The 144,179-nt window shown below is 36.9% G+C and overlaps 8 protein-coding genes across 11 annotated transcripts in view; 7 read left to right on the top strand and 1 right to left on the bottom strand.

The window, feature by feature from the left end:
- Positions 1-28,120: 28,120 nt before the first annotated feature.
- LOC136261266 (uncharacterized) lies at positions 28,121-40,912 on the top strand. The gene is made up of 2 exons (XM_066055239.1): positions 28,121-31,901; positions 40,304-40,912. Exon 1 carries the CDS (start codon positions 29,016-29,018, stop codon positions 31,218-31,220), a length of 2,205 nt encoding a protein of 734 aa, XP_065911311.1. The 5' UTR covers positions 28,121-29,015; the 3' UTR covers positions 31,221-31,901; positions 40,304-40,912.
- A 1,811-nt stretch (positions 40,913-42,723) lies between these two features.
- Positions 42,724-44,263, top strand: LOC136261277 (uncharacterized). Its single transcript, XM_066055253.1, has 5 exons — positions 42,724-42,839; positions 43,179-43,248; positions 43,304-43,553; positions 43,604-43,795; positions 43,854-44,263. The coding sequence occupies exons 2-5, from the start codon at positions 43,246-43,248 to the stop codon at positions 44,099-44,101; spliced, it is 693 nt and encodes a 230-aa protein (XP_065911325.1). The 5' UTR covers positions 42,724-42,839; positions 43,179-43,245; the 3' UTR covers positions 44,102-44,263.
- A 1,290-nt stretch (positions 44,264-45,553) lies between these two features.
- On the bottom strand, positions 45,554-50,226 carry LOC136261831 (uncharacterized). Of its 2 annotated transcripts, none has more exons than XM_066055905.1 (6): positions 49,854-50,226; positions 49,336-49,797; positions 49,134-49,282; positions 48,190-49,093; positions 47,834-48,135; positions 45,554-47,784 (listed from the first exon to the last, which is right to left on the bottom strand). In XM_066055905.1, the coding sequence occupies exons 1-3, from the start codon at positions 50,208-50,210 to the stop codon at positions 49,157-49,159; spliced, it is 945 nt and encodes a 314-aa protein (XP_065911977.1). In that variant the 5' UTR covers positions 50,211-50,226; the 3' UTR covers positions 45,554-47,784; positions 47,834-48,135; positions 48,190-49,093; positions 49,134-49,156. The 2 variants fall into 2 exon arrangements, with proteins under 2 accessions (XP_065911977.1, XP_065911976.1); XM_066055904.1 differs by having other exon boundaries at positions 48,190-49,083.
- A 1,188-nt stretch (positions 50,227-51,414) lies between these two features.
- Positions 51,415-68,270, top strand: LOC136261720 (uncharacterized). The gene is made up of 3 exons (XM_066055766.1): positions 51,415-51,537; positions 64,071-68,038; positions 68,095-68,270. The coding sequence occupies exons 2-3, from the start codon at positions 64,074-64,076 to the stop codon at positions 68,171-68,173; spliced, it is 4,044 nt and encodes a 1,347-aa protein (XP_065911838.1). The 5' UTR covers positions 51,415-51,537; positions 64,071-64,073; the 3' UTR covers positions 68,174-68,270.
- A 5,608-nt stretch (positions 68,271-73,878) lies between these two features.
- On the top strand, positions 73,879-92,161 carry LOC136261719 (uncharacterized). The gene is made up of 3 exons (XM_066055765.1): positions 73,879-73,980; positions 87,877-91,886; positions 91,947-92,161. Exons 2-3 carry the CDS (start codon positions 87,880-87,882, stop codon positions 92,023-92,025), a joined length of 4,086 nt encoding a protein of 1,361 aa, XP_065911837.1. The 5' UTR covers positions 73,879-73,980; positions 87,877-87,879; the 3' UTR covers positions 92,026-92,161.
- An 11,038-nt stretch (positions 92,162-103,199) lies between these two features.
- On the top strand, positions 103,200-117,107 carry LOC136260815 (uncharacterized). The gene is made up of 3 exons (XM_066054687.1): positions 103,200-103,277; positions 112,576-116,615; positions 116,761-117,107. Exons 2-3 carry the CDS (start codon positions 112,579-112,581, stop codon positions 116,840-116,842), a joined length of 4,119 nt encoding a protein of 1,372 aa, XP_065910759.1. The 5' UTR covers positions 103,200-103,277; positions 112,576-112,578; the 3' UTR covers positions 116,843-117,107.
- Positions 117,108-122,849: 5,742 nt separating this feature from the next.
- Positions 122,850-133,749, top strand: LOC136261193 (uncharacterized). The gene is made up of 4 exons (XM_066055170.1): positions 122,850-122,913; positions 122,955-123,064; positions 129,135-133,102; positions 133,497-133,749. Exons 1-4 carry the CDS (start codon positions 122,850-122,852, stop codon positions 133,591-133,593), a joined length of 4,239 nt encoding a protein of 1,412 aa, XP_065911242.1. The 3' UTR covers positions 133,594-133,749.
- Positions 133,750-141,084: 7,335 nt separating this feature from the next.
- The window catches only part of LOC136261732 (uncharacterized), a 12,897-nt gene continuing 9,802 nt past the window's right edge, over positions 141,085-144,179 (top strand). Inside the window, exons 1-2 of one of the 3 annotated variants that reach the window (XM_066055779.1) lie at positions 141,085-141,436; positions 141,562-141,767. In XM_066055779.1, the coding sequence (XP_065911851.1) occupies positions 141,744-141,767 (24 nt within the window). In that variant the 5' untranslated portion in view covers positions 141,085-141,436; positions 141,562-141,743. The remainder of the gene's footprint in view (positions 141,437-141,561; positions 141,768-144,179) is intronic. The other 2 variants (XM_066055777.1, XM_066055778.1) reach the window with 2 other exon arrangements.

Below are 144,179 nucleotides of genomic sequence, written 5' to 3'. Positions count from 1 at the left end.
TTTTTCCTTTGTCTTTTCAATTTCAGCTACTTCAAAATATTTATAAGTGTCAGTATGGCATGTCTTCAAATGCTTCATCAAGTTTATAGAATATTGTCCTTTAAATTCTTTTATATACCACAAATCAAACTATCAGTACTTTTCACAGTACACACACTTTTGTCCTTGATCTTATCATACCTGAAGTGGTTCCACACTCCACTTGACTTAGGCATTCCACCTGGTTCAGCACAACTTCCACTTGCCATTGTGCACAAATGAACAAAAGCTCTAATAGAATTGTGCTTAAATAACCTAAATCAGCAGAATTAATGCTGAATAACAATGTTTTATGGTAGCATTTGCAGGCATCACCATCTTCAAAGAAAAGTGTTAAGTGGTTGTAGTGTACAATACCCTTTTATGTAGGATTGCTTGAGAAAACTTTTAGTTAGTTCTAGTTCTTGTCCTAAAAGTTTTAAAGGTTTTGGTTTAGTTCTAGTTTTTGAACCAAAACTTGAATGAATTTTAGTTTAGTTTTAGTTGTAGAACTAAAATAGACCACAATTTTAGTTCAGTTCTAGTGTACTAGAACTAGAATTAAATTGCTGTATTAAAACTAGATTTAGTTCTAGTTCCTTAGAACTAAAACAACACTAAAGCATATACAGTAATTAGTTTCTAGTTGACAATGTATGGTTAATATAATTATTATCATTAAGTATGGTAGTACTTAATAAGTAGGGATCGGTAAAAAATCATACGGCTCTGTAATTTTTTGCACTTTAAAAACAACCTTGCAACAAATTTTAACCGAAAAAACCACCTGGAATGCATTATTACTACTGTAATGATGCTGTACCTTGGTTAAATGAAGTGAAAAGTCAAGTGATTTGATGTACAGTGAATTTTTTTTAAATTCTAAATTCACCTGCATTAACTTTTGTCTGCCTGCTGTAAGACCCAGGTATGGCCCCATAAATTTCTGACAACCAAGGTAATGATGGTGGATTCATGAATCTATTGTTTCGATCATGATTTGTCCACTGCACTATGCTGTTCATTGTTCAAGCCTTTATTGTTCTTCATGAAGGATAATTGATAGTTGAGGCACTTGATAGTTGCAATACTTGATAGTTGTGGCTCATCACTGCCTGAACATGTGATTGTAACAAAGTGTGCTGTAAGACCAGAGACTAGGTTAGTAGTCAAGGAGTCGTCTCTAGCATTTATTAACGCTGTATAGTTGTTATATTGTCTTACCAGTTTAGTTATTTGATTTGCGAGGTACCCTTTCGGGGGTGCATGGATACAGTCTTTTAAAAGGGGTTTCCACTTTTAATGATAAACTCTCCAGCAAAGTTTCACAGTTAAATCTTACCATTTAGGCTTTTAGAAATGCAGTTGAAGCCTTAACTAACAATTTCCATGATAGCTTTAATGACAAAAATGACAATTATTTTAGAGGTGCTTATCACATATGAAGCTATTTGTACTATGTAGGAGTGTAATATAGCTAGCTAGCTGGGCATAAAAAGTAAACAAACTAGCTATTTGAAAATTTTTAAAGGAAGTAGGGATCAATAATATTATAATGCTATATACAAAAAGTAAGGAAAAAAGCTCAAAATAGTTACAACTGAAATGAAAAACGATCCACACAACAAAAAGTAAGGAAACAAGATTAGATGGATACTTGCTAAAATGAGACATTTTAATCCCTACTTTTGGCTAATTTGATAGTCTCATTTCAAGATGTTAGCCAAAAGTTGGGAATAAAATGTGTCTCGTTTCAGCAATTAGCCATCTGATTTTGTTTCCTTACTTTTTGTTGCATAGATCATTTTTCATTTCAGCTGTAACATTTTTGAACTTGTTTCCTTACTTTTTGTAGCATGTGTATTATATCGATCCCTACTTCCTTTTAATTTTTTAAATAGCTAGTGTATAAACAAGTTACAGTATGATGTTATGTTGTTTCTGAAACTTCAAATTCAGAAATTTATTGAGGAATCACTTGTAAAGATAGGGCATGCACAAGTGGTTACTAAACTGTGACACTTGTGTGAGGCTAATATGTTTGTAAATTGTTTGCTTTAAAATGTCCTCTTCTACTTTAAATCAACTATAGATTATAGAGAAAACGTTGGAAGAAAACATGGTGACATCATAGGTGTAGCAAACTGGGGAGGGCAAACAGATTGATTTTAGTTTGCACAAACAGAGTTCACTTTAATAGAACAGTTGTTTGTTCTAACAGAGCAGTCTCGGTGCATAAAATTTCCCTCAGATTTGATCTTATAAGGTTAAAATTTCAAAATCTCCTGTGGGGGGGAATGCCCCCAGATCCCTAGTACTAGAGATCATGCTAAGTGTGCTTTGCATACTGTTATACCTAGCTTAGGAACAGAGTCTCCCTATCTAAAAATATCTCGCCATGTCTATCGGTAATCAGTTAGTAGAAAATCCATTCCAATAAAATAATTAAATGGAAGGATTGGGGTCACTCTGAAAACAATTATGAGCTTGGTTATGCCTAACCTATAGAGGTCCTTCAAAAAATCTGAGAACAGGTATATTGGATTAATTTACAATTACGTAGCTACAGGGCCGGGAGGCCCCATGAAGGGCACCCTGAATACCTGTTTAAAAGATCGATATACTCTAATAGAGCAGTCAGATCTAAATATTCTAATAGAGCAGTCACAGTATTCTTCAGAGGAGCAGTGTAGCAAGCTTATAGATAAGGAGATGTGGTTGGTGATGGGTAGTTATTGTCATTGTCAGCAGGTTGTGACCTTTTTTTTTTTTTTTTTTTTTTTGGTCTTCAACTTACAACTTGGGTGAAGGGCCCCACTTTAACTCTTTGCCCTGGGCCCCTTAATTTCTCTGGGCGGCCCTGCGTAGCTAATAACTACTGGTAAGCCATTGGGCGTTGTACTAGTGGCATCTCAAACCCTGCCAGTAAAGACTGACTGATGGACAAGAGAGAGAACCATCAATAGTAGTGAGATAAATAGCTACCAACATACAGTTATATTAGTCCTTGGACTCATGAGATATATTGTTAAACAGTTTATAGCTATCAGTATTGTGTAAGGAGCCTGCTTTAAATTGCGCCTTGTATCATAGAGTGAATCACGCATTTGGCTCTTAGCAAAAAAAAATTGAATTCTCTTCAAAGTAGCTATAGCTACTGCAGATAATCTTCATTTATGCTACTAAACAACTTCCAACCTTTACTTTGTCTATGAACAACTTCTAACAACCATAATACTAACAATTTCCTTTACCCAAACCAGGGCTGGTATAGCTACTAAAGTGTAACTAACTAAGTAACATTTCCATTGAGTCTCATGAACTGATTATCATGGCAATTCCGTACATGATCTGTAAATAGCTATATGTGTGTCTCAAAATACCTCTACACTGTAAAAAATTAGTAGCTTGCTACTGAGTGAATTTCACCACTAATTTCTGCCACAATACTCACTATTTTTGTGCAGTTATGTTCACTACTTTTGTAGTGACGTTTGCTACACTTTCAGTGTAAGGACCTTCATTACAATGTAGTGGACGTCACTACACAAGAATAGTGAGTATTGTGGCAGGCATTTAAATAGTAGCTAGTGACCTTCACTAGTTTGCTTTTAGTGTGCATATACTGCCAGGGAAAGTGAGGCTAATTTTTGGGTGATATTCTTGGGTGGCAGGAAAGAAATATTACAAGAAATGAAGGTCACCCATTTAAAAAAAAGGTTTTGGCCTTATACGTAGTGTAGTACTTTGCCCTTCACAAGAGCTTTTATCCTATAGGTACATGTACAAGGTGCAATTCTTCTTTCTGTGTAACAACAAGCACTATGGTGTATACATAGAGGACAATAGTGTAGAGAATTACAAAGCACTGTGCATCGGGTTTAATCCTACGGCAAGTTGCTATTTGTGATAAAGGCACTTACAATACTGTTGTGACAAACCACCACCCATGCACATACTACTATCTCTCTACGATTACTTTCTTCTTAGCATTCAGTGTACTGTAACAGCTACTGTCATTACCTATGTATTTCAGAAGCCCACCTCCTTATATGGTGCATTCTGTATACTATGGTGGTGGCATCCAAAATAAAACTATCAAAAATGGTAGGCTTTTTGTTAATAGAACAAATAGTGCAATTTTAAAATCCACTTGTAATAATGTACACACATAGTGAGGCACATTTTTCTTCACTCACTCAGCTACTCTCTATCACACATGATCAACATAAACATGTGAGAGAGGATAGCACGATGCTGTGATTGGTAATTACACTTGTGGTTAAGCACCTAACAACCACGTGATTAACCACATACAACATACCAATGATAAGGAATGTTGTGGTAACATATGCAAATGGTAACAGTTTGGAAGTAGTAAACTTGTAAAGTTATAGCAAATGTTTGCAGTGTGCATTATAATGGGATAGTTTGGGAACCACTTCTTGCAACTCTAAATATGCCATTAAATTTCTCCTTATGGGTCAAAACCTCCATAATCCCTACTAGCTAGCTATACAACTACTGTGCAGACTGCCATTATTTATTTATTTATTTATTATCATTACTGTACAAACTCAAAATTGAGTATAATTTACAAAAAGAAAAAAAGGGAAAAGTAGTTAAGTATTAAGGTAGTTACATGTTCAATTTACTTTTAATATAACAGTTTCAAGGCTAGTTGATTTTACTGCATTAGTTGTCAAGCTGTTCCAGAGTCTGAGGATAACATGAATATTTCAGTATAGCAGTCTATACATTGGTTTGCAACTGTGTGAATCGGAGTGGATGACCCCTGGTAATACTGTTTGTTAGCTGTAAGCATCCTTCAGGTGGATTAATGTCAATTAACTATTTTATACATTGTGATGGTACGGAAGCTATGATGAGTCGGAGTCTTGGCTGTCACGATGCTTGGTCTCATGTCCACATCTGGAAAATGCTGTCAACCACAGCGCCATTTCTACTAGTGGTACCGTATAGTTACTGGTAACTAGCTACAACTGAAATTAATTTACGATTCGCAAAAATGTTATTGCAACATTGCTCAATTTCGAAATATTGTTCTGCGAAATATTGTTCTTCGAAATATTTACACTTATACGGTACAGTTTGTGCTAGTTCACCCCCATGGCCAGCGAGACTATCTATTCTATGGTATGCTAAGGTATGCATAAGGTATATGCTGGTTTTTTGGGTCAGGCTGTATGAAGGGTCGCATAGCTTAAAATGTGTTCAGAGGGTTAAATCCTGTAGATTTAGGACGAAATGGATGACATTACTTCAGATCAACATAGACAGTGATCATAAGCTAACCACAAAACCAATTAAGAGATAACATGGTTCATTAAGCAGGAATACTGCTTCAGATTAGCTGCATGTACCTCTCACCATGTAGTAAGGAGCATGAAGATATAAAGTGCAAAAACAAAGTCTACTATGTTGTTTTGAATGCCATTAGAGTGCCTGTAAATATTTCCACAATATTTACCATAATTGGATATAAAATAATGAACTTATGAAGTAATAAATATTGTGACTCATAATACCCCCATATGACTCGTAATATAAGCACTTACGGTGCTTTAGAGAAAAGATCATACAGCCCACCACATGGTAGGACAATTTTTGGAATTTTAGGATAGTGTAGTTCATGAGTACACCTTTGCCTACAAGTAGTATGAAAAATTGGGGTCACATTATTAGGTGATAAGAATGCTTTTATCTTAAGTGACTCATAATACCCACATATACCTTATGCCAGATCTATTCCAAGAAAAACCCTCTGGAACCGAAAAACCAAAGTTAGTCACAGACGTCGGAGTGAGTCATTGTCTGCTAAACAGTTGCCCGAGACTGAAGTTGACAGTTTAGTCTGACGATCCCTTGCAGCTAATTGGTATGATCAGATTTTCAAACATACTTTCTGTAACCACTTTAAACAGGCTGTAGGACCAGGAGTCCTACAGACCTTTAGCACTTGTGCTGTAAAGCCTTTATAAATTTTTTTTTTTAAATCAGTATTGTAGCTATATTAGTATTTTTGCACTTACTGGATGTGAGAAAACCCCTGTCTTATCGCGGCAAAGGGCAGCAGGTTCCGACTGATGTTTTACCAGTGCAAACACACTGGCTCAGTAATCAAATTTAACTGTTAAAATCATCCAGAGTTATATGGTCTGCTAGCTATGCTTTTGTTAGCTGCTTTTTCCAATCCCACTGTCAAGCCACATACATAGAGCAGCTCAGGTATTATCGACCACCATGAGTTTTCGAATGCGATATTTCCTAGAAGAGTAATGAGAGCCAATCATTTATGGCACTATTATGAAGACTTATGAATATGACCTCCATGTGTAAAATTTGAAAGGATTTTGGTATATCATGTGGCTGCAGTGACCTTCGAATGCCACTGTCCAAAAAAATGATGCTAAGACAAAAGGATGTTCGTTAGATGCCTCCATCTCCTCTTCCCATGCAACTTTTGTGGTAGTGATTGATAGAACTATGCTTGAGATATCCTGTAGATATCCTGTAATATTAGCAGGTTACATTTTTATGACCTACAATTACAGATATCGACTGTTTCCAAGATGTGGTAACTTGATGAATTGTCGGACACCAAATTGCAATTATAATTCTGGACACAGCAACTTCTTGTTACTATTTTGGTATTTTTTGAGGTTATGTATAGCACTAAAATAGAAACATTTGAAAACAGCTATTTAAGCACCTGTCCAGGATGATTTTTGTCTATTTGAGATGGAGATTGTAGTTTCTTTATGTAACTACAATCTAATCAAAAACAGCCAAGCAGTTAAAAAAAGGTGCGGCCCACAAAAAGACCATGGTGAAAAAAGATGTGAAATCCAAGGTGGCGGCCAAGAAATGGCTGTGATGGTAGGTTAATGGTTACATTAATAACGCCAATTCGGGTGAATTTTGTGCCGCTTGGTCTTGGCACCAAATTCACCTGAATTGTTGTTATTAAAATGTAACCATTAACCTACCATCACAGCCATTTCTTGGCCGCCACCTTGGATTTCAATTCTTTTTTCAACATGGTCTTTTTGGGGGCCGCACCTTTTTTTAACAGCTTGGCTGTTTTTGATTAGATATCACTTCTTTTTGTATTTGTATACTGCAAAGCCGGCCTATGGCTGGCTTTGGGGCTTTTTTAACCCATGTGTTTTTTTCTTTACTACAGGAAGAAGAAAATAACTTAAAGAAGAATTTTAGTACTTCAATTATTTTTGATTTTATTAGTAATTATACAAATCATATACATATATTTATTACAGGCCCATTATGCCCCACAGGATACTTTTTTGCAGCTGATCTCTCTACTGGGTGACTTGAAATGTAGCTGAACTATCTACAGGATGGTTTCTTTGTAGCTGAACTCTCTACAAGGTGACCTCTTCTAGCTGGTCTCTCTACAGGATGATTTGTTTCTAGCTGAACTCTCTACAGGTGATTTGTTTGCAGCTAAACTCTCTACATGGTGGTGTCTTTGTAGCCAAACTCTCTACATGATGGTTTCGTAGTAGCTGAACTCTCTATAAGGTGACTTCGTCTAGCTGAACTCTCTACGTGGTAATTTCTATGTAGCTGAACTCTCTATATGATGGTTTCTTTGTAACTGAACTCTCTACAAGGTAACTTCTTCTAGCTGATCTTTCTACTGGGTGATTTGTTTGCAGCTGAACTCTCTACATGGTGATTTCTTTGTTGCTGAACTCTCTACAAGGTGAATTCTTCTACCTGATCTCTCTACTGGGTAATTTGTTTGTAACTGAACTCTGTACAAGTGCGTTTTTGTGGGTGATCTCACTGCAGGTTGATTTGTTTGTAGCTGAACTCACTAAAGGGTGATTTTGCTTGTAGCTGAACTCCTTGCATTGTATCTAGTTTCTAGCTGATCTCTCTACAGGGTGATTTGTTTGTAGCTGATCTCTCTACAAGTTGATTTGTGTGTAGCTGATCTCTCTGCAGGTTGATTAATTTGCAGCCGATCTCTCTACAAGGTAATTTGTTTGTAGCTGAACTGTCTATAAAGTGATTTATTTGTAGCTGATCTCTCTGCAGGTTGATTTGTTTTAGCTGAACTCTCTACAGGGTGATTTGTTTGTAGCTGAACTCCTTACATTGTGTGTAGTTTGTAGCTGATCTTTCTACAGGGTGATTTGTTTGTAGCTGATCTCTCTACAAGTTGATTTGTGTGTAGCTGATCTTTCTACAGGTTGATTTGTTTGTAGCCGATCTCTCTACAGGGTAATTTGCTTGTAGCTGAACTCTGTACAAGGTGCTTTTTTGTAGGTGATCCCACTGCAGGTTGATTTGTTTGTAGCTGAACTCACTAAAGGGTGATTTGCTTGTAGCTGAACTCCTTACATTGTGTGTAGTTTCTAGCTGATCTCTCTTCAGGGTGATTTGTTTGTAGCTGATATCTCTACAAGTTGATTTGTGTGTAGCTGATCTTTCTACAGGTTGATTTGTTTGTAGCCGATCTCTCTACAGGGTAATTTGTTTGTAGCTGCACTCTGTACAAGGTGCTTTTTTGTAGGTGATCTCACTGCAGGTTGATTTGTTTGTAGCTGAACTCACTAAAGGGTGATTTGCTTGTAGCTGAACTCATTACATTGTGTCTAGTTTCTAGCTGATCTCTCTACAGGGTGATTTGTTTCTAGCTTATCTCTCTACAGGTTGATTTGTGTGTAACTGATCTCTCTACAAGCTGATTTGTTTGTAGCTGAATTCTCTGCAAAGTGTTTTGTTTGTAGCTGACCTCTCTTCAGGGTGATTTGTTTCTAGCTGATCTCTCTACAGGGTGATTTTTTGTAGCTGACCTCTCTTCAGGGTGATTTGTTTCTAGCTGATCTCTCTACAGGGTGATTTTTTTGTAGCTGACCTCTCTTCAGGGTGATTTGTTTCTAGCTGATTGCTCTGCAGGTTGATTTGCTTGTAGATGAACTCTCTACAGGGTAACTTGCTTGTAGCTGAACTCCTTACTTTGTGTCTAGTTTGTAGCTGATCTCTCTACAGGGTGATTTGTTTGTAGCTGAACTCCTTACATTGTGTGTAGTTTCTAGCTGATCTCTCTACAGGGTGATTTGTTTGTAGCTGATCTCTATACAAGTTGATATGTGTGTAGCTGTTCTCTCTGCAGGTTGATTTGTTTGTAGCCGATCTCTCTACAAGGTAATTTGTTTGTAGCTGAACTATCTATAAGGTGATTTGTACGTAGCTGATCTCTCTGCAGATTGATTTGTTTTAGCTGAACTCTCTACAGGGTGATTTGTTTCTAGCTTATCTCTCTACAGGTTGATTTGTTTGTTGCTGATCGCTCTAAAGGTTGATTTGTTTGTAGCTGAACTCTCTGCAAAGTGTTTTGTTTGTAGTTGATTTCTCTACAAGGTGATTTTTTGTAGCTGACCTCTCTTCAGGGTAATTTGTTTCTAGCTGATCGCTCTACAGGTTGGTTTGTTTGTAGCTGAACTCTCTACAGGGTGATTTGCTTGTAGCTGAACTCCTTACATTGTGTCTAGTTTCTAGCTGATCTCTCTACAGGGTGATTTGTTTGTAGCTGATCTCTCTACAAGTTGAATTGTGTGTAGCTGATCTCTCTGCAGGTTGATTTGTCTGTAGCCGATCTCTCTACAAGGTAATTTGTTTGTAGCTGAACTGTCTATAAGGTGATTTGTTTGTAGCTGCAGGTTGATTTGTTTTAGCTGAATTCTCTACAAGGTGATTTGTTTGTAGCTAAACTCCTTACATTGTGTGTAGTTTCTAGCTGATCTCCTTACAGGGTGATTTGTTTGTAGCTGATTTCTCTACAAGTTGATTTGTGTGTAGCTGATCTCTCCACAGGTTGATTTGTTTGTAGCCGATCTCTCTACGGGTAATCTGTTTGTAGCTGAACTCTCTATAAGGTGATTTGTTTGTAGCTGATCTCTCTGCAGGTTGATTTGTTTGTAGCCGATCTCTCTACAGGTAATCTGTTTGTAGCTGAACTCTCTATAAGGTGATTTGTTTGTAGCTGATCTCTCTGCAGGTTGATTTGTTTTAGCTGAACTCTCTACAGGGTGATTGCTTGTAGCTGAACTCCTTACATTGTGTCTAGTTTCTAGCTGATGTCTCTACAGGGTGATTTTTTGTAGCTGAACTCTCTACAGGGTGATTTGTTTCTAGCTTATCTCTCTACAGGTAGATTTGTGTTGATTGCTTCATTGCTGATCGCTCTAAAGGTTGATTTGTTGCAGCTGAACACCCTGCAAAGTGTTTTGTTTGTAGCTGATCGCTCTAAAGGGTAATTTGTTTGTAGCTGAACTCTCTCCACAGTGACTTGTGTGTAGCTGAATTCTGTGTAACTGAATTCTCTAGAGAGTGACTTAATTGTAGCTGAATTCTCTACACAGTGCATGACTTGTTTATAGCTGAACTTTCTTCAGTGTGACTTGTAATGTTCTGAATCTCTATAGTGATATATTTGCTTAACTCTCCACATGGTGACTGTCTTCTTGCTGAACTGTCTATAAGATTAACTGTTTGCAGCTGAACTCCCTACAGAATAACTTGTGATGTAATAAAATTCTATAATGGAATAAATAAATTAGCCGAATGCTCTATTAGGGTGACTGTTCTATTAGAGTATCTCGATCTCGCATTTGCTACACGGAGTTGGCTTTCGAATCATAACTCAGTGGTTTGTAATCCGATTCTTCTGTACTACTGCAAGGACTTTCTATGACGATTATTCCAGCTATACACCGATTTTCAGCTCATTGCTCTAAGCGGTTTGCCTAGTAGGCGTGAAAACTAATACTTTTTTATTCATAAAAATCGATCGCGTAATTGTGACACAGGTTGGGTTTTGTGTCATATCTCCGTGGTCTTTATCTCGATTCCTTTCAAACCACCAAAAGGCACTCCTACGATGGTTACTCCATATACATAGCAATTTTCAACTCATTCCATGAAGCGGTTTACCCTGTAGGCGTGACAACAAATCGATCTTGTTTTACGCAAATAATCGGTCATAACTCCTGAACCATTCATCGGATTTGTACCAAATTTGATGCTAGGATTCGCCTTTGGACTCCCTTTCTGTGTGCCAAATTTCAAGGCGATCGGAGTACGCGTTTGCTTGTTATAGCAATTTTTGCAAGTGTGCGAAATAAAAACGAAGAAGAAGGAAAAAAAAACGAAGAAAAAAAAACGAAACTTTGGCAGCTCGTATCTCGGAAATGGCTGGAGCGATTTTCTTCAAATTTGGAATGTAGACTCCCTTGGCTGGCGGGCAACTGTGTAGCAAATTTGGTTCCAATCAGATAAGTGATCACCGAGATACAAAGGTGTGAAAATGACGTTTTCGTTCTTCCTGTCAATATACTCACGGGTGTGGCGCGCCGGCTTCTTGGGCCGCACGACACACTACCGTGTGTCTTGATACATAAGGCTTGTAGTAGCTGCATAAACTGTCGCATATTTAATATAATTATTTAAATTTATTTGAGACATAGGAGGTCAGAAATAAACCACAGCAATGTGGTTTGTCACTGCTTAATTACCTCGGTGACTGTACATGTTCTATTGAAGTATATTAAATGCTATATTGTTTTACTTTAAATAAACTATTACTTGCACACGCATTATAATTATATATAAAGACTATCTAAGGGTGCCTCAGTATGACCACCAGTAAAAAAGCTACTTCAAAATAATATACTCTAATAGAACAACCACTGAGATGATGGGCAGTGGTGACCTTTTATATGCTGTTTTGATTTATAGTTGACCTCACACATCTCAAATATGTAAAATCAATAATTCTGAGCAATTTTATGTAGCTGTTCTAGACCCAATGTATTGTAGCTACGTGTATGAAGTAACTGTCATTTCCATCTCAAGTTGACAAAAATCACTCTATACAGGAACTGTAGTGCATAAAAATCTAATCTGCTTATATCACGGGATATCTCAAGAATAGCTCTATCAATCACTACCACACAATAGAATATCAGTTGCATTGGAAGGGTAGAGATGGAGGCATCCAAACAACCATCACTTTGTCTGAGCATTTTAGACAATGGCTTTCGAAGGTCACTGCAGCTACACAATATAACCAAATCCTTTCAAATTTTACACAAAGAGGTCACAGTCATAGGTCTTCATAATAGTTCCATAAATGATTGGTTCTCATTGCTCCTCTAGGAAATATTGCATCCAAAAACTCATAATACCTGAACTGCTCAACTGCCAATCAGTCTGAGGCCTCTGGCTAGCCTAGCAATGGCAGGATAATGGGATATGGCTGTGCATCTCTGTGGCTTAGTGTCTGCCCTGAATTTGAAAACTACACTTTGCCCTTCCCCCAACTCCTTATCTAGTATCAGCTTGCTGGATGTGGTCAACCATTAAAATAGTAGTTTTGTGTGGATTTATGTGGAGCCAGCCATGCCACTTATCAATCATTGATTGTGATATACATACTCTTTGATAGCTATACTTGCTTACCATTGACTATCTATAATAACTGGTATAATGTATGCTATTAATGCAGGGCCAGCTATCATTGAAGCTTGAGACTTGCAGATATATTGTGCCAATACTATGCTGCTTAGTATGTTTGTCAGCTTATACTAACCCACTTATGTGTACACATAAAACCCTGACTTGTGTAGTGGACACTCTGGAAAGTAAAGAATGGATGTACATCTTGTGAGAAAGTTTTGTACGCTATAACTTGCACTCTGAATATTTAAAGCCAGCAATACGATGCTTCCAAATACCTGATAAGAGTCACATTAGCTATACCTGTGGCTATGAACCCTGATATGGAAAACTATGTAGCTTTATTTTAATAGTATTATATCTAGTTTACCATTTAGACATTATTTCAGTGATCCTTATCAAAAGCAGTAATGAAAGGTTCCTGGTTCAATAAATAACCGGGTGGGAACTACTAGCTGAAAAATAATAGCAATGGCTTGGCTGCTTTCCTGTACATTAATGTCTGAGAATAGCAATGACATTAAAACAAATTGTTTACAGAGCTGAGGTTTGGTCTAGCTAACTTGTTAATCACTTAGCTCGTATGAAGTCAACTTCAGCAAAAAGGAAATATTTTGTATTTTCAGGTCTTCTTACCAAATAGAGTACTGTATGGAGCATTGTCATCAGCAGTGAATGTACGTATAACTACTATATGGTATCATTATAGAAAAAGTATTATCTAATCCAAAACAGCCAAGCTGTAAAAAAAAAAAGAGTGCAGCCCTCAGAAAGGCTATGGTGAAGAAAGATGTGAAATCCAAAGTGGCAGCCAAGAAATGGCTGTGATGGTAGGTTAATGGTAAAAATTTTAATAACAAAAATTCAGGTGAATTTGGTGCAGCTTGGTCTTGGCACAAAATTCACCTGAATTGTCGTTATTAAAATTTTTACCATTAACCTACCATCACAGCTATTTCTTGGCCGCTACCTTGGATTTCACTTTTTTTTTTCACCATAGCCTTTCTGAGGGCCGCGCTCTTTTTTTACAGCTTGGCTGTTTTGGATTAGATTTCACTTCTTTTTGTATTTGTATACCCCAAAGCCGGCCCATGGCCGGCTTTAGGGCTTTTTAACCTATCATTTTTTCTTTACCACAGGAAGAAGAAAAGATGAAGCAGGGTGATTTCTTTGTAGCTGAACTGTCTACAAGGTGATCCTTCTAGCTGATCTCTCTACCGGATGACTTGTTTGTAGCTGAACTCTCCACAGGGTGATTTGTTTGTAGCTGAAATCTCTACAGGGCGATTCTGAACTCTCTACATGGTAGTTTCTTTGTAGCTGAACTCTCTACAATGTAACTTCTTCTAGCTGAACTCTCTACAGGGTGACTTGTTTTAGCTGATCTCTCTACAGGATGACTTGTTTCTAGCTGAACTCTCTACAATGTAACTTCTTCTAGCTGAACTCTCTACAGGATGACTTGTGTCTAGCTGATCTCTCTACAGGGTGACTTGTTTCTAGCTGAACTCTCTACAGGTGATTTGTTTGCAGCTTAACTCTCTTACATGGTGGTTTCTTTGTAGCTGAACTCTCTACAAGGTTACTTCTTTTAGCTGATCTCTCTACAGGATGACTTGTTTCTAACTGAACTCTCTACAGGGTGATCTGTTCATAGCAGAACTTTCTACTTGGTAATTTGTTTGCAGCCAAGCTCTCTACATAATGGTTTCTTTGTAACTGAACTCTCTACAAGGTAACTTCCTCTAGCTGATCTCTCTACAGGGCAATTTGTTTGTGGCTGAATTCTCTACAGGGTGATTTGTTTGAGCTGAAGTCTCTACATGATGGTTTGTTTGTAGCTGAACTCTCTAGTAGGTACCTTCTTCTAGCTGATCTGACTACAGGATGACTTGTTTGTAGCTGAATTCCCTACAGAATAAATTGCAATGTAATATAATTGAGTAAATTATTAACGCAGCTGATTAGGGTGACTGTTCTATTAGAGTATATCGATCTCGCATTTGCTACACGTAGTTACCTTTCGAATTATAACTCAGTGATTTGTAATCCGATTCTTCTGTAATACTCCAAGGATTTTCTATGATGATTATTCCAGCTACATACTGATTTTCAGCTCGTTGCTTTAAGCGGTTTGCCTGGTAGACACGAAAATTAATAGTTTTTCTTATTCATAAAAATCGATCGCGTAATTTTGACACAGGTTGTCATATCTCCATGGTCTTTATCCCAATTCCTTTCAAACCACATAAAGGCACTCCTACGATGGTTGCTCCATCAACATATCAATTTTCAACTGATTCCTCCAAGGGGTTTACCCTGTGGGCGTAACAGACCTTCGACCTTATTTTACGCAAACAATGGGTCATAACTCCGTGAATGTTCATCAGATTCCTACCAAAGTTGGTACGGAGATTTGCCTTAATGAGCCCTTTAAGTGTGCCAAATTTCAGCTAGTGTGTGTGGATTACAGAGGTGCTATTCAATTTCTGCCCGATCAGAGCACGCATTCGTGTTTTGTGGTGGATTTTGTGAAGTATGCGAAATGAAGAAGATGAAGAAGAACCAAGAAATTGAAATGAAATTTTGTTCGCTCGTATCTCGGAAATGGTTGGAGCAATTTTCTTCAAATTTGGTATGTAGACTCTCCTAACTGGCCGGCACTTCTCTAGCAAAATTTGGTTCCAATCAGATTAGGGATCACAGAGCTACATAGGTGTGAAAATTGCATTTTCTTTCTTCCTGTTAATATACCGTGTGTCTTGATATAGAGCAATCCAATGCTTTATTTAGGGTTTATCTATCTAACTACAGAAAGTGTATATTATAGTAGTTGTAGTGAGTTGTATGTATGGCTTCTGTCCATGCAGTCTGGATAAATTAGCGATCAAGCAGGCATGCAGTGATAGGCAACGACGTAACACTGTTGCCCTTAATACACACACCATCATTGATTATTGCAAATATATAAACATATAAACTTCTTATGTAAACAGCGATGAATTAATACATAAAGTTCTGGAAACTCTTGTCTCTCACTTTTTGTATGAGTTCACAAGTGCAGCTACCATGCTCAATGGCTGAGTGAACTGAAAAAGTCTAAAACGGCTTCATATGGATGTTATCAGTACAAAATACACTTATAAAAAGTTCATGGACATGGAGAAGGACTTAATAAGAAAGGCCATCCCCATAAAAACTGTGCAGATTTTCTTGTGTATACTTAAGCCTATGGAAAAAAATAAAAATTAAGACGAACAGGATAGTGTAATTATTTCAGTTTTTAAAATACTTTTATCAGTTCTTACATCATACTCACTATATAACCAATTCTAGTATCAGTAGCTATATCGGTATTGGTATCGAACTGATACTGCTGTTTTTATGAAGTAGCAGAATAAATCATATTTATTTTGTTGCAGGTACCAATGGTGTAATTAGTTTATCATGCATGCAGGAATAAATGACCTCCGCCTTTAGTTAATGTTATACTTATTTTACTGGCACAATAGATTCTTGAAAGCATCAAGCATTTAATGCTAATAATAGAGGCAGTTTCTCACAATTCGCGAAAAAGATTGAAATACTCTAATAGAACAGTCAATAACTCTAATAGAGCAATCAGTAGCAATGACTGATTTATTAGAGTATTTATAGTTATTTGTCACCAGATCTGTGAAAAGGGACATGCATAATTGCACAAGCCTAAATTTACAGTATAAAGCATTGAATACATTGGGTGAAATACTTGCGCATTATTTTTAACCCCTCTTTCGTAGTGAAGGAAGGGACTAAAAATAAAAACCTGGATATCATCTTATTCTCCTTCTCAAGAGGAGGTGAAACATGTTTGTTTCGTTGCAGTAGACCCAAGGATACGTAAGTTATGAGTGTTTGTTTACGTCATGTTGAAGCGGTCATACGCAATCGATTTTTCTTTACGAATTTCACCTTTGTATGTAGTGAAGAAGGGTGAGTAAAGGAAAATTTTACCTAGTAATTGAATCCCCTGTTCATGGCGAACATGATGGTGAATATTTTAGCCCCATACTTTAATCTGTTGGTAAGTTACAACCGTTTTTGTAAGTGCCTGTAATTTATTTTCCCCATACTTGCTGTACATATCGATTTTTCTATTGTTGCTACTTTGTAGGGCTGTAACTCCGAAAGTTATTGGCATATGAAGCTGACACATTTCCAGTGGGTACACTTGGCTAAGTAGATTATAAATATGTAATAAACAGGAATTCAAAAGATATGCGATTATGTCCTGTTTTTGCAGATCCGGTCACATTTAGTAGTGTTTCTTGCTAGCACCATTATCTGCACTTCTTCACAAGCCATAGTTAAGCATAGAAGAATACTTGACTAGCTGCTGAACTGGTTTGTACTTGAATGACTTCTTTGTAGCTTGTATATTGGCTAGCTACTCCGTTATGTTCTAATTGCAACGGACTATCATAATTGCTATTAATATTATTCATTGCTGTGTAAAACCTAGTATTATTGTGGTTATGAGGTACTAGAACTAAACGTACTAGATTTAATTTTAGCTCTATATACTAGAACTGAACCAATTTTTAGTTCAAAAGCTAAAACTATTGAAACTAAAATTATTACAATTTTGGTTCAAAGCTAACTACAATTGTTTGAACATGAACTAATAAAGATTCCATGTAGCCCTATATATATATATGCTTTCTACCATATAGCTACATGATAGATATCACTGATATTTAGCACTGTTTTTTAGTGTTCAACATTAATGCTAGTATTATTTCTTTGTGCATTTCATTTGTAAATACAGAAGTGCATGGAACAGGAACGAGATCTGGGGTATCTGGCTCTAATTGGCTTTGAAATTCATGACAATAAGGGCTCCTCTGAAGAGTCTACTTCCCAATATATCAGGCATAAATCATTTAACAGATAATTGCACCTTGAACAGGAAGTATTCCTTCATATGAAATTACGAATACAAAATGCTGTGTGACATCCAAATGCATTTAGCTAAGGCATTTAGCTTAGTGTTACTGGGTCACTTTGGATGACATAGGTTCATTAACAAACCGGGCATAAGGCACTGCATGGAAGTAAATCTGCAGTTGACTTATGGTACTAGAACTAACAATTACAGTTTACTGGGAATACTATAACTAAAGCTTAACTAAAATGAATATACAGTAACTGGTAAACTTGTACAAGAGTACCATAAAATACACCCTGTACATAAATCAATGAATTAATATATGAACGAGTTGACTTATGGTTTACATTGCAACTAAATGTGTGTAGTTATGAAGTAACAGATGTACTTAGTATCAATACTTGTACTTGCAGATACTTCCTAGGTGAGTTTTGGTACTTGAGGTAATGGTAAAAAGTGGAATCAGTACAGTCCTACAATATTAGACCTGCAATTTATGCAAACTAATTTCTAAGGCTTCTTTTGACTTTTAGGTGAGTGTTCTATTAGAATTTTTACAATTCAATCTTTATTATGAGCAACTGCCATGGTTCATGATACAAAATACTGTGTTTGTAGCTATGTAGTTTGGTGGTAAAGCATATACATTTTTACAGAAAATGACAACTTGTGTATTTGTATCACTGATACTAATTCAAGTCAGTTTGGGAGAGTTCAAATGCAACAGAGAGATCACTGTCAACACAGATGGAAATGATACTGAAGATTGTTTGGGAGGAGATTATCCTTGCTCTTCACTTGGTTATGTACTAAACCATGTACAGAGTAATGATTGTGTCAACATAACATCCAACTCAGTCCCATTAACTACAATAGTAGAGTTACACAACCTTAATGCTATTACAATAAGAGGACAGGGTAACACCATTGTAATGTGTAACAATACTGGTGGAGTATCCTGTAATAACTGTAGTAATGTTGTTATTGAAGGGATCACATGGGATGGGTGTGGTGATCCGAACCTCAACCAGACATTTGGCCTTTTTGGAGGAGTAAATTTCCACTTAATATCCAACTTGTCTATCTTTAACTGTACATTTCAACGTTCTAGTATTCGATCACTGTCAATAACTTTGCTATCTGGGTTAATTGAAATTGTGCATACTCACTTTTTATATAATGCCAATTATGAGATAATTTACTGTGCTAAATCTCAACATGGCTTCATACAATGTACTGCAGCTAATTTTAACGTAACTGGTGCATTGCGCATTGAAGATGTACTAGAGGAAGCAACTGTTAACATTTCAAATTGCATTTTTGACCACAATGGGCACTTAGGGATTGTTGATGATATTGACTACAGAGAAGTGCCATGTTTTAATTGTGAAGTAGCTGTTGGAGCTGGTTTATTGCTTATTTCCTCTCATCCTAATGTTGCTGCCAATATTATCATTGAGAATACTGATTTCTCATCAAATCGTGGTCGTAGCGGAGCAGGAGCTCACATTGCTACTAAAAATTCATCACATATTGTACTAACCAATGTGATATTTAATAATAACAGTGTGTTAGATTTTTATGTCAATGCTTCTGCACTATCAATACTTCTGCAACAGACACCAAGCTACTCTGTATTAGAAATGTCCACGATACAATTATCATCATGTCAATTTCACAACAATAGTGGTGGGCGGAATATGCTAAGTTACAACATTGCAGATATACTAACACATATACTAATTGACAATTGTAAGTTCTTCAACAATTCAGAATATTCCATCACATTGGTAGAACTAAACATGAAGTGCAATGGTTCAGTTGAAATTCATAATAGTAAGTTTTATAGCAACAATGGGACGACTTTGATTTATTTTCAAATACGTAACAGAGATTTAGCTGTGTCAATGTACAATGTGATGATGATAAACAATGGGGTAGGAAAAATAATTGGGTTAATTCCAGAAATAGTTGGATTTATTATATTAGAAGTTTCAGACAATAATTGCACTCTAGATGTAGATGAACTAACATTTGCTGATAATCATTATTATCCAACGTTTTATTCCAGCAATGGAGGTGGATTGTATATAACAGGTACTTTCCCATCCATTTTCAAATGCTATGTTAAAAATTCTCATTTTGAGAACAATGTCGGGATTGGTGATGGTACTGTTATTTACAGTTCTTTGAATTGTCCAACAGAAAAGACTTATTTGATGTTCATTGATAATTGTATATTTACCCACAATCAAGGTAATAGCATCGTTTATGTTGCAATGGAATATTATTTATTACCAGCATTCTTGATTTTATTACATGGTAACTTCACTAATAATATTGGTACTCCATTAAGAGTAGTAAATGTGATGCTGGTAGGGAATGGCAGTACCATCTTCCAGCACAATCAAGCTGATAAAGGAGCAGCTTTGCACTTAAGTGATTCTTACCTTTTACTAAATTATTCTTCATTTCAATTTGACTTGAGGGACAACCATGCTAATACAAGTGGTGGAGCTATTTTCATTGATTTTGTGCTTCGAACTGGTCAATGTCACTGGCTATTTTATCCACAAAGTGACTTCTGTACTGAAATCTCTCATGAAACAAATAATTGTACTACAGTAATTTACAGTGATGACTTTTGCAATGAGGTGTCCAAAAATGAAGTAGCAGATGTAACCATTAATATAACAAACAACACTGCTTTGTTATCAGGACAAGCAATATTCTATGATGATGCTCACAATTTTCAAACTGTTAGAAGGTCCAGTAATACTTCAGATCCTAACTCTATGTTTTATATTCCAGAAAGTTTTACATTGCTACCAAACTCTACTCAGCCATTAGTCTTAGCAACACAGCCACACATCCTACAGTTAAAAGAACCAGCAGGATGTAATAATGACTCTACTGAATGTAACATCACTAGAATCACATTAGGTCAGGAAATTAGAGTTCCAGCTAGCATCATTGGATATAACAATAAACCAGCAGAAGCCACTAGAATATTTATTGAATGTCTTTATAACTGTGACAACTATACAAGTACAAGTGAGTTTGTTTTGGTTGCTGATAAATTACGTGGAATAAGTATTGTTGGAGAAGAGATGATTCAGAATGAGTTAGTATCTTTGAGTTTGAGACTCCACAGTAGATTTATAAATTTGAAATTAAATGTTTATTTGGTTCCATGTCAGTTGGGTTACATGTATGATACAGTGTCCCATCAATGTACCTGCTATGGGTCAAGTATTGTATCATGTGTAGGTAACATCACAACTATTAAGAAGGGTAAATGGTTTGGTAAAGTACATGGCCACAATACCATATCAGAATGTCCTGAAATTTTTTGCAATTTTAGTCGCAATGAGTATACTCCTGGTAGGTATGTACTTCCTGTGGGATATGATGATCAGTGTAATGTACACAGAGAAGGACCAGCTTGTGGTGAGTGTAGTGGTAACTACACATTGTCATTTGACTTTGATGACTGTGTTGAAGAGGAAGATTGTTCTATTGGAATTACATTTCTAGTAATTATATGTACAGTTCTTTACTGGATTCTTATAGTAGTAATTGCTTTGGGTGTTATGTACTTCAAAATCAACCTGGGATATTTGTATGGGATCATATACTATTACAGTGTGGTGGACATTTTGTTGGGACAAATTGTGCACTTTTCTAGTGGACTAAATATCATGGAAAAGGCTATATTTAGCATTTTTAGGCTGAATCCAAGATTTCTTGGCAAGCTTTGTTTCATTAAAGGAATGAGTGGGATAGATCAATATTCCCTACATTATATTCATCCTACTGCAATTTCACTGATACTTGTGTTGCTTGCCATATTTGCAAGATGCTCCAGAAGGTTTTCATTGTTCATTAACAGGGGAATTATTCGTGTCATTTGTCTAATTCTCACATTGACATATACCTCTGTAGCAGACACTTCCTTGCACTTGTTCCGGTGGTTACAGTATGAAGGTAATGACAGCCCTTACTGCTACTTGTCACCCCGTGTGAAGTATTTGAATGGTCGTCACATTGTTTACTTTATAATTGCTGTGCTGTTTGAATTACTGATAGTTCTGTGCTTACCTCTTCTACTGCTAGTAGAACCATTCATAAATCGTAAGGTCAACTTCACGAGGATAAAGCCAATACTGGATCAGTTTCAAGGATGTTACAAGGACAAATATCGTTGGTTTGCTGCACTCTATTTTCTATGTCGACAAGTAATCCTATTTATTGTGGTTTTCTACTCTTCTGACCAATATATTGCACTGTACTTGCTTGCAGTGGTGTGTGTTGTTCTTGCTTTGTTGCACTTTCTATTCCAACCATATGACAATGATGTGCTCAATCAGTATGACGGGATTGTACTCCAAATGTCAGTACTGGTTGTGTCTCTACAAATAATTTCATTATCAGAATCTTCTGGAATTAAGGAAAGCACTATTAGTGGAGTGGCATATGGTCTACTCTTTCTACCATTTGTGGCTTACATTATTCTATCAGTGTATGTCCAAAAAGATACTCTATACTCAGTAATGAGCTGTCTCTGGGACCGTTGTTGCGGATGTCCATGTAAAGAGGATGATGCAGATATGGTACCAATTGCAGCTCTACATGAGAATCACCCATTAGTTTCTAGAGGAAATGATGGTATGAGGTATGTATTAGTCTAACTGCTTAGTTTAAGAAATTTCAGCCCTATTTGCTATACTATAGAGGTTTTCCTCTTTCAGAAATACGTGCAAAGTGTTAAACATATTGGAACCAAAATGTTTGTGTTTTTATGGAAGCTTTTACAGTGCTCTTATTCGGAAAACCCTTTAAGAGAGATTCCACAGTACATCAGGGGTGGATCCAGATGTTTGAAAAGGCGTGTTCTACTTGTTAGTCTAGCTATAGCTAATTATAACATGCAACAGTATAGATCATTTATCAAGGCAACTATTTCAGATAGATTTAAAGTTTTATTTGTTTTGATTTATTACTGGGTTTCACTTTACCAAATAGTTTCATATGCCTCAGCCAAAATATAGTCAAGTCTTTTCCCAAAAAAAAGGTGACCTTAGAACAACCACTGCTGAATCCACCCCTATACATGGTATGATCATTTGAATAATTGATCTACTACAGCTTAGTTTCTTAGGAATATATAATTTCAATATATTTTCATAATAAATAACAGAATGTTATCTACCATGTCACATAATGCTAAAGCAAAACTGTTGACATGAAATAATACAGAAGCATTTTTGGTTTAGCAATGTTCGCAAAAAGATATGACAGTATAATTGATTACATTAATCTCAATCTTTGATAGACTGTATTGACCAGCCTATAATACAGTGAATGTGTTTGAACTGTATATAGCGTGAATAATTCTGTACTGTGAATAAATAATGTACCTACTAAGGTGGACTTTTAATTAAACGATGCAGATACTACACGACTGTTAATTTGGATATCAAAAATTCCATTCCTTCTAAAATCGAATTATTATACATTCCATGTCCAGGTTAATAGTTATACCATGGCCATGAGGAATTTACCTGATATATATATATATATATATATATATATATATATATATACCAAGCCTGAGGACTGCAGGCTCGAGGGTGCGGGCATATATATCAGGAGAATCCTGAGTAGCCCTACCTGGTATGAATAATGTATACCACTTGGGCATGCTTATCTAGTAAAAGTCAAACCTACATTCGCTCCATTGGTTTTATATATAGGTATCTAAACATTGATCTTGGGTATATAGTGTGGGCTATGGTAGTTGCAAAACATTATTCCTATGCTATACAGTCTGCACACAGTGCCTTTCTAAAGAAGCAACTGTGGGTTTTTCTGGTTTTAGCGGTACAGTTTCTAGCCATACTTATAAGGGTAAGCTATTCACTAAGGTAAGTAGTTATGAGTTTATTAAGTTTGTGACCTTGAGAATGTCTGAGTCATCTTGTTAAGCAGTTTAAATGTGTAGAAAATGAACCTCACTTCCCAAAAATAGTTATTCAGTGGTGCCTAGTTGCTGAACTATACAATACTAAGTCATACAATATTTTTCCTTTGAGAAAACACTAAGCATAGCTAAACAAATAAATTAGAATCTATATGGTAAACTTTAAGCAGCTTAATAGAATCTAGGGTACTAATTTGCATTGCCTCAGCATTGAAAGCAGGATTATATTCATATAATATTTCCCCAACCACGAGGAAGAAAACATTCGCTGATGATCTATTTCCTATTTCACAAGAAAATGTTCGCAATTTATTGCATAAAGTAATAGGGCGTGCACCTACAACAGATTAATCATGGATAGGGAATACTCATCTATATGGCTCAACTCTGACATATTGCATATGCGTACTAGTAGCCTTGCATGATCACTGCTTTGCTGGAGAAGTAGACATCCACAATAATGAGCACAGACAATAGGCACACCTATCCTTGGAGGCTGCACTAAAATCGAGGCTAAGACACACCATTCTGGCTGAGTGTTGCCCCATTTCTCTTGCATGAGTAGCACTGATTTTTCAATTGAAGTTTGCATCTCTCAGTGTTCAAATCACATGGTCTTGCACCTCACTGGCTATACCGTCACTCATATATAGCAGTTTAATGAGTAGCTACCCGCTTATGCACTAGTTATATGAATGCTGCATCAACTGATCCATGTAAAACAATTTTAATTGTAGGAAAAATTTAGCAGGACAACATTTGCTAATGCATCTAATATCGTGAAATCACAAATGTTTTCTTCCGCAAATCATTCCCGTTATATGGTATATGTAGCTCTAAAATATAAATCCATTATTTTCAATTACAGGAAATTGCAGGAGTCTGACCAACAGCAGTATAACCAGTATCAAGAGTCATTTTTTAATTATGATCACTTTGACTAGGTTTGAACACAAGATAACACATTAAATATTTGTACACTATAGTCAACCATTGCTTAATGCATCTAAGTGGATAAATGCTGTGTGAGATATGTACGTGTTGTAACAGTTTATACATGCAATACAAAAATTATAATCATTTTAGCAATGTGTAAGTATTGTATAGGTGTAACTTGTGTATGTGCTTGAAATAATGTTCAACAGCCAGACAATATCCAGTCAACACTGACTGTTTAACTTTACTATTGTCAGGACATTTTTGTCTGTATAATTCATTAATGCTATTAAGAACAACCTTACAATGGCAGTAATATTCAGTTTGTTGAAGGTTTTTGACCACAATCAAGCCAACTTTGAGAGTGGACGGGCATTGAATCTTTGAATTAGTCCTACATCAATCATCTTTAGGCCACAAATATAATTTGTTATCAAAATCACAAGGAATAAATTAATTATGAATTTTAAGTTTGATTAGGGGTCATAGAAAAAGTAGGGAAACAAAGGAGGTTACCTACATTTGTAGATATTGTACTAGTGGTCATTTAATTCCTAATTCAGTCATGGGTATAGACTGAATTAGGGATTAAATATATCTACAGGTGTAGGCGACCTCCCTTGTTTCCCAACTTTTTTCAATAATCCCTAATCGAGCTTAAATTCGTATTTTTCATTACTGATGTACTTGTTTGTTTACTTTTTTGTAACATTATTATGACTGGTGAACCCACACTTACCACATCAAAAGAAAGGATGGTGCAGAGGTAGTTAATTTTTATGTTGATTAATTACTATTACTTAATTTTAAACATCATTGCAGCCATTTCTTAGCCACTAAATAACTCTGAGATCACATCTTTTTCATACTAGTTGGAAGACCATACCCCTTTTCACAGCTTGGCTTTTCAAAATTGGATATCATTTCTTTTTATATTTGTATAGCTATGATATTATTATACTCTAATAGGGCACGCATTTTTTCAGAGCACTTCTAGTAAAACACACATAGTATGTTCAAGAATTTCCATGGATATACCATATAGCCTAAATATTATTTCAAAGGGGAAATTTTTGCTGATTTCATGGTTTTGGGAGTTATCAACGAAAATTTTAGCCTCGAAACACTAAGACCTCCATATATAGTCTAATACATTTTGGGAATGTTTGCATATCCGCAAAAATTTTATTTTTAGCAACATTGCTCAACCTCGAAATATTTAGGCTATACGGTATAGACGTATGAAATTATATTCTGGTAGAACTGAGGTGGAAATTAAATGAGACTGACAGCAGTAGCAGCCGGAGTGATAAAGGGTTTACAGAGGTGTATAAGTGTGAAGGTCCTTGGTTCGAACCCTCAACTGTAATTTTTCAGTGACTCTGTTCTTGGTGATTTTCATGCAAGTTTTTCTAATTTTTGTGACTCTCGGTTTGATAAAAATGACTGCACTTTTAAAAGAATTGATTAGCTAGTCTGTTTATGCCATCCCCTAGATACTCGATCCACCAAGGCTCGGGTTCACTAACACGGTGCGAGACCTCTAAGAAACATACCACAACTTCAAACAGTTGTTGATTTGAATAGTGAACCTGGGGCCTCTACTTGGATTTAGGCTTTACCATTGCAGGACCAGGGTTTTTATCTGACTAAGTAGTTTTGAGATGCACTCCACCTGCGCTACAGATGGACATTGGTGAATACTCCTAGCCACTGTGTGTGTGGATCAACCTTTACTAATGATTTATGCAGTGATATGCCTACGTGATAATTTGACTTATGTTGACCTGCATCACATTACAGCTGAGTTGCTTTAAACTGTTTGTAATGATGTTGCCATTCAGCCACCTCTTCAACCTCTCAGTGGAGAAGTACTTACTCCTAGATCAACAAACCAACAAGACATTGCCAGAACTGACATTCATGCTCGTTGATTTTGGGAGCAGCAGCAAAGTGCCTCTTTTGATGCTAGGGTTTTTCACCCAAATGTACAGAGCTACCACAATACCATCTGTATATAGATGTCATGAGGTGCAGAAGAAGAAGGAGTATGGTGATTGCGTTCATAAGGTGGAGTTAGGAAGACAGATGTGATCACTGTACCAATCAACAAAGTTGTTTACAACAAATTTTAGTAGAGTAAGTTTCATTATTTGTTATGGTGGTAATCCTTTCAAACATGGTAATTAGCTATCTAATATTTTCTGAGCAGCACCCATATAAGTATTGTGTATCTTATAATCCTTTAAAATATTATCTTAATATTTTCTGAGCAGAACCATTGAGTATCTTATAATCCTTTAAAATATATTTTCTGAGCAGCACCCATGTAAGTGGTATGTATTTATTATGGTAGTAAATCCTTTCAAATGTGGTGTTTAGCAACACCCATATATCCTCAAATTGTGATTCAGCTAGCCATATAGCCTAGTAGAACAAACTTTTTCAGACAAGATTGACACTATAAGTTACAGTACTGCCAATATGGTTACAGCAGACTGTAAATTGATCAAATCCACATAAACTGCTATCACTACTAAATTGATAGTATGACATTATTAGTCTCTCACCAGCCAGCCAGCCTGTATATTTTTGTTTGTTATTTGGTCAGGAAGTCTGGTAACATGTCTCACACAGCAGCTATAACCTCTGTTAATTAAATGACCTGCTAATGAATTGTGAATATCATTATTGTCTCAGTTAAGTGTGTAGTCATGTGATTGCTTCTCCATAGCACTTATGTAGTAGAGTTTGTAAGGTTTGAGGTTAGCAGTCTGTCAAAAAGCTTGGACTACTGTGCGGACTAGCTATTGGCTATATTATGTTACCAGACCATGTTTTTCTAACAAAAAATTACACGCTGGGTGGCGAGACCATGACAGCATACACATACTGTCTCAAAATGCAGTGTGTAATTACCACAAATATATTTTACAAGTGTTCACTGCTGCCATAATCAGTCTAATCCATAACAGATGTGTAAAACCAATTGTGGTTAATCCACTGGTTAAACAAGAGTAATTCTATTAAGTAATGGTATTATAAAACTGTTGACCAAAAATGATGTCACAACTGTTATGTTGTGACTAAAAGGTACCAAAGTAAGTAAGTAAGTTTTTTTTTATTTTGGCTTTACAGCACAGGTACTGAAGGCTTGTAGGACACCTGGTCCTACAGCCTGTTTACAGTTGTTACAGAAACTGTGTTTGAAAAGGTGGAGAAAGGAGAAAAAACCCATGACTGGACCTGGGCAGCCTCGAATATAGTATTCGCTTCACATCAACAACTACACAGTGAAAACGTTATTATGTACTGTTGTGATACACTGTGGTTGGTGTTTGTTGTAAAGGTACATTGCTGGTATTACCCTGAATCCTTATAACATCAGACTGTAAGACTCCAATAGGATTCATATTAATTGTACACTCTCATCTGCTTCAATCATTTGATGACATTTGTGTGTATTTCCATTGCCAAAAATAATGTCATGTATAAAGGTGAGTATGATACTGTATGCATGTGCCATGACTGGATATTATGTACATGTATGTATATAAATACAGATGTTGTCAAAGAGATCCCTTGTCATCTTTGCATTGCTGATGCCATTACTTCAATTGGGCAATACATGCAACAGACAGATCACAATTAACACTGATGGAAATGATACTGAAGATTGTTTGGAAGGAGATTATCCTTGTTCTTCACTTGGTTATGTACTAAACCATTTACAGAATAATGATTGTGTTAACATAACATCCAACTCAGTCCCATTAACTACAATAGTAGAGTTACACAATCTTAATGCTTTTACAATAAGAGGACAGGGTAACACCATTGTAATGTGTAACAATACTGGTGGAGTATCCTGTAATAACTGTAGTAACGTTGTTATTGAAAGGGATCACATGGGATAAGTGTGGTACCCCAAAGAGACCTAACAAAAGCTATTCATATGTTCCAGGAGGTATCCATTTCAGTGACATATTAAATGTTGATGTAGTTAATTGCACTTTTCAGTTCTCTAAAGTACATGCACTATCATTGTTCAACATATCAGGTTTCATAAGAATTAACGGTGTAAAATTTCTTTCAAATGCCAATTTTGATACTATCATATGTGCGTATGCCCAAACTGGCTATAAACATTGCAGCACACATGACTTTATTTCAACTGGTGGATTATATATAAATGGGGCTGCAAATACAACCAGCATTGATATCTTTAACTGTACATTCAGTAACAATGGACATTTTGGAGAGGTAAAAGAACAGTTATTTGTGGCATTACCATATGATGCAGAAAACAGTGAAGTGGCTAATGGTGCTGGATTAAAAGTGTTGGTGAATGAAATAAACTCATTTGTAGAAATTATTCTGAGCTACTGTAGTTTTCATTCTAATCGTGGTCGTGGTGGTGGAGCTGTTAACATCCATACTTTCAATTCACCAAACATTACTTTAAATCAATTGGCCTTTGATAACAATACTGTCATCCTGCCTTATATAAGTGGTGCTGCTTTAGTTATATGGCTTGAAAGGAAAACTTTATTGCTACCAACATCTATATTAATATCATCATGCATATTTCAAAACAACAGCAATGGCAGGTCAGTTTTTAGTTTGTGGACAGTTGGGATGTTACTGAATATTCTCATTGAGAGATGCTCATTTTCAAATAACAAAGGTTATAGTGTTGGATTAATTGAATTCAATAAGCAGTCAAATAGTAGTCAGACAGCAATCACATATTCTAATTTTACTAGAAATGAAGGGAATGCCTTGTTGCACATACACATGGATGCTGATCACAATAACCTCGTGATAACAAGCATAAAAGCTTACAACAATACCGGTCACTCTAATTCAAACTGCAGAGGTGGGTTTTTAGTACTGGATGTTAATGTAAACAACTGCACAATAACCATTGTTGATTTGTACATGGGCTATAATGCCTACACTAGCAGTGGAGGCGGTATTTACATTAGTGGCTTATTTAAAGGAGGTTTTTATTGCCATATTCAAAATTCCACATTTGAGAAAAATCATGGTCAAGATTCTGGGACAATTATATACAGTTCTTTGACTAATGGAATGGTGTTCTTTTCCCTATGCGAGTGCATATTTATGAACAATGATGGAGGTGACAGCATTATACACCTTGAAAAATTATTGAGTCTGAATAGCAGTGAAGAAATTTCAGCTCTGTTGTTGTTGGGTTTTAATTCCATATTCACAGAAAATGCTGGTACGGTGTTGCACCTTTCAAATATTGCATTACTTGGCAATGGCAGTGCTTTGTTTTATAAAAATAATGCCAATAATGGAGCGGTTCTTTACTTAGATAATTCTTACCTTTTGATGAATTTATCTAATTTTAGATTTACCTTTAAAAATAACTTAGCGTATAAGAGAGGTGGTGCCATCTATGTTAGTTTAGCTCAACATCAGTGTCATTGGTTGGTTAACTTTCATACAAACTGTCCTAATAACATTACAAATTTCATCACTGAATATCTTTCCAGCGAACTGGCTGAAGTGATTCAGACACATCCTAACTATCATGTCGACTTTGAGTACAACATAGCACTAGTAATCGGGAATACAATATTTATTAATGTTAATCCTCAGTTGTCAGCCAGGTTTAAGTTTTATACTGACTACAAATCTCTGTTTGATTTACCAGAAAATTTTATCGTTCAGTCTTATTCTGATGAGACACAAGCTGTAACTACTCAACCACAGCGATTGTGGTTCAAGAGTCCAGCAAATTGTAGTAATGATTCCAATGTCTGTGACATTCCTAACATCATGCTTGGTAAAGAGATTGATGTTCCTGCATCTGTTTTGGGATATAACAGTGAGTCATCTGAAGCAGCTAAAGTTTTAATATCATGCTTAAAAGACTGTGATGGATATAACATAAAAGGTGATAAACTTGTATCGATAGGTGATAAATTTAGTGGAATCAGCATTACTGGAGCCAACGTCTTACAAAAATATAATGATACTGTTATAACAATGCAGTTAACAGGAGTTGATACATTTTTAAATACCTCTGTGAATATACACTTAATACCATGTTATCCTGGATACGAATACAATGAAACAACTAAGTTGTGTGACTGTTTTAAAAAGAATGACGTTGTATCTTGTGCAGATAATACCACAATCAAAAGAAACTTTTGGTTTGGTACAATGGGAGATGTGACTACTACATCACGTTGTCCTAATGGCTTTTGTAACTTCATTCAAACTGAAATTAGCAGTGGGAGGATCATACTTCCTTTAGAACAGGATGACCAGTGTGACTCACACAGAACAGGACCAGCTTGTGGTAGTTGTGATGATGGCTATACTATACCTTTTGATTCTGTTGAATGTATCAATGTTGACCAGTGTGCTACCTGGAAAACAGTCTTAGTGGTAGTATGTACAATACTATACTGGATAGTGGTAGTGATACTATGCTTTACGTTGATGTATTTTAAAGTCAGCATTGGATACCTGTATGGAATCATCTACTATTATAGTGTAGCAAGAACTCTGCTCGGTGTAATAGTGGATCTCGATGATAATCTAGATACTTTTGCTACAGTGCTATTGAGTATTACAAGGGTGACACCAGAATTTCTAAGCACACTTTGTTTTGTAAAGGGGATAAGTGGAATAGACATCCAGGCTATTTATTATGTCCATCCAGTTGCATTTTTGTTGATTATATTATTATGTGTTAAAATTGCAAGACAATCCACAAGATTTACTATGTTAATTAGTTCAGGAGTTATACATGTGATTTGCCTTTTACTCACACTGGTTTACACTTCTATTGATGCTAGCTGATGCCTCACTGCAATTGTTTCGATACATTCATTTTACAGGTATCAAAGAAGCTTACTGTTATTGGTCTCCTGATATTCAATATCTTACTGACCGGCATATTGCATATTTTATTTTTGCCTTATTATTTGAACTTCTCTTAGGAATCGGATTACCAATTTTACTTTTACTGCAACCATTTGTAAATCACAGAATTAATTTTACAAGAATAAAGCCATTATTAGATCAATTTCAAGGATGCTATAAGGACGAATGTCGCTGGTTTGCTGCTATATATTTCTTGTGTAGACAAGTAATTCTTATCATAGTGGTAATCAACTTCACCGATTATTATGTTGAACTTTATCTGCTAATTTCTGTCAGCTTGATCATGGCATTGCTACACTACACATTTCAGCCATATAACAATGACTCCCTCAACAAATATGATGGATTAGTTCTTCAGTTACAAGTACTTGTGGTATCAATACAAATGGTTTCATTCTCAGGTGGCTTTAGCAATAAAGCAATAATTGGTGTGGCATACGGGCTACTCATTATACCCATTATATCATACATCACTTTAATCATGTTCTTAAAGTGGCACATCGTCATCAGATTTGTTAGAGCAATCTTCTTTTGTTTTCAACCTAATGACGAAGAAATCTGTGAAAGCACAAGTTTACTTAGTGAGGTTGCTGCAAAGTAAGTCACTAATACAATAATTATGTACCTGCTTGTCTATGTATGCATTACATATCCATTAGTATAATTATACAATACAATAGTACTGTATGTAGTAGGGACCACAAAGGGACCACAAAGGTTTGGGAGTGGGCAATGAAAAAACATGACCTAAAAACCAGCCTCACTTTTCCCTGACAACGATGAGGCAGTATTGGTTAGGTAAAACTAAGCCCAAGCAAGCCTTCAGCTCGACCTGAAATGGTTTCAACAAAAAGTTGGTATGCATTTTTTAAAAAGTATTAAATGGAATTTTTTATAGTGTCTGACTGTGTAACTGACTGATGCTTCCAGACAAGTGTAACTCAATAATGGCTAAGGTTACGGGCTTGATTTTTTCACTGTTCAACATCGCTTCAGTCTGACACATGCCTTTTGGCATATTGCAGTATGTACAATGCATTCTTCATGGATTTACCAGTGTCCTCCTTTGTGTTCTAATCATGTTTGCTGACAGCAAAAGGTGTTGATTTGTTGATACTGTGTGATGGCTTTCCAGTAGCTTGTGATGGCTTTCCAGTAGCTTGTGATGGCTTTCCAGTAGCGTGTGATGGCTTCCCGGTAGTGTGTGATGGCCTCCCTTTGAAACGGAAATCATCCGTATTTTTCACACTGGCAGAGGTACTTTTCGAACTGTTCTTGATCGTAATGCTGTATAATGGAGTTTAACTAGTTAAACTAGGTTAATGTTGCAGTCGAGCATGCATGAGTGTATTATGATAGTGACTAACCCAAAGCTCCACCATGACTGGAGGGAAGATTGGGAAGGAATACACATGAGAAGGGTTGGCAATAATTGGAGAATAACATTGCGCATACGTTACAAGAAAAAGGCATGTGGAGAGGTGTTAGAACACATGGGGCTATATGGCATAGTGAATCTTGTCATTTCGTCCTTTACGGCAAAAATGGAACAGTCTTGGAACTATACCGGAAGTTCAATGTGGCCAACTCAATGAGACATTCATCGTTTCGTCGATATACCGCCAGAAGGACACACAGGAGGGGCGTCACAGAAGAGTCATGGACTAGACCAGACGTTACAACCAGTACATTTGTCGATATTCCGCCTAAAAGATGCCGAGAAGAGACGCAGTAAGGCGTTATAACGGAAAAGTCAGGGAACTTAACAGAAGCTACTGCTAATACAGGAACCAACAGAGGCTATTAAACGGCTCCCCTAACGTGGAATAACTTCCCCACAATTGTCCAGGAGATTACGAGATTGCTCCGTACTTAACAACTAAACCTATGTATCAATGATGCCTAGCAAGTTCTAATTAGCTACAATATATTTTGTCTTAATTGTTCATAGGCGACTCCCCTTCCATAGATGCCGTTGGGACCTTACTATTAGGGACACTCCTTGGTCTCAGGGTCCGCAGTGCCCCGGCGTGGACCACCGGGTGAATGTGTGCGCCTCTGTACTGCCTTACCACATGCCTCCTTAGCATACAAACCACAATACAGTAATTTGGCAAAGGGTAATTTGCAACAAGCAATCAGTGTTGACTGGTAACAAAGAGCGTTCACCTGGGCAGATTAAGGTACTGCCCCCACACCCTCCCCTAAAAGAATAGACCATTGATACATACTAATATGGGTGTGTGTGTGTGTGTAGGTAAGTATATATATATATATATACATAGTGTATGTTAGATGTTAGTATTTTCATTTTTATTTACAACTAATAAGTGTGTCTAAGGTAATAGTACAGACAATATGCGACCACCTCTTCTCCTCTATAGATGCCGTTGGGACCTTAATATAATGAACACTCCTTGGTCTCAGGGTCCGCAGTGCCCCAGCGCGGACCGCTGGGTGAATGTGTGTGCCTCTATAGTGCCTCCTTATATTAGCATACAAACTGCAATATTTGGCAGAGGGTAACGTGCAACAGTGATAATTGAGTTTAAGTGGCAATCAGTGTTGACTGGTGACAGAGTTTTTATTTGTGCAGAAAAGGTCTCAGGGTCTGCAGTGCCCCAGCATGGACAGCTGGGTGAATGTGTGCACCTCTGTAATGCCTCCTTATTAGCATACAAACTGCAGAGGGTATTTTTCAACAGTGATAATTGAGTTTAAGTGGCAATCAGTGTTGACTGGTGACAGAGTTTTAATTTGTGCAAAAAGGTATTGCCCCCACACCCCCTCCTCTAAAGGGACAGAACACCATTTATATGTGTGTGTGTATATATATGGGTATAATGTACATGTATATATATATATATATATATATATATATATATATATATATATATGTACGTAGGGGGTATATGTTTGTCTGTGTATCTGTATATATATATATATATATATATATATATATTATGTGTGTATGTATATGTATAAGCAGCGTGTATGTATACGCATGCATGTATGTAGATATAATTGCACATGTTGCACATGTTAGTAGTTTCATATGCAGTGGAGATAGTCATTCTTGTACATGTAGATATACATAGTAACATAAATGTATTTGTGTGTTACTAAGGTGACAATACATACAATATGTTTCGCGATTTGTTACACTTAGGTTGCCCAATCACATGCTGATATTTGGCTAGGAAAAGCTTATGTGAGGTACCTAATTACCAATTCTATAACCTGTTGGCCATTTCAAGGACCTTATAGATATTGTTCATACCAAAGATACAACGGAGACTATGACCAGTGCCAGCCAAACTAGTTAAGAGAATATAAGAGGGAAAATTGGCAAAGACAAAACCGAGCATGTTGCACCTGGGATGAGGCCAGCAAGCTTATAGCCATTCCAAACAACAGCCAGTGAATTTGATCACTCAAATGACCCCAATGTTTTACCATCTATCCTGCAACTTGTAAACAAGCTCAACCAAAAAATAAATAAATCCAGCCTTCTGGGTATGAACTATCTGGTCTTGGAAACACACTATGGATAAATTGTTTATGATTGTCGCTTCCACTAGATTGCTGCTTTTTTCCCACACACCACCTCGACCCATTAAAGGCATAGTTTAACTTGGCTATGGTACTTTGCTGACATTTTTGAATTTAAAATATATATCACCTCATATAAAATATTTTTAGGTATATACTTGCCATGCCCTCAATTTTCAATATTCTATCGAACTTCTTGCCTTGGCTGTCTAGAGCAGCTCTAATGGGCAACACAACTTGTATACAATTATTCTAATCTGCAACTATTAAGGCATTCCAGGGGCATCGAATTGTATTTATATATTATGGCTAGGATGTAGGACAGATTATGTGGGAAAGCAAGCCATGGAGGTTGTTGGTTGTGCCAAATTATTCATGTTCTGCATGTATGCACAGCAGCCAACATTAAATATGCTTTTGAATGATAAAGTTTCACTCTGATTTGTGCTCACTACATGGGGTCAAATATAACATCATAGTAATTTTAAAAAGAAAAATTCAATTGTTTGAGCTTTGTGGAAGAAGTCAGGTACGATTTCAGTTTGACCATTCCAGAGTTGTCACTGCTGTGAGTAGACACTATAAAGCTGCCACGTACTTGTAATGTAGCCTGTGGTTCTTTGTTTTTACTAATTTCGAGATTTATGTAGCCTGTAGACACTTAGCAGTGGTACAATAATAGCACAGCTGACCACATCTCCCATGGCAACCTGCATTCGTTCTTTTGTTTATGTCCACCAGCCACCTAGCGGCCAGCTCCACTACCTCATCCGTGACTGCAGATTCCAAGGGATAAATGGGACGGACACACACACACACACATTCCAGGCAGATGTGCAGTACTCTACATGAATGGTTTAGTGTCTCCTTCTCGATAGATGCTATAATGCTGAGCAGCACTGATGTTTACTATTCCTCACACAGACTATATAACCCAACACCAGTCTCCATTTTTAATCACAATGGCACAATGCTTCAAGTCCACTTATTCTCCAATAGCAACCTATAGCTTCATTCATCCTGCTGTCAGCATAATGCATAGTACAAGCCTCCTTACATCACACTTTGAGCAGATTCTTTGAAGCATTTATAGAGCTAGCCAGTACGCACAGACAATGAATCCACCTTCCAGGTATACATATAGTTGATCCAATATCAGTTACGTATTAATTGTGTTCAACTACTCCCTGCTGAGGCGCGTAGCTACAGTGTAGGCAGGTGAGGCAGTTGCCTCACCTGGTGTTTGTATCTGAACTCACTGAACTGGGAGTTATGTTGGATCTTTAGATGCATTGAAAGCAAGCATTAACAGGGTTTGTATGCTGTTTAGTTCAACTTATAGTGTACATAGTAAGAGTCCATCCAGGTTCAGCTCTAAGTGGATAGCTACTGAGGTTTACTTTTCAGAAACTGGTCAAGCAAGATCGATATACTCTAGTGGAGCAGCCACCCTAATATAGAACACTCACTCTGATACAACATGGAGTCAAGAAAATTTTTAATGCAATACTTTGATAGAATTTAACAACTTAAATTGCTCTCACAACCAATCTCAGATGGTCTAGGTTTACCAGGGGAGCATAACCTGACCCCTGTTGATTCCCTGTTACCAGTGCTTATAATTATACTACTTAGGTCAAAGAGTGAGCAACATGCACAGGAGAACTCATGCTCGCCTCATTTCATCATTACAGTCACCATATGCATTTTAGCTGTATTTTTCACATCTTATTCTGTATATTAGAACTAAGTTGAATTGCAAGGTCATAACCGTTTATATTGGATATGTAGAACTAGATCGAACCATCCCTAGCAGGTCCACTCCAGAGCAGTTCAACATGGTTCAGTTTGATACAAGCGGTTCGACATGGTTCAGTTCGATACGGCAAACATTTACACCAACCTGGAAATCGTTTTAATTTGAGGACATTCTTTGCAGTGGGTGTGCAGGGAATATCCCAGAGGTTTTATGGTTCCTATGGCTTGGAGGGAAAGGCAGTTGTCTTTCTTTGGCATGCGGAAATTCTTGTGGCTTCAGAGAATGTTAGAATCCCCAAGCATTCCTACCTCCAAGCCTTTGTAGTAAAACATGCTGTATACATCATGTAAAATTGTTGAAAAGGGGGCCTATTTGAGAATTAATAGGAGAATCCATGGAACCCTACACACCTACCAAAACAACCACCATCTGTTGACAGTGGCAACCTGTTCACAACAGGGTAAGTCCTGCTGGCCGGGTTAAACTGACAAGACATTAAATGGAGTTTAACTAGTTAAACTAGGTTAATGTTGCAGTCGAGCATGCATAAGTGTATTATGATAGTGACTAACCCAAAGCTCCACCATGACTGGAGGGAAGATTGGGAAGGCACACACATGAGAAGGGTTGGCAATAACTGGAGAATAACATTGCGCATGCGTTACACGAAAAAGGTGTGTGGAGAGGTGTTAGAACACATGGGGCTATATTGTATAGTGAATCTTGTCCCACCCACACCACTCCCCTCTACCAACTATCTCATATTAGTATTTTAGAAGACGATAATCACAAAGGGATTGTTGGGTGGGGTTTAATGTAATGTATTGCCCAAAAAAAGAAAAAAAATTTAACGGGGGTGTGGGGAGGTGAAGCATGCACCACAGACAGTCCCAGCAGGGAGCTTAGTAAATCCCCCCATTTTTCCCTTGTCTTTTCCATCTTGAGGCTAGCTCAGGGTGTGACAGTGCAGGGTTTCTATTAGAAAAGTTGTGGCATGCGGAAATTCTTGTGGCTTCAGAGAATGTTAGAATCCCCAAGCATTCCTACCTCCAAGCCTTTGTAGTAAAACATGCTGTATACATCATGTAAAATTGTTGAAAAGGGGCCTATTTGAGGATTAATAGGAGAATCCATGGAACCCTGCACACCTACCAAAACAACCACCATCTGTTGACGGTGGCAACCTGTTCACAACAGGGTAAGTCCTGCTGACCGGGTTAAACTGACAAGACATTAACAGCTGATAATGAAGCATAATGGATACTTCACTTTTCAGATGATAATTGATGCATGGTGCCATTTCTTTCTTTTGATGCGGTTTGCATGGGTTCACCAGTCATAATAATTTTACTTTATAAAAAAGTTAACTAACAAGTACTCAAATAATTGGAATTTTCAACTAGAGTATGTAGGGAACATAGCACATCGATAAAAAGTACTGAAACAAGCTGGAGTAGTGCATTATATTACATCACAGTAAAACAATAAGAAGTGTTATGATCACTACTGTACAGTATAACACTTCTTATTGCTTTACTGTGATTTAATATCATGCTTACACACTACTCCAACTTGTTCAGTACTTTTTATTGATGTACATGCATGTGCTATGGTCTATACTTTAGTTGAAAATTCCAAAAAAATTATTTGTGTATACTTGTATAGATATATATATATATATACAAGTATTTTAAATCCTAAGGGAAACCATTAGGAATTTGATTGAAAACCATCATTATTAAAATGAGAGAATGTAATACATTATCACAAAGACTGGTTCAAAATGAAACATGGCAAGGGTGAAAGTACAAAAATATCATAGGTTAGAACAGATGGTTTCATGTATCTTATTACATGCTCCAGTGAGTTATTTTGTATAGTGTTAAGTACTTTCTATTAGTATTGACTACAGATGTACTGATCTATCGATCTAGTATCGGATCAGTGTCAGTGCCAATACCGACAATTCTTGAGCAAAATCGTTAGAACCAATTTTCTGAAGCTACTGATTTATGCAGATAACGATCTTTCTAATCACCATTTGTTCAAACATACTAGACTTCTTTTATCATTTCTCTCCATTTACGAAATAAGCTAATTAAAAGTATAGTGCCATTTCTCCATGAAACTATGAGAAGCTATATGAATACAAACGAGTTAGCTGTTTTAAATACTGAAACTTACCCTTGAACTTACCAGAGGTCCTTGGCAAAAAATTATGAATAGTGCTACACCATATCAAACAGACTAAACTATTAGAATCTCTGCTACAACTGCCTACAAACCATTCTAGGCAAGTCTTGGTAGGAGCATACATTAAAATATTTGTGGGTGCTGTCACTGCTGATTGTCTAGGTGGTGGGTAGGTATAAACAGTGGTCCAAGGACCCAGGACTAGGGGCCCCAGGGACCCACGAGGATCCAGCTTTTTTGGAATTTTATAAAATTCACTATATTCTATACTTGTACTAAGTACCTCTGCAAGTAGTCTTACACGGCCAATCCACTTTTTCCCCATCACGGTATCTCACATGATGTTTATACCAATTAGAAATTATTATGGCCTCTGAAAAAGTGTCTGAAGCTGGCTGCATTTATAGGCCGCTTGCCTGCTACACAATGAGCATACTAGTCTATTATGTTGCCTAGCTACTAAAGTGTAGAAACGTTGTGAAAATGCACCATAGGTCCAGTTAATTGTTTGCACAGTGTTTCTAAACTTTAGTAGCTAGACAACATAATAGACTAAGTATGTTCGTTGTGCAGCAGGCGAGTGGCCAATAAATGCTGTCAGCTTTAGACACATTTTCAGAGGTGCTTATAATTAATTTCTAATTGGTATAAGCATCATGTGAGGCACTGTGACATGGAAAAGTGGATTGGCCATGCAAGACTACTTGCACAGGCACCTAATACAACTATAGAATATTGTGAAGTGTATAAAATTCAAAAAAAAAGTTGGATCCTCATGGGTCCCCAGGTCCTTGGTCCCTAGGTCCACTGTTTATACACACATACCCCTGGGTGGTGTAATTGAGGTTATCGAAATACAACACCGCAGGAGTGCCACAGCAACAATTTCACTGTCAGAACTGATTTATTAAAAGTAAGAATAAATTCTGCACAATTTATAGGTACAGATAAAGATTGTTCTAGAAATTCCTGGATCTGATATACACCGTTATAACTACATTTATTAATTAATTACACAATAAATAATACAATTACATAATCGTTCATTACAACAGAGGTCACACCACCATTGGTATTGACTCCAGTAACAATGCTGTGATAATCATTCAGCTAACAATTGGCCAATTAGCTTAGTCTGAGTTTATAAATGCTATAATAACTACCTGTACAAGATCAGTCATCAGATAACTGATATCGGGTCAGTACAATAACGGTAGATTAGTAATAAATTTCCTAGATTGGATTGGTATTGGTAAAGCTCAGAAAAGTTGAATCGGTACATCTCCAGTATTGACTTATTTACAGTGGCTAGTAGTAGACTATATTGCTAACCTTAATATCATCCATCATACATGCATTTTAAAATAAAATAATCAGACCACATTTCAGAATTGGTGATAGTTGAAGCAGTGCATAGTATACCAACTGTATTGTATTAAAATGCTGATACTGTAAGTTTGACAATAATTATGTATTGCATTCTCTTTGAACATAGACCCAAACAAGCTATGCCGACAACATCTTCCTGCTGCGTGTATCAAGAGTCTCTGTTTGCACATGCAGATAAACACCAGTAGCAGATACAGTCTAGCAACTGATCATGATCGTATACAAGCTAGCTAGTGTACTGTTTATTGCAACTACACATTGAAATGCACACAATCACAGATAGAAAAAAATTTTTGCAATTTTCTACAAAATTTACAATGTCAACATGATAAATACTTCACGTCTCAATGTTGGGTGCAGTATACATACATGGTGTGCCATATATGAAGTGTTTAGTTATACTATACTACACAGGTGTTCTATGTGGTTAATGATTAATCTTTGCTACATGTACACAAGTAAGACATGTGTATTTCATTTAATATATTATGTACATATAGATGCATATTATGTGTACACTTGCAATAGGAAACATTCACATGTACAGCTATATCAATTTAGCTGCCAATAATCTATACATCTAGATAGTGGTTAGTGTCCATTATCTATGCAATAGTGCTTCATCATATTAATAAGCATAAGATGCTTTCATTCATGAACAGTCACAACTACGTGGCTGCTATAGAATTGTATAATAGGAGAGGTCAGTGGGAAAAGGGGGCATGTGCCATTTTAGATTTTTCATTTCTTAAAAATTGGAATGGATGGTTTTGTTTTAACCATGTGAATAATAAGTATTAGTAATTAAACAATTTAAAAGTTCATGGCAGTCTCAAAAATGCCCAAAATTCTGTTTAAAGCCCAACACATGGTCATCTAAACCTTCATCTAGCACTTGTCCCCTTTTGCTGCTGACCCCTTCATTATTATACCCAGTTAACAAAACTCCAATTGGTACACACAAATCTACAGGTTGACTGATTCCGCGTGCCTGTAAAAGTACTATATGTTATGGGAATGCAATTTTTTTTTAATACTCCAAAAAAAGAAGTGGATTTGCACCTATTGTTAGAGTTTAAAAAGTAAATTAGCTAAATCTCATCTTCTCTAGTGAGAGATGTAGTTGTCATGATGGCTATACTTTACCTTTTGATTCAGTTGAATATATCAATGTTGATGATTGTCATATCTTTCTAAGCTTGACTCAAGCTATAAATAGCTACTTGCTATTGTCTAGTCTGACATCTGCATAATCCAGAATCTTCATTGAGCATCAAATTAGAATGGTTTGGTTGTACCATAGTGTAGCTAGAGATGTCTACAATGCCCAAACTTATCTGTTTTTCTACAATCTCTACACTGTAGATAATCAATGCTGCTGCATGACAGCTAAAAGAACAATTGTATGACAGATGTATATAGCTACACTTCATGCATACACTCGTACTATAGCTCCATGCATGCATGCTTACTATCATTAAGTTTGCATAACAATGATAGATAGAACTTTCCGGGAAAGAAAAGTTAATTGAATTCAACAGATTCTTCATGAAGACTGCATGGCCAAGCACTGTAATCTAATAATTTGATTTTAACTGTGAGTTTTAGCAAGGATGGCTCCAGCAAATGTGGTGAAAGGTTTCCAATTTTTTGTATGCGTGTTTTGAACACAACAGCTAAATATTACAAGGGGATTTTTTCTCAACAGAGTGAACATTCAGCTAACCAGATGATTATTGGTAACAGCAAAGGTGTCAACAACAGACACGTATGGTTTGGCTCCATCACAAGTTCGGGAAAGGGCTGTAATGGACATTGTACTTATGTGGCTTCCCATAGGAAATGTTTGTGAAACTTTTGATTGGCCGTAAATGTTATGTCAAGCACTTGAACAGAAAGATTTTGAAATATTTTTAGTGGGTCAAGCAGTACTACAAATGAGCCAAATTTCAAGATCGTGTGTAATTGCATCCATGACTTATTAAATGTTTTTGAGGATTCAGCTTAACCTGAACGCATAGGATCAGGAGATGGCTCAGTAATGCGTTAAGTGTTGAGCTTTAATAATAAAATATAAAGTTACATAACATAGGTGCTATCCTGAGGGCATGCCTCGAAGGAAACTGACAGTTTTCGACTATTTTACTATGTTACTACAAAACGTGACTGTTCTATTAGAGTTAGTTGACTGTTCTATTAGAGTATTTCGTTTTGAAACCGTTCGCAAATTCATCCCGATTCATTTTAACCTGAACTATACTTGACCAGTTTTGGGAACCTCAGGAACTCCACTGGATCCGCCCCTGCCTAGCTACAAATGTAGACTACGGTAGAGAGATGCAGCATAATACGGAGTTAGGATACTTGGCATAAAAATGATATGTGACCGGATTTCATATAACAAGGCTTCCACCATAGATATTTAACCCCCCGGGATTGGAAACCGCAAGCCGCTTTCTTTGTGTCAAAGGAAACACTCCGCGTTGCCTTGTTAACACGTTCTTTTGATCCCCGCTGTCTTCTTGTCAAAACGTGAAAAGGAATGGTAGCGTTGCTGTAGCAGTGGACGTAGCTGGCCAACTTTATTGCTTCCTTGTAGCAGCTCGTTTCTGTCGGCTGGCCTCGCGGTTCGTAGTAGGAAGGTCAGTCCGTCTCATTTTTGTCACACTTCCCTCGTGTATTTGTTTGGGGTTCTGAGGGAAGGTGTTCTAGCTTTTACAGCAACATTTCAAGGTGTGCTTGAAGCGTTCTTCTACTGGGAATCGTTCACAGCAAGTTTTAGGTTCATAGCTACAACCTATCGCTTTTTATAATGGAAAGATCAGTTATGAAGGAGGTGAAAAGACTAAAAGTTTGAGGCTTGTATTTGTATTTTGAAGGGACATACAACACTTTTTTCATCATAAAATAATATCTTTGTATCTACAAAATGGTTTCCACGTGTTTGTACACATCTATTGGTAATAATGTGTCTATTTTAGGCCACTGATCTGTTGCTGGTGGAATACCAAGGTTCGCTGCTTGTTTTCAACTGGAGTACTTGCTGCAATGGTATTTTGAAGGCTGTTTATATAATTTTGAATCAAATGGTTTTGTTTACAAATAGTTTAATGATAGGAGGGGACACAGAAGGCTGAGGCTGACTAGTCGTAAGCATTTTAAGCCAAAACCTAAATTGCCCAAGAGTTTGAGGGTCTCCATTTCCAAGCAGAAAGTCTCTGAACTTAAAGTGTCACTACCGATTGAACTAGTGAACTTTCATGTATCTGTCCCTATTTCATCATTTCTGGACGGACCAGTTCCTAATATCTGTGTTCTACACAGGAGGCTGCAATCGCTGAATAAGATACCACAAGGTACGTATGAATTGTTGCAATGGAATTGTGTGCACAAATTTTGTTCCAAGGGTGGAGCACCAGTATTCAAGATCGCTTGCTTACTCTCTTTGAGGTTTCATGCTCAGAGAAAGCTGCTGGACCTGCAGTGGTTAAAGCTATCAAGGTAAACAGTGATTTTACCTGGACTGCTTCATACCGAGGGCATCCAATATCCCATGAATGTCAAGTACTACAAGGGTCACCAGCATTGGTTAATACCGGTAAGGCTTTGCTGGTTTGATGTGGTGCATGCATGTTGACGTCTATTGATAATTGCAGCTCAAAGACTTGTAGATTTACTTGAAACAGTTTGTAAGAGTGAAGTATGCAAGGGAAACTTTGAAGAGAAGTACACTTCATTGCCCAATATCTATGCTTCCACACACACAAAATCAAACTTACGATTTTACCAGAAATGGATTACTGGTCTAATACACTATCATATTTCACACTGTACTTCCTTCAGCACTGGCAAGTCTGGTTTCTGTAGCAGCTTTCTTCCGACCCTGTCAAAGCCACGAGTGTGAGATTGGCACCATTAAATGGCCATGGCTTTGTGATAATGGTGTGTAGTGAGCTGGGACTTCACAGAGAGCTCGCCAATAGTGTTCTCAGTCAATTTGGAGTAATTCGAGGGCCATGGAGAGCCCAAACTTGGCCTCTGGATTCCAATCGTCTTCTTACTTCATTCTATACCCGTATATTAAGACCACCGTCCACCCCCACCCCCCACCCTATTACTACCGTCCGCCCCCACCCTCCCACCCTATTACTACCGTCTGCCCCCACCCTCCCACCCTATTACTACCACCTGTGATATTATTACCCGCTCGAAAAAAGCTGCTCAAAACAAGGCAAATTTTGGGTATCAGAAATGTATACACCCACTCAGTGATAGCTAGTGAACAGATGAACAATTGGTGCAAATTTTGTTTGCACAGCTGTAGGCACTGGGAAGTTATTACACAATGATTCCTTAAAACCGCCATACCTCCTAACAAAGCTTTGTGCGTCCATAGATATTTAACCCCCCGGGGGTTAAATATCTACGGTGCGTCGAAGCCTTGTTTTGTCAATCTATTTCCAAACAAGAAACCCTCTTGGAACCTAGTCTGGCGTAGCCAGACCTTTTAAAAAATAAAAGGTCTGGTCTGCGTAGCATCGGGCACTCGTGCACAATTACGAGAATCCTGTAAAACCAATCAGATTGCAGCATTGATAATTAACGCATAATTCGCACGAAATTGTTTCATGAGTCCAACAATTCTGAACGTGACTACCTCCCGTGGTAATATCGATACGTGCTCTAAAGCAGCAGCCAATTTTTTGGGGTACGCTAGCTTGAAACAGGAGCAGGCAACAGTTATTAATCAGTTTCTCTTTGGGAAAGATGTATTTGCTGTTCTGCCTACTGGATTTGGAAAAACACTGTGCTATGCGTGTTTGCCACTTGTTTTTGATGCTGTCCTTGGCACTGATCGCTCTATAGTAGTGGTGATTAGCCCTCTGGTATCCATTATGAAAGATCAGGTTAGACAATTGCATGGCAGGAAATGTGATAATACGTTTTAATTACTAGACCGACACTTTTAACAAGAGAGGCTTAGCTGCAGCTTTTGTCAGTGGAGACCAAAACAGTGAAGTTGTACTTAAAGGAGTAAAAGCTGGAGCTTATAAACTAGTTTTCTTCACTCCAGAGATGTTGCTGGCGTTGTTTGCTCAAGTCGGATGTTTATGCTTCAAATATATGTGCCTTAGTTATCGATGAGGCACATACTGTCAAGAAATGGTAAGAGACTTTTGTGTTGCACAGACAATCCCACCACCATAATAAATTATTTCTACTGTCCCGATCCCTCAAGTAATCCTGCTAGTTATGTGTCGAATAGTGCCTTTTGTATGCAATGGTGAAGTGATATAAATAGGCTGTAGGACCAGGTGTCGTACAGACCTTCAGCACTTGTGCAGACCTTGTGCTGTAAAGCCTTAATAAATAAAATAAAGATGGTGGATATTTACATAGTGTAAAAATACACTAAACAATACATAAGGTAAATTTTGAAGCATAATTACATTGTGTTTTGTCTTTATTGCACATAGGGGAGATAGTTTTAGGAAAGTAATGCAAAGGATTGTTGAAGTACGGAGCTTGATACCACCATCAGTGCACATGATGTGCTTAACAGCAACAGCAACGAAGTCACTTCGAGAAGAGGTTATTGCTATTTTAGGAATGAAAAATCCTGAAGTCATTGCAGTGTCACCATCCAAACTGAACATAACTTTTATGATCAAAAAGTTTGACAATATACAAGAAGCATTCTCACCTTTGGTCAGTGGATTGTTGAAGCAGAGAGGAGAGTTTCCACGTACCATCATTTATTGCCGACGTTTACCTGAGTGTGGCCGTATTTATCGACATTTGCGATATTGCCTTGGCAAGCAGTTTACTGAACCAGTGGATGCTCCAGATTTGCCTGAATTCAGGCTTGTGGATATGTTCCATAGTTCAGTGGATGTTGAAATAAAGGAGCACATTTTTAAAGTCATTCACAAAGCCCTCACATCTGAGAGTTGTTATTGCTACTGTGGCATTCGGGATGGGTATTGATTGTAATGATGTTCACCAAGTGTTTCACGTTGGCCCACCTGAAGATATAGAATGCTACATTCAGGAAACTGGAGATGGTGACAAGTCACTTGCACTTTTAATGCTCATCAAAGAGATTAGAATGATCCACATTGATCCAAGCATGCGAAATTACATTACAAGCAGTACTTGCAGAAGGGACTGTCTTTTTCAAAATTTTGAAGGATACAACCCCATTAAAAGCACTCCTTGTCTGTGCTGTGATGTATGCAGTTTAGGCCAATGTGAAGAACTCCAACAATTTAGTATTTAAATATATACTCTGATGTGAATTTAGTCAACTCTTATTAAATAATATAAATTTCTGTAATAGTTTTGTAGTTTATTTTTGTTTTACGTTTACTTAAACTGTTTTAATGATTTTCAAGGATAGTGGAACTAACCCCTCACACAGCGTATATTAAAGCCAGCATAATAAATACCCACAAACATCAAATTTTTGAAAATGTATTAAAATTTGAAGCAAATAGTCGGACATAGCCAACCCTTCTAAAAAAATTGGTCAGCTATGCCACACTAGACAACAGCCAGAGTAAAAGTTTAAGCACTAAAACAGTTGTTATATTAAATGAGGTTGGTTATTTTTCTTATAGTAACGACTTGTAAGATGATCTGTAACCCAAGAAAGTATCTCCGAGACTGGCTTCATATGTACAACACTGACAGGTTTGTCAAATGAAGGATGTTTCCGTCCCTGTATAACTTCAAATACTTTGTGCTCCTGTAACTCTTTGATTATTAATTCAAGTTCCTTCTTGTGCTCAGGCACACCATGAGCCCCACTCAACGAACTAACTTTATTACTCTCATCAAACCTTGACAGTATTTCATTCATCACACCCAGTGCTTTGCTACGTCTGACAATACCTTCAGCACTTTTGTTTGAGCCCAGCCCTTGTATGGTTCCCTTTAAAACTTTATTCAGGTGCTCCAGGTGTTGATCAGAAGGTATATTCCTTCCTTTTACACCAGCAGTGTTGATAAATCTGCACCATATCAACTGCTGGGCCATTCTAGGTGGCAAATCAAAGTAATACTGACAAAGTAAGTTCAGGCTTTCATTTGCATAGTTACGACGTCCAGCATTGATGAAAAGTGGCAGGAGGTAACGGTAGTATAAGAGCACTCTACTGCCATCACCCTCCTTTATTGCATCTCTGAATAGCATGTACATACAGCCTATGCTCATCAGGTAGTTTGTGTAATCATGTACAAGATCTCCACTTGAAGAAACTGCTGAGTTAAAGAAATGGTTGATGTATTTCTCCACAACACTTTTGCTCAACTGCTCCAACAAAGACAGTATCAATTTGTGTCCATGTATTTTCTGGGCAAGGAATGATGTCTTCGGATGGTTGACTATCCAGTGTTGCCATTCCAAATGTTTTCAATGCAGCACTCAATATGTGTCCTGTAATTGTTATGTTCAGAAAATCATTACAGGCATTTAAGCAGTGTTTTGGCAATTTCCCAATATTCTGCTGGTTGATTAGGTTTCGCATTTGATAAAGAGTGCAGTGCTCTCCAGCAGAATCAGATCATAAAAATATTTCCAAAAACCTGAGAAAACAAAAAAGGTAAAAAATAATAGTTATACATGACCAATAACCTCAACCAGGATGACTTCTGTGTGCCAGTCCTCTATTACAGGAATGAGTCCATCAAATCTCTTGGATGAAGTCACAGAGTTGGACTTTGCCTCTTGGGCACCTCTCACACGAGCAGCCGTCAATTGGTAACCACCAAACAACAGCGAGTGGAGCCTAGAAACTGGCTGTGAAACACTCTTTCATTCCCAACATCCACTTCACGTTCATGTTCCACCACTGGCACAGACTGGTGAACATGGGACAATATCTTGATCATCTCATCCCCTTTGTTTTCATTGAAAAGCAGTACACCTAATGGGGTCTACAACAAAACCTTCTAATCTGTTTAACAAAAAAAAGTGCACAATATGCTTACCACTTCAGACTTTTAACTCATGTCTTCATAGTATGGATGGTCAATGTGCCAGGAAACAACATCAGAAAAGGCGAAACGAAAATAAGGCATGTGTGATACTATAATCCGAGACACCAGAACAGCAAGATGATTAGTCAGCTGGTCATCACATTCTTTGGTTGGCAAGAGAAACTTCGCCATTTTGTCTGCACTATTCTAACAAGTGTCAGCCTTTTCACTAGAATAGTCACTAAAGTAAGTTCGATCACGCACAGCCATATAATGAAAATAGTGGACAGACTGATCTTTAGGGCTATCACTGCGACTGTACCGAGCCTTAACTGAGAAGTCAATGTTATCTCCCACCAACTTGTAAGTCGTAATAACAGGAGATTCAAAACTGGTTGGTATAATATTTTCAGCTGGCGGTTGTTGAGACAGAACCGCTGGAATCTGTAAATGTTGAGGTGATTCAGCTGGCAGTTGATGAGACGGAACTGCTGGAATCTGTAAACGTTGAGGTGATTCAGCTGGCAGTTGATGAGACAGAATCACTGGAATCTGTAAATGTTGAGGTGATTCAGCTACAGGGCAGGCAATTGCAGTTACCCAATCTTCAAGATTACTTTGTCTGTTCGATGGTGTTAATGGAGAAAAACATGGGGCAACAAGGCTGGGAGATTCTGAGCATGATGAGCTTTCAGTCGACCACTCAGAACTTTCTGAATCTGGGTATTCAGACTCTTCTTCATTTTCAGAATCAGTCAACTCACCTTCTGACATCAATGGTGAAACTGGTGGAGAGCTAAAGGATGACTCTGAATGAGTTGACGATTCATTAGAATTATCTGAGTCGGGATATTCCATCTCGATACATGGAACATGGGATAGCCCATCCTGTACTTGGTTATCAATCTATAGTAAACTATTAATGTTAGAACTTCAGAAAACACCACCATTAATACCTGTCCAGCAACATCAGGAACATTCAACTCGCCAAGAAGTAAGTCTCTCCACTGAATAACCTATCAAACTTTAGTCCCACTTTTGAAATGATAGTATTTAGGGTTTGGTGAGATATGCAGACATTGATCTTCTGCAAGCGCTGAAACACCTAATACATGTACAAAAATATACAAGAAGGTATGATCTTATTTAATGACATACCTGTTTGCTTGAACGACCAGCATAAAGAATTAAAGCAACAATCTTTTGCACCAAGGACATCTTGTTATAGTGGTACTTTAAAAGCATGGCTATATACATCCCAATGGTAGATTCTCGGTTAGAGCGATTTATTTTGGTTTGTGTGCAAGCATTCAAAAAATAAAGCAAGGTGGGTGCATGGGTTCGGACTTCTGTAAGCAAACTGTCCCAGCAAAAATCTTCCAATATTTCAGGAGCTTCTTGTTTAAGAACAGAATTGGTTTTTTCAGCACACATCTTGTGCATCTCAGAACGAATGTTTCTAGACAAGATAGTCATAATGTAACATCGTATAGTGTGATCATTCAAGCATTCCCGGGCTATTGTCAGTTTACTTGGCCTAGCAATGGCCTTGCCCATGGCTTTCCTGGAGGGTGTTAAGATATGATTCCGAAACTTATTACGACGATACCTTATTTGAACCTGAAACATCAAACAAAGAAGGCTTACAATTAGATAATATCAGCTTATTTTCTAACCTTGACTACTGGTGACTGCCCTTCTTGCCAATCTGATAATCTGGGTCGTTTAGGTGTAGGTGGAGCATCACAGGTACTAGGAACGGTAGCAAGGGGAGCATTGTGTGGAACATACGCATCTGCTGCTTTAGCAATGCCAGTTGTAAGAGTCTGCCACAACTTGGATGTTCTTTCAAACGTGTTGAAGCACTTTCGGCACATTTTCCCGACGTTTACAGCCATCGACTGGGCAGTTACTGAAGCTGAGCGGGTGTTTAGCTCTTCCCTGATTAGCAAACCCCAACAGGTAAAATGTGCCGTGATGATGGTGTCCGAATCAACCGGTTTCCTTTTTGATTCGTTATATTGCTGCCACATCCTAAACAGAAAATGATTGTATTAGAAGCCATAATTGATACATTATTGATAACGCGAAACACATAGAATACGATACAAGCAGTGTTGGGCAAGTTACTTTTTAAAAGTAATTAGTTACATATTACTTGCAACTGAACTATTTAGTTACAGTTACATATTACCCATAAAATAAAGTAACTATAATAATATTACATATTATATTACTTTGTGTCCGCGGCCCTAAGTTGTCACATGTGAAACTACCACCTTATCACGTGACATGATTGCGTTGTTGGACAATGCACAAATCTTGGTTATAAGTAAGAAGCTGGTGAATAAGCTTCATTCAGTAGGCTTTTTTCGTTGTGGCTAGGCGTTACTCAGAGGATAAGTAACGAGATTAGTAACTTCGTTACTTGTAGTAATAATATTACGTAATATTAGACTCGTTACAGTAACTATATTACTTAGGTAACGCGTTACATTGATAAGTAAAATAACTTGAGTTATATTACCTGTTTTTATAGCGTATTTCGTTATATTACTTAGGTACCACAAAAGTAATAATATTACGTAATGTAACGCGTTACTCCCAACACTGGATACAAGACATGATGTATTAATAATAATAATAATATAGATTTAATGTACATACCTCCATAAGTGGAGTATAATCGTACATATCTGAATTACAATTATATGATTGTGTGTGAATGTATATTAACATTATTTTGTTGTCAGTTAATTACAAGTGTGTGCATGTGTGTGTGTGCAAGTTGGCTTGAAAATTTTCCACTGAGTTTTGATTGATAACATCTCCTGGCAAAGTATTCCAAAGTTTAATTGATGATGACATATATGAATATTTGTATGTGTCCACTCTTGTGTACGGCTGCATGAGGTGACCACGTGTATAGTGACATGTTACTGGTACTAGTATATTGTCATCAATATCAACATCAACAATATCGTTAATTATTTTGTAAAACATTATCAGTTTTGCATTTGTTCTTCTGCTTTGCAAACTAGGCCATCCCAAAGATTCCATCATTTTAGTCACACTAGCATATCTGTCTTTCTTATTTAAAGCAAATCTTGCTGATCGTCTTTGCACCATCTCTAGTCTGTCGATGTCTGTCTGGTAATGTGGAGACCAGACCACTGATGCATACTCATTACCGTAAATCAGGTGCACGATAGACCTTTTATTTTTTTAAAGGTCTGGCTACGCCAGACTACTTGGAACCAGGAAGCCCTAAAACCAGGAAACGCTCGGGACTGCGAAATACGTTTAGTTGCATGCAGCCGGGGCAGCGACTCAACACGGACTCGCAACGACTAAACGAAGGTAAGTTTTTTTTTTTAGTATCAGTTTTTAAAGTTTAATTTGTTGATGTTTGCCGTTGCGGTTGATGGATAGCCCTGAGTCTAGACTTCTTGTATTTTATAACAAAACAAAACGTCTCTTTCTCCTGGGCTATTGGGGCGAGAATGACTCGCCATAGTAATAATAATAATAATAATGCTTTACAGAATAATAATTCTGAGGGTCTACCAGTGACTTACACTGATAGCCTAACATACATTAAATAATAACTATACACTAACATCTACATACTTAGTTACAAGTGGTTAAAATTGTTAGATGCAGGATTCTTGGAACAACGGGAACAGGGACAAAGGTAATGGAAACAACAAGGTGAATTGTCAAAGTTAGCTAAGCAAGTCCGCTTTAGCTATAAAACTTAACCACTGTGATAGTGAACGTCTTATTGATTATTAAGACCGCAAAATATAGAATGCAAACAGGGGCCTAGACTCAGGGTTACCATACCCTGATAGCCAAAGAGTGATCAGTGCAGGAGCCCTGGCAAGACTTACATTTCTTAACTTACAGTACAAAATTAACTACACAGTACCAAAGTTCAGGTCAAAAGGTCCGACAGATCCCACTCCAGGGAAACTCTAGAATTAAAAATTCTGTAAGAGCAGGGGATGGCAATACGAGCAGCTTGCTCAAACAGTGACCGAACAGTTTTCTTCGGCACGCAACAAGCAGTAGCTACTTGAGCAAGTGTTTCTGGCATAAAGTGACCCAGACATCCTATCTCAATAGAAATGAGATCAACAACTAACCCAGTGCGTTGAAGAATAGCAGATATGAGCACAACCGAGTCAGTAAAAATCTTCTCCTTTCCTTGTTGAAATAATCCCACACTCATATATAAGCAACACAAAGAGACTGACAAAGGTCACGCTCTTGGCTGACTTCGTTGGTGGTGGAAGGTATGGTACTGCTGCATGTTGCTTCTGAACCTGAAGGTTGTGCTGTTTTGTCTGTTATGCACCTATCAATGTAATCCTCAACTACAACAGATACGGGTTGAGGTGGGGGAAGGTGGGGGTTTGCATCACTGAAAATTACAATTCCCCACCTACTGGGAAAATGCTGGTGATGCAAACCCCCACCAAGTCTCGACTTGCAAACCCCAAGAACAAAGAGTAATGGCCACTTAACTTCTCAGTAATTGATTGCCGGGGCACACATTCAGAAACAAGACTGACATCATTCTATCTTTAGATGCGGTATGCTCAGGTTCAGCAGTCATAATTATGTAAATAAACAACCAACTATGTAGAAGAAAAGATTAGAAAATTTAAGTTGAATTAGAGATCAAAGAAAAAAGTAGTGAAACGAGGGAATAGCTAATTTTGAGTAATACACATACATCAATAATGAGTGTGGTGTGTATGTACAAAATGTCACAAAACTTAAAGTCAAGAATGAAAAGAAAAAATTATTCAAGCCCAGTGCAATAACTAAGTTAACAACCAATATAGTCCAGTAGATTTAAGGTTGGACCCAGAAAAAATTGAAGAAAGCTGATTTTGGTATCATTAGAAAGCACATTTTTCATAGAATAACATATCCAAAATCCTCTAAAATCCACCTTGGGAATAATTTTTTATGGCCAATTTAGTATTGAGGCATATGTGACTGGATTCAGGAAAGTGGATCTTCCACACATATCCAATTTACCAAAATTAACAACTCATAACTTCAGATTGGAAAATGGTATTGACTTGAAATTTGATCAGTAGTGAGTACCAGCATCACTTATTAGTTGCAGAAAATGTCAGGTTGATATTCACCTTGTACACTAAATTGTGGTTTCTTTATTAAATGCATCCTATTTTTGCAAATCTGGTCATTTGTGGTTAACAAAAATGCATATTATCCTTAAAATATTTGCTCATAAGAAATTCATTGCAATCAATATTAGTTGTATGAAATAAGAATAAGACTGGTTATAGAAATAAAAAGTGCCTATCATGCAAGTTCTGAACAAACATATTTGTCACGATTATTGTAAACAGTTTCCTCAGCACTTCTGCAATTTTCTCCCTTGCAACTGTCACATGCTGCAACATACTTTAATCCATGATTACACTGAGAGCATAATGTTGCTACCACATGGACTTGTAGTAGAAAGCTTGCATTTATATTGTACAAATTTAAGTTAAGACTTCTGGTGCTAGTCCCATGTCTGTTATCATCAGTTGCATACAGCCTCGATCCTTCTAGTTTCTAGCTCCATTATGGTAGTGGATCAAGTTAGTCATTAAGTTCCTTCTAATGAATAACTTGTAGATGTACATACAAGTTGTGAAAGTGTGTTGCTCTTGCAATCATTTTCACATCATTTTCTTCTTGATTAGGCCAACTTTACCCTGTTCAAATGTCGCAGACATGCAAGGATGCAAAAAGAGAAGAAGTAATTATGACGTTTCAATAGGACCTATGTGCCCAATAATGTCATCAATTTTCCAATGCTCAAATGTTTCCCAACCTCTGAAAGAAAATATATACTTGCTATGCTCTGGTGCACCATGCAGGAGGACAAGAACATCAGTGTCATCAGCTACAACACACTTTACTTCCTTCAATTGCAAATCGAAGTGCACATTGAACTATCAGTGTGTCAGCATCCAAATTACTCTGATGCACAACCTGGCCATCATCTCTCAGATATTGGACAATCAATTGATGTTTGCTCTTTTCATTTGCAAGAAAACTTCCTGACTTTTGTATGCTTCCATAGATTCACTTGACTGAATATCTGCACTTGCACATACCATAACATACCTGGGGATGTTCACAGCCCTACACACTGATTGCACACATGGAGATTCTGACATACTGATGGTCCAATGCGTACTTCAATTTTACAACTGAAGGAAGTAGAGTGAATGTTGTAGCTGATGACAACAATGAAGTTCTTGTGCTACTGGTGCATGCTGGAAGCAGAACATGACAAGTACGTATCCGTTTTCATTCAGAGGTTGTAAAACATTTGAAGATTTGGAAAAATGATGACGTTATTGGGCACTTATGTAGGTCCTCTTTTCACATGCCTGGGTGGCTGTGATACAATGTCCACAACATTTGAATAGGTAAAGTCGGCCTAATCAGCAATCAAATGATGTGCAAACGATTGAAAAGTTAATGATGGATTGTATAATGCAACAATTGCACATGTTGAAAAAGTTGGAGTATGATGGGAATCAGTCTGATTCATTGAGGAGTCTCAGGTATACAAAACAAAGTACATGGAAATGGTGGCATCAGAAAGTTATTACACATGCGAGCTATGAAAGTGTGCTAACCCTTGCAGTTGGATAGAGTTTTCAGGATCAATGGTTTTAGCTGATGCAAGAAGTTATTCATTGGAGGGAAACTAGAAGGATTAAGGTTGCAACCGATGATGATAGACATGGGACCAGTCCCATAGATCATATATATTAATTTTGTACAATATAAATTCCAGCTTTCCACTGCAAATCCATGTGGTAGCAATATTATGCTCTTGTTGCAAACATGGATTATTAGTGTGTTGCAAATGTGAAGGAGAGAGTTGCAGAAGTGCTAAGGAAACTGTTTCTTATGAAAAAATAATTTAAGAATAACACATTTTTGTTGGTCACCAGATTTGCAAACATGGGTTTGCAAATGCATCCGATTGAGAAACCATAACTTAGTGTTCAAGTTGAATATCACTCTGAAATTTTCTCCACCTAATAAGTGATGCTGGTGCGCAAAACTGATCAAATTGCAAGTCAATACTATTTTCCAATCTGAAGTTATGAGATGTCAAAGTTGGTAAAGTAGATATGTGTGGAAGATCCACTTTCCTGAATCCAGTCACATATACCTCAATACTAAATTGGCCATAAAAATTTTTCCCCCAAGGTGGATTTTAGAGGATTTTGGATATGTTATTCTATGAAAAATGTGCTTTCTAATGATACCAAAATCAGCTTTCTTCAAATTTTTTCTGGGGTTCACCCCTTTTTTCAGTTATATCTACCGGACTAATAAGTTCCAAAGTCAAATTGAGTGTGGGAGAAAAGAATAGTAATACGAGTTAATTCTAGCAGGTAAATTAATAAATCTTGTAAGGTAGCTCCAAGTAGATGACATTTCCGATTGGAGATCATGTGAAAAGTCAATAGAGATCAGATTGTTGATAATTTTGTAAAATGGAATTAGTCCTTCTTTCTTCAAGTGATTGCCAGGTTAACTGAGACAACATGAAACTCACGCTGGAGCAAGTTGAAAAATTGTTGCAAACAAAACAAGCAGCTTCACATTGAACCATTTCAAGATAAGTTATGACTGATGGTGACTCCTAAGTATTTGGCAGAAGTAACTTTACAAAAGAGGTGACTGTTGGAATTATATGTTGAATTCAAAGGAGTTTTCTTATTCAGGTAGTCAGGTTTTCACACTTTATTATTATTGTTATTATTAGGATTACAGGTAAGAAGGCAAATGCCTGTAACAACCTGATCTAGACATATACTACAAAAATTAATTATACACTTGGATAGGTTGAGCTTCATTAATCAGATGTCAGCAACTGAGCAATGATACTTAAGTCTTTCTGTAGTCTGAAGACACCTTCATGAATTTCTATGTACAAAATAACGTCATCAGCATAAAGTCTGATTTTAGAAATTACCTTACTACCAAAAACACTTGTTGCCAGATACATTTTTCCGTCAATTACTTTGGATATATAAGTATGTGTGCTTTATGACATTCTCTTTGAACTTGTTTCTTTAGTTCTCCATATGCTTCCAATCTGATTCAAGGCAGGAAATCCAAGCTTATTGTTCTTGTAATGGAAAGGCACTTAATTTGGGTGTTTTTCCAAGGATGTCTATATAGCTAGGGGATTGTGAAAGTACTCTACAGGGTATCAGTTCCAAATACCTGCTTACAGGAGTTCCAAAAGTCTTGATTTGGGGTATCAACAGAATGGTTAGATATGAAAGTATTAGAAAAGTGAAATGTCTTTCATTGAGTACTTGCCAGTCAGCTTGATGCCACACGTAAACTGTGTGAGGTTGAGTTAAGGTTGCTACAAGAGAGGATTTAATAATGGTCAATTCATGTTCACTGTGGCCAGAAGAAATCGTAACTTTCTGAATAAAGCCAGGTCTGTTTTTAGCAAATAAATTAAGTATATTGTTTCACCTTGTCGGAGAGTCAACCAGCTGAGAAAACCCAAAAGTACTAAAAGTGTCAAGTAATATGTTACATAACTCTAATGGATATTCCTTGGATACGACAGAGTTGAGGTTCCAACTGATGTTGGGGCAAATTGGAGTCACCTGTAATCCACATCACAGTATTCTCATACTTACAGCATAGTTGTTCAATCAGGTTTGGTTATAGTCCGAAGCATTAGTATATCTGCAGGTATAGCCAACCTCTCTTGCTATTCCCTTGTTTCACTACTTTTTTCTTTGATCCCTTAAAATTCTTCTATACGTGTTATTACTTAACTTGAGACTAGCTCTTGGCTCCTTGAAATGTGACCTTCCTGCCATCCTTTTTGGGGACTCCACTCCTGGTAGCATTTAGGCAAAGCCTGACTTGCAGCAATGTACAATTGACATCTGCTTTTTATGATCAAATGAATACAGGGGCTATTTATAGGTGTTAATTGTCAACTCTTTGGCTTTGTATTCAAGCTGCTACCTTCTTTTCTAGTGGGAGCTGTGCCTCCTCTCTTCCCAGGGGGGTAGGACAAGTCCACATGAATGGGTACACCATTACGCAATGCACTTAAGTGATGCTTGAAAGTGTTTCATGTGAGCTAATTGTTACTGTAAAAAAATATCGACTATGAGGTTTGATATATATTTGAGTCCTACTGTGTTTGTACTTTACAATGGTGTGATTTTTGTGAAGAAATCAACATTCCAAAATGATGACAAGTGGTGGTCACCAATTCATCACTGACGGTTTTATCAAACAAGCACAAACGATCTACATGGTAGATATACATATCCCTATAGAGAGATAGAAGAATCCGTTTCTTTAGAATATATTTTAGTAGCACTAAGGACCTTACGTAACTTCATTACCAGTTCATGTGGGCTTGTCCACCCCCGCTCTCTTCCATTGTAAGGAGATTTTCTCTTTATAATTTTTTTTTATTACCAGGCTAGATGGATTGCCCTTGCCACCATTCCCAGCACTAGGTGTTAAAGTGCTGGACAGCTAGAAATACCAGGAATCAAACAAGGCCACCAGACTCCAAGCGACCCTCGGAGTAGGCCAAATCAGTATTTGATGTTGATGGACTGCGATTTGAAGAGCGATGACCCCTCAAGCACACCACTGAAGATCTTAAAAGCAAAGCCTACATATCACATTTGCTGTATTAAATTAATGCTATGTTTCTTGGCCAACATAGAAGCAAGCTTCCTAAAAGCTGTTGTAGCAGTGGGGCCCATGCCTCTTGTAACGGATAGTAATTATGACACCCCCTTGGTCCTGTTGTATCACTTGAGGCGGGGCTTTGGAAATATCCAACTTTTCAGAACTTTTGCTTTCCTGAGTTCTCTCACTTGAGTGAGATGGAGGAGATCCTTCTATCAGAATTCTGGTCAGGAGCTTCAGCCTGGTGGTTTTTGAAACCTTGACAGAATGATATGAGGCCAGTATTGCACTCTTCCACAACCTTCAGCCATCTGAGAGTCAACAGCTGGCTTGAAGTGTTTCCCAGGCTGCCTTTACAATATCAATGGGCAACCACTCGCTGGCCTCTATAATTTCCATCAGGGACCCAGTTGCATCCAGGAAGAAGGCTTCACCTTGTGACAACTGCTGGTCAAGAACCTTTACACTCTTGGAGCATTCTGCTTCCCACACCTTATCCAGCCATGGAGAGGGAGATTAGGAGCTGAGAACTGGTTTCTCAGTAGTTTCTTCTGCATATGTCATGAATGACCTTTTTAAGAGTTCCTTTACTGCTAACACAGTAATGAGGCAGACTCCATTGTAATCACTTGATACGTTGGCAGCAGCAAATAATTTATGATCTATACCAAAAGAACTAAGCTGTAGACAAGGGGTGTGGTCCCCACAAAAAAGATGTGAAACCCAAAGTGGCGGCCTAGAAATGGCTGTGATGGTAGGTTAATGGCAAAAATATTACTAACAACAATTCAGGTGAATTTGTGTCACCTTCTCCAAGTTTTACAATGAATCATTTTTATTAAAATTTTTGCTATTAACTTTGCTGAACTCTCTACACAGTGACTTGCTGTAGCTGAACTCATTAGAAGGTGACTTGTTATAGCTAAACTCTCTACAGGGTGAATTGTTTGCAGCTAAACTCTAGTGTTGTGAACTTGCAGAGTTTACTAAAACCGGTTATTGGAAGGTGAATAGTTAGATATTGACCAATTATTGTTTGATTGTAAATTAGCAGACATAATGGTACTCAACATGCCTGTTGGAAGCCTTTGGGTGGCACCAAAGTGGCTATCAACATCCTGCCTTACAATAACAGTTATAACAAGGCAATTGGAAACAGTGGAAATGGAAACCGGAAACGGAAAATGGAATACTAAATGTACCCTAGAGTAAAACCCTTGTTTAGTGGCCACCTCTTAAAGACCTCCTTCTTATAAAGACCACCTCTGTACAAATACCACATTGTAGTTAGATTTCAAAGATGGCTAAGGCATACTGACCATTTCATGGTCACCTTTTAGAAAGATCACCTCTTTACAAAGTTCTTCACATTGCAATAATAGCTAGGTTCCAAACATCCTACGTATGTCATGACCACTTTATCTATGCAACTAAAAACACTAGGCTCTTAAGGTCATCATCTCCTACGAGACCTCATTTTTTGTTGCTACAGCATGTTGTAGTGTACTAGCTACATTTCACTTGCATGAAATATATTTATTGTATGGTACCATATCTATGCTGGTACAACTTGAACTAAGCGATGATGGTATATGACTTGAGTGAAGTGTGGACAAAGAGATGACATTGATATGAGTCATGAAATACATGTTTGAAGCTTACCAAATATTACCATGTAAAATAGAGGTGGTCTTTATCAATGGTGACCACAAAGTGGTCCTTAGCTATCTTTGAGATTAAATTACAATGTGGTCTTTGTACAGAGGTGGTCTTTATAAGAAGGTGGTCGTTAAGAGGTGGCCACTAAACAAAGGTTTTGCCCTAGGGTACATTTATATGACAATTTGACCATTTCCGTTTTCCACTTTCCGTTTCCAGTTTCTATTTCCACTGTTTCCAATTGTCCGTTATAACATGCTTTGAGGTTATTTTATGATGTTAACACTTGTCAGCAGGGGCAATTTATGGTTTACCAAGTGGGTGGGCAAAACCGGTTTAAAGGTTTCTTAGCCAATAATTGGCTTATCCTAAGGATAGACAATACCGGTTAATAACTAGTTCTTACATACCAGTTCGCAACAGTACTGAACTCTCTATAATAGGATAACTTGTTGTAAAACAAGTCACCCTGTAGAGAACTCAGCTACATTAGAAGTCTCCTTGTAAATAGTTTAATTACAGCAAGTTATACTGTAGAAAGTTCAGCTGCAAACAATTCACCCTGTATAGAGTTCAGCACAACTGAACTCTGCACAGGGTGACTGTTTGTAACTGATCTCTGGACAGGGTGACTTGTTGTAGTCTACAGGGTGACTTATAACAGAGTACAAGACATAGTTGAATACTTTAATAAAGTAATGTACTTCTTAGCTGACTGCTCTAGTAGAGTATCTCGATCTCGCACTGTTTATCGTATTCTACCAAGATACACCATTAAATCCCCCTTTTGTGTGGTAGGCAAACAGATTACCCGACAGCGTTTGTAAGTGTGAAAAGATGAAGAAAATAAAGAGAAAAAAACAAGAAGTTAAGCTAATTTTTGAAATCTCATATCTCAGGAATTCATGAAGCAATTTTGCTCAAAATACTACTAATGGTGGTGGGTGTTGCCGCAGTAAAAATTGTCTTATTTCATGTAAAGTCAAATAAACAAAAGTCATCACGGAGCTACAAATGAGTGAAAATTGCATTTTTTTCTTTCTTCCTATCAATGTACTTATGGTGTGACTTCTACAGCCGCATGGCACACTACAGTATGTGCATGACACACTACTGTGTGTCTTAATTAATGGATTGGTCTTTCAAGTCCTCTATAGCTACCTTCTCATCCTCCGCCATCTGTACCCAGCTGAAACCAAATCTTCTACTAGCTAATCTGCTGCTGTTCGGACATTGCTACTGGCTCCACTAATCAGTGTTTTATTGTCTAACTTGCTACTCTGTACCATCTCAGAGACTTAGTTGATATGATTCAAGAGTGTCTCTATAAGCAGACCATACCATGTCCACTTGCTGCTGTAGTTGTAAAACCACTTCGTAGACCTCTAATGTAGTTTTAGACATTTCAATGGTGATATCACTTTGAAATAAAGAACAAATATAGCACAACCAACACTCACTAGCCTGTGCTAGACAAAAGGCTGGAGTGGCAAACTTCTTATAGTGTACATAGTGTTTAGTAGTGCACATGCGCACAGTTGCATGTGCTACACATGCTTCTAAGACTTTAGAGTGACCAACCAACTAGCTGCCTATTTAGAGAATTAGGGTAAACACCATTGATATGTGAGACTGAGCCTTCTGAAATATAATTGCAGTAGTAAATACACTGTAATTTATATAAAGGAACACAAGCTGCATAAGCAGTCAGAGACATTGGCCTGAAAACAGATAGTTTTAAGCATCTGGCAATACTAGCAATTAGTTTTATGTCACCTAGCTTAAGCTTATATGTGACCAAGTCTGAAAAAACCGGGCTTATCGCCTATTTAAAGTATCGAGAAACGCCGGTTTTAAGTATTTAGTGTATTGTAGCTCGCCAAAGGTTGAAGCTACAATTTGTGTACCAAATTTTCACACGTTTTATCCCAATTCCTTACCTTCCAGAGCATCCACTGTGCAAGTAGCCAACAACTAGGTTTCCCGCCATTTTAGATAGTTTTCAAACCGAGGTTGACTGTATCAGGCGAGCTGCAAATTGGGTGGGAGGTGGGGGCCCTGGAAGGTGGGCAAGATGGTGTTCAAAAATTGAAAGGGAAGGCCAAGGGATGAATTAGGCCAAGTTTTGGGCCATTTAGGTCTCAAAACTGGCTAAAATGAAAGGAAATTTATAGCAGAGGTGCTTATTCAACACCACAGAGCTGTACAGCCACGTACAGTCATCCCCAGGCTGACCAGAGCTCCATAAGGCCCCACACCACACGTACGGATCGCCACTGGGCTTGAGAAAAGCAGATGGTGTTCAAAAATTGAAAGGGAAGGCCAAGGGATGAATTAGGCCAAGTTTTGGGCCATTTAGGTCTCAAAACTGGCTAAAATGAAAGGAAATTCACAGCAGAGGTGCTTATTCAACACCACAGAGCTGTACAGCCACATACAGTCATCCCCAGGCTGACCAGAGCTCCACAAGGCCCCACACCACATGTACAGATTGCCACTGGGTTTGAGAAAAGCAGCCAGCAAAACCAGACCACTCAAGTCTAGTTGATTTTGATTGTGTAGTTAGATAGTTTATTCATGTAGCTTTGTGTCCTTGGTGAAAAATCGAATCTGCTGACATTGGCGATAAGACCGATTTTCTCAGACTGGGTCACATATATAGTTATCACCAACACTGTTGGGATAACAATTTCTGTTACAAGGAAATAAAAAAAAACATGGGTACAGCATAGTGGTAGTTAGCAGGTCAAAACAGCAAAATGAAGTTTAATAGACAGTTTAACGGATTGTACTAAAAATTGGAATGAAATGGAGAAATAATTGGGGAATATACCTAATATGGGATAGCCAGCACAGAGAAGCCATTGCGCTACCATAGATTGGCAATTTGCAAAAGAAATGGGATGCAAAGGAGGACAAGGGTATAGTTATGTTGCATGCATTGTATGTACTGCATTATGTATGCTGAAAGGCACCTGTCAGAATGGAATGACATCTGACAGCAAAGCAACAAGCCCGTAGCCTTGGCCATTTTTTGTCATCTGATAGAAGTAGCCAATCATTCAGAGGAAAACAAGTACACCAGAACTTGGGAATTTTCAACTAGAGTAGGGACTATAGCACATTCACAGTAGGGATATAACACTTCTTATTGTTTTACTGTGATTTAATATCATGCAGCTTGTTTCAGTACTTTTTATCGATTTGTTATTGTCATACTCTAGTTGAAAATTCCTATTTTTGTGTACTTGTTTATTAACTCTTTTGTAAAATATGTTATAAACTCTTTTGTAAAGTAGGATTATTATGACTGGTGAACCCATGCATACCGCATCAAAAGAAATGACGCCGCACACCCCAGCTACCAATTATCATCTGAAAAGTGAAGTATCCATTATGCTTCATTGTCAGCTATACTGTATGTTCAACCCATTACACAGCATTACAAATCAAGAACTGTTCGAAAGCACCTCTGCTATCAAAGTAGCCACAATGAAAAATACAGACAATTTCTGTTATGAAGGGAAGCCATCACATGTTACCGCCAAATCGACACTTTTTGCTGTCAGCAAAGACAAATGGGACACAAAGGAGGACACTGGTAAGTCCAAGAAGAATGCATTGTACATACTGTGGTATGCCAAAAGGCACCTCGGCGACATCAAATAGTGAAAAATCAAGCCTGTCACCTTAGCCATTATCGAGTTACGCTTGCCTTCACATTTACTCATTCAATCAGTCACTCACTCAGTCAGTCAGTAAAAAATTCCATTTAATGATTTTAAAAAAATTCTATAGTAACTTGTTGAAAGCGTTTTGGGTCAATCTGAAGACTTAGTTTTACCTAACTAATACTGCTTCTTTTTTTTTTCATTCCCAGGCTAGATGGACTTCACTTGCCTACCACCCCAAGCACTGGCTGTCAAGTGCTGGACAGCTGGAGGGTACCAGCTACTAAAACAAATCAATCGAGGGTACCAACACTGCTCCATCGTCATCAGGGAATGTGAGGCTGGTTTTTGGATGATGTTTTTTCATGGGCCTCACCCACACCTTTGTGGTCCCTACTATACAGTACAATACTATACAATACGATAGTACTGTATACTTTTTTATATAGCAACTTATAAAGGTTCTGTGAGTTGATTTTTGGTCAGTACCATATTTACTAGACACTGTGGTGCTTATTACCTTAGTTCAATAACTTGATATGGTGACCATTCAAACTCAACCACCATGGCCACTTAATGGTCACAATGATGTTTAAGTCTTCATTTCAAAATAATTACTGATTGTGACACCACTCAAGTGCAGCTAGTATATAGTTAAAGGTGCAACATTTAACCAAGGAAATATGGTGAAAAACAAACCTACATGATCCCTAGTATGCAGTACTACCATACTGTATGTTTCTGTCATACTGTATGATATGCAGCCCGTATTTTCTGTCTAGTAAATATGCATAATATTATATATGATTTTCATAGAAAATGACTGCTTATATATTGGTGTTACTGGTACTAATTCAAGTCTCTTTGGGAAAGTTTGAATGCACTAGAGAGATCACAGTTAATATTAATGGAAATGATACTGAAGATTGCTTGGATGGAGATTATCCTTGTTCTTCACTTGGTTATGTACTAAACCATTTACAGAGTAATGATTGTGTCAACATAACATCCAACTCAGTCCTATTAACTACAATAGTAGAGTTACACAACCTTAATGCTATTACAATAAGAGGACAGGGTAACACTATTGTAACGTGTAACAATACTGGTGGTGTATCTTGTAATAACTGTGGCAACATTATTGTTGAATCAATCACATGGGATTCATGTGGTGATCCAAACGTTGACCAGACTTACAGCCATTTTGGAGGTATAAACTTCAACACAATATCCAACTTGTCTATCATTAACTGTACATTTCAGCATTCTAGAGTTAGAGCGCTATCATTAACTTCAATATCTGGGTTAATTGAAATTGTACATACTCACTTTCTATCTAATGCCAATTATGGTACAATTTACTGTGCCAATTCTCAGCATAACTTTATCCAATGTACTGCAACAGATTTTAAAGTAACTGGTGCAATGCGTATCCAAGATGTCTTGAAAGAAGCAACTGTTAACATTTCAAATTGCCTCTTTGACCACAATGGACACTTAGGGGTTGTTAATGATATTGACTACAGAGAAGTGCCATGTTTTAATTGTGAAGTAGCTGATGGAGCTGGTTTATTGCTTGTTTCTCCTCTTCCTAATGTTGCTGCCAATATTTTCATTGAGAATACTAATTTCTCATTTAATCGTGGTCGTAGTGGAGCAGGAGCTCTTATAAAAACCCAAAATTCACCACATATTGTATTAACCAATGTGATATTTAATAGTAACAGTGTATTCAAATTTTACATTAATGCTTCTGCACTATCAATACGTCTGGTACAGACACCTTGGAACTACTCAGTAATAGAAATGTCCACGATACAATTATCATCATGTCAATTTCATGACAACAGTGGTGGGCGAAATATGCTAAGTTACAACATTGAAGAAGTCCCGTCATATCTAGTAATTGACAATTGTGAGTTCTTCAATAATTTAGAATATGACATTACATTGGTAGAACTAAATATGAATTGTAACGGTTCAGTTGAAATTCTGAATAGTAATTTTGATAAAAACAGTGGAACAGCTTTGATGTATTTTCAAATTCGCAATGAGAACATGGCTGTGTCAATTAATAATGTAACTATGACAAAAAACACAGGATTTGCCACTGAGAAAACAGGAGGGCTTATTTTAATGGAGGTTTCACAGGATAACTGCACTCTACGGATATCAGAGCTAAATTTCATGGATAATCATTATTCCAGCAATGGAGGGGGACTATATATAACAGGTGCTTTTGAAACTATTTTCAAGTGTTATGTTGAGAATTCACATTTTGAGAACAATTTTGGGTTTGGTGATGGTTCTGTTATTTACAGCTCTTTAAGATGTGCAACAGAAAAGACATATCTGATGTTCATTGATAATTGTATGTTTACTCGCAATCAAGGTAATAGCATTGTTTACGCTTCTATGGAATATTATGTATTGCCAGCATTCTTGATTTTAAATGGAATCTTTAGTCATAACGATGGTACTGCACTAAAACTGTTCAATGCTGTACTGGTAGGGAAAGGTACCACTGTCTTTGAACACAATGAGGCTGATACAGGAGCTGCTTTGTATTTAAGTGACTCATACATTTTACTCAACTATACTTCATACCAGTTTCACTTTGTAGGCAACTCTGCTAATCAACATGGTGGGGCTATATTTGTTGATTTTGTACTCTCTAATGTGGACCGTAGCCAATGTCACTGGTTGTTCCATCCACAAAGTGACTTCTGTACTGAAATCTTTCATGAAACAAATAATTGTACTACAGTAATTTACAGTGGTGAGTTTTGCAATGAAGTGCCCAAAAATGATGCAGTCAATGTAATGATTAATATAGCAAACAACACTGCTTTGTTGTCGGGACAAGCAATATTCTATGATGATGCTCAAAATTTTCAAACTGTGAGAAGATCCAGTAATACTTCAGATCCTAACTCTATGTTTTATATTCCAGAAAGTTTTACATTACTGCCATATGCTACTGAACCATTAGTCTTAGCTACCCAGCCAGAGATTCTTGAGTTAGGGGAACCTGCAAAATTTAATAATAACTCTACTGGATGTAACATCACTGGAATCACGTTAGGTCAAGAAATTAGAGTTTTTGCTAACATCACTGGCTACAATAATAAACGAGCAGAAGCAACAAGATTTTTTATCGAATGCATTGAAAACTGTGACAACTACACTTGTACAAGTGACTTTGTTTTGATTGTGGGTGAGTTGCGTGGAATAAGTATTGCTGGACATGAAGTGACTCAAAATGCTTTAATGTCTTTGAGGCTACACAGTGGGATGGTTAGTTTGAAGTTAATCATTGATTTAGTTCCATGTCAGTTAGGTTACATGTATGATTCAGATTCCCATCAATGTATGTGTTACCATTCAGATGAAAATACAGTGACATGTGTAGATAATACCACAACTATTAAGAAAGAATACTGGTTTGGAGAAGTAGATGGAAGTAGGACTGTATCAAAGTGTCCAGAAAAATACTGCAATTTCAGTCGTGTTGAAGATACTCCTAGTAAGTATGTACTTCCTGTGGGATATGATGATCAGTGTAATGTACACAGAGAAGGACCAGCTTGTGGTGAGTGTAGTGGTAACTACACATTGTCATTTGACTTTGATGACTGTGTGGAAGAGGAGGATTGCTCTATTGGAATAACATTTCTAGTAATTATATGTACAGTTCTTTACTGGATTCTTATAGTAGTGATTGCTTTGGGCGTTATGTACTTCAAAATCAACCTGGGATATTTGTATGGGATTATCTACTATTACAGTGTGGTGGACATTTTGTTGGGACAAATTGTGCACTTTTCTAGTGGATTAGATATTGTGGAAAAAGTTATATTCAGCATCATTAGGCTCAGCCCAGGATTTCTTGGCAAGCTCTGTTTCATTAAAGGAATGAGTGGGATAGATCAATATTCCCTACATTATATTCATCCTACTGCAATTTCACTAATTCTTGTGTTGCTTGCCATATTTGCAAGATGCTCCAGACGTTTTGCATTGTTCATTAGCAGAGGAATTATCCATGTTATCTGTCTTATCCTCACATTAACTTACACCTCTATAGCAGACACTTCATTACAGTTATTCCGATGGTTACAATATGAAGCTAATGACAACGTTTACTGCTACTTGTCACCCCATATGAAGTACTTGAATGGTCGTCACATTGTTTACTTTATAATTGCTGTGCTGTTTGAATCAGTAATAGTTCTTGGTTTGCCTCTTCTGCTTCTAGTAGAGCCATTTATAAATAGCAGAATTAACTTCATAAGAATTAAGCCAATACTGGATCAGTTTCAAGGATGTTACAAAGACAAGTATCGCTGGTTTGCTGCTATCTATTTTCTGTGTCGACAAGTAATCCTCTTTATTGTGGTTATCACCTCAGACCAGTTTATTTCATTGTATTTACTTGCAATAGTGTGTGTTGTGCTTGCTTTGTCACACTTTCTGTTGCAACCATATGGCAACAATGCACTCAATCAATATGATGGGATTGTACTTCAGTTGTTACTGCTGGTTGTGTCTCTGCAAATAATTTCAGTATCAAAATCTGCTGACTTCCAAGAAAATGCTATCAGTGGTGTGGCTTATGGACTACTCTTTCTACCTCTCTTGGCTTACATTATTTTATCAATGTATATCAAGAAAGATGATATATACTCAGTAATGAGGTGTCTATGTGGCCAGTGTTGTAAATGTCTGTTTAAAGATGACAATGCAGATGTGGTACCAACAGCAACTACAAACGTCCGTGGGAAGTAAGTGTTCATAAACTAATTGTCTTAATGTTGTTATGTTATGCAAATAATTGTAGGAGGATTGCTAAGGAAGGCCCAGATTTTGAACATTATCAAGAATCTCTTTATGAATACATTGAGATGGACTACCTATGAGTGACAATTCATGATCATGATATGTACAGTTGCATGCTACATGTGTGTCATGTCATATACCTTTGTGTGTGAGAGTGTGACTATTAATTTAATTGAGACTACAAAGTTATTTATAGATGTTATGTGTACAGTTGAATTTGGGATGGGGGAGGGGATTTCTGGAATCTATACTTTCTTTATCAGTGGCAAGTGATGATAACTGCAGAAGAACAAGCATATACAAGATATTATTTTCTACTTTCAATTTTTTAAGTTTAAATTAACACAGTAATAAGTCTAGTCTTCTCAATCTCCCTAGTGGGCTTTTAAAGACATGATAGAAAAAACCATTTTTGTAAGATAAAGACTGTAGTCACAAGGTCACAACAGGTCTAGCTGATAGCATCATTTTTACTTCTGCATGCAGGAGAAAGATCACAGCAAAAAAAGCTTCATAGTATTGTATTGATTATACTTAGTGATCACACAGTATGCTTTATTAGTGATGATACAGTACCTAAGAAAGAGCTAGATCTTATACACTATGCAATAATTGGAGATGAATATGATGTAAAATATTAGTATATACCTGGCAAGCTTAAGGAGGTCCACCAGTGAAATTATATAGTTCAGAGTTTAATATCTCATACTCTGAAGAAGCGTATGCATTGTTTGATTGTGATCAGCAGTGGCGGAGGGAGTAGTTGATATGAGAGGGGGGCTGACCAGGAGGCAGAAATGAGCTGAGGCACTACATTATTGTCTCTGGTTAGGTACGGTGAGAACACACAAAAAAAGGTCACAACCAGCTGACAACAGCTGCCCACCTCACCAGCTACGCCTTTATAGCTGAAACTATATAAAAATCCTTACATAGCTTGCTACATGCATACTGCTCTAACTAGGGCTGGGCGGTTTCTCGGTATTATAGTAATACCGCGGTATTGCAATGAAACGATATCTGTATCGCGTAGATTTCGGTGAAACGATAATATCACGATATCGATATTATTACGATTTTTAGTGTTTGTGACAGCTTATTAAGTCCTTAAGGTTGTTATAATGCACCTCAAATAATCACGTGATACTACTGCAAACAAGGACCTAGTACTAGCTAGTCAATTTTTTTTACAAAGATCGAGATACTCTAATAGAACAGTCAGCTAGGATCGAGATACCCTAATAAAGCAGTCAGCTACTTTAATATAGCAGTCATCTTTAATAACCGCGATAAATAGTAATATCGTGATATATTTCTGTACGATATATCGTGAAACGAAACTCCAATACCGCCCAGCCCTAGCTCTAACACTGTGACTGCTTTATTAGAGTGACTGCTCTATTAGAGTATCTCGATCTCTTTATCACTGTTTTTTATTATTATTAGCGCTTTACAGTGACCAGCACTGAAGGTCAGACAGCAACATGTGCTGCAGCCTTAGAATTACCTAACCTACAAGGAGTTAGACCTAGTGACTTAACTTACTGACTGAATAAGGTGTAACAGAAAAGGGGCCAAAGTAAGGAAAAAAATCCCTCCAACCCCAGGATTCGTTTTTCAGCCTCACTCCAAGGATAATTTCGGCGTGATATTATTCTGAGGGGGGCTCCGCCGCCTATGATTGTACTTTGCAGTGGCAGATTTGTATAGTGCAAGGTATCATAAACTTCCACGAAACGATACACTCACAGTTTTCTTTCATAGTTCAAAGAACCATAAAGCCATCAAATTTTGAACAGGTGTTTTGTACACATTATTTTCATATTGTGCCAAATTTAATTTACACAAAAATTCAATTCTCTACTTTTAGAGCACCAAGTCTATGCTTTATTATTATGTTTTGCATGCAGTGTTGCGGTACTAAAAACCTAGCTTTTAAAAAAATTTCCACTGTAAAACATTTGCAATCTTATCCTTTAAAAACATGATACATTTTTGAAAGTATGGATTGTTTTAAAGGCATACGGCTCTAAACAGTGTACACATTTTGTAAAATTTCAGAATTTTAAAATTCTAAACAGTACTAAACCAAAAACTATACTATAAAAAATACTGTCTGTGCAATTATAAATCTATCAGTATCGTAGAGCCATTCCATATTTGGAGCAACCAAAAATGTATTTATGCATTACCTTATGAGTACATCATAGTCCTAAAAACATATTTTGAAAAAAATATCATTATTTCTGAAGTTTTGGAAGTTTATAATGTTTCGCACTATATGTATGTGCATAGAAGGCAGTAACTAACTAAATGCCAGAACCAACAGTACATGACACAATCCAAAATTAATGTGCACTGTGGAAAGTTTGGGAAAATATACGTATCTACATACATTCTACATTGACATAATGCATGCATGTGTGGGTTGCACATACAGAGTTAGCTGTACTACTGTATGTGTCTGTTCTCTGATTCTTTTAATTCTAATGGGCAACTACTGTGCAACATGTGTGTATACTGATCGTCATGTGCTAGCATTCTAGAGTACGTTATGTATTTTATTAGGGACATATTTGGGAGGGTTTCTGGAACTTGAAATTTTAACTTGTAGGCTATATATCTTAGTTTGGTAGCATAAATGTGCAGAGTAAACCCAGATATAGTATAGTATAGCACAGTGTATTAAGAAACTTACACTGATATTGATTCCTCAAAAGTGTATAATCTATATGTTAAAGGAGAACATGGGTCACGGCAAAAGAGTATTATGGCCTTTATAAAGACTGAGATACTCTAATAGAGTAGTCAAATGTATTCTAGTCTAACTACACGAATAGACCATTCATAACAGACTACAGTTTTAAATGGTATGAGATTGATGGCTTAAGCTCATTGTAGTGACCCAGATATGCATAATTATATACTTGACCCAACTATGCATAATATCCAATTTTTCCAATATTTAAGATTTAGCTGCTAACTTTATTCAAGTTTCATTGACATTTATGACTTAAAGGGAACCAAGCACAGTAAATTCACTACCCATGAAATAATTAATCTATCATAGTCAATTTTGAAGCACTTTTAATGTTCAGAATCTGTCGGGCTGCGCCTACCAAACTCTTATACCTTAACTCACTACCAAATCTGGAAATCACCTTACCCACTGGAATACTGTGCAGTCTCTAGCTAGTCCTGTTCTCAGTGCACGCAGTAACATAACTCATGTCATCTTGATTTTTAAACTCCTTACTCTGATTTTCTATTAGAGTATTTTGATTCTGGTATTGTGGTTAAACAATTGCCTTTACCATTCCTAGCTGGGAAATTGTACACACACTACTGGACAGTTTTGTCCATGAAAGTGCAACGAAAAAATGTTCAACCTGTGAAAGTATAATAAAGTTTTCATTGGGTGGCTCCAATGAAATTTTATTTTCATAGCATTTTAATTGGACACACATAATACAATTAATGAAAAACCAATGAAAAGTTGCCAATGAAAGTTCCATAAAAAGCAGTTTCACAGAGTGTTCAATGGTAATTTTTTATTGGTTTTCATTAATTGTCCTACAGTATTAGTAGAGAAACAAATTTCTGTGGAAGTTGAATAAGATATACCAAGAGTTCATAATGGATATATTTAGAGTGTAGTGAATTCTTGGAACAGTTTACTGCAGCATATTATTGAGGCACACTCATTGAACAACTTCAAGTCAAAGCTGGATATATGCATTGGACTAATAATATGTATGTTTTCTATCATGATTTGGTGTACAGGCTATTTTAGCCTCTTTGCCAAAAATAAATAAATAAATAAATATATTATAACTCTTGGGTAAATCATTTGAGATACAGTGCCATGTCAAAATCATTGCCTTGGGGCATGTTTGGAAACTTTAAACCGTCCATGTCTAGCAGGTCAGAAAACTGACCACACAAGTGCATTCAGAATCTGTTTTTGCTTAAACATATGTATTCCAAATTTACAGAAAATCTTTTAAACGTGATGTAACAAATCATCCTGTAGAAAATTCAGCTACAAGCAGATCGCCCTGTAGAAAGATCAGCAAAATAATTATAAACTGGTTTAAAATACTTCGACATTTCATTGTAAAAAGTGCAGGTACAATCCAATATGTTGTATATCTATGCTGGCTTTGTATACCTTGACCCTTGGTGCTTCTTAACACTACAAGTTAATTACCTGTAAGGACACTTCCTTTGATCAGTTTTGGACATGACCATCCCTTATTTGTCTATGTAGATTCACAGTATAATAATTATACTGTTTACTATTGAGCACTTTTACAGTTTCCCAGTACATTTTCTTTGGACAACCTTGATATGAATGATAATTCTAGGCTATATGAAAAATGCTATGAAACTAAATTTTATTGGGGCCACCCAATGAAAACTTTACTTATCACAGGTTGAGCATTCTTTTCATCAGATTTTCACGGACAAATCTCCAACCACAGACTGGCACAGTGACATAAGAGTTGGTGTATTACCACTTTACAAGCCAATGTATCAAGTGCTTCGTCATTCCAGGTGTTTAAAGGCTATTTTGTACAAATGTTGTTTATTAACCACCCTGTAGCCAACCGGTATTGCTAAATTTATTAACTGCAAGTAATACTTTTGACTAAAAGTTGGTTTTTTAATTGAAATGCTTCAATTTGTACTGCTTATACTTAGTTCTGCTGAACTTTGAGACATTGTGAAAGGTAACATGGCTAGATTACATATGCAGCTTTGGGGGGCTGCACCCTCCCAAGTCCAGACCTCCTGCTGCCAGAGATTCTATGCTCTGGTCAGCCCCCCTCACATCAACTGCTTCCTCCACCACTGGTATCTTTGTAAGCCTGAGTTAAAGATGCTTCAAAATTTTGCCCAAAATGCTTTCAGAAATTTCCCAAAATTTTCACCTGTTATGCTCTTCACTTTTCCCATTATGCTTGCATTATGCTCCTAAGTTAGCAACATTTCTTACAATTATCTTGAAACATTTTAATTAGTGAATGCTCTATTAGAGTATTTCACTACAAAGTGAGTGTTCTGTTAAAAGGTATCAATCTAAGAAGCTAAAAATGAGTGCTCTATTGCAGTTTTCAGTTTCCACTGACTGATGTATCAGGGAGTATCAATCTATTTTCATGGAAGTAGCTATTACAGACATAGTTTGAAATATCCACCTAGCATAGCGATCCAGCCTATTATGCTTATTATGCTGGCATATTTATCTATGGGAATAACTAGCTAGCTATGGACCAATGGCGAGAGCTGGCACCGGAAGCTCCAAGGGATCTCGGCACGAGATTGCATGTGACGCCTAGAACGGAGATTGCACGTGACAAGATCCTGAGATCTTGGACTTATTAGTGATGGGCGATATCAGGATTTTCAGAACGATACGATATCGATACGATATTGACTAAAATTGACCGATATTGATACTTTTCGATACGATATTGTAACATTATTTGTTCATGTAAATTGCCAGTTTTCTTACATAATTTGATAGTAGGTAGCTATAGCTATACACAATGGAGATTCCCCGCCCACATACACAAGAGTAATAGTGATTTGAAAATTGCTGAAGGTAATGGAAAGCTACAATTAACAATTAAATAAGCTAAAATGCATTTTAAAATTAAATTCAGATCACGTGATGTATCGTATCGAAATATCGGATTCTGTAAAATATATCGATACTTTTCGATATCAGCAAAAAATCAAACGATACGATATAATATCGATATATCGCCCAACACTAGGACTTATCCTTTTGTTATATAGAGCAAACCATCCAAACACCCAAAGAAGTCGCCGAACGCTCCTTGGCAGATTACTCACAGTCTCTATAAGGAAGGTTAATGAGGTATGTCACATACAAGGCTGTATTAAAGTTTCTACGAGGCGGGCTACGAGGGTCTCTGTGGCACTGTATATAACCAGTGACATTAGATGTTATATGTGCTGTCATTACAAGGAGGTGACGCACAGGAACTCACTGTAGGTAGATCTGTGACTGGGCAAACTTAAGTCACAGGTCAAGGCCCCAAAAAATTCGTGCCAAATCAACGGTTACTATATCCACAATGGAAAAGTACTGAAACATCATCATTAAGTCTCAGGTCACACATTGAAAAAGGTTTTTAGGCAAAGGTCACAGGGAAATTTCGGTAGGTCAAGACCAGGAGCATATGAGAGCATGAAGCTTACACTGCCTGACAGGTGCCATCACAATTCAAATCAATCACTGATTATTTCCATGTAAGGAAAGTAAAATCTTGTTATTTGAAGCTGTATACAAAGTTGCGCATGACCAGTGTGACACATGGCAATGGTAAAGTTGGCTGAGTCTTCCTCAAGGTCTTTATCTTCTTCGATGGTGGCAAACTTGTCTCTACTTCGCATGGCTGGAGCGCCATTTGTGCATGACATAAAACAAACACAGTGACGTAATTTGGATTGTCATGAAACTCAAACTCAGTTTCATGCTCCTTTGGCAGCTCATAAGCACCTGTCAAGACTTTGACTGTGGTTGCAGATCTACTCACAGTGCTGTATCTACATGATACTCCCTTGTAATTAAAGCCTGTGATGTTTGCCATCCAATTACCACTAAACATTCATAACACTGTATTTCATTTATTTTTGTTGTAAGACCACTTCGTCCTGGTTACACAAATTTTGGAATGTGGACGGAAGTTCCATTTTGTACAGTATTAACTAGCTAAGTGCACAAAAAAAATAAGTAGCCTAAGTAATCTCTCACCTGGAAGAACTGCTTAGCTTAGGCTAGTAATTAACACCTCATACAGGCTTAGCTACAGCCTGCTGTGCTTTGGACATGCAGACTAACTTGTTACATAGCTAAATGCTCTACAGGGTGACTTATAACATAGTTGAACTCTCCACTAGGGTGACTTGTTTGTAGCTGAACTCTCTATGGGGTGACTTACCACGTGGTTAACTCTCCATATTGGTACATGACTTGTAACATAGCCAAACTCTAGACAGAGCTTTTTGTAGAGTACTCAGCCACGTAACAAGTCAGAAATCAGTCACAAACAAGTCAGCCTTTAGAAGTTCAGCTACATTACAAGTCCCCCTGTACAGAGTTCACCTCTATAGAGTGACTTGTAACTAGATGAACACTTGACAGGGTAAGCTGAAATCTCTATAGATTGACTTGTGAACTGTCCATAGGGTGACTTTGTACTATCTGAACCTTAACTTATTACTTAGCTTGATGGTCTAGCTTATCGACTATGATCAGGCAGGCAGGCAGACCAAAAATCAGGTTTTGTTATATATATGAAATACCAGTATTTTGTGCCTCTGTAAGGATTTTTTAAATTTTCACACTAAATGTTACATAACCTAAGACTCTTCCATAAAGGTACTTTTTTTACGTAGAGTATTTTACACCCACAGTCATCAGAAGGCCAGCTGTGGACACATGCCTGGAATTGGTTTGGGTGTCAACGTGTCTGTCCACTCATGCTCAAACGATTCAAAACTTCCATGCACTTGTAGTGTACTCCATGGTGGTTCCCAATAAGCAACTATTGTCATTATAGAGACACTTCCAATTTAACCTTTGGTTAAATACAAGTTTGAATTGGTAACTAGGTCCCATGGAAAGGTGGAGACAAACATCAAATAGTGTCAAAATGTAAATCAGTCAAACTGGTATTACATGTGCTCATTTACTACTTAGCTAGTGGCAAATATTACTCAGTGCTGTATTCTGCATTCTACACTGTACTTGAAAGCAGCTTTAGGAATATTATTCTGACCCAAAATCCTTCCCTCTTTATCTTTCTCTACTAACAGTGGCTACTTGCAACCAGTGCATTAGTGCGAAATGGCCAATGGGTGGTGTCATAGTATGAGTTAGGGAGATCAAGGTATGTAGGTCCACACTAAAACCCTAATCAATCTCTGGAATTGAACCATACATGACCTTAGTTGGTAGGAGGTCACATAAGGTCACGTGACTGCTCGTGGTTTAGAGTATAGGATATTCCAATGTCTACGGTACATTATCCTATTCTCCCATCCTCCTCTATAATATTACATAGTCACTATGAACAAGTTAATGTTTGTCAATTGATAAACAAGTTAATTACTAAATTATAGTTAGACACCAAGACCAAGGGAACTAAGCGATTTAGTAACCCTGATGGCCTGAGGCTGTAGCATCCCGAGCACAGCAAGGGCGCTACTAAGGGCCTGAGGGGTTACTAAATTGCTTAGTTCCTGTTGGTCGCAGTGTCTAACTTATTTAGACTATGGTTTGAAGTACATACCTTTATAGCCAGAGAATGAGTGTGGGATGAAAGAGCAATGCAGAACAGTGGAATGGTTTCTTTCTGAAGTCCCTACAGTGCCCACAAAATAATTATTCGACTGGTAACCAAAGTAATGGCTAGAGCTACAGTAGATATGCCATTTAGTCTACTATTTGTCCAGAATTATTTGTGGAACACAGAGAAGAATTGTATTACAGTATTATTGAGTACTGCAGTGTGCCTTTCATGTTATCATACAGTACAATAGTACTGTATATTAGGGACATCGAAGGTGTGGGGGCGATCCACGATATAATATAACCCAAAAACCTGCCGCAATTTTTCCTCACAACGACATGACAGTATTGGTTGGGTAAAACCAAGCCCAAAAGTGTCTTCAGATCGACCCGAAACGTTTCCGTCAAGTTGCTACAGAATTTTTTTTTAAATTTTGTCAATGGAATTTTCTACTGCCTGCCTGCCTGACGCTTTCAGTCAAGCGTAGTGGAAAACTGGCTACAGCTACAGCCCTAATTCTTTCGCAGAAACGTTTCTAGATCGCTTAAGAAAAAACCTTTGGTATATTGATAAACATACAATGCTTGCGCTATTGTCTTACCTTTCATCCTTCTTTACCATGGCCATCAGTCAAGGTTCTACCGCGGAGAGTTAATAGACTACAGTACGGCTTCCATACCAGTGTATATTGCATCAAACTATTCGAATACTCGTGGTCGCCGGTTGTACCAAAAACACACGCGTACGTCAGACTCGCTGTTGATATCGATCAGAGAGACCAACTCATGGCGAACTATATAGCAATGTGTAAGTCAATAAATATAGTTTAATCTGTAACAATGTTAAACCGAGTCGGGTCATCCAGGTCCTGCTTTACAGATTATTCGGGTCTGACCCTACGTGCTAAATATAATGTGGATGTGTTACCACACGTCATGGCGTAGCTCTGCTTCTTTCGTGAGCCACGCCCACTTACGTAAATTACAGTCCGTAGACATATGGTAGCCACGTCCATTCATCAGTGTGTAGGTATGCACGAATCCACGCCCACTTACGTAAATTACTGTCTGTAGACATATGGTAGCCACGCCCATGTAGATATGCACGAATCCACGTCCATTATTGTCTGCAGACTTATGTAGAGCCTCGCCCACTGATCAGTTGTTATTGTATGAGTCATAATCTAGTATAATAGTGCTGTGAGTAACTCAGCAGATATTTAGTGGTCATGAGCTTGCAAAAAAACTTCACAAACAAGTATAAGAAAAATTGGGAATTTTAAATGAGATTAGGGACAATGTATAATGCTGCAATAAAAAGTAGTGAAACAAGCTGGATCGGAGTAGTATGTAATTGTCATGGATTGATTGTGAACTTTAGCAACATTGTATATAGGTAGACTTATATCACGTCTGATTGTGGGTCTTGTTTTATTAATGTCACGTGATAATACAAGTGTAGTGTGTGTACGCGAACAGTCGTGGCTTTAATCCGGTTGTGGCTCGAGCATCGTCGAGAAACCACTATCACTATACTCATTACATGTCCAAATACTGTAAAACAATAAGAAGTGAATATCCCTACTGTGCATTTTCTTATACTTGTAATTATTCATCATGTACAAAATTGCTTGAGGGTTACTAAGTGAACACGTGTAGGTGACTAAGTGAACACGTGTAGGTGACTAATTGAACACATGTAGGTGACTAAGTGAGCATGTCAGGTGACTAACTAAGTGAGCATGTCAGGTGAATAACTAAGTGAGGATGTCAGGTGACTAACTAAGTGAGGATGTCAGGTGACTAAGTGATTTAGTAAACCTGCAAATGAGCCATACCATAGTCTGATTAGAAATTGGTATCAACTAGCATGTTGTTTTAATTGTTTCTCTTTTCAATTATTCAGCTATGTAATAGTCTTTCAAGATGTGTTATTTCACAAAACTCTCCCCTTTGGCTATGAATATAAGTTTGAAACCTTATGATTTATGAAGCCAGCTGTTGTGTACTAATAAACTGCAAATATATTATGGTTGAATAAACCAAATTTTCTCCATCAAAATATTTTGCTTGTGAAGGAAACAATACTCTTTGTAACTTGCTTACTAGTATGTACAATGTAGCAAGTCTACTTTGTCATTTAAACATGTAAGCCTACTATTGATGAAACCAAGCAGTCCCTTGAGTAACTCTGCACTACCAAGAACTACTGAATTATCAAGCTAAAGACTTGCCAATGCATTAGAGTTGTCTACGATCGAATTCGCAGATGTCCTGAGGAGATTCCCAATGAATTTTGGCTAACTGCTGTTAGAGGCTGTGGGAAGGCAGAAAACTCATTCTGGCTCAGGTGATGACACTGGTAATATTTCTGATTTAATCTCAAGATATCATGATGGTGGACAGTCCTTGTCACCAAAAAGGGAACAGGTAGACATTACTCATAGAGATGGGACGTTAGTTTTTGAAATTAGATTTATCACCCGACTTAAAAGTGGGTATGATGTTGTGGCACTTCCAGACACTAGGAACTACACCTTTCACTAAAGACAGAGAAAAAAGATAATGTAGAGATGCAGTCAATGAATCAGCACAACTATTTAGGACTTTAGGTCCAATGTTGTCTAGGCCATTGACTATTGAGCTTGGTAGTAGATGTGGTATCCTCAAACATTGGAGTTCAGACGCAATGTGAGTACTACCATGCATATCCACTATTCCATAGGTTGGACCTTGCTACATAGTCTTGAATGTTAGATGCTAAGTGTGGCTCCATGTCAGGTATAGCAATTGGTAATTAAGGGCGTGTGCTTTGCTATCAATTTATCAAATTTTATTTTGCCGACTGTGATACAGTATTTTGCTCTTGATTTCCCTCCGCCAAAGTTTCCTCCTGAGTGGTATCCATTGTGGTGCAGTTAAGCATTTTTTAAGCAATAAAACTACTTTTCCCAGCTTAGTACGTGTTATAAGGCAACAATACTTTAATAATGTAAGACTGTTAAGATTCACTGGTTACCAATTAAACGTGGAGCTAATTATTGCTTTACATTTGTTTATAAACTTGTAGTTTCAAATATTACGCCTATACCATATAGCACCGAGGATGAAATAGTCTTCTTCACACACTACGACTACAAGTCCAGTGTTGTTAACTCTGTTAGACTTCCCCTAAACTTTGTATCTAGAGGTAGTCACTTCCATAAGTTTAATGGCAGAAGTGCATACTACCGGCATGTAATAGTTGTTGCACAGGCATGAGGGCTTTGCTTGGTATGTATGCCCAAGGGTAGAGAGCATACATATCAGGTGGCCTGAAGGCAGTCAGGCATACATATCAGGCAAAGCCCGAATGCCCCAAGTTACAGCTAATATGTAACACCAAGAGTTTATAATGGTGTAGAGCTAATACATTATAAACTCTTGGTAACACTTATCAGGTTGATAGCCTGTACAGGGCGATCAATCACCCAAGCCAGTACGATGATCGAGTGCAGCCACTGGATATAATTTATTATATATGCATACCTAAAGTTTTCAATTATGGGTCAGCAGAGAGAATTTGAATTTGACTCGTACATTCTGGTTACGTTTGATTGCAATGAATAGACATATCCTAGAGATATCAGGGAGAATTTGGTTATGTGAGTTTAATGTTTTAATCAGTGCTATTGAATTGTTTGTGAAAAAAGTATGGAGTTCGCTAAAGGCCTAGATAGGTTGTAGAGTGGTTACTCTGTTCAGAGTAGTAGCTTCGTGATGGGGGCATATCCATATTTGAAAACGTGCGGAAACAATCAGTGAATAAGCTATAGCACTAGTTCTCACCTTAGCCCAATGTTTTTCAACTTGTAGAATGGTGAGGATAACAAAACTCTCTCCATCTGAGCGGTTTTCATAACAAAATCCAACTTGTGCATCCTAATCACGTGAGTATTAATCAATCTCCACAATCAATTTCGACCTCAACATCTGTATAATCACTGTCCAGTAAGCCTTTTCCATAATGACATCGTGCTAATTTCTATTTGGGGTACTCTTATATTTTTAAGTACTGTTTCCTATGATACAAATGTTTTTGATTTACTATTACAAGATTAATACAACCTATATCAAGGCGCAATGATCAGGTATGGTTACTAGGTCATTAATAGAGTAATATTTCCACTCTACTTAGAAAACCAGCCAAAATTTTTGTAAGTTGTATAAACGAATTCCATTCATAGCATTATATTCCTACCTGCCAGTTTTACCGCAATAGTTTCTTTCTGGATTTCACAAACAATCGATCTTCATTTATCACCCATAGGATCCAATACTTGAAAATATTGGAGTGCCCCAAATAGAGATTGCCATTTTAAATTGTGACGTCATTGTGGAAAAGGCTTGTTGTAGCCTGGCTAGCTGGGCTACATACGAAATGTAGCCAGGGCGGTTCCTTTGATCTGAGGTGTGAAAGTGTTACATATCAAGACACACGGTAGTGTGTCGTGCGGCCCAAGAAGCTGGCGCGCCACACCCGTGAGTATATTGACAGGAAGAACGAAAACGTCATTTTCACACATTTGTATCTCGGTGATCACTTATCTGATTGGAACCAAATTTGCTACACAGTTGCCCGCCAGCCAAGGGAGTCTACATTCCAAATTTGAAGGAAATCGCTCAAGCCATTTCCGAGATACGAGCTGCCAAAGTTTCGTTTTTTTTTCTTCGTTTTTTTTTTCTTCTTCGTCTATTCGCACACTTGCAAAAATTGCTATAACAAGCAAACGCGTACCCCGATCGCCTTGAAATTTGGCACACAGAAAGGGTGTCCAACGGCGAATCCTAGCATCACATTTGGTACAAATCCGATGAATGGTTCAGGAGTTATGACCGATTATTCGCGTAAAACAAGATCGATTTGTTGTCACGCCTACAGGGTAAACCGCTTCATGGAATGAGTTGAAAATTGCTATGTAGATGGAGTAACCATCGTAGGAGTGCCTTTTGGTGGTTTGAAAGGAATCGAGATAAAGACCACGGAGATATGACACAAAACCCAACCTGTGTCACAATTACGCGATCGATTTTTATGAATAAAAAAGTATTAGTTTTCACGCCTACTAGGCAAACCGCTTAGAGCAATGAGCTGAAAATCGGTGTATAGCTGGAATAATCTTCATAGAAAGTCCTTGCAGTAGTACAGAAGAATCGGATTACAAACCACTGAGTTATGATTCGAAAGCCAACTCCTTGTAGCAAATGCGAGATCGAGATACTCTAATAGAACAGTCACCCTAATAGAGCATTCGGCTAATTTATTTATTCCATTATAGAATTTTATTACTTCACAAGTTATTCTGTAGGGAGTTCAGCTGCAAACAGTTAATCGTATAGACAGTTCAGCAAGAAGACAGTCACCATGTGGAGAGTTATGCAAATATACCACTATAGAGATTCAGAACATTACAAGTCACACTGAAGAAAGTTCAGCTATAAACAAGTCATGCACTGTGTAGAGAATTCAGCTACAATTAAGTCACTCTCTAGAGAATTCAGTTACACAGAATTCAGCTACACACAAGTCACTGTGGAGAGAGTTCAGCTACAAACAAATTACCCTTTAGAGTGATCAGCTACAAACAAAACACTTTGCAGGGTGTTCAGCTGCAACAAATTAACCTTTAGAGCGATCAGCAATGAACAAATCTACCTGTAGAGAGATAAGCTAGAAACAAATCACCCTGTAGAGAGTTCAGCTACAAAAAAATCACCCTGTAGAGACATCAGCTAGAAACTAGACACAATGTAAGGAGTTCAGCTACAAGCAATCACCCTGTAGAGAGTTCAGCTACAAAAAATAACCCTGTAGAGACATCAGCTACAAACTACACACAATGTAAGGAGTTCAGCTACAAATAAATCACCCTGTAGAGAGTTCAGCTAAAACAAATCAACCTGCAGAGAGATCAGCTACAAACAAATCACCTTTTAGATAGTTCAGCTACAAACAAATTACCTTGTAGAGAGATCGGCTACAAACAAATCAACCTGCAGAGAGATCAGCTACACACAATTCAACTTGTATAGAGATCAGCTACAAACAAATCACCCTGTAGAGAGATCAGCTACAAACTAGACACAATGTAAGGAGTTCAGCTACAAGCAAATCACCCTGTAGAGAGTTCAGCTACAAACAAACCAACCTGTAGAGCGATCAGCTAGAAACAAATCACCCTGAAGAGAGGTCAGCTACAAAAAATCACCCTGTAGAGATATCAGCTAGAAACAAATCACCCTGAAGAGAGGTCAGTTACAAAAAATCACCTTGTAGAGAGATCAACTACAAACAAAACACTTTGCAGAGAGCTCAGCTACAAACAAATCAACCTGTAGAGAGATCATCTAGAAACAAATCAACCTGCAGAGTGATCAGCTACAAACAAATCAGCTTGTAGAGAGATCAGTTACACACAAATCAACCTGTAGAGAGATAAGCTAGAAACAAATCACCCTGTAGAGAGTTCAGCTAAAACAAATCAATCTGCAGAGAGATCAGCTACATACAAATCACCATATAGATAGCTCAGCTACAAACAAATTACCTTGTAGAGAGATCGATTACAAACAAATCACCCTGCAGAGAGATCAGCTACACACAAATCAACTTGTATAGAGATCAGCTACAAACAAATCACCCTGTAGAGAGATCAGCTACAAACTAGACGCAAAGTAAGGAGTTCAGCTACAAGCAAATTACCCTGTAGAGAGTTCATCTACAAACAAATCAACCTGTAGAGCAATCAGCTAGAAAATAATCACCCTGAAGAGAGGTCAGCTACAAAAATCACCCTGTAGAGAGATCAGCTAGAAACAAATCACCCTGTAGAGAGTTCAGCTACAAGCAAAACACCCTGTAGAGAGTTCAGCAACAAAGAAACCATCATGTAGAGAGTTCAGCTGCAAACGAATCACCTTATAGAGAGTTCAGCTACAAACAAATTACCTTGTAGAGAGATCGGTTACAAGTTAATCAACCTGCAGAGAGATCAGCTACACTCAAATCAACTTGTAGAGAGATTAGCTACAAACAAATCACCCTGTAGAGAGATCAGCTAGAAACTAGACACAATGTAAGGAGTTCAGCTACAAGCAAATCACCCTTTAGTGAATTCAGCTACAAAACAATCAACCTGCAGTGAGATCACCTACAAAAAAGCACCTTGTACAGAGTTCAGCTACAAACAAATTACCTTGTAGAGAGATCGGCTACAAACAAATCAACCTGTAGAAAGATCAGCCACACACAAATCACCCTGTAGAGAGATCAGCTAGAAACTAGACACAATGTAAGGGTTTCAGCTACAAGTAAATCACCCTGTAGAGAGTTCAGCTAAAACAAATCAACCTGCAGAGAGATCAGCTACAAATAAATCACCTTATAGACAGTTCAGTTACAAACAAATTACCTTGTAGAGAGATCGGCTACAAATTAATCAACCTGCAGAGAGATCAGCTACACACAAATCAACTTGTAGAGAGATCAGCTACAAACAAATCACCCTGTAGAGAGATCAGCTAGAAACTAGACACAATGCAAGGAGTTCAACTACAAGCAAAATCACCCTTTAGTGAGTTCAGCTGCAAACAAATCAACCTGCAGTGAGATCACCCACAAAAACGCACTTGTACAGAGTTCAGTTACAAACAAATTACCCTGTAGAGAGATCAGGTAGAAGAATTCACCTTGTAGAGAGTTCAGCAACAAAGAAACCACCATGTAGAGATTTCAGCTGCAAACAAATCACCCAGTAGAAAGATCAACTAGAAGAAGTTACCTTGTAGAGAGTTCAGTTACAAAGAAACCATCATATAGAGAGTTCAGCTACAAAGAAATTACCCCATAGAGAGTTCAGCTAGAAGAAGTCACCTTGTAAAGAGTTCAGCTACAAAGAAACCATCATGTACAGAGTTCAGCTACAAAGAAACCACCATGTAGAGTGTTTAGCTGCAAAAAATCACCTGTAGAGAGTTCAGCTAGAAACAAATCACCCTGTAGAGAGATCAGCTAGAAGAGGTCACCTTGTAGAGAGTTCAGCTACAAAGAAACCACCACATTAAGAGTTCAGCTGCAAATAAATCACTTGTAGAGAGTTCAGCTACAAGTAAATCCCCCTGTAGAAGGATCAGCTAGAAGAAGTCACCTTGTAGAGAGTTCAGCCACAAAGAAACCATCATGCAGAGAGTTCAGTTACAAACAAATCACCCTGTAGAGAGATCAGCTAGAAGAAGTTACCTTGTAGATAGTTCAGCTACAACAATTCACCCTGTAGAAAGATCAGCTAGAAGAAGTCACCTTGTAGAGTGTTCAGTTACAAAGAAACCATTATGTAGAGAGTTCAGCTGCAAACAAATCACTGTGTAGAGAGTTCAGCTACAAAGAAACCGCCATGTAGAGAGTTCAGCCTCAAACAAACCACCTTGTAGAGAATTCAACTACAACAAATCACCCTGTAGAGAAGAAGTTACCTTGTAGAGAGTTCAGCTACAAAGAAACCATCATGTAGGGAGTTCAGCTACAAAGAAACCACCATGTAGAGAGTTTAGCTGCAAACAAATCACCTGCAGAGAGTTCAGCTAGAAACAAATCACCCCGTAGAGAGATCAGCTGGACAAAGTCACCTTGTAGAGAGTTCAGCTACAAAGGAACCATCATGTAGAGAGTTCAGCTGCAAACAAATCACCTGCAGAGAGTTCAGCTAGAAACAAATCACCCCGTAGAGAGATCAGCTGGACAAAGTCACCTTGTAGAGAGTTCAGCTACAAAGGAACCATCATGTAGAGAGTTCAGCTGCAAACAAATCACCCTGTAGAGAGTTCAGCTACAAAAAAATCACCCTGTAGAGAGTTCAGCTAGACGAAGTCACCTTATGGAGAGTTCAGCTACAAAGAAACCATCATGTAGAGAGTTCTGCTACAAACAAACCACCATGTAGAGAGTTTAGCTGCAAACAAATCACCTGTAGAGAGTTCAGCTAGAAACAAATCACCCTGTAGAGAGACCAGCTAGAAGAGGTCACCTTGTAGAGAGTTCAGCTACAAAGAAACCATCCTGTATATAGTTCAGCTACATTTCAAGTCACCCAGTAGAGAGATCAACTGCAAAAAAATATCCTGTGGGGAATAATGGGCATGTAATAAACATATGTATATAATTTGTATAATTACTAATAAAATCAAAAACAATTGAAGCATTAAAAATCTTCTTTAAGTTCTTTTCTTCTTCCTGTGGTAAAGAAAAAAACACATGGGTTAAAAAAGCCCCAAAGCCAGCCATAGGCCGGCTTTGCAGTATACAAATACAAAAAGAAGTGATATCTAATCAAAAACAGCCAAGCTGTAAAAAAAGGTGCGGCCCCCAAAAAGGCCATGGTGAAAAAAGATGTGAAATCCAAGGTGGCGGCCAAGAAATGGCTGTGATGGTAGGTTAATGGTTACATTTTAATAACGACAATTCAGGTGAATTTTGTGCCGCTTGGTCTTGGCACCAAATTCACCTGAATTGTCGTTATTAAAATGTAACCATTAACCTACCATCACAGCCATTTCTTGGCCGCCACCTTGGATTTCACATCTTTTTTCACCATGGCCTTTTTGGGGGCCGCACCTTTTTTTACAGCTTGGCTGTTTTTGATTAGATATATATAAAAGAAATTATCACAAAAGAGTGTAAAACCATTGAAATGCGTGGTCTCGATGGCAGGTCATTCGCTACCAGTGTGCATGTTTGAGCCACTGTACTAGGTTTTGAGAAGATGTTTGCAGGTAAACAGTATTGGGAGAATGCGAAGACTGTGCTATTATAGTGGTGTATTAGCTTTATTTGTTACTTATGAAGTTTATTTTAGTTTTTCAATCATGAAAAATTGAGTCGGTTGGGAACTAATGAAGTTGACATGTCCCTATAAGGTTTTCTGGCTAAAGTATCAAGGTATCAAGCATGAATATTAGCTACAATCAGGCAATCAAGGTGAGTGTTTCACAATCAGATTTCTTGATCCAGGCCATGAGCACTACTACAAGCCTTATGACAGTGACTATCCCCTTTTTTATATGGAGATAGGAACAGCATTTTTAAACACGTAACCTGCTGAGCAAAGTCCCAACTTATTTGCACATAATTCTGTTTTTTTTATATATATATAAATTACATTGGGTAAAAAATCTGTGCTACATAAATAATTTGACATGCATTTTAACTGCTTCAGTAAACAGTGAATGAAGACATAAATAAAATAATCTAATATACCAATAAATTTCCTTCTTCATGAAGACTAAAACTATTATTGTTTCATTTCTATTCAACGAAGCAAACACAAGTTTCGTGTGTCTGTTTACGTTGCGATAAATATAACTTTATTGTCACCGTTACCTAAAGCTCTTGTTTGATAACATGGGTATGTTTAGGCCAAAAACTATTATACCTTGATGAATGCCCCCAGTTCATGGTGAATAGAATGACACAAGTCCCTACTTTGTAATCCATTACACTTGAGACTTATGATCAATAAATGAGTGCCTGTAATTTTTTTCCTTATAGGCACTGTACAAATTGATTGTATTGCTCTTCTTGTTGTCTATCACTATAACTCCGAAAGCTCTTACCAGATAAGGCTGAAACTTTAACAGCCCATTGGTTTTACTCTCTAGGGGTCATAAAATGAAGTTTGAGGAAAATACAAACAAGTCGGGTTTTCGCTCAGCGGGTCACATATATAATGGACAAATTTCATAATAATGAAAAAATGGATCATTGCCCCTAGCAACTTAATTTGTAGGTGTCAATGTCTTCAGTCACCTTTCCAAGTTTTAAAAGGATGGCACATATAAGTCATGAGATATGACATTTTGAAGTTGCAATTTTCCCATACATTGCTAATGAGAGGAGCAACAGTTACCCCTTCTTGGTAATCACACAAATCATGGGATTCAAAGAATGTCATATCTTATGACCTACAGAATGTATGCTATCCATTTACAACTTGGATAGGTTATTGTTGACATTCACACCTACAAATTATGTAAAATTGATATATTTGTACTTTTAAATTTTTGGCTTTTGCATACATTGAGATATATGCCTCATTTTGTGATTGCCCAGAAGGGGCAACTGTAGCCCTCTCACATAGATATGTAAGGGAAAACCACAAATTTCAAAATGTCGTATCTAATGATATATATATGCTATCCTTTCAAATTTGTAGAAGTTACTTTAGACGTTATCACCTAAAAATAATGGGAAATTCAGGTTGCTAGGGGCAATGGTTATTTCTGTATGCTATAAAATGGAATTTTTCTATTGTGGGTGATTACTTGACCATCACCTGATTTTATGGTATCCAAAAATATACTTGTTGTTATTCAAGGGTTTCTCAACCATTACTGAGTTCTATTCTGTTTCTTTATTCATTACAGGAAATGTCTCAAATTACTTTTGCTGCTATATTAGTAATATTAATGATATTTCAAATGATCTGGGAAAATCCTGTAAATGCTAGAGAGATCACTGTTAATGTAGATAGAAATGATACTGAAGATTGTTTGGAAGGAAATTATCCTTGTTCTTCACTTGGTTATGTACTTAACCATTTACAGAGTAATGATTGTGTCAACATAACATCCAACTCAGTCCCATTAACTACAATAGTAGAGTTACACAACCTTAATGCTATTACAATAAGAGGACAGGGTAACACCATTGTAATGTGTAACAATACTGGTGGAGTATCCTGTAATAACTGTAGTAATGTTGTTATTGAAGGGATCACATGGGATGGGTGTGGTGATCCTCAAAGACCAGATCCTACAACTGTAGACTCTACAGGAGGTCTCACGTTTACTAATATAACTAATTTATGCATAACCAATTGTATTCTACAAAATTCTAAAGTTCATGCATTGTATTTACACATGGTAGCTGGTGTGATAAATATTACTGGCACACAGATACTGAACAATTCTAACTATGATACTGTATTTTGCCTTCGTGCACAAAGTGAATATATTCGTTGCTTTACAAGTAACTATAGTGTAACTGGTGGAATATACATTGAAGAAGCAAGTGCTGAAACTGATCTGCACATATCCAATTGCACTTACGCCAATAACGGTCACTTTGGAAATGTTGATACTGACTCAATGACTGTTGAGCATGAAACTGGTGAAATAGCTGATGGTTCTGCTGTAAAAATTTTTCATTCTAATTTTACCATTCCTTTCAACATAGCAATTAAGCATACTATCTTTCTATATAATCGTGGTCGTAGTGGTGGTGCAATAAATATCAACAGCACTAATTCACCAAGTATTGGTTTGCATTATATCAATTTCAGTAGAAATAGTGTGGTTCGGTCCTATGTCAATTCCTCAGCATTAATGATAGAGTTATATTCAATATCCCCTACTACCTTGGCACCAGTTATAAACATGTCATTTTGTAGTTTTGTCAACAACAGTGATGGACGAAATGTTATTGGTCTTATCATAGTGGGAGAACCTGCAGATTTGCTTATGACAAACTGTGACTTTGTTTACAATAAGATGTATGAAGTTGGATTGCTTGAACTAAATATGCAGTCTCCAAGTACTGTAGGTCTTATGGATTCAAATTTTTGTAATAACTTTGGTAGTTCTTTGCTTTTTTTGCAATTACGTTCTCCCAACCTTGGTATTTCACTACATAACATTCAAGCAATCAATAATGTTGGAACATCTGTTGTAAGGAGAGGTGGTCTGTTAGTGTTTCGGGTATCAGAAGATAATATCATTGTTAACATTTCAAACTTAGCTTTTCTAAATAATACATTTGAACGTCAAGGAGGTGGACTTTACATTAATGGGCAATTTTATTCCAGCTTTAAATTATATTTGCAAGACTCACATTTTGAAAATAATGTTGGCCAAAGTTCTGGAACAATCTTATTCAGTCATTTAACATCAGACAATCCCTATTTGATTGCTATTTACAATAGCAGTTTTACAAGAAATAGTGGAGGTACTAGCATTGTTCGCATCAGAAAACAATCTCTCATGGAAGATCTAGTCATTGTCCGCAAACCTGCTTTTCTACTGTTAGGCCTGTCAACAAACTTTTCCAGGAACAGTGGTGGTGCAGTTAGTATTTCAAATGCTATACTTGTCGGCACTGGTAACACAACTTTTGAATCTAACGTAGACAATAACGGTGCAGCTCTATTTATGAGTGATGCTTATATACTGCCAGGTATTACCATTTTTCAGTTCAACTTTACTAAAAACTATGCATTTGTGCGTGGTGGAGCAATCTATATTGATTTATCAAGTAATTCAAATGTTATCAAGTGTAATTGGCTACTTCAGATAGAGAGTGCTCAACTGTGCGACCAAGCTACCATACCAATAGCTGATGGCTGTCCAGTGATTGATGGTAAGTTTTTATGCCATGAAATAACACCTCAGTCCATCACCAATACAGACCTATGTAACTATGTATTTTTAAAGAATAATGCTTCATTGGCTGGTAATGTAATATATTATCGGGTTCCAGAATTGCCTGCAATAGAGAATGCATTAGATCCAAATTCAGTTTTTTACATTCCCAAATCTAATCTTTGTGGTGATCAGATTAACAATACCAGGGATTTATCCACTCAACCATTTAAACTTAGACTCAATGAACCAGCAAGATGTATTGATATGAACTGTACAACTTATTGTGTTAATGATACAATGCTTGGTGAAGTGATGGAAATACCAGCACAGGTTGTGGGTTATAACAACGAATCCACTGAATCAACAATATTTTTTGTTGAGTGTATTGAGAATTGCACTAATTACAATATCACTGGAAATAATCCGATTCTGATAAATGATATGTTCAGAGGAATTGTAATAACTGGTATACAAAATGGTCCACCACTGAAGCTGCAACTGATGAGTACTACAATAACATTGGATCTTGTAATAGAAGTGATTCCTTGTCGATCAGGATACATTTATAACAAGCTAACAATGCAGTGTGTATGTTATACCACTGATGGTATTGTTTCATGTACACCTGAACCAACTATCAAGAGAGATTACTGGTTCGGTATGGTGGACAATACTACCACTGTATCACGATGTCCTTATACATATTGTAACTTTAGACGTAGGGAAGTTAGTCCAGGAAGGTTTGTGTTACCATCAGTTCAGAATTACCAGTGCGACTCTCACAGAACAGGACCAGCTTGTGGTAGTTGTGATGATGGCTATACCATACCTTTTGATTCTGTTGAATGTATCAATGTTGATGATTGTCATCCTGGGTATACAGTCTTGGTGATCATTGGTGTAATGGCTTACTGGGTAATAGTGATTGTGGTTGCATTTCTTATGATGGTTTGGCTGCACCATATAAAGTACACTGTAGGATATTTGTATGGGATTGTCTACTACTACAGTGTGGTGGATGCTTTGTTGGAACATGTTATAAATCGTTCTAATGGACTTAGTTTACTAGTTTCGATATTTGGTGGCACTGTATTCAAACTGTATCCAGGATTTCTCTTTAGAATGTGCTTTGTGAAAGGAATGCTCGCGATTGATCAGTCTGTCATACGCTATGCACATCCAACTGCAGTGTTAGTATTGATATGGTTACTTACCAAGCTGGCAAGACATTCTAAAAGGTTTACTGTTTTAATACATAAAGCGGCTATTCACACCATATGTCTTATCTTGATACTAGCATATGTCTCCATAGTTAATACATCTTTACAGCTACTTCGATATATACACTTTAATGATGTGAATGCCGTTTACAGTTGGCTATCTCCATCAATAGAATATTTCACTGGTCGTCACATAGTCTACTTCATGATAGCTGTGTTGTATGAATTAGTAATAGGAGTTGGCTTACCGCTACTGTTACTTCTGGAACCATTTGTGAATCATAAGATTAACTTTACAAGAATTAACTTACAGTTCACTAAATTAAACTTGAAACCACTACTGGATCAGTTTCAAGGATGTTACAAGGACAAGTTTCGCTGGTTTGCTTCCATTTATCTAATAAGTAGACAATTAATTCTCATCATCACAGTTATTGATTTTACTAATGCATATATTACACAATATTTGTTGATGATTGCTTTTGTCATTATTTCCTTATTACATTATTTCATTCAACCGTACAAGAGCAACATGCTAAACAAATATGATGGAATAATCCTTCACTCGTTGTTGTTGATTGTGTCATTACAAACAATTGCCTATTCAAATGGATTTACTACTGAAGCTATCACTGGAATAACATATATGTTGTATTTCTTTCCCATTTTGGTAACCTCACTTTTTATAGTTCAATACATATATAGAACACATCATATTGTTATTGCAAACAGAGTTATGAAATATAATAAGAGATCTAGAGTACTGGAGGAAGTACCTACTACAAATATTCACAGGTACTAGCTAAGCGTTCATGAACTATTATTGTTATGTTATGCAAATATTTATATTTATAGGAGGATTGCTAAGGAAGGCCAGGGTTATGCACATCATCAAGAATCTCTTTTTGGATACATTGAGATAGACCACATATGAGTGACGACTCATATATAATAATTGTGATTCATACGTATGTATTATTGTGTATTGCATATTTCACGTGTGTCATGTTGTGTGTTTGCATGTAACAGTTACTTTTGAGATTTAAAGTGTGAGTTGATTGCAGAAGTGATTCCTTTTTCTTTCAGTAGCACATGTTCGAGAATCAAGTCACTGAAATAACTCCCACAGTAACAAGTCTAGTCTTCTCAATGTCCCTACTGGTACAATTCATCCATGCTTACTATTATTTTATAAATGCTCTGTATACTTGCTAATACTCACCTTTATGTACTCATATTTACTCTTGTTTTACCCATGCATACCCTTGTTTCAGGGCCGCATGCATAGCCAGACTTTTATCTGGGTAGGTTCTTTTAGAAGAAAAGTAGACCTTTTTATATGGCATGATTCAGATTATATTATGGTGTGCATAGCATGCTGAAACTAGGGAGGCCTGGGGGCATGCTCCCCCCCCCCATCCCCCCAGGAAATTTTTGGAAATAGACACTAAAAAGTTGAATTTAGTGGCATTTCAGTCAATTGAAATAACAATTTTCAAGACCAACTGTTGAATGACATCTGGAAAAACATCTCAACTGCTTCTGTAATTATATCATCTGCACATACATGTGTCTAATTATAATACATTGGAATGTCACAGTGAATAAGAATGGCAAAGTTTGAGCACTCTGTCACGGTCAACAGGGCAGTGGAGCTGAAGTCTTAAACAATGAAAATTACGTACACATCTTCATTGCATGGATCGGAATTAAACTATTCGTGGGCTTTGCCTCTGCATGGAGGGGCTTGTCCATCAAAATTTTATATTTTAATGAAAGCTCAAGTTTAGACATATGCAATCTCAATATGTTTTTTGTGTGTGTGTGTGTGTAATTAAGTAGTTATACAGAAAATGTAATTGTGACTGTTTTATTAGATTGGTTGACTGCTCTATTAGACTATCTTGATCTTGCTTTGGCATTTATACATACAAGCACTGAATGAGCTACTCAGAGCACTGAATGAGCTACTCGGAGCACTTAATTTAGCTGTAGCTAATGGACTTTTGCTACTGAAAATTTGGACTTGTATACTAAATTGTGGACCTTTCTGCTAAAACTGTGGGACCTTTTTACTCAGTGAAATTGTGGGCCTTTTTCCAAGATTGCGGTTCTTTATAACCCCCCTGGCTACGGGTCTGTGTTTATCCATGTATACCCTTTTTACCCATGTAGACCCTTGTTTACTGATGCTTACCCTTGTTTACTCTGTATAACTGTTTATCTGTTGTTGTAATTGTTAATGTGTTGTGTACGTTTATTTGTATGTTTGTGTGAGGAGCACTTTTGCAGGCAATGCCTTCTGTGTACCCATGTCTTTGACAAAAAGATAATCTAATCTAATCTAAACTCATGTTTACCCATGTGTACTTTTTTTCCCTTGGTACTTTTGTTTATCTATGTGTACCTTTGTTTAACAAAGCATACACTTGTTTGATTATGTACTGTATACAGTATATATAGCTACAACCAAGAGTTAAAAATAGAGTAGAGGAGAGTCAGAGTGTCTAACATAATACAGAGCCTCTGCAAATGATTTTGTGTGAAGTGCACAATAGTAGGATAAAGAAATACGACATTTAAAACAATCATCACATATAGAATATACTACAAATCACAAAGTTTTACAGAAGAATCCTTTCGAATCATTTGTAGCAGCTCTGCATTGCATTGGACACTCTCCACTACACTATTATTATTTCCTTAAGCTTATTTATTATTACTATTTACCTATACGTTAATTCACTATGGGTAAAATATTGATATACACGGGCATGTTTACCATTGTAATTGTAATTTTTAAACAGGGGGTCCACTCATACTGATTTTCAGTGAGCAAAAGAAGAGTACAAAACACAAATACAACTATGGATACAACACCAAGAATAAACATGCCCACACACACACACAAAGCCAACACAAAGAATTAGCTAATACTTACATATTAATGTCAATAAAGTTTTTTAAAAGATGAAAGAGTAGTAGCCTCCACTATAGTTGACTGTAGATTGTTCCACAAAACACAAATAAAAGGACCTTTACCCAAAATTGGTAGACATCCAGGGAATAAAAAGACAATTAGCATTTTGGCCAACATGACCAGTAGAGTATCATGTAAATATGATGGAGAAAATTTGTGTATGGACTTAAACTTGAATAGCAGTATGATAACATTAATGTTGTTAAAGGATAACAGAGTGTCAACGTTACCATGTTTACTGGGTAATAATGCCAACAATAACTTAACAGCTCTACTTCAATAATATAAGTGTATATACACATAGAGCTATTGTATATGTATATGTCATGATGTACTGATGTTTCATGTTAACCATACATGCTTATTATAATAAAGAAATTAATGACCTTACACTGTGCCACATGTGTTATTTTTACAATTAAGAGGATATCAAATTCACAGCAAAATGAGCCTTTTATTCTTTGTCCCACAATATTGATTATAGTGACATTCCACTATGCATTCAGTATAAAATCATTAACAACTTTGTAAAGTGTGTAGTAACCAGCTTGTCAATTGTGTCATGCAGCCAAGTAAGCAAGTCACCATGCACACTGTGTGTATATTCACAGGAAGAAAGAAAACACGATTATCATATACGCATAACTCCGATCCCCTTCTCCAAAGCACACTGTTTTTTATTATAGCTGTCCACCAGGTAGGGCAGGCCACACAGCAAATTTGAATTCGCACCAGGTATATACAAGATATGGTATATAGTTCAAACTTCTTAAACTTTGTTTATTCATAGATTTTCTCCTTTAGGGGAATCAGAAAGTTGAGGTGGGGGGTAACCAGTTGAGAGTCTGCTTGTCCAAGTTCACAACCATATAAAACAGTTGAATAGTTGTTGAACTAGTTAGTCAAGATTGTCTCACAAGTTTTGAATTTTGTGATTGGCATTGGGTGAATCCAGACCCTGTGGTTGGTAGAGCTTGATACATGAGTGTTGTAGTGATGACATAATAATGTAAAATTTAGGACAACCATTTGCACTTTATGTACACAATTCTATTAGTAGCTTTGTTGAATAAACAATTTGTGTGCGCGTGCGTGCGTGCATGCAAGCGTGCGTGCGTGTGAGATAATGTTGGTCGTACCATATAACCTTCAAGATATCCACTTACAGAAAATCTTTCACCATAGTAATGTAAAGGAATAACATACCTGCTACCATTGTCTCAGGTCTATCTAGCACTTTTTTGTCATCACACATACACTACACAACCACCTCCTCATGAGCGATTTCTAATTACATGTTGTGTATATCGTTGGTTTTGAAAGTATGGTTGGTGTGTGTTTATTTAAACTCTTCTATGTATGAACGGCTTTTGCTGAATAACTTGAGAGTAAATTAAAACTCAGAGCAAATCAACACAAAAAAAAACAGCCAAACTGTGAAAAAAGTTCAAAAAGAAGCCTGGATGAAAAAAGTTATGAAATCAAATGTGGGAGCCAAGAAATGGCTGCAATGATGTTAATGCTAAATTTGATAATGCATGGCTAAATTTACTAAGCATTAGCATCATTGCAGCCATTTCTTGGCTACTCCATGCATTAGCAGATTTTAAATGATAGTGCTAGTTGTATAGGTACAGTAACACACACCTTTAATGCAACTTGTATCTAATTATTAACATGCTATTTAGGGTTTCTTTTGTATATTTAATTGGCTTGTACCATGAAGTTTATTGTTGTGTAGTTTTGGGTTAAGGGAAGTGTTATCCATTCTATACTACTGGACAAATATGACAAACTGATACATATACAGTTACATACATAATAACTACAAATCTTTGATCCTTTACTGAGAATGTTCTATGATGGGCTTTCATCCGGCCGTTTTAATTGAGGCCTATTGTCCATTAGCACTGATGATGGCTAGGTGTGTCTGTGGTGAATATATATAGCGTGAAATACACTATGATGTTTTGTCATAATAATTATGATACCTGATTCTACCACATTGGAGCTAAAATGAGCCACTGGGTGTTTATCTATCTTGTTTTACTTTTTTAGCTTGACATCTTGAAGCATTCCAGAGATATCGCTATTACAGTCTAGTACATTACAAACTAACTTTTTATAGTAATGCATTGAGTTTGTGAGTGATTAAAGTATGACAAATGTCACTTTGTAGACAAATAATTCCATTCCAAGATATATAAAAGAGATTTCTGATAGTCAAATAAAGTGTTCTTGATACTTTCTGCAATAAAAGGGCATGTACTGTATCATTGTTTAAAGTCTCATAGTGTTTCCTATCCCATTACCTGAACAGATTACCCAATTTGTATTAGTTAATTGGTGCGAAATTGTTACTATATGGTCTGCATATCTTCTATAAAAGGAAGCTTTGGTAGTGAAACTTCACAACAAGAAGGTCAAATGTGCAAAAATTAGTTTTTAACTCTGTGATTGCAATTAACAGTGACTTGGACTCCCTTGAGGAATCCTCAAAGATAACTAATGGCATCCTTTGCAGCTCGTTACGTAACACCATATCTATATACGTACATGGATGCGGCACTGTGATTTTTACGTTCAGCTTATGTTTTCTTTCCCATGCATGTGCAAAACTAATTGGTGTATTACTCTTCACTTCCATGGACACATTTTGTAAGACACCGGCATTCTGGTACACATGTATGACTTGAACCAAAACTACATATGAGAGATAACATTGACCTTGGCTTACTATAATATGGTTTCATAAAACAGACCATACATACTTGACATCAGACATGGGTCAAGCACTTAGGTTAAGGGCTTGAAGCATTTTTCAAGCACCTCTTAAGTACAAACACAAGCACAAATGCTGCAATTGAGTAAATGCTTCAAGTACAAAGTGAAGCACTATTTAAGTGCTTGACATAATTACTTAATTACTTTATGAACAAACTAATATCAACATATAATATATAATGGTGCATGCAGTCATGCACCTATTGTTTTAAGTACTATTGTTACAATGAACAAACATTAATCGATAAAAGTTTCATCTTTCAATCTGCACCTCTCAGGCCTGAAGACTTTCTCTGCTACACTGAATAATTGTTCTACAGGTACACCTGATAGAACAATTATTCACATTTGATAGCACCTTTTGGCTGTTAAATGAGAAGCTCATTGGATCAAAGACTTTTGATAAGAGCTGGCAGCTTTTGTGCTTTAAAATGTGCTTATAAGCTAGCACTTTGAAATATAAACAATTAAGTACCAGTACAAGCACAAATGCTGCATAGTAACAAATATGTTTAAACACTTCAAAACAAGTGCTTAAGGCTTGACCCATGTCTGCTTGACATCATCACATGAACAAATTATATATAATATGTTTAGGACCCAGCTCATTATTGGCAAGGTCATCATAATATGTGACCGGATTTCACATAACAAGGCTTCCACACACACAAAATCAAACTTACGTTTTTACCAGAAATGGATTGCTGGCCTAATACACTATCACATTCCACACTGTACTTCCTTCAGGACTGGCAAGTCTGGTTTCTGTGGCAGCTTTCTTCCGACCCTGTCAAAGCCACGAGTGGGAGATTGGCGCCATTGAATGGCCATGGCTTTGTGATAATGGTGTGTAGTGAGCTGGGACTTCACAGAGAGCTCACCAATAGTGTTCTCGGTCAATTTGGAGTGATTTGAGGGCCATGGAGAGCCCAAACTTGGCCTCTGGATTCCAATCGTCTTCTTACTCCATTTTATACCCGTATATTAGAAAAGCTGCCCAAAACAGGGCCAATTTTGGGTATCAGAAATGTATACACCCACTCAGTGATAGCTAGTAAATAGATGCATACTTGGTGCAAATTTTGTTTGCACAGCTGTAGGCACTGGGAAGTTATTACACAATGATTACTTAAAATCGCCACATCTCCTAACGAAGTTTTGTGCGTCGAAGCCGGGTTTTGTCAAATTCAGTCACATATAGTGATTCAGAAGCAACACAGTGAAGCATGTGTATTAAGGACACCATCCATGAGACTGTCATGAATCATGAGTATATATCTACATGTCCTAGTTAATTTCCAGGCCACAATCAGTTTACATGCTAAGGAATATGTTGAAACCATTACCACTCAATCATGCAATACTGAATATTGTAACAGGATATAAATTTTCATTACCTGCACAAGAAAAATGTAATTTTAATTTACTGCCAGCAGCTTATTAATTAATTATTATTAGTCACTATCCCACTAGGGATTTGAAAAGAAGGCCACTACAAGCCTATTATAGCAGGGAACCAGAAACATGATACTAAAAACTGCTGAATGCAGAAAAAATCCCAGACCATGCAGGTGGTGACCTGAGCTTGCATGCAGTCTATTCAAGTGCCTGAGGAGCCACACAGCCTGTACTTTAACATCATGGCTTCTGGTGTTTTAGGGGTTGATTATTAGTAACTATCCCACTTATTAAAATGTAAAGAAATAATAATGAAATTATATTGTTGTGAATTAAATATTGAAATCATGAAACATCCATTTTTTCATGAACAATATAAAACTTCAAGGTTTTCACAGCATTTTTATAACGTATTTAGGAACCCTTCAGCAATATTATTTTTCACAATTAATCAGTTTTTATTCTAGGGCTGCTAGGAAGAACTTCCCCCCCCCCCCCCCCCAAAAAAAAAATTTAGACTCATCCCCTAAAATTGTGAGTAACTACTACACTATACTTAGGTTAAGCTTGTTTTAAATGGCACACAAAACTTATCAAAAATGCTCTCAAAGAGTGTTTAATTAGTAAAATTTTCCCAGGTTGACAGTTGCAAACACAACCTTAAAAGCTTTCAAATTCAGCATTCATAATTTTTTTTTAAATTTAGGATACATACAGTATTATGATTAACAAAAATTCCTACATAAAGTGATAGTCGGCTATTCAATATCTGAGAGTCTAAGTTATTTTACTTCTTAATTATTTTCTAAATAATAGTATGCTTAATTCGTCCTTAAATTCAATCTCAAACAGCATAGCTAATTTTGTAAAAAAATTTGTTCTAGCCAGTTTACACTCAAAATACCATGCACAGCCATAATCTCAGAAAGCCTGATATACTTTTTTTTATTGTACGTGTATATAGTATAATCAATTAATCATGAACTGAAATACCTTAATATTCGATTTCAAATGGCCTAAGTTTTCTTGAAAGACATCCACCCATGCAAATCTTTTAGTTTGCTAGTGCTTTGTGGTAGCTATCATACAATGATGGTCAGCACAATATTTCAGTGATTTATAGTGTTTATTCAACAGATTGAACAAATGCAGTACACTACTAATAGAATAATTGTGGACATGATGCAGTGGCAGGGGCGGATCTAGGATTTATAAGAGGGAGGGGCTAACTCAAGGTACTAATCTCTTGGGTAGAGGTGTGCGAAGCACACTTCCCAGCATGTGAAACATGCTGGAACTAGGGGGGTCTGGGGGCATGCCCCCCCCCCCCCCCCCCCCCAGGAAAATTTTGAATACTAAAATACTGCAATTTGGAGACATTTCCACATAAAATTCATAGGCCTGTAGATATTTTATATACTGCCTTTAGATTATAGGTATAGCTCTCTGAAGCATTTTGCTAAAAGAAAAGTTTGGGTAGGTATAGACAACCAAGTACATGATGCACCCCTCTCACAATTGCACAACATTGAATAGGTGCATGTTAGAATAATAATGTTGAAAGTGGAAAATTTTGAAATTTGAACAATACAAGATTGAATCTGAGAACATTTTCAATGGAAATTGTGTACCTGAATTAAGTATTGCCATACATATTAACTACACAAGTAGATGAATGAAGCCCTTTAAACAGACCAATTCACTTCATTGTATGTATAGGTGCAGGAAGATTTGGAAAAATTCTATAACAGAACCAGCTACATGTTTCCAGTGAATGTTCTATTAGAGTAGTTAGCTGACTGCTCTATTAGAGTATCTCGATCTTGTACACCTCCAATGCTGATCAGGGTCCTTGTTGCATAAACTTTAGCATAAATCCACTGATAATACCTTGGAAAGATGCTTATAAGATGGTTTTATGAGTATTTGTATTATTAGTGATCATATAATTATGCTAAGACAAAATTTCATTATAATACTCAGCACAGCGGCGGAGGAAGTAGTTGATATGAGGGGGGGCTCCGTTGAGCTGACCCAGACTTATTTCTATAGTTTGGTAAAGTGAGACCAAAAAAAAAAAAAAAAAAAAAAAAAAGTCACAGCCAGCTCACAAGAGCTTTCCACCTCACCAGCTACCATTTCTAGCTGATAAACTACATAAAAATCCTTACATAGCTCGCTACACACTGACTACTTTATTAGAGTGACTGCTCTATTAGAGTATCTCGATCTTTATCACGGTTTTCAGCCCCACTCCAAGAAAGATAATTTCGGTGTGATATCATTCTGAGGGGGGGCTTTAGCCCCCTAGCCCCCCCCCTTTCCGCCGCCTATGACTCAGCATATTGATCAAGTAAAGTCTAAATATGAAGGGGGGGGGGGGGGGGGAGCTTCAGCCCCCAAAGCCCCCTCTGGATCCGCCCCTGAGTGGCGTAGCTACCATTGAGTGCTCAATTCAGGCTGAACAGCCTGAGTTTTGAGTGGCACTCTAATTTTCTACTCAAACGTTAACTAATACTAAGACAGCATTACTGTAGGGCCACACATAATAGAATCTATATGGCTGCAGTACTAAGCAGGGCCGGAGCCCACGGTGACAATTGGCTGGACCACTTTTCAGCTGCTTGAATTTGTATCAAAAAATCGAGATACTCTAACAGTCATCGTAATGTACTCTAATAGAGCAGTCAGTACAGATTATATCCACAGTTCTCATTACATTGCTTGTACATTTATGTTAATTGTCTTTAAATTACTTTTCAGTTGTTCCAATGAATCAACTGCATGGCAGTGTATTGAGCTACTGAATTGATCACATCATGCATTAGCAGTTACAATCAAAAAATAGCTTTCGGCACATGCTATTTCAAAGTATATATTTTCAAAATTTCCTTGAGGGAGCATGCCCTCATACTCCTAGCTTGACATGCAACTGAATATCATACGAAAGAGATAATCTCCGACTTAAATATCACATCAGATCAATAAAAGTATAGTGTGCATGACTATGACCTCCATTGCAGTCCATGGATGGCTTGACCTCTAAAAATATCTCCAGAATAAGTCAGCTGTTTGTGCTGAGTGAAATTAAACTAGTCTAATAGTTGGAGCATGGTATACCGTAAGCTGGAGCATTACTTATGACATGTAGAAAAATGCTCAGACATGATGAGTCTTCTGAAACATCCAACCAGTTAATCAAGTTTGAAAGTGTTTGTGAATCAGTTGAGTCAGACCCTCTCAATTAGGTCAATATATAAACTTTGCCTCGGTAAAACTTTTTCCTGGCTACGCCACTGCATGGTTGTCCTAGATATTAGCTATGTCATTACTACTACACTCATGCATCAAGCTTTGCCAACTAGGATCTGGCTTGACCAAAATCAAAACAAACACTTATGACACAGCCTTAACCAGTTTTACAACTGTTTTACGTACTGTTACAGTACATATACAGTACATATAGCTATATATAGACTTTCACCTGGTCATCTCCCAACTTGCCTCCTGATTCCCCAAGGAGAAAATCTAGATTAAGCACTGCAATTAATCATTTTCATTATACATGTAAGTTGAGAGTAATGAAATTGTTAAAGTTTATTTCATTGCCCCGTTCATTAGCTACACTTTCACAACAAAATGATTACGCAGGTGTGACTAGCAAGTTCCACTGTATTAGCTGTAGCTACTTAATATACGTAGTACAGCAGCTAGCTAAATGTGGCATGGTCTTTGTAAAGAGATGATCCTTGTAACAACTATACATAGAAGTGGCCACTAGCTAACAAGTTAAAGTTTTTACTCTATTGTGAGTCTTTTTTTTTTTTTGTTTCTAATTTCCATTTTACCCTCCTAGCTAAGCACTTCTCATGGGGTTGAGTTGAGACTAACCATAGATTAGCTATCGTGGTGTAGCCAGGGAATTTTTTTTACTTAGGCAAAGTTTATATACATTGATCAAATTGAGAGGGTCTGCTTCTGGCTCAACTGATTCACAAATACTTTCAAGTATGGGTGGTACAGCATTTGCAGGTTGACTATGGTTGGATGGAGGAAACTGTTTCAGAAGACTCTGAGTGTTTTTCTACATGTCATAAGTAATGCTCCAGCATAGTTAATGCTATACAGTACTAGTATACCATGCTTCAATTATTAGACTAGTTTAATTGCATGCAGCACAACTTACTCCGGAGATATTTTGAGCGGTCAGGCCATCCATGGACTGCAACGGAGGTCATAGTCATGCACACTACTTTTGATTGATCTGGTATGATGTTTAACTCAGAGATAATTATCTCTTTCATGTGATGCTCAACTGCATGTGCTAAGCATGTCAAGCTAGGGAGTCTGGGGGGATGCTCCCTCAAGGAAAAATTTGAAACTATATGCTTTGAAATGGCATGTGGAGCAGGCTATTTTTTGATTGTAACTGCTAATGTTTGATATGCATGATCAATTAGCTCAATGCAATGTCATGCAGTTGACTCATTGAACTTTTGACAAGTAATGTAAAAATAATTAACATTGACCAAGCAGTGTAATGAGAGCAGCGGCTATAATCTGTATTGAATGCTTTATTAGAATATTATTACGATGACTGCTCTATTAGAGTATCTCGATCTTTTACAAATTCAAGCTGGAATCTATGACTGTAGTACTAAGCAGGGCTGGAGCCTATGGTGATATAGTGCCTTGGACCACTTTTCAGCTACTGGGGTACAGTAATGTTCGAGGTAATGTTGTCTAGTAACGTTTGATGTGTAGAAAATTTCAAAACTCAGGCCTGCTCAGCCTGTTGTTGAGCATTTTTACCAAGGTTGCCTCGGTTGCCTCAATGGTAGCTACGCCACTGTCTACGTACGGCCGATGCGCGCGCGGAGAGCAGGCCACAGATTTTTTTTACTCAAATATCTATGCGGGCACCGGAAGCTCAGTCACAGCACGAGATCGCACGAGATCTTGGACTCCATCAACGAAGACCATTCAAACGCCCAAAAGAAGCCGCCGGAGAGATTTACAAGAAGGTTAGGTATGTCACATACTAGTCAATTAACTGGTAGTTTATGGTAGAAGGCTTTAAATCTCGCACACAGTACGAGGGTCTCTGTGACACTGTCGGGGGACACTGTAGTATATAAACCAGCGACGTTAGATGTTATATGTGCTGTCATTACAAGGGGGTGATACACAGGCACACACTGTAAGTAGATCTGCGACCGCGGTCAAACTCTTAAGTGACAGGTCAAGGCCACCAATTTCGTGCCAACTGATCAGAAGTCAACGGTCAAGGGCAAAAATTCCAACCCACAATGGCCACCTCGCCAAAGACTATTTCCGATCGTTGGTGGCAATAGACACCAATCCGTGGCAATAAGAAGCCACGAAAGACTGCTGACACTGACTAGTGTTAGAAGCCAATAAATGATGACTAGTGGTACCCATCAATGGCATTAAAAAGCAACTGATGACTATTGACACAGACAAGTGGCAATAAAAAAGCCACAGATGAGTATTAACACCAATCGGTGGCAATAAGAAGCCATGGCACCAATGACTATCGACACTGATCAATAAAGACCATCAACTTGTTTACTACTGTATCAACACTTGCAATATGCATTGTGGATGCGTATAGCTATATACAAAATTAATGTAGAATAACAGCCACTGCATGCATTCATACATGTCATCAGCTTAAACTCCTAGCTAGCTAAGTGTTGACAGTACATCCTGAGTGCCACTGGTCAGCAGACTCATAATATACGTACATGGATGAATACTTCATCTGCACACACACACACACACACTACACTGCTCATGTTTCAAGCATACCACATACATGCGTACATACTAGCTACATGTACTATGTGCTAAAGAAGTTTGTCATGATAATGTAACAGCTTACAATAATGAACTTAGTACAACATTTAGAGTCAATGAAAGATGTATATGACTTGCAGTCCATAGTTACCTACAGTCTAGACAATACCACAGTTTAGGCAACGGTTTGTCATCTTCCCATTCAGGCTCTCACCGCAAATATATGTTGACAGGGGAGTCCCATCACCTTTGAAAAATCACAAGAGCAGTTATTAGCAATGAGAGACACACAATGCTCCCGGGATTTGTAAACTGCCTTAAAAACACCTTCACCATCTCCACTTGAAACAGTATACATCACAGAACGTGACAGCTTTAACTGTTCAACAATCCTCTCAGCTGAATACGCTGTGCAAGTTGCATTAATTGTAGACACATCACTAATACCATCATTGGCTGTACTACGTGTAGAAAATTCTTCAGTAAACACCTTGTGTGTATACTCTTCAGCAATCGTTCTACAGAAGAGAAGCACCTTTTCAAACATTTCAGAAAGTGACATTGATCGAGAAACAACATCTTTTAACTTGTGATTATGGCATTCAAGCCAATTATTTGTTGTATTGGCAAAAAATGAAGATGATTGTCACAAAGAAAAGTTACCCATTTTTCTCTGCAAACATCCCAGTTTTTGATAAAATATTCTTTAAATGTAGTGTTGGTGTTGTCAAAGAGGTCTTGCTTCAATGCAGTATATGATTCTTCACTGTCAGCATTAACAATCCTCCTGATGGTTTCTCTGGCCTGTTCCCGACTTTCTTTGGCCACATCAAGATCAACTATCTGCTTAAAAAAATACTTGATGACATGAAACTGGCAGAAAAGTACTGTTGCTTGTGGGAACTCCTGTTGTAGTGCTGGTAACTCAGTAAAATCTTTATCAATTACTATCACATGAACATTGAACCAAGAGGGATTAAATGACTTAAATGTCTGAACAAGTGCACAGCACTTTCCTCTGCAGTAGCAGAGTAAAATATGTTCCTACCACTCCCAAACCCATCTTCAACCATAAAGCAATAAAGAGACATCCTAGATCTATTCACATTATAGGTACCATCCACCAACAATATTTCAGGAAACTTTTCAAACAGGGCAGACATTTGTCCAGATTGATATGACATAGTAGCAATCTCATTATTTTCATTCACTGTAATACCACCTTTGGCACCTGTGTCCTTTTCCAAGGCATCTTCAAGAGAATCAATCAGGATCTGTTCATCTCTTCTACCACCTGCTTTCATCTTTTTCATAAGTAGCTTCAAATTCTGAATATCTTTTAGTGTAACCAATTTCTTGTATTTAGTTTGAATATAATCCTTTAGTTGCTTGTTATTCGGCCTGAGCTGGAGCACTTCATCCAATTCCTGCTGCTGTTGTATGCTCAATTTTCTATTTGAAGCATAATGCTTCATGATTTCACTGCTGATTCGATGGCTATGTTCCAGTGTACAATGCTTAAGAACAAGGCATTTGAATTCCTTCATATGATATGGTGATCTTTGCAGTGCACTTTATGGCTAAATGGCGCTGGTTACATCTGATGCCTTTGCTTCTTTTCCTGGGCTGGCCAAAGTGGACACATGCAATTACATAGTAGGTGAATTTCCATTTACTATCAATGGGTTCTAAAGGTACCCTGGCCTTTGCACGTCTCTTGTTGTAATCATCTACGCTCTGACTATTAAACACGCGCATAGGGTGATTATATGCTCTTAACTTCCTAAGTAGTTCCTGCACTTCTTCGAACAAGTTGAACTTTTTGCCAACCTGAACATCATTCATCAAGTCACCATTACTGTCCACTATTTCTTCAACATCATTTCCTGAATTCACTGGGTCTTCCTCAGAATCCACCGACGAAGACATTACTCCAGGTTATTGCTGAACTGCCAACAATCAAGTGTGGGGGCAATAATTCACGTCTGTACACATCACATGATTTACTGCTAGTGTCAATAGTTGGTTGTGGCCCTTATTAACACTGATGATTGGTGTCAATAGCCACTGCGTTATTTTAATTGTCAAAAGTGATCTAAGTTTAATGATAACGTACTTAGCATACATGGTTACCTGATAGTTGGTTAAAAATCCTGCTATATAGAATGCATATCATTGTTCATCAATATGGCTGAAATTTTTTGATATGTGGTGTAATAACCAGAAAATAAGTGGTAGTTTTTGCATTGCTATGGAGATCAGAGGATCTACTGAAAATAGTATTGTGGAAATATCATCTCTAAGTCACAGGTCACACACTAAGTCAAAGGTCACAGCAAAATTTCAGCAGGTCAAGATTTTGACTGTGGTCGCAGATCTACCTACAGTGCATACCTGTTTTAAAGCCTGTGATATCACCATCCAATGACCACTAAACGTTTACTGCACTGCAGTTTATTTGTGTACCATACGTTTTGCTGTAAGGCCACTCCAGAAGGCCACTTCATTGTAGTCACAGCATGTGGGTGGGAAGTAAACTACACTATTTTGTACAAGTGTATTTAGCTAGCTAAGTGCACAAAACAGTTGGAGTGGCCTAAGTAATCTCTCACCTGGAAGTACTTCTTAGCCTAGGACACCTCGTACAAGCTCAGCTGCAGCCTTCCGTGTTTGTCCTCCGAATTGGTAAAGTAGTGAGCCAAAACTGGATGTTTTTGCAAAATTCTATTTTGCTATAAAAGCGTAAATAAACTGGGTGAAAATGTGCGTGCTACATAAAAATTTACACACGTTTTGATTACTTTGGTATGTACTGAAACAAAGTTCAAATGTATAAAACCTATATACCACCAGATCTTCCTGTTCATGGGGAAAAAGAAAATCTTCTCGTTTGTACAGCGTATGGTATGTGAAGTATGGACACTTATTTATGTTGTGGTAGAAATAAAGCTTACCGTTGTCACTTCATTTCTTTGTTCACACGGGAGACATACTGCAAAACACTATACCTTGATCGAAGTGCCAGTTCATGGTGAACAGACTGAACCAAACTCCGTCTTTGTAGCTTGTTTCAGTCATGTAAAATAGGCGTCCATAATTTATTTGCTGTACTGTTGCGAGTTTATTCCTGTTCCAACTGTCCAGTGCTATAAACTCTAAGACTATTAATCACAAAAGGCTGAAGCTTTGGCTGTCCACTCCTTTGTTACTATAGGTAACAGAGAAGCAATAAAATGGATTCAAGGAATGTGCAAAACTTTTCTCAGCGGGTCACTTTTAATATCAAACAATTGATCAATCCTTTATTGATATAGTCAACCCTGATGTCAAATGAACATATATACATATTTGTTAAAGCAATTGTATTATGTAAACAGACAGTGTGTTCCATCATATCTATATGATGGTACTGCTATGTTGCAGCAATGAAGCTGGGTCCTATGGATGACTCACTGACCTGGATATGACCCGCATTAATTAAACCAAGGCAAGCACCAAGATCTACATTGTGGATGCTCCACTAGCATATCCAGTTAAGTAAACAGGTACAGTTGAACGTCTCTAATCTGACACCTGCTTAATCCAGAATCCTCTTTAATCCGACCAAAACGTCATTTACCAACACTTTTGTATAGAAAACAACTTCTGTACTCCATAATTCGACACAAAATTTGGTTCTCACTTGGAAATACATTGTTTTCAACCTTTGTAATCCGACAGAGAATAATAGCAGCATTAAAAACAATTGCAGAAAATAGTTTTTAAGCGACCAAAGCATATAATTGGTTGACAATAACAGAAAAAAGCTGTAATACTTGCAAGTTCTAAAATTAATTCATTTTAAAAACATTGTGTGATCCGTTTAACCTGCATAATCTGACATTATTCTAGGTATTGTACAATGTCGGATTACATAGGTGACTTGATAATCCAGCAATCTCCGTAATCCAGCAAAGTTTATGACTCCCATTGAGCGTCGGATTAGAGAGGTTTGACTGTACGTAGCTATATGGGGTAAGTTTTGTAAATAATGATCAGTCAGTAGGCGTGGTTCAAAGTAAGCAAAACGCATTAACTTTGCTATACGTAAATGGCTGTGGCTTCATGCATACCTACAATCCTCAACATGTCTTTTGTTTTGAGTGACTCCATGCCTAGAGACAATAGCTGAAATTTCTACTGAGTGACCTATAACATACATAGTTGATCTCTCAACAGGTAAAATGATTTGTAGCTGAACGGGGTGTTATGTAAGTCTACAGGGTCACTTGTTACAAAGCTGCAGGTTATGTAGCTGAACTCTTGGTGACATATTTGGACATACAGAATAACTTGTTACAGAGCTGAATGCTCTATAGGGTGACTTATAACATAGTTGAGCTCTCTCCTAGGGTGACGTATTTGTAGCTGAACTCTCTACAGAGTGATTTTTCTTAGCTTCTTGCGAAACATGGTGACTTAGTTACGTTGCTGAAGTCTCAACTGTGTAACTTGTAATGTAGCCAAACTCTCTATAAGGTAATTTGTTACATTGCTGAACTCTATACTGGGTGACTTGTAACATAGCTGAACTTTCTATAGGGTGAATGGCTGAACTCTCTTTGTGATGTAGCTGACTAGCTGAACTCTCTACATGGTGCCTTGTTACGCTGCTGTGGATGACATTTAACATAGCCAACTCTATACAGAGCTTGTTTCTCTACTGGATGACTTGTTTATGACTGATTTCTGTATAGGATAACTTGTTAAGTAGCTGAGCACTCTATGTAGTGACTTGTAACTTTGTATTATTTTAAATACCAATATTTGTACCTCTGTAAGGATTTTCTAAGTTTCACACTAGATTACTTTGATGTAAGACTCTTCCATAAAGGTACTTTTTGTATAGAATATTTCATACCCACAGTCATCAGAAGGCCAGCTGTGGACACATGCCTGGTTTCTTTGAGATTTGGTTTGGGTGGCTATGTGTCTGTCCACGTGATCAAGGAAATGTTTTCAAAACTCCCATGCATTTGTGTTGTTTACAATGATTCCCAGTAAGCAACCATCACCATAAAGATTGAACTTGTATTACTCACAAGTTTGCATCGGTAACTAGGGCCCATGGGAAGGTGGAGACAAACATCAAATAGTGTCAAGATTTAAAGGAGGCAAACCTGGGCACAAACCAGTCAAACTGGTAATGTAGATGTTCAGTTGTAACCTTAGTTAGTGACTTAGTGCTGCATTCTACACTGCACCTGAAAGCAGCTTCAGTGTTATTAAATATTCCCACCATATATTATCGTCCTCCACTAGCAGTTGTCACTTTCAACTAGTGCAGTAGTGTGAATTTGTCAATGGTGTCATAGTAGGAGAGAGTGAGTTAGGGGGACATAGGTCCCCACTAAACGTGACTGCTTGAAGTCTAGGATAGAACAATGTCTACAGCACATCATCCCATTCTCCCTTTCTCTTCTGTAATTATACATAGTCACTGGGAAAATTTTATCAAGAGAACTCTTGATTTTATAATTGCCAGGTAGTAATTAATGAAACTAATTAGCAGTTGATAAACAAAGTAATCACTAACCAGTAATTTGTACCAACTAGGCAGTTGCTGCTCTTTTGAAACATTTAGTTATGTAGCATGTGTCATTTACAAAATTCCCCCTTTAACTATGAATGCAAGTTAGAAACCTTACAGTTTATGAGGCCAGCTGTTAGCATGTGTCATTTACAAAATTCCCCCTTTAACTATGAATGCAAGTTAGAAACCTTACAGTTTATGAGGCCAGCTGTTGTGTAATAATAAACTGCAAATATGCATGGTTAAATTAGCTATAAGATCATGCCCTAAACTAACATAGCCATAACTATCCTGTTAATTCTTGTTGGGTGTAGAGAATACTTTGTATCAACTCCTCAGTACGAGTTCTTGTAGAATAGAAACTCTCACAAAATGCTGTGTTGGCCATACCACCGTAAGTAATACTGATTACTGTATGTAACTCCTGCAATCAAGTGCATGTGCCTGAAGATGAGTGTTAAAATTTTTTGCTATTGAGTTCATCACCTTTGCAATTGATTTTGTCCAGTTTGCAATTGTCACTTCTGCGGTATATAGAATTCATTGCTTTTGTAATTGAATTCATTGCCTTGGTGGGGTTTTTGACCATAACAGCTTGTCATAACAGGCCAAAGTTTGGAGGGAAACTTTGGTGCCAGCTAAATTTGGAAAATAACCATGAATTTGCCAATCCAAATATTATTAAGAAAACAACGCTCTTTGTAGCTTGCTTACTAGTATCAAGGGTTCATAATGTAGAGAGGGAGGGAGAGTGGTGACTTGTTATGTATCTGAACTCTCTATTGAGTGACTTATTACTTAGCTTGATGGTCTATCCTGTCTACAGGCAAGCAAACCAAAAATCAGATTTTGTCTATATAAGGTGACAAATTTGTATGAAAGTATACCGAAGTATTCAGGATATGATGCAACCTTTGAACACAGTGTGTTTTGACCAGGCAATACAGAGTTGGATACTCTCCCTCCCTCTCTATATTATGAACTCTTGCTAGTATGTACAAGCTTACTTGTCATTTAAGCATGTAAACCTGCTGTTGATGGAACAAAGCAGTCCCTTGAGTAACTCTGTAGCACCAAGAACTACTGAATTGTCAAGCTAAAGAATTTCCAGTGCCATTGACTATTGAGCTTGGTAGTAGATGTGGCTCCTCACCGGATATAGTGATTGGAAATTAATTAAACACGGGCATTGTGTTGCTTTTTAGCTGCTTTTTTCCAGCTTTGTGTGTTTTAACACAACATTACTTACGTAAGACTGTTAAGAATCACTAGTTACCAAACATGAGGCTGATTATTGCTTCACATTTGTTTATAGACCAGTAGGGATATAGCACTTCTTATTGCTTTACTGTGATTTAATATCATGCACTACTCCAGCTTGTTTCAGTACTTCTTTCGATGTGCTATGGTCCCTCTACTCTAGTTGAAAATTCCAATTTTTTTGTTTAATTGTTTGTTAACTTTTTTTTGCAAAATAACATTATTATGACTGGAGAACCCACACAAAAGATATGGCGCTGCACACCCCAGTTATCAATTATTGCCTGAAAAGGGAAATTTCCATTACACTTCGTTGTCAGCTATGTTCAGCCCGTTACACAGCATTACGAATCAAGCTGGTCGCTGTAAAGCATTAATACAATCCAATACAAAAAAAAGAACTATTTGAAAAGCACCTCTACAATCAAAGTAGCCACTATGAAAAATACGGACAATTTCCATTACAAAGGGAAGCCATTATGTGCTACCACAAATCACACTTTCTGCTGTCAGCCGAGATGAATGGGACACAAAGGAGGACACTGGTAAGTCCATGAAGAATGCATTGTACATACTGCGATATGCCAAAAGGTACCTCTTGGACCAAAGATGAAGTAAGCTTATTCATGCAGCAGGACCATAAGTCCACTGTTGTTAGCTGTGGTAGACTTCATATAACTCTGTATCAATAGGTAGTCATTTCCATAGATTTAATGGTTGTGCCCAAAACAGGCAATCAAACTGTTTTAAGAACGTTTAACTTAAATAGTTGTTTTACGCGGGCTATTAGGGTTGATAAGTGGCATGTATCCCTCAAATCAGCACAGAAGGAGTGCAAAATAATGACAAAATTCATGTAAGGGGTGCAATTTGGATGAGTTACTGTACTAGACTTTGAGAAGATATTTGTAGGTAAACAGCATTGGAAGAATGCAAGGCTTGTGCTTAGTTTACTGTAGTTTACTGGGTTTTTGGTTTGATTTTTCACTTGTGAAGATTTATTTTAATTTTTCAATCTATGAAAAAAATTGAGTCAGTTGCTTTGGGTCTGTGAAATGATGAACAACGTTAACAGGTTTTCAGGTTAAAATATCAAGGAATCAAAATGAATATTAGCTACAATCAAGCAATTAAAGTGAATCAGATTTCTTGATGCGCTACTGCAAGCCTTATGATAGTGACTACCCCTTGTGCATGGAGAGAGAATCAGCTGTTGTAAAAATAATAATTGTGGGCAATTACTTTACCACAGAGACAATTATAATTTTTTTTTAAAAGCCCAATGAAAATATCAGGCAAACTAAAGCTTTACCTGACATTGATACACTGCTGCTTTACACAATTTGGCATTCAGAGAATACATCAATAGATTTACTTAACCTTAGTATGTATAATGGTACAATCATTATTTTGTTCACTATTTACTTATGCACTATAAAAACTATACAACCTTGGACTACTTCCTTGTATTTTGAATGACATTTTGTCAGGCAGGTTCCATTGTGGTCGGCCATGCATGATATTTGCCTGACAAATGGCCTATGTCAGGCAGTAATAATTGACTCTGGACCATCACCTGATTTTATGGTATCCAAATATGTATTTATTGTATTTGAAGAGTTTCTCAACCATTATGGGGAAATTTTACTTCTTTATTCATTGTATTACAGGAAATGTCTGAAATTACTTTAGCTGCTGTACTGGTGACAATAATGCTGATCTGGAAGAATCCTGTGAATGCTAGTGAGATCACTGTTAACACAGATGGAAATGATACTGAAGATTGTTTGGAAGGAGATTATCCTTGTTCTTCACTTGGTTATGTACTAAACCATTTACAGAGTAATGATTGTGTCAACATAACATCCAACTCAGTCCCATTAACTACAATAGTAGAGTTACACAGCCTTAATGCTATTACAATAAGAGGACAGGGTAACACCGTTGTAATGTGTAACAATACTGGTGGAGTATTCTGTAATATCTGTAGTAATGTTGTTATTGAAGGGATCACATGGGATAAGTGTGGTGATCCTCAGAGACAAGATCCTACAACTCCAGACTCTACAGGAGGTCTCACATTTACTAAGATAACCAATTTATCCATAACCAATTGTATTCTACGAAATTCTAAAGTTCGTGCATTGTATTTATACATGGTAGCTGGTGTGATAAATATTACTAACACAATGGTAATTGACAATTCTAATTATGACACTGTATTTTGTCTTCGTGCACAAAGTAGATATATTCGTTGCCTCACAAGTGACTACAGTGAAACTGGTGGATTATATATTGAAGAAGCAAGTGCTGAAACTGATCTGTATATTTCAAATTGTAATTTTAACAATAATGGCCACTTTGGAAGAGTTAATGATACTGACCCAATGACTATTGAGCATGAAACTGGTGAAATAGCTGATGGTACTGCTATAAAAGTGATTCATTCTAATGGTACAATTCCTTTCAACATGACAATTGAGTATAGTATCTTTTTGTATAATCGTGGTCGTAGTGGTGGTGCAGTAAATATCAACAGCACTAATTCACCAAGTATTGGTTTGCATTTTATCAATTTCAGTAGAAATAGTGTGGTTCGGTCTTATGTCAATTCCTCAGCATTAATGATAGAGTTATATTCAATATCCCCTACTACCTTGGTGCTTGTTTTAAACATGTCATTTTGTAGTTTTGTCAACAACAGTGATGGACGTAATGTTATTGGTCTTATCATGGCGGGAGAACCTGTTTATTTGCTTATGACAAACTGTGACTTTGTTTACAATACGATGTACGAGGTTGGATTGATTGAACTAAATATGCAATCACAAAGCACTGTAGATCTTGTGGATTTAAATTTCTGTAACAATTCTGGAAGTTCTTTGCTTTTCTTCCAATTGCGCTCTGCCAACCTAAACATCTTGTTGCATAACATTCGAGCAATTGGTAATTTTGGAACATCTGTTGTAAGAAGAGGTGGTCTTTTGGTATTTAGGCTGTCTGAAGATAATATTATTGTTAACATTTCAAATTTAACATTTTGGGATAATCAGTTTGAACGCAGAGGAGGTGGACTTTACATAATTGGACAGTTTCTTTCAAGCTTTAAATTGTATGTGCAAGACTCACATTTCGAAAATAATATTGGCCAAAGTTCTGGAACAATCATATACAGTTTTTTAACATCAGACAATCCCTATTTGATTGCTATTTACAATAGCAGTTTTTTGAGTAATGGTGGTGGTAGCAGTATTGTTCGCATCATTAAGCAGTCTCTAATGGCAGATCTTGTAATTGTCCGCAAACCTGCTTTTCTTTTACTAGGCCAATCGACAAACTTCTCACAAAACAGTGGTGGCGCACTTAGTATTTCAAATACTATACTTGTTGGCAATGGTAACACAATATTTGAATCAAACATAAATAATAATGGTGCTGCTCTCTTTTTGAGCGATGCTTACATTCTGCCAGGTATTTCTATTTTTCAGTTCAACTTCACAAATAATTTTGCGTTCGTACGTGGTGGAGCAATCTATATTGATTTATCAACTAATTCAAATGTTACCAAGTGTAATTGGCTGCTTCAAATAAACAGTGATCAACTGTGCAACCAAGCTACCATATCAATAGCTGACGGCTGTCCAGTGATTGATGGCGAATTTTTATGCCGTGAAATAACACCTCAGTCTGTCACTGATTCGGACCCATGTAACTATGTACTTTTACAGAATAACGCTTCATTGGCTGGTAATGTAATTTTTTATCAGGCTCCAGAATTGCCTGCGATAGAGACTGCATCAGATCAAAGTTCAATTTTCTACATTTCTCAATCTAATTTTTGTGGTGACGAGATTAACAATGCCAGAGATTTCTCTACACAACCATTTCAACTCAGACTCAATAAACCAGCAAGATGTATTGATGTGAACTGTACAACTTATAATGTTAGTGATATAATGCTTGGTGAAGTGATGGAAATACCAGCACAGGTTGTGGGTTATAACAATCAATCTGCTGAATCAACAATATTTTTTGTTGAGTGTATTGAGAATTGCACTACTAGTAATGGTATAAATTACAATATCACTGGAAATAATCCGATTCTAATAAATGATATGTTCAGAGGAATTGTAATAACTGGTATACACAATGGCCCACCACTGAAGTTGCGACTGACGAGTACTACAATAACATTGGATCTGGTAGTAGAACTAACTCCTTGTCGATCAGGATACACTTATAACAAGGAAACAATGCAGTGTAAATGTTATACCACTGATGGTGTTGTTTCATGTACACCTAAACCAACAACTATCAAGAGAGATTACTGGTTTGGTATGGTGGACAATACTACCACTGTATCACGATGTCCTTATACATATTGTAACTTTAGACGTAGGGAAGTTAGTCCAGGAAGGTTTGTGTTACCATCAGTTCAGGATGACCAGTGTGACTCACATAGAACAGGACCAGCTTGTGGTAGTTGTGAAGATGGCTATACTTTACCTTTTGATTCTGTTGAATGTATCAATGTTGATGATTGTGATCCTGGGTATACAGTCTTGGTAATCATTGGTGTAATGGCTTACTGGGTAATAGTGATTGTGGTTGCATTTCTAACAATGTTGTGGTTACACCATATTAAGTGCACTGTAGGGTATTTGTATGGGATAATCTACTATTACAGTGTGGTAGATATTCTGTTGGGGCAGGTTGTAAGTCGTTCTGATGAACTTAGTTCACTAGTTTCAATATTTGGTGGCACCTTATTCAAACTATATCCAGGATTTCTCTTCAGGGTATGCTTTGTACAAGGATTTTTTACAATAGATCAACATGTTATACACTATGCACATCCAACAGTAGTTTTGATGATGATGTGGATACTCAGCAAGTTTGCAAGCCATTCAGGAAAATTTACTATCTTAATAGGGAAGGCAGCTATTCCTACCATATGTCTTATCTTGACACTAGCATATGTGTCGATTGCCGATACATCACTGCAGCTCTTTCGATCTATTAAGTTTACTGGAGTACATGAAGTTTACAGTTATGCTTCTCCAGGAATAAAATACTTCACTGGCCGTCACATTGCCTATTTCATGATAGCTGTATTGTATGAAGTAGTGATAGTGGTTGGATTTCCTCTTTTACTACTATCACAACCATTTATAGTCTCTAAGGTAAACTTCACTGCAATAAACATATACTGTACGAAATTAAACTTAAAACCACTACTGGATCAGTTTCAAGGATGCTACAAAGACAGATTTCGTTGGCTTGCATCTGTTTATCTAATAAGCAGACAAGTGATTCTCATCATTAAGGTTATTGGCTTTCCTGATCCATACACTGAACAATATTTGTTGGTGATCATTTGTGTTATTGTTTCTCTACTGCATTATGTGCTCCAGCCCTACAAGAGTGATAGGCTTAATGTTTATGATGGAATTATTCTTCACACCTTACTGCTAATTGTATCACTGAAAATTATTTCATTTTCAAATGGGTTCACCACGGATACCATCATTGGAATAACATATGGGTTGTACTTCTTTCCTGTTTTAGTGGCCCTGGTATTTTTGTGTCACTACGTTTATTGTATAAAGCACAGGACTAATGCAGATGATATCGTTGCTACAGGTTACAGTGAAACAGTGGTCCAGCAAGCAAAAATTGCATCAACTCGAACAACTGATGTTACTGTTGAGTAAGTACACATCAATGTATCGTACAGTTTAAATAGAATCACATGGTGTTATAACGTACAATTGTGTTTCTGTGTATACTTTGATAGGTACAATATCTTTAATTTTAATGGATAGCTATATATTAGTCTTCTTTTTGTTGTATAGTAATGAGAAAGGTGAGATAACGTCTAGTTGTGCTCATTACCAAGAATCTCTCTTCAATTACGTTCAGTTGGATCACATGTGAAGCACCTTGTGTGCATATAGTTGAGAGACATTCTGTGTTCATTTAAAAATCTGAAAAAAAAGAAACAGTTTTCTTACATATACCTTATAATCACTTGCATAATGTGTTTTACTATACATGCAGTTGTTTTAATGTTAATTGTTGTTTCTTACATAATATGGTTGTTACTTACACATACATGCATAACTGATGTTACAGAACAAATATAATGTTTGTAAATTCTTAATTTGGTATCATGATGGTTGATTAAGCTGATTATCTGAAAGTGTAAATGTGATGGTTATTGAAATGTGATGGTCATTGAAAATAATAGCAACTGAAAACTTATAGTAAATGGTTATCAAACCAGCTGATTCTTGGTAAGAGTGTGAGACTGCAAATGTCAGAGTTCACATCCAACTTTGTAAACACTATGGAATTTGTGAATGTGTTTGTTCGACAGCTGGTACAGGGGATTTATTACTTCTTGCAACACTGGAGAATGAAACGTGTAGAGCGTGATATGGCTTCTTACATGTTAACTAGCCGCAAACATGTATAGTTCACAGGACATTGGAAACAGTGGAAATTGAAAACTGAAACGGAAAAACTGAAACTGAAAAACTAAAATTGGTCAAGACTTCATATTAACAGGTACCTCTTAACAAAGACCGCCTCTAATAAGACCACCTCATTATAGTAGTCATGTCAAGTAGGTCCAACAAAAAGACCATTAGGTGTACTCATAATGTAATAAAGTATCAATCAATCAGACAGTACTTAAAAGTTAAAACGACAGCTGCAGGATTGTACATAAGGATATACTATCTTACCATACCAAGATAAAGTCCATAGTCATGTCACAACGAAAATGGGGTAATTGCATGCACAATTATTACTCTGCTGATACTGGATTTGGTAATGGATTTCTCATGAATTGTGCATGATTTAAGAGTTGCATAGTTAAATTAATGATCTTGGACTGTGTCTTGGTAATAGTTAGACACTCGTGATAGGTGTCTTCGAGGATTTAAAAACCTGTCAATAATTACCTGCACCTTGGTAATTACTGATGTCACCTCAGGTTTTTAAATCTTCGAGTATGCTAATTATGTGTGCCTAACAATTATTAAGACAAAAAGTCAAGAATCATTAATGTTGATTTTGTAACTATGCAACTCCTAAATCATGCACAATAATATTCATGAGAAATCCATTATCAAATTCAATTATGCATGCAATTGCTCCATTTTCGTTTGTGACATGACCATGGACTTTAGGTCTTGGCATGATAAGATAGTATATCAATGTATGTATAACTTGTGTTTTTAGGCTGCAAGCACCAGTTGCTTGCAGACCCTTGGCATACTTGCCATAAAGTAATAATAAATAAATAAATAAATAAATATCCTTTTGTACCACCTTGCAGCTGTCATTTCAACTTTTAAGTACTGTCTGATTGATTGATATTATGAGTACACCTTACCTATATTTTTGGACCTACTTGACATAACTACTATAATGAGGTGGTCTTATTATAGAGGTGGTCTTTGTTAAGAGGTACCTGTTAATATGAAATTTTGACCAATTTTAGTTTTTCAGTTTCAGTTTTTCCGTTTCAGTTTTCAATTTCCACTGTTTCCAATGTCCCATAGTTCACTCCCATTATGGTGGTTGTTACTGTTATCATTCCTAGTATGGACTATAGAATAACATTCTTTGGTCAATTAAAGAAGCCATATGATGCTTTACGCTTTTTGAATTTTGCCTTCTGTGTTGCAAGAAGTAATAAATCCCCTGTAATGTGTCACTGTGTAACAATGACAATTGTTTCAGACATTGCTATTGCTTGCACACACAATGTTACTTGATGTTAGTGTGTGAAATGAAAAGAGATGATGAATAAAGGTCCCAGGAATGATACTTTCTGCTATTGTCTTTTCATTGAGCATGCAACTTACGTACCTTTAGTCAGTATACCATATGCACACATGTTTATATATTATGTGTAAAATGAATACTTTGAAAACCATACACTGTTCACGTGGTGGGATCTATAGTCATTCATGTGCTTTGTGTAGTGGTGAATATGGCTGTGAAATTCATTGTGTAACCTTAATTATTATTGTGTTTACTTATTTGTAGTGTAGTTGTAGTATATTTAGTTATCTATGGCATTCACACAGGAAGGTACAGTTCACACCACATATAGTTTATACCATACTAGCTCATAATGATAATAATGGAGTGCCATGTACAGCTATACTTGAGTCATAAACTGTTTACTGTATACTGGAGGGTGCATTCCTCAAAGGATAAGTCATTTGAGTTTAAGGTAATATTATCCAAATTTAATCAACAGGTTTTGAGATTCATGACTGCCAATGATGTACTTATGTATGTATGGTATCATTTGTGATCTTGCATCACACATAAACTGCCATCAAAACTTGTACACTGTGTGCTTTACAGTATACTGAACTTGTGTCTGCAGTAGCACACTACTTTGTGACCACCACCTCATTAATAAAACATGTCATGTTATAATGGCCACCTCTAGTAGACCCTATAGAAGTTGTACTTCATGTCCACATTAACAATGTTACTGTGTTATTGGGGCAGTCCCAGCGGTGACCCTATAAATGCTTTACATACACCACGTACATAATTACCATACTTTTGAAGTGAAAAAATTGTTATCGGATCTTCTGTTTATGTACATATTGTATGAATTGCTATAGTTACAGTAGCTTTTTATTCAAAAATTTAGGTTGTTGTTAGCTACCAATGATTCATGTAGATATACCCTCAAACTTTAGTTAGATCATCATTCACAACTAGTGTCCATTTGGTTCTACTTGGGGTACTTTGAGATAATGAGTTACTCTCTAGAATTCCTATGGATATAGTTACATGAAAATAACAAGGAGAAAACATCCTGTCCACCTGATAGACTCCTGTAAGCGTTTGAGCGTAAATCGGATGGCTGCAGGTTCGAGGCTACCTAGGTCCAGTCATGAATTTTTTCTCCTTTCTCCAACTTTTCAAACACACCTTAAGTAGCTAAAGTCTTTGAGCAGGCTGTAGGACCAGGTGTCCTACAGACCTTCAGCACTTGTGCTGTAAAGCATTAATAAATAAATTTAAAAAAAAAAAATGAACCCCTCAAAAATAAACTATAGTTGTCACTATATGTTTATGGTGTGTATACTGACACTATTATAAGTATTACACTGTACTTCACTGGGTAACTCTATAATAGTACTCATGATCATGTGTACCTTCCAATACATATGAATAGCAAGAACAATGTGCTCGCAACTATAGTTCTTCTCATTTCATGAGATTACATTTTAGCGTAAAGTTCAAAGCTTACATGAGATATGTCATAATTATATGTACACAGTATGTAGTTGACTCAAAATGTTAGCTAACTGAGTATACCCTGACAGATAAATTTGAGAACAGAATTTATAGTCTAACTATTATAGTTAGCTATAATGATTTATTCCCAGATGATGATACAGCTGCAGACTGATTACAAACCTATGTGACCACACATGTATAGACAGGAAGAACATTATAGTGTGTACATGGAAACTACATGCACTTTAGAGTACTCTTAAAATGATTTTATGTCTTTGTTCTTACTGAGACGTACATGAGTTGTTTCAATGATATTATACTGTGACTATATTATTGTGAATATTAAACAGAGTCCCACCTCAACTTTATGGATGTATGATACGGTAGTGTCTAATCACTGGACTACTGCATGAATTTATTTCTCTACAACCAATTTCACAAGTAATAATGTGCACAGCTTCTTCAAACAAGTCCTTTATTAAGCTGTGTGTGAGCACAAATTAAATTAAATTACACCCCATCACATAACAGGTTATATCTCATTACTGGAACTGGAATATTTGCATTGTATATTGCATTACAGACTCACCCATTTAATAAGAGCAGAAAATTGCATAGTCATTATTATAATGGCATAGAAAGTTATGAATCATTAAATTTGAAAACTATGCATTAAGTCATAATCACATGCCCAGTTTTCACATCCCCAGTCACAGATCATGACTACCAATCACCATTTACAGTATATGTGACTTCATGGGCCTGCAAAAAAAGGGCATGCATAGGTACTTAAAATTTTCCTGGTTTTTCAAACTTTCATGGCTCATAACTTCATGTCATCTTCCTTTGACCACGCACTTTTCAGCCCTTATTATATAGACACTTCATAGCAACAGTATATACTATGATGTAAATTACAGAATGCAAATATTCTATTCTATAGTTCTGAGAGTGACTTGTTGTGTGATGGGGTGTCGTTTGTGCCTACATTCCCTATTTTTGTAGGCCCAGCCACATAGAAATTATATATGTAGTAGTTAGAGACCCATCACGAGGATCTTAAAAACCTGAGGCAAAGCCAAGGTTTTTAAAGCCACGGAGATCTGAATGGGTGGTTTCTATCTGGCTTAGAAAATAGTATATTTATACTAGATTGATTGTGGGTTGAATAAAACATTGTCATATCATTATATCTTGCACAAAATGTAAACCCACTATGCAATTGAACCATTTGGCTTAAAACTATTATGGCTAAAAATAAGCAAGCACCAGATAAGATGCATGTTTGTAATCTCTGTATTTCAGGTTTCATTAACAGGCATGATTTTTCTGCATCCATAATAATAGAGCAAGGCTTTGCCAACACTTGGGATTTACATAATACAGCTAGTGTAGCTTAGTTGCACTTGAGTGAATCTGTTGTGCATATAGTGCCGGAATATATACGTACCTATATATACCTGTAGTACAGGATGTTGTAAAACATGAACCCCCAAAATATTTATTGTATTGTATTGTATTGTATTAATGCTTTACAGTGCTGTAACTTCAGCTGTGATTTGTAAAATCACCAATTTTTTTTATAATTATGATCATTTATACTACTTGTAAATGTGCTGAAGACCAATACCTTAAATCAAAATTCTATAATTTGGAAAAGCAAATATTTTGTTGTTATACTTCTATGTTTAAAACTTACTGGCTCTGATTATAAAGGTACATATACTTTTTGTTCAGACCAATTAAGACAGATGTCTAAATAATTATATTTTTATTTGGTATTTACAGCAAATTCAAATTTCTCAGTAACCACACAGAATATATAACCCCTTGCATTTTGGTTCAGAAACATGTACATCCATGCACTAGGTATACTATGTATGTTGCATATTGTATTAATGTCCATATTGTGTGTATAATAATAATATTATAGCTGTATGTAAGCCGTAAGCTGTAAAAGCAGTACGATAGTGTCAGCCAAAGGGCTGCACCCTGCATGAGCGGGCCTGAGGGCCAAGACTAATTGTATTGTGTCCATGAAAATGCTAGTTGAAAGTGACTTTAGGCTAGTTTAAAATTAGTGGTGAGGGATTACGGGACAGAAACATCATGATCAGATTGATGAGCGACACTTTCTAACCGCTAGGGGTGCGGTAATTATGCCAAAATAATTTTCAGCATAATTCCAGAAATCATTATTCTAGCATTATGCTAGTATTCTGAAAGAATTATTAAAGATTTCGTGAATGAACGATCTATATACTCTAATAGAACAGTCACCAGATCGATATACTCTAATAGAACAGTCACCAGATCGATATACTCTAATAGAACAGTCACCAGATCGAGTTACTCTAATAGAACAGTCACCTATATTTCCCATTTTTTGAATACTACTCTATAGAACAATCAAATATCTTGTTTATGTGCAATATTTAACCATAGAATTTTAAATAATCAGTCAATTCTACATTTCTTTTTCAATTTATTGGAATAAATTTGAACATAATGCAAGCTTTTTCCAGGCAATTCTGAATAGAATAATGCAAAGAATTATGAGCATAATTACCTCAGCTCTACTAACCGCCTCCACCTCTACTATTTAGGAATGGTTGAGAAATGCTGCTTTTAGTCACTGCCGGGCTCTGAGGTCATAGCTACTATGTGCATATACAATGTGAGGTACCCAATTTTACAACTGGATGAGGTGGTGGAACATTGGCAAGGTAGTGTATTTGTACATGGAAAAAATTCCCTTTCCTACCAGGGAGTGGGGAGGTGGAGTATGACATTGATACATGCACTACTGGCCGGGCTTATGAGGGCACCAGGGAATTAGCTACTGTGGCACTAACACCAAACTTTCTACCTCCCTTAGTAGACCTGACTTGGCCTTGGTTTCTAAGGATTCTGTCTACCTGTTTGAGCTGACCATTCCCACTAATACCCAGCAACACTTATTGGCTGCAAGAGGATAGATATGGCTATTTATTGTATGATCTTCAACATACTGGGTTAGTTGTTAATCTCATTTCTATTGAGATAAGATGTCTGGGTCGCTTTATCCCAGAAACACTTGCTTGTTCAAGTGGCTACTACTTGTTGTGTGTCAAAGAAAACTGTATGGTTACTGTTTGAGTAGGCTGCTCGTATTGCCATCTCCTGCTGTACATAAGTTTCAATTCTATAGCTTCCCCAGAGTGGGACCTATTGGACCTCTTGACCTGAACTTTGTTACTGTGTAGTTGATTTTGTACTGTAAGTAGGGACCCGCCGATTATGCTGGCATAATAATGAGCATAATAGGTGCCTGAAAGCATTGAGCATAATGCTAGCATAATAGGCACAACACTTGTGCATTACCATAAATTCTTGCTTATCAAAATACATATCACAGAAAAAGATCGATATACTCTAATAGAACAGTCAGTTCTCTGACTGTTCTATTAGAGTATATCGATCTCTTCTGTGACATGCAATTTGACAAGCAAGGATTTATAGCTGTGCTCAGCAACTTACTGTTTTCCCAGAAAGTGCTAGAAAACATGGGAACTGAGGTATAAATATTGAGCATAATTTGGGCATAATAGGTAAATATTGAGCATTAATTTAAGCATAATAGGCAAAATTTTGAGCAGTGCAGCATAGCATAATAGGTAAAATAATGAGCATAATCGGCGGGTCCCTAACTGTAAGTTAAGTGATGTAAGTCTTGCCAGGGCTCCTGCACTGATCACTCTTTGGCTATCACTGTATGGTAACCCTGAGTCTAGGCCCCTGTTTAATAATAATCAATAAGACGTTCATCATCATAACTTAGTCTCTTAGTATTATGTAATGGACAGAAATTTACAAATCAACAAATGTAAATTAATAGGTTTTTGGCCTTTCATTGTGTCCATATCCAGATTCTGTCAAAAACTGATCAAGTCTGTTCGTGAATTGGCTAATTTACTGAGCATTAATCACAAATGTGGGTAAACTGTTACATTGATCAATGATATGATTGCTGAAGAATTTGGATCAGATAAGGAGCTTTGATCTGGCCTTAAATAGTTTGCAATCATGACCTCTTGTGAAATTTATTAGTGATAGGGTACAAAAATTACTAGGATCAATAATTGAGCTTTTTTTTAAACTTTAAATGTCTCTATCAAGTCGCCTCATTGTCTTCTGCAATACAGGGAAAAAAATTAATTCTTTCAGTCGTTCTTCATAGGGTAGATTAGACAACTCTGGAACAAAGTTAGTAGCATGATGCTGGATCTTCTCTATCAAATCAATATATTTTTCATAATATGGATTCCAAGCTTGAATGCAATGTTCAACATGTGGACGTATGTAAGTTTTATAAGCATGTTAAAGGAATCTTTTGATATAAACTTAAGGGTCCGGTACGCTTGTGATTGTTGCAAGACTCTGCATTACTTTACTATAGGAATTCTGGCACTGAAGAGAGAGAAGAACCATCAGTATTACTGATGACACAAACAATTACAATCAAATGTTACTAGGTTGCAAAGTAGATGTTGTCCACACACCAATATCTTTTTCACAATCCGTAGTAGAGAGACTGTGATTAACATTATTCATGTCTACTATGCTATATGAAGTGGCTAGGTTAGCTCCAATTGACATATGCTTACACTTATTAACGTTATATCTAAGTAGCCAACATTCAAACCATCTTGCAGCGGTTTATAGGAATCAGCAATGTCTTAATGGTGGTGTAGATTTTCGTATCATCAGCAAACATACTAACATTACATCCAACTTGCTCAGGTATGTCATTTACATAAACTAAAATAACAGGGGCCCCATTACAGAGCCCTGAGGCACTCCGGCCACTTGATACCTCGCCGCTTGATACTGAGAAAGTTTTAGAAGCTGAGCCATTTAAAATGACTTGCTGCGAACGATTCATTAGAAAACTCTTGATCCATAATAACAAGTTACCCTGACTTAACTGAGAGGGCGGGAATAGTGGACAGACTTTGAAAGCAAATTTATTTTCGGAAGATTTTTCATTACAAATTTCCAATCGCCCACGTGCTTGATCTTGCTTGATCGAGCACGTGCGTGCATAAGGACAGACTTTAAAAACGACCATTCCTTCGGCCATAGTTGTACTTTAACGCGACGAGCCGATTATTGTTCTTGGTCTCTGAACATGAGATTCAACGTTGAGGTACTTGTATAGGTCTTAGTATCTGTTTTTATGTACAAGTATAGCCACGTTGTGTTAACTACATGCACAGGGTGCCGCTGTGATCATTTATGATTTGGATTCGAGTTTGGATTTTATTACTGTGTAAAACAGCCATATGGCTGATACAACACAGGGGGAGCAACTGCGCAACATTGTAAAACGGTATGATTGTTAGATTTATATCTAGCTAAATGTTCGGTCCAGCAGCTATGAATGATCTAGTCGAGTTCGACCAATAGCTATATAGCCTTATAGTCGGTCTTCACACTTTATTGAAACATTGGATCATAGGCTGACTATTGCTGTTGTAATGTTTGTCTCACGCTCATAAGGCAAGGGTCTCCAGTGACTCTAGCATACACAGATACAGGTCCCTGCGATGTACCAGACGTCCTGGACTTGTGCAGCTTATCTTTAAGCTAATAATATTACAATAACCACGAACTTAGTATACCAATCCAAATGCATGCCCATATTATAGCATCATGATTGTCTTTTGCTGGTGTTTGAGACATTCATAGCCTTTTAACAACTTTCTGCAAAGGCAGTGAAACACTATTATTTGCTGCTTCAAAAATACAGCAAAATAATCTGTTCTCCTAAGCCACCTACAACTGTGCCTGTTTGTGCCCCTCCCCTTACCAGCTCCTAGATCTGCCCTTATAATGTTATGAAGCAAATGCTGCAATCTGATTGGTTCTGCACGTATAGAGGCAGCCGCACATGTCCTGTATGCTAGAGTCACCAAACCCTTGCCTTATCCTGAGGGTCTGGCTCTGCCAGACTTATAGCTATGGCTATCTAATCCACCCGATTATTATTATTGTTGTCAGATGAGAAACTACTAATTGAGTTTATGTGGCCTATATACATGTAAAATTATATATACACATACCATAATAAGACTGAAGAGATTTTGCCAAGTGGAATATTAAATTTGGTGTTTGTTTGACTATTTTTTTCATTTGGCAAGAATTAATTTGATGAATGCATGTGTAATAAAGTGGAGATGCAAGCGGTAACAAATTGTGTAGCTACTTTTCATCAACAAAATGTATAGATGCTGCCTACGTGCTAGCCTGCATACTAGACAGACTCTTTTGTGTAAAACCATAGATATCACCAGGATATCCTTATAACACCAGGATATTTATTCAATCCATAGCTAGTGGAGTAGATGTCCAAAAAGGAAACAAAGTGATTGAGCACTTCTCCATGCAAGATCTCTGCTGCATGTATTGTCTTCCTTCTGGTAAAAGAGTAGGACCTTAAATAAATCAATTAATCTGCGATGTTACAGACAATCACAGAAATTCTTTTATTAGTTAACAGATTGCAGCTGAGGTTCAGTACATCGATAGCAAAAATTTAGTACAGATTATGCCCCCAATAATAGTAAGTAAAGTATTTATACTATTACTATTTGACAAAGCTCCACTTTGTTGTATTTCTCTTTTGGCAACCTTCAACGTCACCATGTTCGACAAGCTTGCTAGATACAGCACCTTGCTTCTTGCTTGATCTCGTGCCTGTAATTAAATCAATTAAAATATTGGAAGCACTACTATGGTGAAATTTTAATTTGACCATTTTGTAAGTGCCCACCAAATGACCAATTTTGATTCTAATCTCAGTCTGTATCGATATGATCTCCTGCCAGTAAATACAAATCTTGTCATTCAAATACCATTACTGTCTACCACATATCTCATAAACAGCTTAGAAGGTTCTCTGCTTGTGAGCAACAAGCAACATAGAAGGTATGCAAAATCCTGAAATTATAATCATTTTAAATTGTACAGTGTGTGACGACATTGAAAGCACCTATTGCTGTCATATTAAATAATATACAATACTACAGTATATGGATAGTCCCAACCAGCCTTAATATGAAATGTCATAATCATCAACATGGTGAAAAAGTCATGAAGCCAGTTTAATTCACAGGAAGTACAGCTACCTGTGTATGGTTTTTGGGAAGAAACTATACACAAGTCTTCTAGTTGAGGGTGATTAGTCATTGCTGTTTTATTCACTAAAATACTTACAGTTGTACTTCCCCTATTGCCATAAATATGCAAAATGTATTCATTGTTAACTTCTATGGTGTGCTTTTACCATATTTGTTAGATACCAGGACTTAAGGCTTTACATTTATGGCTGCCATGAACTATTTGTAGAACACATGCATGTAAACGCACAAAGCAAAAAAAAAATATGCAAAGAACCTTCAGATGCCATGTTAGCACTATCACGCCTACCCAGTGAATCAGCACTGGGACACCTGTGCGCTACTCAGGTGCTAGGTGTCAGTGCCGGAAAATCCTCCTGGGGCAGGACTACTAGCCCACTGGAGACTGTACTATGTCCCACAGATGAAGGTGTGGGCAGCTGAAGTCTCCCACTGACCTTCACCCACTGTATGAGATATGGACAGTTGGCATTTGCTTCTCCATTATATATGTAGCAGATACCCATTGATGATACAACTGGGTGGGCTGCTTTCCCCCAGTTGACACCGGCCACAGCTGAGTAAAGTTTCTTGCTCAAGGAAACTACAACAATACCAATTTAGTATAGCCAAGCATCAAACCAAGAACCTTTCAATTACGTACCGGGCTGATGCTCTAGCCACTTGGCTATACTGCCAAGTGGCTAGAGCACACATACACACACACAACACACACACAACACACACACAACACACACACAACACACACACAACCACACAAACAGTAATCATCATGTACAAGTCATACTATGTAACATGTTACATTGTATGCTGCATGATTAGCTCCAATGAAAGGTCCAAAGTAACAGTCATAGTTACATAAAAACATCAACAAATATCAGATATTGTACAGAATATATAGGGATACTGTTATGGTTGGCAAACTTTGTTAGAATACATACAGGCAAATGTAATAAGAACTATGATCATTGACTCAGCGAAATTACTGCAAATTAATCACTTCAGTGGTTGTGAATACCAAGCAGTGGAATTAAGCTTCATGCTCAATAGAATTTGTAACATCAAAGAGAACAGAGCTTGTCTCTGTGTTAAGAATTCAATATATTTCTTACCTCAGTCATAACCACCATTGCTTCATTTTTATAGTTTTTAGTGTACAATAATGACCTGTGGCATCATTATGAACATTACTATGAATGGATGGAAATTCAACTTGAGTATAATTCAATTCAGAAGCAAAGTCAGAGGTAACTAGCTACTTCTGTAACTAGTTACTTGCAACTCATAAAGAGTAGCACCTGTAGAAATGTTCACAAAAGTAGCTAACTAAGTTACATAGTCATTATAGTAACAATGCTTTAAGAACATAAATCACTGCAATTTTTGCATCATGCATGCTACAGCAAAATTAAGTAGTGTGTACTGTACTCCATGATCACAAAAGCATGTCACAAAAGTTATATAGCAAACAAAAACTTGAAAGTGACTTATAACTTATCCACTAGTTACTTTTACAATTTTAAAGTTACACAGAATAAAAGATGAGTAACTAGTAAATACTTAATTGCTTTTTTTAACTTTGTCCATAAGCTTTGCAATCAAATTTTCCAGTATATGGAGTTGAATTGCTAGATAGTTCTGCCTGTGGTTGATAATTGGTGATGGCAGCTATAATTATAGTCATCCTTGTTGACATCGTGTACCAAATAATTATGAGCTAAATACTTATTTCCAATGTATTATACCCATGTTGTCTTTCATTACAGAAAATGCCTATCACGTTTGCTAAACTGTGTTTTCTGCTTATGGTGGTTGTAGTGAAGAGACTGGTGTATTGCAAAGAGATCACTGTAAACACAGATGGAAATGATACTGAAGATTGTTTGGAAGGAGATTATCCTTGTTCTTCACTTGGTTATGTACTAAACCATTTACAGAGTAATGATTGTGTCAACATAACATCCAACCCAGTCCCATTAACTACAATAGTAGAGTTACACAGCCTTAATGCTATTACAATAATAGGACAGGTTAACACCATTGTAACGTGTAACAGTACTGGTGGAGTATCCTGTAATAACTGTAGTAATGTTGTTATTGAAGGGATCACATGGGATGGGTGTGGTGATCCTACAGCTCAAAATTCTACTGGAGGTATTACATTTACTAGTGTAACCAATGCATCCATCATTAATTGTATTCTACAAAATTCCAAAGTCTGTGCACTGCATCTACACATGGTAGCTGGTATCATTAATATTACTGGCACACAGGTGATAAACAATGCTAATTATGATACTGTGTTTTGTGTTGATGGTCAAAGTGGACCCCATTGCTTTACTAGTATGCATGGATCAAGTGGTGGACTGTACATTGAAGAATCATCTGAAGAAGCTGGTGTGTACATATCTAACTGTACATTCAAACGTAATGGTCAATTTGGAAACGTTTACAACCTTGATATAAAAGATATTGAAAATTATGCCAGTGTTGATTGTGCTGCTATAAAAGTGGTTCATTCTAACAATACTATAGTGATGAGAGTAACCATTGAACATACGAGCTTTTTTTCTAATCGTGGTAATGATGGAGGTGCAGTTATCATTAATACCTATAACTCACCTACTATTACATTATACAACATAGATTTTGTTAACAACAGTGTGGTAGCATCTTCTGTCAATTCCTCAGCATTAATGCTACAGTTAAATTCACCATCACCTACCCCTGTATTAAACATGTCATTTTGTAATTTTACCAATAATAGTGATGGACGTAATGTAATCAGCTTTATTACAACAGGACAACCTGTACATCTGGTTGTGATGAGCTGTAATTTCATTGATAACAGAAGGTATGACATTGCTCTCCTGGAAATCAATATGCAGTCTCAGAGTGTTGCAAGTCTTGTGTCTTTAAATTTCTTCAACAACACAGGAAGTGCTTTGCTTTACTTGCATCTGTGCCATGCTGATGTTGGTGTTTCATTGTATAATGTTCAGGCTATTGGTAACTATGGGACATCTACATTTAGAAGAGGTGGCTTACTGACATTTCGAGTTTTTGAGAACTTTTGTGTGGTTAATATTACAAAATTGACTTTTATTAAGAACAAATTTGCACGTGATGGAGGTGGACTTGACATTAATGGTGTTTTTCACGAAAGCTTCAAATTTTCAATACAAGACTCACATTTCATTAATAATATTGGTGGTAACAGTGGCACAGTTATATATGCTTTATTGACCTCTGACCATGCGTTCTTGTTTACTATTTACAGCAGCAGCTTTGTAGGAAATTCAGGTGGTTCTTCAATTGCCCGTATCAGGAAACGGTCTCTTGGGGTCATTGGGAATCACAGACCTGGATTACTACTAATGGGTAAATCTACAGTGTTCTTACATAACTTTGGTGGTGCACTTACCGTTACAGAAGTCTTGGTTATTGGTAATGGAAAAACCACATTTGATTCAAACACAGACAATAATGGTGCAGCTTTATTTTTAGGTAATTCCTTCATTCTGTTAGACTTCATTCCCTTTCAATTTTACTTTATTCATAACTTTGCTTTTCGACGTGGCGGCGCTATTTACATTGAATTCCCTACTAACTTAAATGTTGCAAAGTGCAATTGGCTAATGCATTTAGATAGAAATGAAGTATGCAATGGAGATATTCAAGGGCCTGTTGGTTGTCCAGTAATTGACAGTGATCTGCTATGTGACGAAATATTGCCTGAAGTTGTGGAGGACCAGCAGTCTTGTAGCTTTGCATTCAATCTTAACAGTGCTGCAGCCTCTGGCAATGCAATATTCTATGATGTCTCAACATTGCCAGCAATTGAAAATTCTTCTGATCCAAATTCAATCTTTTACCTTCCAGAATCAACATTTTGTTTCATGTCTAACCAAACAACAGATTTGTCTACTCAGCCATTCAAGGTTAGACTTAAAGAACCAGCAAAATGTAATGATATGGATTGTATAACTTATTACATTACTGATATAATGCTTGGTGAAGAGATAGAAATACCAGCACAGATTGTGGGTTATAACAACAGATCTGCTGAGTCAACGGTATTTTTTGTAACATGTGAAGAAAACTGTACCACTAGTAATGGCAGTACAAACTATATGATCACTGGAACAATTCCTATTCTGATAAGTGATAAGTTTGGAGGCATAAAAATAACCGGTATTCAGAATGGTCCTCCACTAAAGTTGCATCTCTTTAGTGTCTCATTACAGTTTGATCTTGTAGTAGAACTAATTTCTTGTCGATCAGGATACACTTATAACAAGGTAGCAATGCAGTGTGAATGTTATACCACTGATGGTATTGTTTCATGTACACCTGAACCAACTATCAAGAGAGATTACTGGTTTGGTATGGTGGACAATACTACCACTGTATCACGATGTCCTTATACATATTGTAACTTTAGACGCAGGGAAATTAGTCCAGGAAGGTTTGTGTTACCATCAGTTCAGGATAACCAGTGTGACTCACACAGAACAGGACCAGCTTGTGGTAGTTGTGATGATGGCTATACTATACCTTTTGATTCTGTTGAATGTATCAATGTTGATGATTGTCATCCTGGGTATACAGTCCTCGCGATCATTGGTGTAATGGCTTACTGGGTAATAGTGATTGTTGCTACCTTTTTCTTAATGCTATGGTTGCACCATATAAGATGTAATATAGGATATTTGTACGGGATTGTCTACTATTACAGTGTGGTGGACATTTTGTTAGGACAAATCGCAAGCCGTTCAAATGGACTAAGCTCACTACTTCCAATATTTGGTGGCAGCTTATTCAAATTATATCCAGGATTTCTCTTCAGAGTATGTTTTGTACAAGGAATGGATGCAATTGATCAATATGTCATACACTTTGCACATCCAACAGCAGTTTTATTACTAGTTTGGCTACTCAGCAAAATTGCTGTGCGATCTCAAAAATTTGCTAGTATAATAGGCAAAGCAGCCATTCCTACCATATGTCTTATTGTAACACTAGCATATGTGTCAATTGCTGATGCTTCATTACAATTACTTCGATCATTACAGTTTAATGATTTGGATGGATCTTATGTGTACCTTTCTCCAGCAATAGAGTACTTTACTGGTCGTCACATTGCTTATGTCATATTGGCTGCATTTTTTGAGTTGATAGTAGGATTTGCTTTACCTCTTCTACTTCTAGTAGAGCCATTCATTAATCATAAGATAGATTTTACAAAAATAAAACCACTGTTGGATCAGTTTCAAGGATGCTACAAGGATAGATTTCGTTGGCTTGCTTCTGTTTATCTAATAGGTAGACAAATGATTCTCATCATCACAGTTATTGATTTCTCCAATCCATACATTGAACAGTATTTGTTGATGATTGTTTGTGTTATCATTGTGTTATTACACTACTTGTTCCAGCCATACAATGTTGACACACTGAACAAATATGATGGAATACTTCTTCACATATTGTTACTGATTGCATCACTGAAGATAGTGGCATTTTCAAATGGATTCACTACTGATGGTATTGTCGGATTAACATATGTGTTGTATTTCTTCCCCTTTGTTGTTTCCTTGATCTTTCTTCTTCACTATATTCATGTTATTACATTAAAGAACAAACAAACTAAGACTGAAAGAAGTGAAAGTATCAGCTTAGAGTCATCTCGGAACTTAACTTCACAGATCTCATATATTGAAACATTTCCACAGTAAGTATCATCACAACACACCAGTTTGTATATCTATGACCAGCAAAGCGTTATTTTAAAATTTTACAAATGAAGGAGTCGATACGAGATGTAAATTTTAGTTAGTGTTAGATAATGTACCTTTATCACAAATAAATTTAGACCCATTCTTTGAATTTTGAAACTTCATAACTTTTTAGTATTGCATAAAATTGTCTGCAATCTTTCATAAGCAATGCTACAGTATCTGGCTGTATGCTTATGTAAAGGGAAACTTAATCAGTATAAGGAATTTACTGTTATAAGATACTGTTTGCATACTTGCAAAACATGTACCTTTTTGCAAGTCTGGTCAAAATATTGGTAATGTCATTTTGTGTACTGTTGTTGACAACATAATTATTTGTTATTGTAGTGATTTAGAAGATGATGACAGAGATACTTCAAGTAGAAGGTCATCCTTTTACACTCATTATCGGGATTCTTTTATTGCTCCCATGGAACGTCTATAAATACTTCCCAAGATGAAAGTGACATTAATCATAGCTCTTAATGATTGTAACATTATTTTATTTGTTTTTCTTCTACCCCTCAATCCACTGAATATTACACAGTTAACACAAATTTGTATGCATAGTGTTTGTTTTGCATTGTAATCATTAATATAATTGTGGTGAAATCTATAATGCCTTGCCATAAACTTCAATAATCTTTATTCATCCTTAATCTTTATGCCTAAATCACAACAAGTTTGAGGTGGAGTACGTAGTACACTCAAGCCCTTTTTTCAAAAGTAACTATGGTGTACATGAATGGTGATAATGTGAGACTGTATGGGCTTCCAACTCAAGCTTTTTATATGCCATGGAATTCACAATTTGCTAACTTAATATGTGTGTGATAATGTAATATACTCTATATAATAAAATAATTGAATACTCTATTAGAACAATCATCCAGTTTTAAGTTGCAATGCTTGTGCTCATTTACAATGGGAAAGTTTTTAAGTAAGTACTAGCAACAGTTCATAAAATATTGCATTATGAATTTTTGTATGGAAAGGAAATTTGTTTCAGTAGTAAAGGGATATATACTGCATGGGACACTTTTGATCAGTGCATGGTAGAAAGTCCTTCACAGTGTTACTCAGAATACCACAGTAACCAATATTGTACAGCAATATTGAGTTTTATTTCGCTACTGGTAAACTATTATGTCAGTAGCAGTAAACTATTATTTTAAATGCAAAACACATAGATCATATTATTATATACAATGTCTTACAAGACACATAATAGCATTCCAGATAATTTAATGCATTAATGTTAGCTACAGTGGTGGGTCCAGGGGGAAAGGAGGCAGCACCCTCACCCCTCCAAAAAAAGGAAAATGTTATACAAGATTGAGATAGAGCAGTCAGTCAAATACTCTAATAGAACAGTCGCCACACATGATACCACATCAATAGTTGCTGAGTATAATATGAAAAAAAGTTTGCATCTGCAGCACTATCCCATGATGCATGGACACACTCAGCCAGCTAAGGATATTTTGCAAATGAAATGCACTTGATCTTGTTATTGTTATTATTGTTGACTGTGCAAAACCTCTTACAAAGAGTATGTACAAGCACAGATAATGAATCAGCAAAACTAATTATGTGATATTGATGTTCAGCTAGCCTTTCTTTAAATGGTCCAAACATGAACAGGTAGTGAGGTCATTGGGTAAATTGTTCCAGATCTTTATACTTGGTGGAAAGAATGAGCTAAGGTATGAGCTTATTCTTGTGTTTGGCTGTAACAGCCTCATTGAATGGCCTAGTAAACAGTAGTTAGATGCATGGAGCCAGTATGAGTATGGTATCAGTCGGTATATCTGTTAATTGATGCATGATCTTAAACATTGTGATCACTTTCAGCTGATTAAGCCAGAGGTGGCCAATTCAAATTTTGAAACATATTAATTTGTGACCTTGCATAATTATGAAGAATAATTATTATATACAAACCTCGCACAGTGTCTTTGAACTGATTCAACAGCTAAGATGTATTTTTGTGTATAAGTGTCCAGGCGTATTCTAGGATAAGTGACTTGTAACAACTCACTTTGACAGAAACTGGACAGCTATGAAGGTTACATTGTAAAAACCTTTTGATACTGTTAGCTTTGTTAGTTGTTTGTCTAATGTGTTCAGACCTTGAGTCAATAGTAAGACCTAGATACTTGGTGTATGTCACCTCCTGCATAACAGTGTCATACAAAATGTAATGGTAAAGAATAGGCTTTTCCTCTGATGAATTCACATTTCTTAACATTAATGTCATTTTCCATTTATTTGCCCATCTTTCCCCTATAGGTCCTTCTGAAGTTGGTAACAGTCTTCTTTTGAGTTAATAGGGGTGTACAGAATGACATCATCTGCATATAATCTTACAGTCGATAGTATGTTTTTCAGCAAATCATTTATGAAGCATAAAATCATAATGGAACAAGAATGGTTCCTTGTGGACTCCTGAGTTGCATCACATTGCTTGCCATTAACTAATACCTGTTGTTGTCTTCCAGTAAGAAAATCTTTCAACCATTCCAAAGTGTTGCCCCGAATGCCATAATGATTGTAGTTTATGGTAGAGTTGTTGGTGTGATACCTTGTCAAAGGCCTTAGAGAAATCTAAAAGAATTGTATCAGTTTGTCCATTGTTGTTTAAGGATTCGGCAAAGTCATTGATAGTAAGTAGAAGTTGAGTCTTACAAGATCGACCATGGCGAAAGCCATGCTGTTCATCGCACAAAATGTTGTGTCGGGAAAGGTGGGGAGTCTTTTGTGTATGCCATTCTTTATAGGCCCATAATTATTAGCTATAGCTAGCTCAACTACTCATGACCCTATATAACTCTAGTCTTGATCAACGTAGTCCACTTAGAAAGCAGTATCAAATGGTACGACGTATAGTATGTTCACGTTGAGCTGAATCTTCAAAAACATTTACTAACTCATGGATGCAATTACACACGATCCTGAAATTTGGCTACACGATCCTGAAATTTGGCTCATTTGTAGTACTGCTTGACCCACTAAAAATATTTCAAAAAAGATTTTGTTCAAATGTTTGACATAATATTTATGGCCGGTCAAAATTTTCACTATGGGGAAGCCATATAAGTACAGCGTCCATTACAGCCCTTTCCCGAACTTGTAATGGAGCCAAACTGTACATGTGTGTTGTTGATACCTTTGCTGTTGCAAATAATCATCAGGTTGGCTGAAATTTTAACTCTGTTGAGAAAAAATCCATTTTTAATTTTTAGCTATTTTTTCAGGATTCAGCTCAACGTGAATATACTATAGTACCGTGTAAGTAGGGATCGCCATGAAAATTTCGCACGCCACCTAAAATTCTGCATTTTAAAAATCATCCTAGAGATATTTTACGTGACGAAAATCTCCTTTAGGGAATAGTACTAGTCCATGTAATATACAAAACAGCATCAAATGTATGACTAGATATGTTCAAGTTCACGAATGAAATCCCATTTGCAATAGGTTCGTGACCACGCCCATCAATTAAAGATCTAGGTGAACTAGTAGCGATAGAGTACGAAGACCACACCTCTTAACAATCTAGCTGTTTACTTATAATAGTAAACAGGATGACCTCATCCCTCATTGGTCTAGCTAGCTGCACACCTCTTGGCTGACTCAAGATATACTCTAATACAACAGTCACTCTAATACAACAGTTATGTATGATATTCTAATAACACAATCGCAAGTTACATTGTAGCTAGCTGTGCAATAACAAAAAAGTTATAAACAAACTAGTATTTTTTTAAATTGCAAAATTTAAAAATGAAGTAGGGATCTATGCAACAAAAAGTAGTGAAACAAGAGATGAATGGTGGTTTTACAGCATAGCTCAGTGGGAAAGTGCACTGAGCAAAATAATTGTTATAACTAATGTGCCAAAGTAGGGACTTTCCCACTGAGCTATGCTGTAATACCATCATTCATGCCTTGCTTCACTACTTTTTGTTGCATAGATCCCTACTTCATTTTTAAATTTACATACTACTGATACTAGTGATTTAGATATTTATGTATAAACCACTCTACAGCAAAAATTTTAGTCCTGAAACATATGAAATAGTTTTAACTTCTAGGGGGCTGTGCCCCCCAGACCCCCATGCTCCATATGCTTACTACCTTGGTGCACCCCCTACTTGCCAAACCCTGGATCTGCCCCTGGGCTATGTACATTGATAGCTATGCATCTTGCTATCATCTGTGCATCTTGAATGACAAGATGATAACACCATATAGTCGTGTTTTCTCACCTTGATGAAAGTGGTACAATTAAAGTTGAAGTGGCTGGCAGGAGCACATTATGAACTGTGTATATAATGTGCCTGTAAGAAACAGGGAACTGTAAACAGTGCTTATTATATGTTTATGTTCTGTACCACATTTCTTGTTTGCTTGCATTCAACTGCAATGTTTGATGCCACCATTATTGAACCTAGCTAGTTCTCATATTGATAATATAAATAGCTAGTGGAAATGAGGGAGCACTTTATTGGACAACACTGGTCTATGACAAAGATTGAGACATTCTTAGACTCAATTCTAATAAAACAACTAAGTTTCTGTCTTGAAGTTATTACTCAATATTTACTTGCAGAAATGCATCTAAAATACTACATACCGTATCTTGAATTGACTGGAAGAACCCTCCCAGCACCTTTTTAAAATGAAGAATCCAAATTTAAATGATCATTACAGCAATGCCATCCAGAAGTGGATGACTTGGACAGTGTAGCTCCATAATGTATTGTTAGTGGATGTATAGGCGCAAGCCTTAATCCTTACAAATACAAATAGAAAATTCCAGATTTGAATGCATATGATTGTTATCCATATAATATTATTGTTCTCCCTCTGTCAATGATTTTAAAGCGCTGCTGGACAGACACTACAGTAATTTCTTATTTGATTTTGTATAGTAATTAGAATAGCTAATTAAGTACATAATTTGTTTATGGATGTACAGGCATAAGCCTTTATCCTTAAAATACAAATACAAATTCACACACTATATAGGAGAACTGTGCCATTTCCATTCACTTTTGGAGTAAAATGATACACCACTATATAAAAATCTTTCAAAAGTAGGTCTCTACCATTTTCTTCTGTTTTTGTAAGCAGAACATAATGATTTGCATGCTTTGCTAAAGTCAAGTGTTAATGCTGTGCATCACACAAGATTTCATAATATTTAAATTCAGGGCCGGATCACTTTTCAGCTACTTGAATTTGTAAAAAGATCGCGAGATACTCTAATAGAGCAGTCATCATTATATACAGTCATTGCAATACTCTAATAGAGCATTCGGTATAGAGTATATAGCCACTATTCTACTTTATCTAAGACATTACATCAATGTTAATTGTCCTTAAATCACTCAAAAGTTCCAGTGAGTCATCTGCATGGCAATGCATTGGGCTAATTGATCATGCACGTCATGCATGCATTAGCAATACAATCTCAATGGCTTCTGTATCTCAAATAAATACGCTTTCACTGATATTTTGAAAGCAAAATTAGGCTTTGCAAGTAAAATAGCTTCCAAATGCCATTTCAGAGCATCTATTTTCAAAAATTTCCCTGGGGGAGCATGCCCCCTGAGTATATTGGCATGCTGTGTGTGCTTAGCACATGCAGTTGAGTATCGTGTGAAAGTAAATAGTCTAAAAATCACATCAGATCTAGTGCGCATGACTATGACCTTTATTGCAGTCTATGGATGGCTGGACCACTCAAAATCTCTGGGCTTTGGCCCTGACTTTATATCTCTGTAGCCGGTGATCTGATACATTTGAGTGCACAATGTGTTCTAATGTGTTCTAATGATGACATCAATGGTTTTTTAGCAGAGGTCTGAATAGCTTACTTTTTGAAAACAGAAACAACTGTATAGCTTCAGTGCTGCTACACCTCAAGGATCCATGCAGCTGGGAGATTGTCAGGGCCATGAACCTTCAAATAATTCAGCAACATGAAGATCAATACACGGTAGGTGATTATACCTTCAAGGGCTTCTGTGATGGTTTTCTCCCTCCACGTTTGCCATTAGTAAAATATAGTAACAATGTATTATATCCATGCAGCTATACATCAGCTACTATATATAATTACTGGATATAGTAGTACTTCTATTATACTGGCATTGTAGCTATACTAATGGGTGTTAGCTGTGATATATAGTTATTTGATTACAAATATGGCCAATTTTGGAAATTCGTTAATATGATCACACATGATAAAACTAACATGATGCTGTTTAGTGCAGAGTCCAAATTTTACAAATATTTCAAAAACTTTCTTGTAATTCAAGGAATTGAAATATTATTGATCAAAATCATTAACAAGCGGATTTACAACATAAGCTTATTATTTAATCATTAGGTGTTAAATGTGCCCATATGAGTGATTTTCCAAAATTTAGTCACAAATGTGATTCCCCAAATCATTCAGGAACCATATTCTCTATACTATTACTACCGATGCTGTGACAGCAGATATCATTGTTGATCAACAAGCCACAAATGGAGACATCTAAGGCTGACACTGAGCATACCTCCACTCATATTAGGCCACTTCGATTGATATACCGGTTTCTGGTCATGCCTAAAATATCAAAAAACTGAATCTCTATTCTCTAGATTAGTCATTATAGATATTCTTTTTGTTTTTGCTTTTTTTTTGTTACAGTACTGAGGTACTGGAAGGTGAACACTGGAGGCAGAGCCTGTATGATAACCATTGCTCTTATTGCAAATTGGCACATGTTACATTGTTTATTGACTTAACTTTACTATGTCCTGGTAAGTAGTCTTGTGCCCAGACTGCATTTCTTCTTATGTATACATTGGGGTATAATTTTCCATTCCCACACAAAAAGAAAGAAAATCAGTCTGGGCACAAGACTACCTGGGTTGCTAATTGTAAGTAATAACCTTGTAGTAGTTTAAATGTTGTTCTTAGAAGCCATTCAGTTTTTATGCATAGCCAGATGATAGCTACAGAGAATTTATATATGGTTTGTAGTTTATGACATGATTTAAAAAAAAATGTGTCAGCATTTTGTAGGTTTTAGCTACGTACTTTGTTGCTTTATAAAATTAATGATTCACACCAGCACATTTATTTTAGCCTGTATATAACTAGCTGTATCCAGTAGAATAATAGCTGTATCCAGTAGAATGATAGCTGTATCCAGTAGAATAATAGCTGTATCCAGTAGAATGATAGCTGTATCCAGTAGAATATTCAGAATAATAATAATAATGACATTATAAATGATGAAATTCATTTGCACGCGTGCTCCTTTTAGAGTGTGAACAGGACCAGAGACCCACTGTATAATGTTCCTGATGTACATCTGTAGCTACTGTGTAAACCTTTACATCCAAAACAGCCAATCTGTGGAAAAGGGTGCAGTGTCATATGTGATTATGATTATGATGTGATCATTTGGGTTGAGGCTAAACAGTCTGTATACCCAGAGAGAAAACCATCAACTATGAAGTGATGAAAGTACATAAATTACAGAGTACATAAATTACAGAAAGTGTGATAATCCTCGGTCACATGCAACCACGTGTATGGTCCTACGGAAGAACCTGCGTGGGCATGGCAAGGGTGTGAATATAAAAATAAAATAAAAAGAAGCTATATAAATTAGCTAATACTAGTCACATCCAGTCACTCTTTATTATTCCTAGCCAAAAATATCCTCTCAGAGGCTAGAATACTTTGGTAGGCAGCATCATCTAAACATTTCCTTACAGTAGATTTGGGGATAGTTATGGTAGGGTTGGAAAATTTGATGAAATTCAGGTAGTTTCCAATGGAGGCTGGTTGGTAATGGCCAAGTGCTGAAATTTCAATAGTTTCATAATAACTGGAGATACTTAATCTACTATATACATAGCTAAATTGAATACAATAAACAAAAATTATGAATTATTACATTAACATATTAAATCCTAGTCATAAAAGTGATTAGCCTAATGTCACAAAGTAAGTGAGTGACATTTTCCACTTTTGACTATCATATCTTTTTCATACTTGAAAGGATGTTTCTTGCTCAAAGGAACATGCCGCTGAACGTGCCGAGACATTCGGAACCTAGAGCCTTGTCTAGGCGTGACTGACAAGGTCATAAAACCACCACCATCAGCTCACGTGACAGCTATATTTTTCTGGCAGTCCCGCAGTCCCGTTTCACACGACGAGTTGATCTCTGGTCTACGTACGTGTACATCAGTTCTGACTGGTCTCTGAATTTAAGGTTAGTATACATTGTGTGTACGTGTGTAGCTCACCTGTGGTTGCCACGGGTTGCCATGATCTCATGGTAAACGTAGTATAGATGCATGTATATACATACTGTCGGCCTTCATGTCTCCTATATAGCTACTGCATTAATAAAGTTGATCGTGAACCGAGCGTCAGTGACACTTTAGTGCAGTTGTTGTCTTCACAATCCAGTGAATCCACTACAAAGTCTACAATCTCCTCCAATCCAATTAAACACATAACTATCAAGTGTTGATTACAGCTCTGCCGTGCATATAATTAGCCGCTATAGCAGAGTCATGCAGACTCTGGGTGAGATGAAGGTATGTGATGGTGTAGCTAGCTAACTGTCTAGACAATTATATAGTTTTTACTAGGTAGTTGTCTAGGTATCCTAAGTAGTTGTTTATGCAGATACACATACAGGTGTCTACTCTTGTGTAGCTATAGACGGTTATATACTATGGTCCAGATGCATATACATACTATTTCAACCAGCTAATGATCTAAGGTAGTTTGAATAAAATGTACTGAGCTAGGGGTGTATCTATTCACTGGACTGGACTACTGGACTGGACTACTGGACTGGTATATTTTTGGTTTTTGCACATTCTGTGGTCAAAATTTATTGAGTCTCACAAGTCAAGGGTCCTGAGGGAACCTACAGCCCACTACTAAATGCTGAATATGAGCAGTAGAGTATACGATAACTGTCTTTTAATATTTTCGCTGTGATTTATTATGTCCTACAACACTTATTCCCTACCCTGGTGTACAGTAATGCTGTAAGGAATGTATATCAGCAATAATTAACCAGCAATCGACTTGCCAGTTGACAGTATCCTTCAAGATGTCCTTAGTGTGAGCTCAGGAATTGAACTAGCATGGACAGACTTGTTTTCAGTGCCGCAGGACGCAATGATTATAATTAAGCACACGCTGAAAAACTTTCTAATCGGTAAAAGTCTTGCCATGCAAGATTATACTATATATAGCTTGCTCCTTGAGCTCACACTAAGGATATCTTGTCAACTGGTGAGTTGATCGCTGGTTAACTATTGCTGATATACATTTCCTACAGCATTACTATACACCAGGGTAAGGAATAAGTGTTGTAGGACACAGCAAAATTATTAAGACAGTTGTCGCGTACTCCACTGCTCATATTCAGCATTTAGTAGTGGGCTGTAGGTTCCCTCAGGACCCTTGGCTTGTGAGACTCAATAAACTTTAACCACAGAATGTGCAAAAACCAAAAAATATAACAGTCCAGTATTCCAGTCCAGTAGTCCAGTCCAGTGAATGAATACACCCCTGAGCTAGCTACATTAATTATTAATCCGCTTATCACATTCACAGCCTAGTCCATCAAGTTTCTGTTAGAACTGATTCAGCCTTGTGTATGATACATTTATCATCACTTACTATAATAGGTGAAGTTTTTGATGATTTTCTTGCAATTTATCAAAAAAATTCCTTCTTAAAATTTGGTATTCTATATCGTGTCAAAACTATATATACATGTCAAATTAGTATATTATTACTCGTGCACTCCCCCAATGCAATGTAGAAGACGATAATATACAACTAGCATGCTTGATGCTTGAGTTATTCCAGTTGGCGAGTAGCTTAATAGAATGCAGGGTCGTGCACTTATTATTATTGTTATTGCGTACCTAATTCTCATTAAGCACGTGCACAAGTTTAATAATGATATAGAATAGTTAGGCATGAACTACAGGAATATTATGTTGCGTGGCCTTTTACTTTTACTTAACATCATTATTTTGTCAATACTAACTACTAAATTCAAAAGTTTAAACTGTTTAATTAATGCCTGTGTTTTTTTTCTATAAATTAGGAGCACACAACTATACTTGTATGTAGCTTAAAGCTACTATTATCATTGAACATGATAAAATATATTATTTTTCTTCTTTTCATCTAATAGTCTCAGCCTGGTGTCCCCTTAATAGAGGCTAGGCCTGTTGTACAGTTAGAGTCCCAAAATTTGATAATGCTAATGCAGCACTCAATGTAATCGCAAGATGCAAAATACATAGCATGCTCACAAGGGTTGAAAAGGGCCAGTATTACTGACTGAGGTAGCCAAATAACCCAAAGAATAATTTAGTATAACTTACAAGAGTGAAATTGAGCAATTGCAACAAAACTGAACTGCTGAACACAGCAGGGAAACAGCTTATGCTCTGCGTATAAAGCTATGAAAATAGTTTGTCAAGAACAAAGTTTGTTCTATACATAATTGCATGTAGAACAGCAAAATTCTAATGAACATGCAAAACAAGTAATTAGATGTGATCTTAAAATCTATTTATTCAACAATTTGACAACTTTTAATATGGTTGGATGGATGATGATTACTCGACTTGTATGTAAGAAATTCTGTTTGATAACTCCAATTTTTATGATGACAATTGTAAAAGTGTACAGTATGTATTATGACTGCATGTTTAGCCACATTGAAAGTACCTACCTAGTGGTCACCAATTTTATATCAGCACCCGTCATATTAATTTTCATCACCACTGAGAGCAAGAATGATTTTGCACAGCCATACAAAGGCTGTATTGTGTGTGGCATCTGTGTAGGAGCTTTAGTGTGGCCTTCACCTATGTATGTACTAACAATGCAGCACAGAAGGATCACAGTTTACCTGGTAGTGGCCTTGTATGTCTTACCTATGTAGTGAGGGAGTCTTTATGGTTATAGGG

This window comes from Dysidea avara, chromosome 7 (assembly GCF_963678975.1).
Source record: "Dysidea avara chromosome 7, odDysAvar1.4, whole genome shotgun sequence".
NCBI lineage: Eukaryota > Metazoa > Porifera > Demospongiae > Dictyoceratida > Dysideidae > Dysidea > Dysidea avara.
The sequence above is the reverse complement of the archived record's forward strand: the minus strand, read 5'-3'. Positions and strand labels throughout refer to the sequence as shown.

Coding starts and splice junctions, on each gene's coding strand:
- LOC136261719 (XM_066055765.1), top strand. CDS start 87,880: ATGTCTCAAATTACTTTTGCTGCTATATTAGTAATATTAATGATATTT. Junction 91,887..91,946: donor CCTACTACAAATATTCACAG/GTACTAGCTAAG, acceptor TTATATTTATAG/GAGGATTGCTAAGGAAGGCC.
- LOC136261266 (XM_066055239.1), top strand. CDS start 29,016: ATGTTACTGAATATTCTCATTGAGAGATGCTCATTTTCAAATAACAAA.
- LOC136261193 (XM_066055170.1), top strand. CDS start 122,850: ATGTGCATATACAATGTGAGGTACCCAATTTTACAACTGGATGAGGTG. Junction 122,914..122,954: donor GGTGGTGGAACATTGGCAAG/GTAGTGTATTTG, acceptor CTTTCCTACCAG/GGAGTGGGGAGGTGGAGTAT. Junction 133,103..133,496: donor TATATTGAAACATTTCCACA/GTAAGTATCATC, acceptor TTGTTATTGTAG/TGATTTAGAAGATGATGACA.
- LOC136261831 (XM_066055905.1), bottom strand. CDS start 50,210: ATGTGGCAGCAATATAACGAATCAAAAAGGAAACCGGTTGATTCGGAC. Junction 49,798..49,853: donor GGCAGTCACCAGTAGTCAAG/GTTAGAAAATAA, acceptor TTGATGTTTCAG/GTTCAAATAAGGTATCGTCG. Junction 49,283..49,335: donor CTGGTCGTTCAAGCAAACAG/GTATGTCATTAA, acceptor TACATGTATTAG/GTGTTTCAGCGCTTGCAGAA.
- LOC136261720 (XM_066055766.1), top strand. CDS start 64,074: ATGACTGCTTATATATTGGTGTTACTGGTACTAATTCAAGTCTCTTTG. Junction 68,039..68,094: donor ACTACAAACGTCCGTGGGAA/GTAAGTGTTCAT, acceptor AAATAATTGTAG/GAGGATTGCTAAGGAAGGCC.
- LOC136260815 (XM_066054687.1), top strand. CDS start 112,579: ATGTCTGAAATTACTTTAGCTGCTGTACTGGTGACAATAATGCTGATC. Junction 116,616..116,760: donor ACAACTGATGTTACTGTTGA/GTAAGTACACAT, acceptor TTTGTTGTATAG/TAATGAGAAAGGTGAGATAA.
- LOC136261277 (XM_066055253.1), top strand. Junction 43,554..43,603: donor GCTGAATAAGATACCACAAG/GTACGTATGAAT, acceptor TTTTGTTCCAAG/GGTGGAGCACCAGTATTCAA. Junction 43,796..43,853: donor ACCAGCATTGGTTAATACCG/GTAAGGCTTTGC, acceptor TGATAATTGCAG/CTCAAAGACTTGTAGATTTA.